The sequence below is a fragment of the Cinclus cinclus genome, chromosome 8, assembly GCF_963662255.1.
Source record: "Cinclus cinclus chromosome 8, bCinCin1.1, whole genome shotgun sequence".
Taxonomy (NCBI): Eukaryota; Metazoa; Chordata; class Aves; order Passeriformes; family Cinclidae; genus Cinclus; species Cinclus cinclus.
In genome coordinates this window covers 19,605,233-19,749,411 of record NC_085053.1, presented here as the reverse complement: position 1 = coordinate 19,749,411, position 144,179 = coordinate 19,605,233, and the positions used below count along the sequence as shown (strand labels likewise).

Below are 144,179 nucleotides of genomic sequence, written 5' to 3'. Positions count from 1 at the left end.
CTTGCATTTGAACACAGATCAGTCTCCAATTTCTATGATGTGCAAGATGTACTTTAGGAAATTTATTATTTGCCCTTTGAGTGCTCTAATTTTTGATATGCTGGGAAGAAGAAAGATCAGTCATGAAGATTTAGTTTAAAAGCAGCATGTGTCTATAAATACCTGATTCTAGCTGTTCTGGAAAGAGTGCATGAGATGCCTTTTGTGATTAGATCCAGCATAAACGGTGGAGAATGCTGAAAGAGGGCTTATGATAGCTATAACTGGGTTGCAGGAGAGCTTGTGGGAGTTGGAATATGTTGCTAATGTGGTAGTTTTTGCTATGAGGGCAGATCATTCCCAAAGACAGATTATGGTAGTGCATCTTAAGGCATCTAAATGGTTTTGATATTTCTAATCCCAGCCTGTTTGCCACAGTTTAGTGCTGTGTCAGGTTCAGCAGCATTCAAAGACACCTAATAAGGGCTTTTATGCATAGTGGTGAACATTTATTGAAATGTTAGTGGGACTTGTGTGTCCAGGGAGTGCAGTCTAGTCCCATTTCTATTTAAATCACAAAACAGGAAGCTAAGTGATGTGGAGAGGGGTCTGGTTTGCAGGAATGGAGACCGCCTTCCTTATCAGCAGAGCAGATGAATCAACTTTGCTGTGGAACTTACTGTGGTAATGTGATTAATACCATTTAGTCTAGAGAAATTTGTGCAGATGCATCTATTTAAATAATAATAAAAAAGCCTACTCCCCCCATCAGTACATTTCTGAGTAATTTCTTTATTTTCTTTTTCACTCATCATCAGTTTGATGAATCTGAGAGCCTGATACTGGTCTAAGAACACAGAATTTGTGTATAGCTAGTTGGTATCTGGTTCACACAGCTGCAGTTTTTAGTATGTCCACAGGATTTAAATACAGCAAATAATTCTGCATGGCTGCATGGCTTTACATTTTATGTTGCACTGCCCCATGTCACTGTTTGCATTATATCCCTTTGATTTCTTAGCTTGCAGTAGTAAATTGATCAGAGTGCCAGTACACCTAGTCCACAGTGCATGGCACACCATTTGCTTTCTCTTTAGTTTTCACAAGGTAAAGCAGAAATCATTGCTCTGATAGTCTGCCCTGCTGTTGCATAGAGTACTGCTTTTGATTTTTAAGACTAAAGAACCAGAAGCTATGAGGGATTTCTGTGACAAAAAACAAACATGAAAATTTCTGCAGTGGCAATAGAGAGGTTGTATTCTGAAAGTAACTAACAGAAGGTTGCTTCTTGCACCTTGGCAATAATGATCTTTAAAGGAATGCTGAATAACTTTGCAGGCTGTGAGAAAGACATGATCCTTCATCCTCTTTGTGATTCACCAAATTTTAATTTACCAAAAGCAATTTATTACTTTATTCACCTCCAGTGGAAACATACACAGAAAACACTGAACAGGAACTAATTCCACTGAGGTACAGACAGCGCCAGCAAGCAGTATTCATCCCTGACATCCCACCTTCCTTCCAAATGTAAGATGCTTCAACTGTGCTTTCTCTAACCTAAGTGCTGTGGCATTAAAGGAAATTCTAATGCTTATAACTTGTCTTTCAGACAGCTGATGACAGCAAAAAAGGCCAAGTTTATTTAATGTGTCTCTTGACAAATAAAAAATCAGTTTGAGCTCTCACCCAGAAATCTTGTAAAGCTCCTTTTGCTGGTGCCTTTGGAAGCAGAATTCTCTATCCATAAACACAGTGGAGAAATTTATGACTTCAAGACCTCCCTTTTAATTTGAAAAACACCTGAACAACAATCTGAAGGGGTGGTGAGATAATATTCTCCTCCTACTTGTCGTCCTGTGGCAGTGAGATCACCCAGTTGTGTTTTCTGTTCCTATAAAAATAAACATTGTATTGAAATATCAGTATTGGCCAAATATCTCCTTTCAGACTAGCCCCCTGTCCCAGCAGTGCTTTATTTGTCTTGCCTCAGGTTCTGGCACCTGAAATAAATGAGTGATGCAAGTGACAAATAACTGAGCTCCCCTGGCTTTCACTCAGGGCTATTTCCAGTGGGTGCTTGCTAGTCCCTAGGATACATGGAATCCTGATAGTCCAGGGAGCACGTTAAAGGATAAGGAGACCAGCTAGATGAAGCTCATCAATAACCCAGTTTCTACCTTAGCCCCAGTAAAGCACACAAAAGCTCTCATTTTCCCTCTGAAGTGTCTCACAGCAAGCCTGCATGGTGTACACACGCAGCTGATTCCCTGGGGAGGAGCTGAGACCCGGGAGCTGCAGGTAGCACTGATTGTGCCTGTTAAGGTGCATCAGGAGAGGATTTACTGTAGCGAGCACGCTGGGACAACCTGCAAGGAGCAGAGGGAAGGCAGGGCTTGTGTGTCACCTTCTCTCTGTACTAACTGGAGGGAACCTAATGGCTTGTGGAGAATGCTGGGAGAAAGTAATGAACTTTAAAAGCAGCATCCTTGCTCCTAAACTAGGTTTGGGTGTAGGGCATGTTGTAGTAGCTGAGAAGCAGAGCTTATGGCTATATAAATATGTAGACTAGCGGCCGCTCAAAGACCAAAGGAACTAATTTGAACCTGGTTCCTTCTGCATGGCAATATCTAACAATAAACTAACTCCACAGCATGATGAAATCTGGTAACCTTAAACAAAAGCTAAACATATATCTTTTGAGAGAACAGGCAGAAAGGAAAGGAGGCCTTGACAGGAGAAAAATAAGTAAAAAAGCAAAAGTAAGGCACAAGAGAATAAAAGCAGAAAGCAAGAAACAAAGGCAAAACCAAATCCACTAATAAGAGAATTGTCAGACAGGAAAAAGAAATAGAGAACAAACAGAGAGCAAGACAGAAGTAATGAGACAGGGGGGAAATCGGATTCAAAATGAAATCTGGTAATAAAAGAACTGTCAGACATAAAACGAGCCAATATATGACAAAGGAAGAAAAAGCCAAGGAGACAGAGCAAGGCAATCTTTGAAGAATTAAGCTAACCAGATGTGGCCTCCAAAGGTAATTTGTAGAAAAGTTGATGTTACTCCTGATTTCAAATGAAAACAGACTCTAAGAAACACATTTCTTTTATGCTCTAAGGAAAAAGGTGTTTGGCTTTTTTAAAAAATAAGAAACTATGCAAGAGAGATCAGAGGGGTTTGCATTACTTTTACAAAATTGTTTTGTAAGTAAGGCTGTGCTGAAAAACAATACGAAACAAATAAACTGTAATGGATCTTGTGGTTTGTGTATTGAATCTGGTGTGCTTAGTCATCCACCCTAATGCAGGTTCCTTGACCTAACTGCACTGCCTTAGTTTCCCTCATTTCAAAATACAGACTGTAATAGAAACACACACATCACTAAAACTGGATTGGAACATAATTCAAAATGTTCATAAAGATTTTGGTTGTGGGAAGCATTTTCTGCCTTGCCAGATAGAATCTAAGATTTTCTTTGAAGACAAAGAGGAAAAGAAACCAGTGGAGGATGTGAACCATTTTAATCAGGCAGAATAAACTCATTGACTTCGAGGGACCTAGGATCAAAAGAAAGATCATTGATATAATATGCTAGCTCAAGGAACCCAGAAGTCCACCTAAAATGTCCGCAGTGTTGGAATTAAAACTTTTTGTGTCCAAAGGAGATAAATAAGATACAATAAAAAATTAAATACATCGGCAGTGCATGTCAGGTACATGCTGCCTGCTTCACAACCACTCCCTGCTTACCAGCAGCAGTGGCTGCCTGTGGGAACAACAGCTTCATGGCCCTGGAAGCTCTTATTGTCCTTTACTTACTGAATTTTGGATCAGATACTAAAATGGGTTCAAATGAGATGCTATCAGTGCTTTCATTCTTGAATCCTGCAATGCTTGCTAGCTTTCTTTCCTCTTAAGACCTCTGAGGATGGTTTCAGAAAGATACTTTATCTTGTGGTTCCTTTCTTTAGCTTGTACAAAATACAAACCTTTTTCTTCCCATTTTAGGCAAACAGTGATTTCTGGTCTGTGCTGATTTATCAGGTGGTACTTGCCAGGAGTTTAGCCAAACAGTCCCTTCTTGATGTGTAGTATTCCACTTGAAAACTACTTATTTTATCCAGTTTCTCTTTCTCAGTTAGATGACTAAAACTTCTCAAGTAGAAATAAAAACTAGTAATTAATAAAGAATATATATATATTTTCTCATATACCAGTATATAGATATTTGCAGAAAGTGTTGCTATTTGTCAGATATTTGGATAGAAATACCAGCAACTGAATCATTAATGCAGGCAAACTAAGCAGAAACTCATGGGCTGAATGTAAGGTCAGGGCTGCTGCAGAAATAAGTCAACCCATGCCTTCCTGTGAACTTCAGTGACCCTTGGAGGAAGCTCTTTAGAGTTCTAGTGATGTTAAAAATAATAATTCATCCTGTCTACTTTCAATTTTGAGAATAACATAGATGATGGTACCAGCTCTGTGTGCACGACTTCTGGGTTTTTCCTTGGTTTGGTTTTTGTTGGTTTTTTTCCCCCCTTCTTTTCCATATTTTTTTTTTAGAAGAAACTAATGCATTTTCCGTGTCTGTGGAAACGGAACACTTACACTGGGATATACTTGAAGCAGTATGTATGTAGCTATGTGAAAGTTAGTGGGAAGGTGACATTTGGAGAACTCATCTGAGAGCACTCAGGGTGACAGTAGGGAATGAATAATAGAAGTGGTACTTGCAGAGTTTTCTCTTGTGAGATTTGCAATGTCCTGGGTTATCATGTTTGATGCTCTCAAAGTAGTAGGTTACCTCAAGGTACCTTACAATTGGCCAAATTGTAGGTTAATCTGCTTGGGGGAAAGGGGTGGGAGTTGTGGTGATGGGGTGTTTATATTTAGTTAGTCAGAGAGAAAAATTTAGAAGTGTAGGTTGGAATATGATTCTTGTAGGTAAATGTTTGAAGAGATATTTGTTTATTCCATGAAACTGCATTTTGGCCTTTGAGTGAAAGATTGTTTCACAGAACTCTTGTAAAAGCTTTAATATAGGAAATTTGGTCTCCACACAGAAGTTCTGGATCTCAGATAATTTCTCAGATGAAATTCATATCATATTTGGAGATGAAGTTAATAATTTATGTAGCTGTATTGGAATTAAGCTACTTAGGATTTCTTGTGCTTATAAGGAAACTGCATGCAGAATGATGCCTTAAGGATTAAACTCTTCATGGTGGCAATAAATAATGCAGAAAATTCAAATATTGAATGCAGAAGAGACTTCAATCAGGAAGAGCCTTGCTGACATTTCTTTTCACACTGCTCTGTTCACATTTTTTCTGCTGTTGTTCCTAAAACCAGTGGCCTCCTCTTGAGAATTTTATCGCGAGCCATATGTACACTTTGGTGTGGTTTAAAAATGAATACTCAACTTGAAGGCAATTTGAAAATGCAGGAGCGTGGAACCCAACAGGATCAGGTCCCAAGTGAATCTCTGTGCATTTCACTGAACAATTTCTACCCTGAGTTATCATGTAAATGATAATAAAATAGTGAAAGTCCTGGGGAATTGGAATCAATAGCCAAGAGTAGAGCTACACATCTGTTGCATTTATTTTTAATTGTGTTAAAGAGGGAACTCTGTTATTAGATTTTTTTTTTTAATCCAGCAAATGACACAGCTGCTTTAATAAACAGTCCAGCAAGAAAGTCATATAAAAGCATTAAGAGGAATGTGCAAAGACAAGAGTTCAAAAGCTCAAACATCAAGCAGTGATGGAGTTGGTGAGCTGTGAAACCTTTACCTCTGTATTCTTTTGGGTTTCCTGTTAATGGAGCCACTCTAACCTCCATCAACCTGTCAGCCATTATTATTAGCAAAAAACCTGAGCTCAAAGTCTGGAGTGTCTGTGTAGTAACATGAAATAGGATTATTTTGTGTTCCTAATGAGTAACACGGGAAAAGCTTGGGCTTGCATGGTAGGTGATATTCCCCTACTCACACACAGAGACTTTGGTGGCACGGTTTCTGACTTTTTAATAAGTATATGTCTTCAGAACCTCTTTACTCTGTACCTGCAGGAGTAAAACTGTTGGCTAGGATTTAGAAAACACTATAAAAAAGTGGACTCTTGCATCAGGAGGTGGCAGCCATGGGAATGTAGAAGCCAGACATCCCTTCCCTTGTGTCCCAGGCTTGTCTGTGCCCTCCTCAGGGGATGTAAGGTCTTTTTTTCTTCCACCATATGGGCAGCCCTCAGGGGAAGGGGTACTTGTACTTTTGCGCAGGACTTGGGAGAGGCAGGCTGCAAGTGTAGCAGAGCATTTTGTTTGTGATGGGAAATGCTTGAACAGGTAGTCAATTAACAGGCTGGAGCTGTCTGCAGCTGCCATGGAAGATTCTGTCTGGCGAGTGCTATGTCTACAGAAGGACTAATGGCTTTAATTTGGTGAGGGAAGGATTTCTGCTCTCTTTGAAGAGTGACAGTGGCAGAAAAGCCAAGGGACAAATTCTAGGCACTTCACAGTACAATACTGTGACTCTATCAACTTTATAGAATTAAAAAACAGAGTATTCTTTTTCAATGGTAGAAGCTGAAGAGACTGGGTACTGATAGAATTTAAAAACATGTATTTTGCACAAGAATACTAAAGTAACAAGTAAAAACAAGACAATTCAGAGGCAGTGTTGTGAGCAAAGTGTCTGAAATAAAACTGCAGGAAGGCAGAAAGGAAATTAAATGCCAGGTTTTTGTGAAAGATGGACTATTCCCACTCCTGGGAATATAATTTTTAAGGATTCTAAAATTATAGACTGACAATTCCTTAGAGAAAGAAGACAATTTAAATTTTTAATAATCAAATTGGAAGTGAGATTTGCATGGGAAGTAGCTAGAAAGTTCTTCATCTTAATGTGAATTGGAGGATTCTTTGCATGAGTTAGTCATAGCAGAAACTATTTTGAGCAGGTCACTGTGGAAGCAAATTCCCAGGCTGTATTACTGGGAAAGATATGTAGGTGGCATTTTATCAGCTACAATAAAAAGTAGCAAGGGGTAAAAAGATGTGTTGGTGGTTTAGTTGCAGCTCTTTATTTGAGGTGAAACACTGTTTGTTTTTCAAGAACCAAAATATGATCTAGGCTTGGAACAAGGATGCTATTCCTTCCAGTGGAGGTGGGCTTACTGAATGACAGCACTCAAAGAACAGAATGGCCTTTTAAACAAATAATTGTGATGATGATGAGACCACTTTGAGAGCCTTAGAGCTGTTGTAAACCAGTGGAAACTGTGCGATGGAGTTCAAGTAAAGCAATATAGTCTGCTGTGAAATTGCTGTACAGAGCATGGGCTGATCAGTGGAGCTGTGGCATTGCTTCCCAAGGGAAAGAACTCTCCAAAGGTGAGCCACTGAGAATGGAACAAAATGCCACTAACATGATAGTTGTGAGAGCTGGAATCAAAGCAGGCTTTTCAGACAGACCACAGACACAATGGCAGAGGGAGAAGGTTTTCAGCTGGTTCTGTGCACGTTCCAAGAATGCTGACACTGGAAATGCTTTTAGGGTTCTGTGTGCAGGGGGAGCATGTGGGAAACCTGAAGAGGCAGTGGAGGATAAACCTTCAATATAAACACTGGCAGGCAGACTCCAGTGCCTCCACGTTTCATGCTATTCAGAAAAACTGTAAGATTCATTGGAGCAAGATTACCTACAGTATCTGAGTTATAAGGACCAAGGGATTTTTTTATTTGCCTTCCAAGTAACAAACCTGGACAAGCTATGTAGGTTAGTCTAGTGTTCCATCTCTGCAGTGGGATCACTGCCCGAGTCCAGAGAGATGTGAGAATCCAGGTGTGCTGATTCTTGTGTCAATGGCTAGATAGTGATTTCACCTTTTGACAGAAGAGTCAGGAAATGGAAATTTGTCTTGGTGTAAGTTTGTTTTATGTTATGGATGTTATGTTATTATGGATGAAAAAGGAAGAGCTGCTTATTAGAGAAATAATAAACTATTTTGAAAGTAGAAGGCTTATTTATTCAGTTTGCAGAAGGCTGAGATGCAGTGTGGTGCATGTTTTGAAGGCCCATTATTGTCAGTATTTCCAGTTAGATATTACAGAACATTTCTGTACATCTGTACAGTCCATGGTACACCTGCAGATTGATGGTCTACTCTGTGCTTGTCCATCCTGTGGTCACTGTATTTGGTAAAAAACTTTTAAAACATTGAGGGATAACTGCAGTCGAGTAGCTTGGATCATGGAAATGCTGTATTTGATATTTCCCCCCTCAATCTATCTAATCCTTAAGCATGTTAAATGTGGTTGGCTTATGTGTAGATTTAGATGCCTCAACACACCAATCAACTCTAAATTTAATTAAGTCCAGCTGTTCTAGTAAGGCTCTAAGTAGCAGGACACCAGGACACTGCATGACCCAGCTAGTATAGTACCATGTGAAGATAGTACAAGGGGAGTAGTTGACCACATCCTTAGTGCTACAGAATTCCAAACATCTCAGTTCAGTCAGTTGTAGTTCAGTGTTATTTATGCCTGTTTCCACCCCCCCTCCTTTTGCTTTACCATATTTTCACTTCCTTATCACTGTCAAAATCTGACATTAACCTACATGTGCACTCAGAATCACCAGGGCAGAAATATTCAACATGCTGATTGTAGAACACATTCCAGCATCACAGCAGAGACGTGGATGCCAGGATAATCGAAATTTGAGAGGTGCAAGTACGGAATTCCTTCTCTACTTAAATACATAAAAAAAAATATCTTCTTTAGTGATTTTTGTTGGAAATTATTGACTGCTATGTAGGCTGAAAGCTTGATTCAATGTTCTTTGCTGAGAAAATTACAGCAAGTTATCTCACCATCTGTGATACTCATGTGGATTCTTCAGAGGAACGGCACAGTTGTTATCAATCAAACTGCTTTATCAAACAGACCTCTGCACTCTGCACCATCAGAAGAGTGTGTTCACAGGACAAAACAGAGAAAAATTATTTAATATACTACTCTTCTCTATTTCTTTTTAAGATGCTTGGCTGTTTGATTTACTGCTGTCCAGTAAGGCAGGTTTGCTGAATTCATGTGTACAACACTTGAGATGCACATTCTGCACAATACCCTCAGAAAATGCTTTCACTCCGCAATGCCCTCCAGCAGTTGTACAAATCAGAAATGTAAGTCTGTAGGTTGTAATCCTTTAAGACAGCTTTCTCAGTCTTCTGGGCTGAGGTATAATCAGACAGCATTTCTGGAACATGCCAAACCAATCAGGAGCAGGCATTTTTCCTACACATTAAGTGTACTTTTTCAATATGCTATCATTAAAATCTTATACCAAAATGTTAATTGAGTGATACTAGATTCTTGCATGCCTGCATCTCTTTTACTTTCTTAAAATTGAGTTTATGAATATAAATTATTCTCAAGCCAGCTAGCCAATGTCTGGGAATACAAAACAGCTGTCTCTAGTGAATTTTCTCTGTTTTTCTTTCATTAATTAAATATTCAACATTGTAGCATCCTCATTTCTCACTTGTTTGAACTGGATCAGCTTCCATTCTCAGAAAATTTCGTTGCACCAGTTCATTCTAATCACACTGCTGCCTTGAACATGTATTTAATCACATCCCTGGGAATAGAAGCTGTGTAGTTCGATCCACGTGTGTTGTACATCCCCAGATTTCAGAACTTTGTTCTTGTGGCTTTTTGTTTTGTGGGGTTTGTTTTTTTTACCTTCACCCCATGCCAAGCTTTTTGTATAAGCGTCCCATGCTCCTGAATCTCATGGCATATATTTTGCCCTTCATCTCTAGTGAGATGCCAACACAGCAAGATTGTCTGACAAGTTACATTTTTGTCTGCTTATCACTTTGTAACTTTTAATGTTGATATAAAAATAACACAGTCCAATTAAGATCTGTGTCTTATGGTAGCTGTAATATATACATCTTTCAGCCTCTCATTTAGTTCATGGGATTTAAAAACCTCATTTTTTTCTTAATCTTGAACTGAATTCTTTTAAGTGATGAAAAGCAGAAATAATTTAATTGGCTGGAGTGTGTGTGAGAAAATCAGGCTCTGTCAGTGCAGTGTGGTTGTGGAACTATTGTCATACATGATTTAACAAATATTTGCATTTTCCAGCTTGGTTGCATTAAAACATCCTCTGAAATGAATTTGAGTTAAATATGTATAATGGCATTTGGAGTTCTTACAACTTTAGCTGGTCAGGTCTGATGAGCTGCTGAAATAATTTTATAATTTCTTTATAACACCACTGATATTTCAGTAAGCAAGTTTTCCTCCATGTGTGGTGATCTCATGTGCCCTTTATCCTCTTTATACTCTCCTGCTCCCCTGCTCTGTCTTTCTGTACTCTGGACATGCAAGATGGCAAACAATCTGTCAAGTCTGGAGCTATGTGCATGTGCTGGCCAGCCAGCAAAATGTCAAATAGAATGCTGAATAGCTGAGTTGTGCCTATCTGACCTCAAGTGTGGGTGCTGCTGGTTTTTTCTCTTGAGAATTTAATTAAGTCTGAGAAAAAAGACCAGCCTAGCACTACTGATCATTTTGTCAAAATTTGCAAGTGCATATTAACTATGGGCAGAAAGAAGGGCTAGCAGACAGGTAAAGTGCATTCAAATTACAACAAGCAAAGCATTCTGTCCACAACCAATAACAAGCCCCCCACTACCCCAAATCCCCAATATTAGCATGTTTTCAGTAGTGAGTACTTATATTAAAGATGTTTACTGCCTGTAGTTTTTACTTTTCATCTAACAGTGAGCTACTTAATGCTTATAAGCTTCCAACAAATGGAATTAAAATTATGTAATGTGCACTCATTTCTGGCAGGAATTCAAGAAAAATTATTTTTGCCTTGGAAGGTTTAAATTCTCTCTTACTTGATTTAAAATGTTCTGCTGGCCATGCTGCTCAATATAGTTACAACTGTGGATCCCCACATGGTCCTGGATTTGTTATAGAATTTACTAAAGCAAGCAGGATCCAGAATTAGAGTATTTCAGCCTCCTTTATTAAATAAGTCCCTAAAAGTCTTTGCAGTTACATTGTACTTAAGTGCTGCAAAAAAATTATTTGATACTCTGAGTTGGATCCTGTCTTAATGTTCCTGTGAAATGAAGAATGTTAAGAAATGCCTGGGAAGAACAGGTGGAGCTGTGATAGAGCAAGGATGTTCTTTGTTATCCTCAAGTTTGAAGGTAAATAAGAAAAATCCATACTTTACAAGCTGTTCAGTCTGTCCTTACTTGCCACGTATTTTAAAATTGTGCTGTGCAAGCCCACAAGGAAATAACTGGAAAAATAGTCACAATTGAAGTTTATATGGCCATGCTTATGTGCCTGTTTATCTGTCTGTCCAGTCCTCCACTCCAAATAACTTCCACATTTCCTGGTTGTCTCAGAGCTACTCACATTCCTTTAATTTTTGTGAGGAAGAACCTTTTTCTCACAAAACTTCCAATGGATGTTGAGGATCCAAAGCAAGCTCCCAGGCTGAAGAAAGGCAGGCAAAGCTGAGCTGTAATACACACTCTACATACTCTGCCTGGCAGCAGCTGCCAGTTAATCAATGCATATATAATTTGTTAATAACTGCAGTGTATGTGGTCTCTGGCTTGGGGAGAGTGTCTTAGTGGACGTATTTTCATTATTTCCATTATTCATGGAACATCTTGTAGTGCTAAATTATATACAAGCAGCAGGAAGATGGAAAACTCATCTCTGTTTGATCATAAACTGCAGAAATCTCCAGGGACTAACGAGTGTATTGCTGCTTTGTGGTCTCACCGAGGCCCAATGACAAACAGAACGTCCACAGCCAGATGCAGATGGGAACTCATCCATCTGTACTCTGCCTGTCTTTGATCTGACATTACAATTAGGTAATTGCAAAGGGTGAGCAGTGTATGTGGGCACTCACGTGCATGTACATTCAGTGGTATCACAGCTCTGGTACTTGTTTCTTTAATTTACAATCCACAGGAAACTGCAAGGATGTCTTACTTCCATTAGTAACATCATCATTGCCGTTATATTCTGGACAAATGCACTGTTTGTAGTGATATGAAATCTTTCCCCTGAGACTCCCCTGTTTAAATATCCTCCTTTTGTTTGAAATAAGACACTTTAAGTTTCATTTTTCTTATACTTCTGCCTCCTTCAGATGTTAAAGAATAAGGTATCGTATTAATTCTGCTTGTAGGAATTCATTCCACTCTCATAGGACCATAAATGCATTGTAAACTGCATGTGTTGGAGGGTGGGGGGTATCCTCCTTTGTTCTCTTTGTCACTGTGTTCCAAACGGTTCTACTCCCAGAGAATGGAACATTATACGCCTACAATATTTTTATCACGCTATCTATAAAAGACAAGCCATGAAAATAGTGCACCAGGAAGATACAAGATCAGAATAAGGGCCAGTTGTTTTACAGCAGCAGTGTGCTGCTATCCTATGCCTTTTAGGTGTGTTTTCTAGCTCTCCTACTACTTATGCTTCTGTTGAAAAATGACCTAGGGAACAAATCCATATGGTCAGCTCTGGGTGATCAAAGCAGGAGAAAAATCAAAGAAAAAGCAATGAGGACATAAGTTTAAAAGAAAAGGATGAAAAGGGGAAAGGATGAATAATGAGATTCTTAACCTCATCTGCAAGCTCCAGTTTCAAATTTCTTTATACTGAGCAGTAGAAGCGGGCTATCAGCAGTATTTGACTTTTGCTGGAACAGCCTCTAGTGAGCTCAGATGTCTCTCAGAACTTCGGAGGAATTTTCCGGTTCTTTTGACAAATTTAGGGTCAGATTTCTGTAGTGGCCGCTTGCTGCACCTGCAGATTCCTACATGCAAGCAGGCTCCTGGAGTCACTGACTGATCTTGCCCCCCTGCAGGCAGTGCTCTTCAACAGCTTCACGAATGAATGAGGTGGACACAGCACTGGAAGAATGCTGAGCAAGTTTGCAGATGATAAAAAACTGGGAGGAGCTGTTGTCTCCCTTGCAGGCAGGGAGGCCCTGCAGAGAGACCACAACAAATCAGAGGATTGGGCATCACCACAATATGAGGTTCAACAAGGAAAGATGCTGGATTCTGCACCTGGGATGGGGCAGCTCTGGATGTACAGACAGACCGGGCGATGAGAGGCTGGAGAGCAGTGCCATGGAAAGGGCCCTGTGGTCCTGGATGATGGCAAATTGAACATGAATCAGCAATGCCCTGGAGCCAGGAGGGCCAAGAGTATCCGGGGGTCATCAGGAACAGCATCGGCAACTGGGCAAGGGAGGGATTGTCCCGCTCTGCTCTGCACTGGGACAGCCTCACCTCGAGTGCTGGGGGCAGTTTTGGGTGCCAGAGTGTCAGAAAGACATTAAACTATTAGAGCCTGTCCAAAGGAAGGCACAAGGATGTTGAAGGGCCTTGAGGGGAGCTGTATGAGGGGTGGCTGTGGTCACTTTGTTCAGCCTGGAGGAGACTGAGGGCCGACCTCAGTGCAGTTAAAATTTCCTTGTGAAGGGAAGAGAAGGGGCAGAGATCTCTGCTCTGTGGTGGCAGTGACTGGACCCGAGGGAATGGCCTGAAGTTGTGCCAGGGGAGGTTTAGGTTGGATGTTAGAAATAAGTTCTTTGCCCAGAGGATGGTTGGGCAGTGGAGCAGCTCCCCCGGGCAGCGGTCACAGCACCAAGCCTGGCAGAGTTCAAGGAGTGTTTGGACAACACTCTTGGGCGTATGGCGTGACTCTTGGAGATGGTCTTGTGCAGGGCCAGCAGTTGGACTTAATGATCTTTCTGGGTTGTTTCCACCTCAAAATACTCTCTGATTTCGTGATTTCTTCACAAAAAGAAACTGTGCAACAAATAAAAGGCATTTTCAGACACTTTTGTTCTCTTTATGTTGCTTGCTCTCCATTCATCTCTTGGTGCCTCATGCTTAATAGCCTTGCTAATAAAAAAAGAAAATCAATTTCACTTCGCTAGATTTCCCAGAGAGATAGCAGAAAGTATTATTGGTGGAATTTATTCTTGAAACTTTGTTATAAAAGAACTCCAGCCCTTACTGAGTGCTGCACCAAATACTTCTTACAAGGGATCAAGGGCCATGCTGTGAGGTCCTTCTTTCTGTGACCCTCTGGTGCAAACATTTCATTTGAATTCAGCACATTAACATCTGCTAAATAGTTCATCAGAAACACACAGTATTTCCCCAAGAAAATGTTTTCTTGCTTGGCGCTGTAAAATGTCATAAAATTATAGCTAAGGCAGTGGTGTTTTCATGTTGTGTTACTCAGTGTGTGCTATGTAGGAGTTTAACCTAGGGATTCAAGGAATGGGAGAAAGGTTCTTTTCCTTTGTTCCAGCTTTTCCTTGTTTAGTCACAATAATGTAAATGTACATCTAGTCAGTTTGATCTTTCCTGAAGCCTTGGGAAGCATGGTTTTAGGTTTTTCAGTTCAGTGATCTGCTTTTGTTCTGTGCGGTGTCAATGTTAAAAGCTTAGATGTTAAAAAACAACACGTACAGCAGAGCAGCACTTCCCATCTACCCCTGCTTGCAGGGTGTTCTGGGAGTCTCTGTGCATGGGAAAATGTTCTGTCCTCTCTTCAGTTTTTGAAACAGACAATTTTTGTAATCTCTGAATATATTCTAAAGAGGTTTTACAGGTAAGAGCTCCATCCATCAACGTGGAAAATATTTTACAGTTTATTAGATGGTTCGGTGTGACTTAGTTTATCAGAAAACACAGAGACTAATTTCTGTTGAAAATTTGCATGTGAATAGAAGATTCTAATCTAGATTACTTCCCATTCATTGTTTGGTGGATGCTATTCTGCAATAAAGACCTTATAATTAAATTTTTAAACCTAGGACCTGGGAATCATATATATGTGTAGAAGAGATCTAACCCAAAATCTGTAGAAATTGATTTGTCATGATGGAAGAGTGAGGAAAAATAGCAAAATCATGCTGAAGTTTTGTGCTCATCTTCTTTACTGTATGTATTTGCTGCTAGCTACTGCTTGGGGTTAAATATTTGCCCAAGGCCATACAGTTTTCTAGCAGAATAGGTGACAAATTAAATGGCTTGTAAGATATGCTCTTTAAACAAGGCTCCATTATTTGAGTGGCATAGTCCTTCTCACCTTGAACTTTTAAAATTCAGAATTTTTTACTTATATCCACTTCTAGCTTGTGGTCATGTTAAGCAATAATGCAGGCTATATATAACAACAGCAATCTACTTCGATGTTTTTTTCTTCTCTCCTTGCAGCCCTCGAGGGTGTTGGAGCTTCCATAAGATGATGTATTCCTAGTTAGAATTTAAGTCTAGTAACTGGAAGTTCAAGGTTCACATCTGCTCAGAATAATATTCCTGGACTATTGCCTATTAATTATTCTCTTACAAAAGCTTTGCAAGCAAGTATCATGGGTCAGGATGATTTAAACTTCCTTGAAATTAATCTAATTAATAGATAATTTTACCATTGTACTTTCAAAAAGATGATAAAGTTCAACAATAATGGACTCTACTATGGATTTTTTATCTATTAATATCATTATAGATCAAATTTGGTGATCAAATTAAATCATAGATGGATATTAAAAACCTTTGATGAAATAGTAATTTTTAAAAATCTCATTCCAGTACTGTTGTAATGTGCTGCTTAGGAGGAATGAATTAAATGAATCGAACTGATCTTACTTATTATTAGACAACAGCATAATAAAAAAAGAAAAAAAAAATCCCAAATTTTGCTTTCTTAGTTGTGTCACCACCTTACCTGGTTTGATTCTAAGTTAGAATAATTGACAAATTTTGAACTACTTTGCATTTTGAATTTGTGCCTTAGTGGATTATTACTGTATCATTTCTTTCCCTCTGATGCCATTTTGAATGGGCTTTTGAGCAAATAATTTACCCCTATATAATAGAATAACAACATTTTCCCCAAGTCAGCAGTGTTGCCTGCTGTGGTCTACTTTTGCTGTAGATGGCAAAGAGAGTCTTTTAAGGTCTTTACTTTTTTCATGGTGCAGGTGCAGACTTGAGTCTCTAACCTAGCTTGTGTACCATGACTGGGCTTGGGAGGTTTTTGCCTCACAGTTGGTTTGCCAAAACCTCTCTGGTATTCCTTCCTCCTTGCTCTCTGTGCAGTAAAATAGTCCAGCAATTTATCAGTTCTTTTTCAATGTATATATATCTATATCTATATATTGATGTATCCTGTGTTCAAGGAAGACAGAGAAACCTCGGAGAACTTTAACCAGTGCAGAGCTTTGCTGTAAGTTTTGATATTCTTTGGCTCACCAAAGGGAAACACTTTGGGTGTATGAGAGAAGCTGCATTACGTCTTCTCTGAGTGTACAATAACAACAAGAAAAGACAGAAGTGAAAGATGAGCAACAAATACTTTGCTGTACTTACTGTTATTTTATCACCCCCAGTTTTATGATCTCACAAAATCTCTTTTTCCTTTCACTTTAAAGGATTGTGTCAGCTTCTGTCTCTTTGAGGTGACAGTACAAGGCTTTTAGGAAATGACAGCTTTAGTGTAGAAAGGCAGAATGGTGAAATAAAATGTTTTTAACCCTAGTAGCTTACTTCATCCTCTAATGCTTTGTACACTTCTACTCTTCACTGGGCAACATATGACATGGTTGGTACAATCTCGGTCAAAGTCTGAGAGGCTAAATCATTTAGTGTCAAAATTTCTCTTACTTCTGTTTAAAACCATAGTGAGTATTTCTCTGTAAAGTGACCTGGCTGGGGCAGGTTTTCTGTTGTGGTAGAGCCTGGGCACAATGTGTTTCCTTGAGACAATTTCAAATATTTGAGTTAAGGCTGACCTTTGCAAACTGTTTTTATAGTAGTACCTAAAAGCTTAAAAATAGATTGAGTTGCTATTTTCAAGACCGATTTCTGTAACTTCCCTGTGAGAAAGTGGAGAGTGCCTTCCAAAAATCTGACCCTGAGCCCAACAGCTCATGTTATTCTAGTTGCTGCAGCCTTTTCAGCCTTTTCTGCCCTTCCTAGCATGACAGGGACCACTTCTGAAAGTTGTTTCGTAAAAGCTTTCTGGAGGTCATTTATCTCCTACAGCTGATGCCAAAGTTAAAGTAACAGAACATTGTATGGATGTCTTGCAATGTTAAAAAAAAGTCAATTAGACAAGCCCTAGAAAAACAGGATCAAGCAACCATGGACAGCTCATTAGCTAGAGGCAAATGATTTTGGACTCATTATGGGCATGCTGGTCACTCACAAAATGATCAGGAATTGAAATAAAATTGAACCATGAAATACCTTCAGTCAGGGAAGTTTTGCAGCTGACCACACAGAGTGAGGTCCCTTTTCAAAGATTGAGTTTACTACCTGTGGTTGAGGAGGGTAAGCTGAAAGGAGAAGAGCAGAGGTAGAGAAGCTGATGTATCTGGAGAATGGGGGACCTACTTTCTGGAAGATTGAAGAGTTTGGTTTAATTACCTTGCAAAATCCAGTTGAGAGAAGGTGCATCAAAGGTCTGTTTCTGAGAATGGACAGGACCAAATAGATACATTAAATATAGTCTGTTGTTTAGAAAACTGTTTCTAATCTAGAGATGGTTCATTTACATTAGTGCTTTCTAGGTAAATACTTCAAAAAAGGTGGTGCCCCCAGCAGCCCCCTAAAGCAGCTTCTTCCAATACAGTGTTGTGTGCACACTTCCAGCTGTGCTTATTGTCACAGAGGGCACTTTGCATGGCCTAAGTGGAACAGTACTTTCTTTTTCTTAATACAATTCCCATCAGAAGATCTGGATCTCAGTACCAAAGTCTTAAAACTATTAACAGGGTTGGGATACAGCAGCATGTGACCATTACAACAACCACAGGAGCAATGTCATGACAGAGAAATAAAAGCCAAACAACTACAGGAAAAAGGGGCACATACCCTCACTGCTCTAGAGGACTCTGTTTCCAGAAAGAGAAGGGCTATTTAGTAGGATAAAAGAAAGAACTATTGCAAGGTAAAAAAATCTATTCAGCTAGACAGAAGACTGTGTATAAATGAAGAATAGTTAAGAACAAGATTCTTAACAGCAATTATGAAGGGAGAAACTGACAGGGGGGTTTGACTTAAATGGCAAGTTGGGGCGTAACTGCAAAAAAGAAGGGATTAAATAATTAAATACTGCAGTTCCTTAAGGTAAGTAAAAGAGGAAAATTTGACAACAACAGTGTTGTGGGGTAGTAAGAAGCTGCTGAAGTAGAATCACTATCTGGCAAAATAGGGAGTACTGTGTGACTTTTTGGAGGATTACAGTAAGCATAGCCAGAGAGTATAAAATTAGATGTTGTGGTACTCAGTGAGGTAGTAGCTTTCAGACAAAAGGAATAGAGTAAGACAGGCTGAAATTTGACCAGTGACATTTGTGGTGAATGCTGAATAACTGAGGATGAGAAATTGAAAAGATCAAGGTTTACTGTCTTGGACATTAACATCTGAAGTTGGATCTTCCAGGCGTTAAGCTGTGGGAGTCCCAAGAGACCTAAGGTTTCAACCAATTAAATCTATTTTCCACCACTCCGGGATTAGTTACGTGTGCAGAAGCAAGAAAATTGCAGATAAATATTCTGATAATTCACATATTCTGTTTTTGATTTAATAAAAAAGTACAAAAAAAAAAAAAGAATGAAAAAGGGCGTAATTAATTTTGGCACCCGAAATCAAATTATAAATGATCAACTGATTAGTAATGTGCATTTTGTTCTTTTAACTTCTTCAGTAATGTGTGAATGTCACATTATATAACACTGAAAATGAATAAGCCTGGAAATGAAATATGTTAGGATGCATCTTTGTGTTCCTGCCCTGACTGGTGGACAACTTGTCTCATTAATCTGTATAGTGGTGTTAATTTAAACAGTGTTATTTGTTAAGATTTATGGCTAGAAGACTTAGAGGTTCACTGGGAAAATCTTATGTTTTATTTTCAGAGCACTGGAAATAGATGTTATGACTTTTAGTGACTGGAACATATCATAAACTCTCATAACTTGTAATGACTGTACAAACTGCTACAGACCCAAGTATTCTGACAGAGAATGTGGGCACAATGAAAGATGGCCAATAACATGTGGCCACAGGGCAGTGAGGTGTTAGTCTTGTGTTGATATCTGCTGCCTAACCAGCACAGAGGTAAAGGTTGAGATAAAAATTGATAAAAGTGAAGACCTTTGAGAGGAAAAATTGGAAACGCTGGAAACAGTAAATGTAAGAGTAACATTCCTGCATTCATTGTATATGCTTTTTGAACATAGTAGATGCTGAAGTGTCTAGGATCTGTTTTTAGAAGTAACAAAGTATGATTCTGGTTCCAAGTGAACTTTAGGAAAACTCATCTTTGCCTAGTACTTCCAAAGGGTTGTGGGGTGCATTATTTAATCTCGCCAGTGTCTCTGACAGCTTCCCTGCTTGAAAGGAAAAAAAACCCCTTCTGTAATCTCTGGGACACTGTGATGAGTTCATTAAGGTTTTGGTGACCTTATTCTACTGCTTTAGACCAGATTGGTGTTTAAGATAATTGAAAATATATGGCCTCAGGGCTGTTAAGAGTGTGGGAGAGATTCATATCGTACAGAAGGGTTGTGGGCAGAACCTTCTTCCTGCACCAGCTTGTTCATATCCAGGTCAAGGCTTGCACAACTGGCACCTTAGAAGTTCTCCTGTGGCTGTAAGCTACAGAGGTGCAGTATTGGTTCCCGCAGATGTCAGCAGGAACATTGATAAGCTGAGTTTGGTGACACCAGACTTGGCTCAAGTGAGAATTGAGGGATCCTGAGTTTGCAAATTGAGCAACCCATAGGCCCTGGGAAAGAATTAAAAAAAATACATGTTTTTCTTACTGTTTCTGTTCAAATTTAATTGTGCTTTTGGCTTTCTCTTGCTCTCCTTTAATGAATTAGAGATATCTTTATATGAAGGGGGGACAGAATTCCACAGTTCACTTTGTTTGGTGCCGGTAGCTGGATATGCTGGTATAGAACCAAGTACCTGAACAGTAAATTGTCTTTATTATGTCTTAGACAAAAATTAAACTTGATTTGAGTATTTTGGGGATTTGCACTACTTTTGTTACTTGCATGCAAATGAGTAGAATGTGGATGTAGGGAACCAGGGGTTTGTAATAATTTATGACACATGACAATCTCTCGGTGTTTGATGGACTGAAGGATGGAAAACTGTGTTAGGTACCCAGTTGTGTTGCATTTCTTCCATCAAAATGTTCTAGATCAGCTCTGATGGAGTGGCTAGGAGTTGCTTCTTTTAAGTTTAAGAAGCCACAAATAGGATATATTTGCATTTCCACATGTAGCACTTTTAGTTTTTAATATAGAATCGTGTCCAAATGTGTTTTTCTCTAAGCCTTATCAGACAGAGATTGATAATCTTCTGTATGAATTTTTCATGGGTTTTTTCTTGTGCATATGCTGGTTCAATGATGCATTTTCATATGAAACACATAAAGCTTTTTTAAGCAGAAATAAAAGCATAGAAAATCCAAATCAGTTCAATTACACTTGCAGATTAAAATAAAGCTGTAATATATATCTATTGTATTGAAATGCTAACTCTATGAATTTTTGATCTGCTTTAAAAATGCAAAACTTGGATTTGATTAGATTAGCTGTGGAGTAATCTACACTGAATAAATCTGTCTTACTTTCATGTGATTTGTCAGTGTTTGTAGTGGGTTTGTACACACCGCTTTCACCATTATTTTCCAGGCAATAAAAGCAGCCATGCAGAAAAGCCACCCATAAATGTCAGAAAACAGAGATATTTTGTTGCATTCCAAGGGCTTTGAAGGTCAAGTTCAATTCAGTTAGCTCACCCAGTGTGAGAGGAGCGTGATACAATGATGGAATGTGTGGTTGGGTGGGATATATGTGTTACTGTCCCTGTACTATTCTATCAGGATAACAGATCAGTGAGAGATTAAACTTTACTGCTTGGAAGAATTTCTTTTGGAAAACTATCAATTTTTATGATTTTCTCTAGCTCCTATTGAGATGCTGTGCAGAAATAATGAATCCAAAGAATTTACAGCTTTTATCACAATGGAGATTGACTCCTGATTGTGGCTTTTGGGTGCTATTCCACTGCAGGTATCCCGTTCAACTGCATGTATTCACAAAATAAGTCTCAGATCATAGATTTTATTGTAAACATGAAATTGTATTTTGCCTCCTGATGAAAAGAGGTTTGTATAAAAACAGTTTCTTAATTCCTAGAAGTGAGAGGTCAGCACAAAAAGCAAAGTTTTCCCACTCCAAGGAGTCTGGTATGCTAAATCCCACTGCAGTTCAGTGCTTTGTGGTTACCTTCCCCAGCCATGAACCACTTCTTTTTTTCTTTTTATAAAGAGAAGACATGATCAATAAAGCTCATAATTAAGTTGAAGGCACTACCTTGATCAGTGCTTTTATTGAGTGTCAGTGCCCTGATTTAAGGAGCTCCCCAATGAATGGAGGGATATGTCATCAGCTGCTTGAGCAGTATGTGAGCAGTCGTGTTTTGTAACTGCAATGCTAAGTGTTCTTGGCTGTCTGGAGAGTTTCCTTTGTGGTGGTTTCTGATAACCTCTTGCTCATGTTATCCAAGGATGAATAATGAACAGACTCCTACCTGTAGAAGGAATACAATTGTATTAAATGGGCAAGAAATTTTGTTTAAGTTCCTGCTGCTTTGCAACATCTTCCCATGATTGTATGAGCAGAAGTGAGTAAAGATCATATCAGTGAAAGATCTCTCTGCCAAAAATGTACAGGTCATTTGCCCTCTGTGTTGGTACCGACACTGCATTGCTCAGTGCAGCCCCTCCTAAAAAAAGATTTTAAATGTAGGCCTGCCTCCTATTTTTCATTGGGATAATAAAATAGTTGGATATGCTGTTAGGAGCTTGCAGTGTTTAATGCAGTTGCTGTGCATCCTAGATTAAAAGCTCTGTTCTGTAGTGCTGTGATAATAATGTGATCATTGGTGTTTCCAATAAAAGTGCCTGGCTGGGTTCTGCATGCCTTCATCCAAACACAGCCCCTGAATCCCCTCCCTATTCCATGTGTGTCCTATGGCATATTGCTCTTGTGCTGGAACACACACTCTTTAGAATGGATTCTATCTAATGTGACCATCCCAACAAATCCCACATCCTCCATTTGCTCAAGGATTTGGTGCCCTGAAGGTTTGTAAGCCACAGGAATTGTTTAAAGTCTCTCTTCAGAGAGGATTCTGTCATGCTGGTGTCCTGTTTTTGTTTGTTTGTCTTGTTTCCCCAACCCCTTTTTCTAAGCTTCAATAAAGAAAACAGCATACAGAAAAGAACAAGAATTAAGCTAGAAAGGTGTTTTTTTCCCCCCACTAAAAGTAACATGCTCCCAGCTATGTGGCAGAAAAATTCGAAGTCCCATTAAAAAATAGCTGATCTCAGCTGAGACTTCTCTGTAATTAGGTCGTGCTTTTATTTGCTATAAATGGTTAAGCCTATTGGAATGGTACTCAATGTGCCAGAAGCAGACAATGCTTGGAGGCATTGAATAATACATTTTGCTTTTCTGATGACATGTGTGGCAGTTATGTATGGATGAAATAAGCTGGAACAGGTTTATCCAAAGTAAACAGGGAGATTTGCATGTCTGATGGAAAACAGACAAATTGCCAAAAGAATTTAGAGCCTAACGTTTTCTTGCTTTTTCTAAAAAGCCATCCATAGAGGCTGTTCTTGCCTCCTGCCAATCCAGGACAACATTCCTACAGCTGTGCTGGAGAGTCTCTTCCTGAAATGTGAAAGGCAAAAAAAGAAAAAGTTAAAAAAGAGAAAATACTACAAAAGATCTCCTGCAGTCTGGCTGAAGTGCATAATTTCTGCTTAAGAACAGCTACTTGCTAATTTATTTTTTTTTTCAGAAGACCAGTGTGTAAAATCTTATTTTTCTCCTTTTTAAACTTGGACCTTTGCCTGGTGAAGGAGCTATCTATCACTTAAATATTTTTATATTTCAGAGCAAAGCCAGCCTTTCATTCAACCAGACCTTAAAGAGCCCATATGGCTCCTCGCACTAAACCAGGTTTGCATCCCTGCCTCTGGAACACGACATTCACCTGCACTGTGTTAGGGTGCCCTGGCTGGCTGAGGATGCAAGACTGAAATCAGTAATGATCCTGTTTCTGGTTTTCTTTTTGTGCTTATGAACAGTAGGTGCATTGCATAGACTGGCAGAGAGAACATCCAGAGGAACTTTCCAAAAGTGCTGTCCTCCCAAAGAATAGTGTGGGATGAAGCTGGTGTGAAGTAAGGGGCTGGGCAAGATCTCCTTTGTCTTCCAGTGTTAAATGGCTTTTAGAAGGAAACAGGAATGGTGTCAATTCTTTGTTAATTTCAGGTCCAGCATGGCAGTCAGGGATCTTTACAGAAGAAAATTCAATGGATAAAATCTGGGCTTGTCCAGATGGTGGTAGGCAATTACAATTCATTTGTGAGAATTTCTGGTTATGCAGTTTTTGCTCTGTAGCATAAACTTTCCCTCACAGGCAGAAGTGAGGTGCAGGCGAGTGAAGGTTTCCAGCAAAAAGGCATTTTCTTCACAGATGTGCAGCCTGAGAATATGGGGTTGTTACAACATTTTATTTACTTCCATTTCTTCTGCCTCTGAGCTGCTGTCAATGGTTTAATTTTATTTGTCTGATTATTTTCTTTCTTATCTAGAAGTTAGTACTTCCAGAGGTTATATCCCAGTGTAGTATTTACTAAACTTATAGGTATGTGATTAACATCCATTCCTCCTGCTGCATACCAATCACACTAATGATTTTACTGCTGCGAGCAAAAATTGAATTTATTTTACTTTCACTTTAGAAGCCATCACATTACATTTCCTGTGAATTTTTGAAACAAGAAATTGAGTACTTCTGGTATTTCATGCAAAATAACAAAGAAATGTAAAAGACTTTTGATAACTACATATTTTGTTTCAAATATAAAGATTTGCTGACCAGAAGTCTGCTAGTATTTTATTGTCTTCTAAGAATCTTTCTTGATGTATTTGTGGGGCTTTTTGTTGTTGTTTTTCTACTGGTTTATAAACGTTTTAGTCTATTTCTGGTTGAAAGAAATAACTTTTTGAAAGGGATTTTCATGAAAATGTTGGCAGCTACAGTGTCTTTCAGAATGTTTGTGAAAATCCCTCAGTTGCAGATTCAGTCTTAGGAGTTGCCAATCGTGGATCTTTATAAATTTCTATAGAAGAGAAAGAGAGGTCGTTTAAGTGAGGTGTATCTGGCAGGATAAGAGTTAATGCTCACATATGGGCGGTTTTTTTTCTTTGAACTTTTCTCAGCAGGTGAAAAATAGCTACAATCAGGTACTACTTCAATAAGTAGTAACAACCAACTGCCAGGTTGAAAGATCACAAATTCTTGTACCAGCAGTTCTATTATAGGGAAGCGTATGTCAGCCTGTGTGTGTCAGAAAGCTTGCCAAGGTATTGATAAGAAGAGCTGGGCAATAATCCAGCACCAGAAAAAAAATAAAAATCACCATTTGAGAGCTGTACTGCAGAGGCTTTTCTTTTTTGCTTCTTTTTAATTCTACTTTATCATGCAGAGACTACATTAGTGTTTGTATAACATGCATCTACCTCTACTGGTGAAGTTCACCCTAGTTGTGAAGGATATCAGTGAATCAGTAACTGGAGTATTAGATTAAATATTCTTAACAGATCTTATAGAATGAAAAATCAACAACCTTATTTAAAGTGTGCTTTGCTGCCATGGGAATTTTATGGGGATAGATCTTTTAAATTGCTGGACAGCTTTTAGCTGCAGTATAAAATCAAGTAGCAGACTAGCCAAAGGCATGCCTTTCTTAGAAGGTTAGGTTGCTTTGGTGGCAGTGTGACCTTGTGGTGTGTGAGACTGGGGCTGTGCTAATGATGTGTTTGTGCCTGGTGGAGTGGGGCTGTTTGCATAGGGAACCCTGGGCCAAGCGTAGACTGCTGAAGGAAGCAAAGATTCAGCTTTGAATGAGCATGAAATGAATAGCAGGAGCTATAGGATATGGGGAGCTCAAAGTGCTGGAAAACCTGAAGGGATAAAAATATCTCCAGACAAATAAATGTTCCTTCTTATCAGGCTTCAAGTTTAGGGCAAGAGGGAATAGTAACACAAAATAATTCCTGAAATCTGGCAATGCTTTGCAATTCAAAGGGCTCAGAATCACTGGGGCTTCTTATGCATGATAGCATATGGAAAGTCTTCAAAATACTTCACCAATTACTATTTGAAACTTGGAAGTTCTTCACCTTACATAATTTCATATTATTACCTAAATAAACATGCTCTTTCTAATGGGAACGCTGTGTGTAATAAAGTTGTGCAGTTACCTGAGACTAATAAAAGGAGTTTACATATAGGAGGATTATCTCTTATGTAAGGTTTTTAATACAGACTGCTGCTGTTACATCAGTTATTTGGACTGTGCTGATCACTGTTTTGTTCATTGCTCAGGTCTTACCCAGTGAGCCTGAACCCACTCTGCACAGTTTTGGCTTTAATGAAAGATAGCAGTTGAATATGTTGAGCTGCTATGAACCTAGACATACCACCTGTGAATTGTGAATCATCGTAAAAAACTGAATTACGTAACAATTTTTGAACAAATGACAACAACCTAAGAGTTACAATGAGCTGTGTTTTGAGAGCCCTTGAGCTGTTTTAGCCATAGGAAAGGCCAGAGCTCCTGCAGAGCAGGCGTGCAAGAAGTAATGTGTCATCTATTCATGCCTGCTTAAACATCACAGTCCTCAAACTCAGTCCTGATTCAGGCTACCTTCTTACGAGAAACACTTTTCAGGATAAAATTCACATGTTTCTTTCATTGTAACCACCTATTTTTAGGTACGCTGCATTTCCTGCATTACTTCTTCATCACTGAACTTCATTTTTGCTCTCATTTCTCAGCTTCCTGGCTGCTTACATTCCAGTTTAGCAAAAATGTCCTTTTCCAGGAAAACAAAAAACAAACAAAAAAACCCCCTTGCTTTAATCTTAATTTTAATCTGGTTTTTGAGCCCAAACCAGATTTTACTGGTGATAAAACCCCTACCAGCTTTGTTCTTCTCTCCTCCTGAGAGAGAAACACTCACAGAAATCTCCTGTGGAGTCTTTGAACATATTCAGGCTAACTTTCACTTCTGGAACAGAAGAAAGTAAATCTTCAGCTCCTGATTTTATGCAAATGATATTTGACACATGACTGTTTCTAGAAGGATCTTTGCTATATAGTCTTACTCTCCTTGAAAACTCTAGGTCCCGTGCTTGACTATCTCTTCAGCAGCCCTGTTAGAGGGAGTTTCAGGACAAAAGAAGTAGCTGGAAGGCATGTTTTTTTCCAATACCAGTGAAATCAGTAAGGTATACTGAATTAGAGTGCTGAAAGGATTTCATTTATTGCTCTGTTGTAATAGAAAGTAGCTTTTAAATGGGATGCTCAAGACTATAAAAGAGAAAATTAAATAAAACTATTTTTTACATATAGTGGTCTATACAATGAAACAAATTCAGTAAGTGTAGTTATCAATTGCTGTTATATTTGAGTAAAAACTGAAACCCTGCATCAGTCCTATAATGAAAGTAGTATGATGTGCAGAGATATTAAAAAAGTGATCGAGTTACTCAGTGCCCATAAAGGTAGGTATTGTGAAAATAATACAATATTACTGCATATTGTGGCATCTAAGAGACCCAAAGCCATCATATAAATCTTTACTTTTCATTTGTCCTTCCAAGCTTGGTGCTGCCGTGTGTCTACAAAATAAAAGAAAGAATGAATACTGAAGAAAATCAATTTACGAAAAAAGGCTTATTTGTAATTACTGTTTGGGGCATTCCTAGGGTTCTTTACTGGAATCTTCCATAATATCATGTTCAACTTTGTCTTTTAACAAATTCAGGCAGTTACTTGTGATAGAAACAATAAACATGAAAAACAAAATAGTTCTAGAATGACAGTTTAGGAGTTGAGTAAAAATCATCTTCTGCTGAGTTCTTTGTGATCTTAGGGAAGTTGATTTCAACCTCAGTTTATGCACCTGTGAAATGGGTTTTTACTGTGAAACTCACTAGGATGGGGATTTATTCCTGCTTGTGAAGTGGTTTGATGGTCTCTGCCATATAATGCATGCCAAGTGGCAGGTTGTTGTGCTCTGGCTAAAAAGTAGAATAAAGATACTTAGTACAGATCTCAGTAAAATTTATAACTTAAGAAATTATATTCCTATGCTGGAAATATTTCCTTCCTCCCTCCCTCCTAGACAACTGTATACAGCATAAAAAATGTTTGCGTCTTCTTATTCTGTCAGGCATTGAACTATAAAGAAAAGATCTTGTCATCTCACGCTTCTTAAGAGATTATGAAAGAAAATATGACTAAAACTTGTTCAGACTATCAAGTTCCTGCCAATCTGAAACTAATGAATCACCCTGGCACTGGTAATTAGCCAAAACTAGATAATATGAAGCGTATAAATAGTGCTGGAGACCACGTTGCCAAATACATATATTTATGCCCCTGAAAGTAGTTACTGTTTTACTCCCATGAAGTTTTTAATTAAATTCTTTCCAGCAGAGTAGTATGACTCTGCTGTTTTTATTTAAATTCTTACTTCGACAACCTAGATATAAATGGAATGTGATTCATACCTACTCGTTATTGATTTTGTTATACATACTAGACAGAATGAGCTTGGTTTCTGAGAAATAGCTGACACCAAAAGAGGGAAGATGCTGTTGTGGGGATTGAGTAAAACGAAATAGAAAAACTCTTTAGTGCTAGTGAGTGCTTCTGGCCCAATGGGGTCTGAGGTATTGCAGTTCATGTCCTCTGACCTCAAGTTTTTCCTCTTCTACCACCTTTTTTTTTTTTTTTTTAACTGGGAATGAACCTGTATGTAGACTTAGTCTCATTGACAAAAGGTAAACTCCTTCACTTTTTTGCTGCAGGACCCTGCACTAATTAGAAGGGTAATTTTGTTCTTGCCACTGCCATCTAGGCTAGGCAGGTACTACAGTGACTGAAATAAAATGTAACAAAAGCTAATATACCATGCAAGTCGTCCAGCTAAGAAACGCTTCAACATATGTCTTACTGTGTACTCCTCACTGAGTATGAGAAAAATGGGAAACATTTAAAAGATGTTTATAGCTGAATATACATTTCTTATGTAAATGTTGTCAATATCAAAATGTCTACATTAGATTAGTTAAAAAAAAACAACGATTGATTGAGATTTATGCATGGGATATGTCCATGTTGGAGAAACATGTCCTTTGTTAAGAGACAATTTGCATTCATGAGAAATGAAAATTAAGAAGGAATAAGATTTGTTTCTCTGCAGACTTACTAATTAGTGTTGCTTTAGCTCTCCCAAATGGTAGGATGTGTGAGTATTTAAAATGTTGATGCAGACAAATTTTGAGACAAATTACAATTTGGTATTCTTCCCTTTATGTAGCTTCGGACTTCTCTGTCATATCATAATGACATGTAGAATTTCTGGTTTCTGAAATGCTGATTTTAAGTTTTATCAGGTTTTATCAGAGGACCAATAACAAAATCCATTTATCTGCAGTAAAGGAGATTTTACAAGAAGCAGTTAATGACAAATACCACCTGGGGTTGGTTGTTTTGTTTGTTTTTTTAATAGCAGGTAAAGGATGTAGGGACTTAAGGGAACCAAATCACTTTTAGAAGTGCCCTGTAGAATACTCTCAGCCACTGAGCAGACTTCTTTACTTGGTGCTTTAAGAAGGCTAAGATTATGCAAAGTATGTGCTTTGGTGATTTTCAGTATTTTTACAGTGAAATTTACAGTGCCACTGAAATGCCAAATTGTAGTAGTCTTTCCCACAGAGAATACCTATTGTTGGATCTCATGCCTTCAACAAAAATTGCAGGGGGACTGAATACTTAATACAAATGTCCTTTACAAGTTTGTATGTAACCATTGTGTTTGCATATGGCTAGATTTTTTTTTTCCAAAACAATTTCAACAGATGCTTTAATTCTGTTCTGTTATAAAAATTCATTTTTTCTCATTTGAATCTTTTTGTTAGTGCAGATTCTTTCTGGCTAAGCACAGAGAAAAATCTTTGCTGTTTTCCTTTTCAAACAATATTTTCTTACATAAAAAACGGCCACAATTTTTCTTTCATCTCCTAATACAGTGCATTTAAAGAAAAGAAATATAAATATCAGGTGGCTTCCCAGTGAAGGCCAAGAAATTCAGTTACACAATCTGAATTCTTCTCAGGGCAAGGGCTGTTTAGAACAACTCCCTGTGAGAAGCACATAAAGCTGATTGCACTGTTTTCAAGTTCAGAATAGATCTGCACAAAATAAAGGAAATAAAAAAGTGATATTCAATAAACCCGGAAGATAGGATATGTGGAAATCAGGTAGTAGCATCATACAAGCAATCTTGCTTCCTGCTGTGGATGTTTTGATTGAAACATGCTCATGTAGTGGAATGAGATCTAGATTCCCCTTTAAATATTTGCAATACTTTAATTCTGATTTGCAATAAATAATATGACTAATCCATGCTCTCTCTCATTGCTTTATGATTATCACTTGCACTGCACATCTTGGCTGCTCTTAGCACTTACAAGGCTCTGATATATAGCTAAATGTTTCTGACTCCATCTGCTACAAAGAGAAGTGACACAGGAGTGCTCCCCAGCCATTTTATTGCAATTTAATGTAAATCTGTTATAATGCAGATGATGAAAAGTGCAGTGGCTTCCATGAATTCTGAAAGCTGTGATTGGGTTGTGGCTGCTGCGCTGCCCTCTGAAGATTTGCTGGGTTTAATTTTACATTGCACAGCCATTAGCTGACTGAGGGTCCTCACTGAATCACACTGCCACAATACTTCTTCATCCTCCTCTTCCTTTTCTCCTCACAGTGACCTCCTTCACCCAAGTTTTCCAGCCCAGTCTCTCGTTGCTTTTATGTTATAAATTGTAGCCTCCCAGTACATCAGAACGCAGAGCCATGCAATTGACCTCTGCAATGGATTATTTTGTTAACTCTTGTTTGTGGGAATATCATAAAATCCCTTCCAATTTGCTGTGGTTCTCACTGTTGTGCCAAGAGCAGATTCATCTTATATCTTGTTGCAATGAGAGCTTGCCTTTACCATGGCATCATGTGTGATCTTATTGCTATTGTGTAAAATAAGTGGTGTTAAATGTGTTCTGTGCTGCTTAGTTGGTGGTATTTGTAGATGGGAATTGGGGTGATCACATTCTGTCATCCAGCATTAAGTGTAATTACACACTTATGTGTAGGCCCTTAGGCAAATGATTTTTTCCCCCTGTATTTTCTGTAAATGCTACTGTTTAGAATGATAGAATTACCTTCAGTAGACTAATTAAACTGTGGCAAATTAGGTAAACCTAGAATGTAATTAAAGTACAGTAAAAACACCTGTAAATGATAATTGTTTCATTCCCTCAGGGAAAACATGAAAATAATCTTTTTGATAGAGTATCATATCTAGAGTCTTTACACATGCCAACTCACATGTTTGTCCTTAAGTAATTTGTCTAGAAGTAATTGATTGTGGTATTTTAAAATACCACCTTCTTACAAGTTTTTCACCTGCAGACTGGGGAGTTACCCAGGGGAGAAGTTGTGATCTGTGATTACATTCTCCAGTCCATCTGACTGGACAGGGTAGAGGCAGAAGGGAAGGACTAATTAGACACAGGCTTCAGATTGGTTGAATTAGTGGAGGTCATCTTGTCCAAAATAATAATAATGCCTTACTTTGTAAATTCATGAACCTGGAATAGGGCAGAATGTGGTGCTGACTTCGCCAACAATTTATCTTGAAGCATTCAAAGTTAGAGCATGAATTCTGTTGTATGGAATGCTCTGTAGTAATGGTAGTCCTCCCACAAAGTAAACTTTGTGTGGTGTCACTGCAGATGGCATTTTCCTTTTGTGTATTGTCATCCCCAGAAAACTGATGATTTTGAGTGATGACTTTGGTGTGGATGTTTGCATAAAATCTTTATTCCAAATGCAAATAAAATTTAAAGTTGCTAGATTGTTTTTCGAACCTTAAAAGGCTTGGAGGTTTTTTTTGTGAGCAAAACTGACTAATTTGCAACCAGTTCTAAAAGAAACTCTGAAAACCTCTGAAATGCAAATTTATTGAAATAAAACAATTCAGTCACCTGTCTCCTTGTGCTCCTGCAGCAAGGTGACTACCAGAGGAATAATTTCACATAAAGCTTTCTCAAGTGTTTTTCCTTCATCCTCCAATTGAAGATATGTATTTTTTATTAAAACTGACTCTCAATTTTAATAATTTATTTCCTTTCTTCTTTTCATTTCAGAGAAAGTCCGTTGTTGTTGTGAGTTTCATTGCAGCATTCCTCTGTCTGATCATTGTCCGTCTCACAAATGAAGTAACTTTCCCTTTGATCCTAAACTGCTTTGGACAAACCAGAGTCAAGTGGATCCCATTTTCTAATGGCCAAAGGCAGCCTCTGAAAACTCATTATGGATATATAAATGTAAAAACACAAGAGGTAAGACCTGTTTTTAGCAGCCTGGCAAAATGGACCAGCAGATTTATTTTTCTCTTATTCCCTCTAATGCTTTTTAACAACAGTGTAAAAACTGAACAAGGGTGTTTCTGAGCAAAGTGGCTGTTTCAGAAGTCTGCTACCACTTAAATTACCTTTGAAATTGTAAAAATTTCTGTCATGTCTGCAGTGGAGAGGGCAGTGAACTGGCCTCAAAATCACTCTTGACTGAGTGAAAACTTGTTTATTCAAACAAGAAAATCAGATTAATTTTCATCTTTCAATCCCTCTAATGGAAAAGGAAATTTTCCTGTGTTTGTTGCAATAAGGTCCTAAAAATGTTTTGTTTTGCCTGAGCTTCCCAAAGAAGTTGTTTGTATGGGCGTGAAAGAGGAAAAGGGAGTGATCTGTGAAATGAGCATACGTGAGTCTAGTAAATGTATAAAGCTAGAGGTTTACTGGATTTTTCTGGAAGTATTGCATTAATACGTGACATCTGTTTCAAAGCTAGGTATGTATTTGCATTCCGTACTTTAAAACTCACTGATGTGTATCTGCTTTGCAAAATACTTGCTGTGTGATAAAAATACTTGTCTGATGAAATTAGGATTTACAGGGACTCCTGCTTTAAAGTGTCTTAGTTGTCAAAATTTCTACAGCCACTGTTGGGTTTTGGTGGTGGTGGTGCATTTTCTTCAGACTTCCCATCTCTCTTTGTAATATTTGTAAAATGGAAACTTTCAAAATAAGGCAATGTAAAAAATGAACTCTTTCTATAGTTTGTGATCAGTTATAGCACTGTCAGTCATGAGAAATACTATCAGACTTCCACTAACTGCTAGTTATTTTAATCTATATATATTTAGTCCTGCAAGTATATTGGACTAGTTCGTTATTATCCTACCCTTAGTGAGTTAAATATGAAAATCAGAATGAGAGGCAGTTTTTAGGAGGTACTCCTTTTAAACATGTATAGCTTTTTATCATTGTTCCTGTAAGATACAGCACTATTTTGGAGGCTAAAGTACATTATCTATAAAGCAGAAAAAGCACAAGCACCTGAAAGAACTGTTCAGATGTGAATCATAGTCCCAGGAAAAGGAATGGGAGGTGCTGTTGACCTCAGAAGGGTTAAGGCTTCATCCCTCTAGAAGTGAGAGGGCAGTGTATTCTGCATGTCCCTGGGTTGTTGCCTCAGTGGCAGGTGTGGAATCTGAATGAAGCAGAGCTGCCATGGTCACTTGATCATTATCAGTCTGAACTGATAACTGGAGAGGAGAGGAGCATGCTAATCCATTTTTATTCACCATTGCCTTCATCAGAGGTTAGAAGTAGTTTGTGAGGGCCTTAATTAATCCTTAAATTTGATAACACGCTTGGAAGTTCTAACAGTAAATGGAAATGAATGTCCAGAAACTGGTGACCGATATAGATTAATAAGATATTTGTCTCAATTTAGCTTAGGTCATGAAGGAGTCCTTAAACATAGCAATTTTAGTTGTTTTCCCTGTTGTATTTGCAGATTACATTAATATTTACTAATTAAAATTATAATGAAGGATCTGAACATGGCTTGCTTATTGTAAATGCACTAACTTTTGACTTAATTGTTCCCTGTGTGAGGGAACTTTTGCTGTGATGCTCATGTGAAAAGCTTTTGCATAGCTCATGTTCTTAACGCACACTCATAGCTTTCTCAGACTATGATTTTTGGAACATGTATTACTTTGTCAAATAAGCATTTGTATAGTATTTCTTTTAATATAACCAGAAATCCTGAATTATTAATTTCTTTATTGCATCAAATACACTGAATTTTTGCTCATTTCATAAAATTAGGATATTTTCTAGGTATTTTGTGCTGCTGTGGTATGTAAGATAAGTATAAAAGTCTACTCTGTGAGACAAGCTAATGCCCCAAACATATGTGGCCAAGTTTTTTGCAAAATGGGACACATGATGTCTCGTTAAGCACCAAATGGTGTGAGGAAACAATACCACAATGAATTATCAGAAAATAAAGTTATGGAAGGCAAGATAGGAGAGAAGGCTTTTAAAGATGTGAGTTTTGCCTCTCCTCTCCTCTCCTCTCCTCTCCTCTCCTCTCCTCTCCTCTCCTCTCCTCTCCTCTCCTCTCCTCTCCTCTCCTCTCCTCTCCTCTCCTCTCCTCTCCTCTCCTCTCCTCTCCTCTCCTCTCCTCTCCTCTCCTCTCCTCTCCTCTCCTCTCCTCTCCTCTCCTCTCCTCTCCTCTCCTCTCCTCTCTCATAACTGTTGAATGTGCTCATATTCTCCTGGAGTGTCCTTTGAATCCTGTCACCCCACTGGTGTCTCCTGATGTCACTCCCTCCTGTTCCTCAGCCACTTGTAACATCCTTCTAACATCCTCCTTTTCCTCACACTTTTTTCTTTGTTCTCCTTTACCTGTTCCTCCCAGGCTGCACTCCAATGTCTGGCTGAATGCCAACTCCTTAGTGTACTTAAATGTACAAGGTCAACAAACCAGAGGAATTAGGGTAATTTACCACCAACCCAATCAGTCGTCTGAAGTGACAGGGAAGCTACAAAATCTAGAATGAGCTACTTCTCAGCCTTTCCTGTCTGTCTATTGCATACTTAGTTTCTGAAGGAAAAGGAAAACCAAACAAAACCAAAAAAGGCCCACCCCTCTCCACCAACTTTTCTATAGCAATAAAAGTTGAAGTTATGAGGAGCTGTTTTTTGGGGGGTAAGGCTGAGTGGGATGAGACTTGAAAAAACAAATGAGATGATGGAAAATCAATTACTTGGTTAAAGTGGTAGTGATCAATCATTTGTATTAAAAAAAGATCAGGAAATATGATGATATGAGCATTAGTGTTTATCTCAAGTAAAAAACAATGATGTGGCTGTTATAAGGTATGATCAGAATAATGCTGTAAAGACATTTTTCAAGGGTGTTGTGTATTTGACTTGACACTGTAATATTGTGGAATTTTTATTATTAAAGAGTCTGGAAAAAAAATTAAGATTACTAAAACTAGATTGTATTGGGATATTTAATATAAAATGCAAAGAGAGACATAACTTAATCTGCAATTAAGGATGTACATAATACAGGGTTGTTGCTATGGTTTCCTTGATTTGTAGCCATAGCAACAGCTTTGGAAAAACTGTCTTTATATACAGTAAATATATTAGATTTGAAATACAAATAGATGTGAAGTGTTGTATATACTGGGCCATTATGTCTAGACACATCTTAGTTTCACTTTGGAGATATTTCTAAAATAGAGGATTCTTCATCTAGAAAATTTTCATCCAGAGCCCACCCTCACTCACCTCAGTAGGAAAGGATCTTGTAGTTGCCTTCTATGGGATCTCTTTTCCCTTTTCAATAGCCACACCTGAGATGACTCCTTGAGATTTGTGGGAAACTATGCCTGTCTGCTATTAATATTGCTGTCTTGCTCAATACATGAAATTTGACCTTTCAGTGGGAAGGAGATGTATGAACAAGATGACCTTTCTTTCCCTTATTTCCTCCACTTTGTGCCTATGGATTTTTGGTGAGAGGTCCCATGAAATCTGTCTTTAGGAAGTGTCATGCCTATCATGTGTTAGTTGTTTTTATCCTATTCCTGGTGATTTTTTTTTTTATAGAAAGCATTAATTTGATGCAACTCTTCCATGGTTATCCAATTGAAACCTATTGGAATAAACTTCACCCCCACCCATGTCAAGCTGATGTAATGACTCTTTTTGTGTATCAAAAATGAGGAAGTAGATAAAAAGAAGCAGGTAGAAAAAAATATAACCTTCCTCCTTCTTTCATACCACTCCTACTCTACAAAGAGTTCTGGCAAAATTAATGAACATCATGTATTTAAATTGCAGCATTATGACATCAATTTAAAATCCATTAGCAGTTTGAAACTTTATGCTAGGCAAGTCTAATAGTGTTCTTGGATATTTGATTGTGCTTCCTGAAAGGTGAATATTGAATAGATTTTTACTCTACTGTCAGTATTAAAATAATATAGCATTTTCCTACATACGTAAAATCTGAAATATAGCTGCAATAACACTTGAAGCATAATTATAAAAGTATATTCAAGTGCTGAACAAAGATTAAAATTGTTCTTGGAAAAGGGTAAGTTCTGAGATGACCTGAAATCCCTATATTAAACTGCAACTGTGAGATCTAATGGCTTCCTCTAAATGAATTCTGAGAGAGCAAAGCAGCCTTTGTCTCGTGAACATTGAAGAATCTTGCATTACAGTGATGAGCACTAGATGAAAGGAATGTGCATTGCAGCACTTAAGACTTTTTAAAAATCCTGTCATAACTGAAAAACTAATCAGTACTGTATTGATATTGAAGAAATGCATTTGGATCATATTATCCCCTGCTATTTTGTTCCTAACCTGAACAGACCTGGATACAAACATTAATTGTTCACCACTTGTGGCACACACAGTTACAAACATTTAGTGACTGGTCTGCCTAAATCTCATTCCTTCTTTTCCCCTTTTTGCCAGAAGTTCTGTAGTAGAACTTGGCTGAAATGAGTGGAGGTTTCCACAAATGAAATACCCCAGATATGAATATTAACAGGAGGCTACAGACCTTATATGTATTTGTGTTGTCCTTTTTACTCTATGTCTTTAAACACAATAAATTAAGTGCACTTAAAATTTACCTGAAACGTAGAGGAAAACTAACATAACATGCAGAAATGTGATGGGCTGTGATGTGGTCTCTGTCTGTAAGATAAGGCACATACAACCTCAATGATAGCAAAACCATAGTTGTCAACGTGTTATAAGTAATCATTAGATGGACTCACACCAACCATGAGACACCACCTTCTTATAGTATTAATATGGTTTCTTCTCCCAATATGGAGGTGTGAAAAATTTTTCAAAAAGACTAAAATTTTGTAAGAAATATTATAAAAAATGTAAAGCTAGCAACCAACCTGGGAAGGTTTGTTTTGCCTCTTTAGTAATGGATGAAAATGACACTATGAAGTGTCAGTGGAGAATATTGGAGTGCTATTGGAGAACAGCTTTGGGTTTCATGTCAGAAGAGAAGGTACCAGACTGTGAACTTGAATAGTGTTCAGCTAGCTCCAGAGATGCTTATTTCATAGTCTTCTTGGGAAAAACTGGGTCCTAGAGAGGCTAAAAAGCTACATCAGCCAAAACTCCCTGTGCCAGAAAGTTACTTTAGTATTTAATTTTTGACACATGGATGACTTCTATCCTGTCTTTTCCTTTGGGATCTTGTTCTGTGTTACAACTTAAGAATTTACTGAATATTTTGATAATAAAAGGTAACTTTTTTCATTGTAATTTATAATTTATATCCCTTCTAAGACACATTTTTTTACCAGTTGCACAGTTACTCATTATTTCAGCCTATTCCATTCAGAAATAATTTAGTAATAATAATAATAATAGTAATGAAAGTACAACCAAACATGCAGTATCTCCTGGATATTTTTCTGCTTTCATTTTATAAATTTTCAGGAACAATTTTCTTTGGAAGTATTGCAGAAGGATTAGTTACATAACACTTTAAATGACAATCATGTTCCATGTTAAACTTCTAAACACCATTCGTATGGTGGGTTGATGGTTCCTGTCCCCCGGCCCCTGTTGGGTTTTCTGACTGTACCAGAGCTCCCATTCCTGGCTCTGGGAGCCATAGGCACACACTCAGAAATAAAACTCCTGCCAAGGACTTCAACTACCAAATGAGCAATTCCAGGAGCAGATCTATTATAGAGATAGAGATAGATCTCTCTAAACAAACAGACCTCACCAGAATCCTCACTGCCCTCTTCCTCTTTCCAACCCTCTTTTGGCCTGGAAGAAGAGAGAATGATCCAAATAAGCTGCAAGGTCCACTTGAAACCACTTAGGCTGTTACGAACCTACAGGAGAGAAGGGAGCACAGATAATGTGTCCTCAGTGGAGCAAATCCTGCTAGCTCAGCCATTTTCCTTCTGTATATATGGAATTACCTTAGGTTTTTAAAGCTTCCATGACTCTGATGGTGTCTCATGAGGAAAAAGTCAAGTGCCAGGATAAATATATCAAGTATGCTATGCAGAGGAATTAAACCTGCTCCACACAAAGCCTCAGTGTGATGAGTCAAGCAGTGCTGCCTGTGTGGCAGCTCTGCTTTAAAAAAAAAATAAAAAATAAGGACTAAGGGGCTTGAGAAGAGATTACTATCTGCCAGTGAGCTGTGCATTCAAAAGTCAATCCCTAAAGAACCTGGGCTGGTAGAAATAAATGTCTACGATGCAGTCGTGGGCTGAATTGATCTGTTAAATGGAGATTTTAGGTTATATTGCAGAAGGTTACTGGTATCAAAGATTTGCCCTCCACCTTGGTTATATGTAATTTTCAGAGATTTCTTCTTGAGGGTTTTTTTTTTTTTTTTTTTTTTTTTTTTTTTTTTTTTTTTTTTTTTTTTTTTTTTTTTGCAGCTGCTGCTGCTGGAGGGTAACATTAGGGTAAGCTAATGCTAGTATGCCTATTGTGAAGATGCCAGTCGTGTTCTCCATGAGAAAAGTGTGAACATCTCCCCAAAACAGAGACATGACACCTAGAAAATTGACTGGAGATCATCTGAAAAACAGAAGAAAAGTTGACTTTTGCAGTTAGCTAGCTCGATAGGCAAATTTCCATCAGCAGTGTTTTGTTTTAATTTGAATGACAGGTGGACCAGAGAAGTGAATGGAGTATTCTTTGGACTGGTAAAGAAAAGAGCAGAGATGTTTGGTACAATGTCTTCTTGAGTGAGACCAAACCTCTGGGGAAAATAGGAAAGATGTAATGAGCAGATGACAGTGAGGTTTGTCAAGGGTAGGAAGGAGGAACTTAACCGATTTTACTCTGGATGAGAATTTGCTTCTCTTATGGTGACATGTTTTCACTCTTGTCAGTAGCAGTTGCCAAGTGAAGGGTGGCCTGTTTTGCTTTAGTGGCAGGCGAGGTGTCTCCTTGGTGTTCCAGTTCCTCAGCTGTGAGAGTAATGCCCTAACATTTCCTCCTCAATATTCTCCCACTACTTCTGTTTAAAAATGAGGATACCTTCATCAAAAGAAGCCCAGTGTCACCCTCCTGAGTCTATACTTGGAGTCCATCTTTCACAGCGATTCAGTGTCTCTGTTGCAGCAGAGTATCACTAGTTCTGGATTTAGTGATGGCAGCTGAGGTACACTTTGTACTGGTGTATAAAATACACCACAGAGTAAAAAGAGTCACTAAAAATGGAATTTTGCTCTTATAATCGTTCCTACACCAGAGCTTCCTGCTGGCTATGGCAATCAGTGAGTTTAGCTCTTTGAGCTCTTGCCCAGAACAGCTATTCTGGCAGAGATGCACAGCACAGAGCTGACCCAAAGCTATTAATACTTCCCTGCAGGGAGCCACATGCCAGCCATGCACAGGCGTGTGTGGGTGCACATGTAAACACAGCAGCTAGAACTCGCTCAAAAGACAGACTCCTAACTCTGACAGTCATGCCAATTACTAGGTAGCTTTAAAGCCACAGCCATCTTCCTTGAAAGCCTTTGCTTTCCAAGTTTGCTCCCATGGCCATCTGTCACAGCCTGCGTTTGGCAGCTTCAGATTCTGCTCTGAGGCTCTGTGGATTGGGCACAGAGTTTTGTCTTTTCATTGTTCTCTGAGTGGGTGGAAGGTTTCTATCACATGAGCCTTTCCTCTTAGGTTTTTTGTTAGAAAAAAATGCGAACCTTATATGCATATATGAGCTGTTTATCTGTGCTATCTGCTCTCAAAACAGGATGGAATAGGTGGACTGCTGTAAGTGCTGCATAGAGAGAAATGAGCTTGGAGACCCTCTTGGAGCAGATGCAAATTGTACCAGCAATAATTGCTTTTCTTGGTTTAGTTGCTCTTGTCTGGCTGAACACATTAGTCCAGACTATCAAATATGTGTTATTTGGTTGGAAACAGAGACCTGTATGAATGTTGTGTCAAAACCCTCATGTCCATTAATGGCATTACTGTGCTGGCAGTGTGTGCATCTTAGAACTCTACTTAACAGACTTACAATATCTGTTACAAGGAGGTACCTTTTCTGTGGGTGGAGCTGTCAATTTTGTGTACTCATCAAAAACAATTTTGTAACTATTTCTAAACCAATAAATTGTATTCCCACCAATGTTGGAAAGTTCATTGCAAATGATGTCCATGCAGCTGCACCCTAAAAAGATGACCAATTCAATCTGGGGAGGGCTGCGAGGGCGAAAAATGAAGTTCTGTGTTACTTGCAATATTTCTTTCTTCCATCTTTATTTTTCTTTCTCTGTAATTGATATATTTTCCATATTGAGCTAGTTAGAGATTACAGTAATCTCTTGTTTCCTGTCACTTAGAAAAGCAGTTGGCCCATTAGATGAATAAATGCAGTTTTAAATTAAAATTCCCAAACGAGTGCAGAGAAATTACTAGAGTGATTTTGGGATTGTCCTCTTAATAACAAGAGTTCATCCTCCTTTTTAATCCCCAACTGCAGGAATGCCTTTACCTTTTCATACCAGTCAAGTCCTCTTTTCTGCCACTAATAGCTTCATTTTTTAAAGTACCGCTTCTTGAACTTGTCTTTAAAAGTTTCTTGTAGTTAGGACCCAGAGTTTGGATTTGAAATTGATGAAAATGCTACCAGTCTTAGATCAATATTTCTTCAGGGGATGGAACCTGCTTTGTTCCAGTTAGAAACTGAAAAGAGCACTCAAGGATTTTATTAGTATTACACCAGCCAAAGTGCAAGTTGGATTGGGTTGATTTCCCTGGTTCTGGTTCAGTGATGCTACCACCCGCCCTCCTTTTTGCCTCTTTCAGTGCTGGTACCTAGGATTCACATTTGTAAAGAGAAAAATATAATTTCTGGAGTGCATCAAGTTGAAAAAGTGTATTTCTAAGCTTTTACACAGATACCTTCAGACTCCTGTGAAATGCCTGACTGCATGCATGGGACTCACTCCAAAGCAGTTCCAGGGCAGTGCACTGAAAGCTTAGATCAGCACTGGCAAATATGCTACAACAGAAATTTAATACCAAGGTGAAGGATAAAGTCTGGCCTTTAGGTAAAAACAACAGCTCCGTATTTGATGACATACAGCATCTTATGGAATTGATCAATGAATGACAGTTTTGTTCTCAGGTTTTTTTTTGTGTAATTAATTTTATTGATTTATCAACATTTTCTAGCTTACAGTACAGTTTCTTGTGTCATCTTATTCCTAACATGTAAAAGATTTGTAATGTCAATCCTATTTCCTATTAGCTTTTCCTTTTTAGAGCCAGTCTATGCAGTCCATAACTGCTGATTTTTCTTCACCTTCCCCTCCAGTTTGGCTTGCCCTTTACTGCCAAAAAATTCTTAACTTAATCATCAGATTTCCTCTTTCCCCAAAATATATTACTATTTGTGCTTTGAAGGCATAGATCGGAGATTTAGGAGATAAGAGGCTGTTCTTAAGCCACCTACTGCTGCATTCTGCACAAGGTTTGATTCCTAATGGAGTCAAGAGGTGGCCTCAAGATGAATATATTGATCCAGTCCTCTGGTAGCAGGCTTTGGAAGAGCATCTGGAAAAAGGTTTCAAATCAGAAGAACCTGTGGCAAAATTGTGTCTCAGATGAGAGTTCTTTTTAAGTTTCTTTCTGATGTCCTTACTAGAATGACTTCTTTTTCAAATGGAGTGAGCCCAAGAAAAGTTTATTTGAAGCCATGTCAGCATTTCCCAAAGGCTGAGTGCTTCCCTTTCCAGTGTTTCCAAGGCTGAACCAGCTCTCCGGTAAGAAGCCAGAAAAATGCAATTTTCTCAGACACATAGCAGATGATTCTTTTTCATTAATTGTCTCCATTGGCAGACCTTCAAAGAGTCCCACAGGATGCCTTGGAGGTAGTGGGATCATCCTTTGGGATCCTCCATGCTGATATATACCTCCATCTCTTCTGGAGCTGTCGTGTTCATTTCTGCTCCAGCTGGCCCCTGGTGTTGAATGTGCCTTGTCACCATCAGTATCAGTGACAATGGATGGAGCTGATGGCGTTATTGTAAGGCAAATAATGATGATTAGTGCTGATCTTTTACTCAGAATGGAGTGGGCAGAGGAACAGGCTGGAACTCTTAGGAGTTTGCCTCAATTTCTGTCCTGCTGCTGATGTGGACCACAGTATTCTTCACTTCTTCAAAATCATCATATTTGTAAAGGATTCATGTTTATAAAGAGCAAGTAACATTTTTTGATCAAGTTACTTGTGGTCATGTTCAAAACTAAAATGTTATAGTCATACTGACTGTCATAATATGATCGTGAATCTACTATCCTGCATAGATTATCCCTTATTACCATTGTATTACAGCCAGAACTTTATTGTCAGAGCAACAACAAAAATAATCTTTGCAGTGCACTAATGCTTCATTCTGATTGACAAAGGATGAGGCAATCCACATACTGTGACAGCAGTGTTGGCATGTATTATATAATGATATATAGCAACTTCCATAGACTGCCGTTAATTTCTGCATGAATCTTGTCTGTCTTTGATAAGCATGTGTAACTCCTAATAAATTATTTTGGAGCTGAACATAAGCATCAAGGAGAAAGGACTTTTGCAGGTATGGGGGCTGGTGATAACTGAAAATGAGAAGGCAAAACTGACAGATAATTGTAGATGAGAAGTCATTTTCAAGCAGTAGACAGGGGTGATATTGTTTCCATTTTAAAATTAGTTGCCTCCTCTGCTGGCTCCAGTGCAAGGTAAGTTCTGCTGTAAAGTCTAAATCATTTGATCATTTGTTATGTATAGGCTGTTGATAATAACAGGAACCAGCTCCCTCCACTTGCTCTCAAATGTCTTGCTCCCTTTCTGGAGGGTGTTATCCACTCTTCATTTCCTGGGGAAGAAATGGCCCTCTGTGAGGCTGTTTATCTGAATAGCACAGAAATAATTTTCTGCAAACATAATTATTACCATAACAGAACCCTTAAAAAAAATTACAGTGACACTCTTGAGTTTTCTGAGATTAGTGTCTTCCTCTAAGATCTCTATTTCCTCTGGTATTACTTCCAGTCCTGTTCACTGAAACTACAGTGCATGTCTGCCACAAATAGCATGAATAATGCATATATTTTTCTGCTACTTTCAGTGTGTGCTAAATTGTTGCATATACAAAAAAATGAATCTACAGCTGAAGGAAGCCAATTGGCCATTCATCATCCTGCTAGAATGTGATTGACCCATATTCCACGTTATCTCAGGTTTTAACCTGCCTGTTGCTATAAATGCAGTTCTTGGGCATTTACCCACATCCCTTAGAAGACCATGTGGTACCACTTGAGGATTTTCTGAGAATGAGATATGGCAGATATTATAGCTGTTTATAGCTCTTTATTTCCTGGAGGTTATTTTTAAGATCTTTGATGTTTCTAGCTCTTATTCTCTTTTTTCTTCCAGTGTGTATGGACACTTGCAGTTTCACCTTTATCACCATGTTATCAAGCAAAATGCTTCCTTATTTCTTCTAACTCATCCATAGAAAGAGCTCAGTTTTCCTCACTTGCTGTTCAGTTTCCTAAAACTCAGTATGGGATTGAGCTGTAATGGAAGAGAGATGACAAAACATGGTCCCTCTGTTTCTAGATTTCAAATTACCTTGGATTTATTTTTCCTAACATGTCTTGGATCTTTTTCCATGAGATAGCTCGCTTCATTATTTTCCAGGATGATGCCCACCATGTTAATTTCCTAATGCTTGTGTACTCTTTCTGCAAATACCATTTATTTCCCCCTGAAGATTGTTTGTAAAAATAAGGCAGATTTAGCAAGGAAAATACCGCAAATATAGTGTTGCACGAGGCCAATTGAAAAGGTATAGAACTAAAAGGTAAAGTGATTTTTTCATTGGGTGTTGGGTTTGTGCTTTTCCTCCTTAGTTTGTTTCAGTCCGTATCAGAAGTCTTATAGTGGTTTAAGTTATTCTTGAAAATAGGATTTTTGGTCATACTTTCCCCCATTCAGTCTGCAGTAGCGTTCTTGCAGTTTAAATGTCCTTGTTCAGTAGAAGAACAGTTTTCATAATGGAATAACAGAATGGATCTGTTAAAAAATTGGCACTTCTTGTATATACATTTGTATTTCTTGTACATTCAGATTAATTGTTCAATTATCTAGGAAGCTGTATTCGGAATTCCTGAAAATCTGTCTTTTTATCAGTCTTCAGGAAATGCAGGAATGCCTCTAGTAATTTCCCTTCACTCACTAAGCATGTAATTTTTCTTTGAAAAATCTAGTTTGTCTGGCAAGATCTTTATAGGCATAAATATAATTTTAGCAACTACATATCACTGAGAGGCATTTCTATGTTAGATGCAAGTGAGTAGATATTATTGCATAATACATTTTAAAATCTGTTTGAATTTTTAAATTGCTAGAGGATTCATGAATGTAGTTTTTTTGTTCCTTTCCAGCATGAGTATCTCTCTCTCTGTACATCCATTAGTTATTTCTAGATGCAGTGAAGTATTTATCTACCTAAAGATGTCCAAGAGTTCTTCTACTGTTTTGTATTTGAGATAGCATGATTTTTAAAAGTGCTTAACACAGAGGTGGTGTCTATTATTTATTGATTGTGGTGGTTTGAGAGGGCAAGGGTGTTTCTAGATTGCATGGTTAGGTTTGCTCCCACTGCCACTTGAAGTGAAACATCAGATTCTCATGCTTTGTGGAACCTCTGTGTGTGTCTGCAGGATTCCTTTCCTGTTAAATAGGTACCTGTTTTGTCAGGTTCACAGCCCAAATCCTGTCAGCTTTGGCAAAGCACAGTCACAGCTCCATGCAGTAGTTGTAAGAGCAAAGGAGACTGAACAAGGTGAGGAAACATCTGCATATATCCAGCTTATCATCTTACCCATGTGCTCAGTGGCATTTAAAGCCCTCATGTTTTGCCCCTCCATAACAGAACAGTACATGGTAATCAGTAGTATTTTTGGCCGTACTATAAATTCTATTGTGAAAAGATGTCCAGTTTATCTTTGCACCAGAAAATGGCCTTGACGTGAGCTTTGGTCCATAGGTAATAGGTTCTTGAAGGCTCAGAGTGTTTCTTTCAGCAAAATGCTAATCTGGTAAATTGGTACATTTAACAGTCATCTGGAAATGCACCCTTTTGTGTAATATGTAGTTGATTGTAACAATTATGGATGCTATTTAATGGTGCCATCCTTAAACTTTCCAGTGTGATACTACCTAGAGAATTTGTTACTGATGAAATCATTATAGTGTTATAGAAGTGAAATAGGTTGCTGCTGAAATTACTCTCAAAATCTAATTGTAACTTCACTGGAATTTTTCCCATGATGGGTATTAAATATATGTGTATTTCTTATTTTTATAGAAGCAGCAATTTTATTTGTATGCTTCATTTTATTCCACTATCTACTATGTATGTATTACATTTTGCTTCTCATTTCCAGTTGTGGTCAAATACAACTTTAGTTCAATTTGGTTTTTATCTGATATTCTTTTATTTCTCTAGTCACATGAATGAATAAGTCAACATATTTCCTTTCCTGAGACTTCCCTAGGATTTCTCGAGTTAACACAATGAAAAGCTCTATTTTATCAATATCTGAAATTATGCAAGCCCTCTCAGTTTCCTTGTGAGGGCTTCCTTGGAAAGAAAAACATGTTTTATAATTTCTGGCCTTCAAATCAATTCAGGTTACTTTTTTTTTTTAAATAATCATATCTCTTGTTGTACCCAAAGTTTGCTTTATAGGCTCGTTTTTCTTTCAGACAGTGTTGGATTCAAAAACAAAACAAACTGAGAAATCTTCTTACTTGTTTGTAGTCCATGAGGAATAGATGAAATCCTTGATCACAGGGGGAGATTTCAGTGACTGCCCAAGTTCCCAGGCACAGTAACCCTGCTTCCATGACACTCTCTTAGGTTATCTCTGTATTGTTTTAGCTCTTACTCAAAGATGTGATATTTCACTGCCTTCAGAGCAACAGCCTTACATTCATCAGGAGTTGTGCCATTCTTTCTTTCTGCTCTTGATCTTGCAATATAGATTGATCCTGTAAGAGATAAAAAATGCCCATGTCTGTTCATCAGATTCTCTCCTTGTAGTCACAAAGCTGGGGCACAGGGTGAGTAAATGGCCACCAGCCACCACTTTCGTCACTACCTGTAGAATCCACTTGACTGCTCAGAGAAAAGTGATGCAGAAAAAGCTTTTATTTCCCATGCTCATGTTTCTTGCATTTCCCCCCTCTTCCTATAGCAGCAGACTGAATGAAATGTACCTAATTTGGTAACTATTGTTGTAAATTTTACATCAGAAAATGGGGAATTCATGAATCCATGGTTCTAAAAATGTACAAGATATGCTCCATCGGTGCAAAATGTAATAATGTGTATTTGAACTCTTTGCTCTCCTTGTTCATAGGAATAGGCTGCCCTCTCTCCTAAACAAAGAAAGCTTTGCAGAGTAAGGAGGGAAATATTGTTGGCATGGTTTGGATAGCCCCATGGATTTCCATTATTTCGTTTAACAATTCCATCCAAAGGTTCTCAGATACCCAAGGCAATTTTTTAGAAGCAAATGTATCTTAAAGCCATTGTGCTTATGTCCTACCATTGAGAAAATTGCCATGGAAGTATTACCTCTCACCCAGGTGGTCCCCACTGATGGGCAGCAGTGACCTTGCCCTGGTGTCTCATCTGAATGCAGACAGCTCGAGCTGTGCAGAGACATCCCCCAAACCTCTGCTGCGGTGTCAGCGTTGGACACAAGCCCATGTCTCAGTCAGAGATGTGGATCCCTGACCTTCCAGTGGAGAGGCAATAGTGCTGCCAGCTGTGTTACGCTGACAGGCAAAGGACTTGATTTTGAAATCCAGAAGTGAAGAAATCGAGCTAAACACAGCACAGAGGTCTAAATGTGGAAAAAATGTAGCAATAAACCCAGATAATCTTACCTTCAGTTTCCAAATTATTTTGTTTTTGAGGTTCCTAGGAGTAATTTGCTTCATTAATACAGTTCTGCAGCATGAGCTATTTAAATTTTATCCCAGAATGAGTTCTTTCAGCTGAATAAAAACCTTTTGAAAAAACCTGATTTATGTGACAGTCACAGCTTTAAATAGAGCAATTCTGGTTCAGTGGCAAAGCGTTGGGGTCAAGGTCCGTGGTCTGCATTTTCTGAGTTCTGTGCATGGATTTGCATGCACACAGCTTACATTAGCACTAATACAATTTGTACATGTGGCCCCTGTGCAGTAGTTTAGGAAAGTAGCCCTCAATAGAGAAGATATTTACAGCACTGAAGCTCATGTTGGGAAATATGAACAGCTGTGCTCCAAACAGAAAACACACATCTGAAGTAAGACAAGCATACTGAAAATTATGTCCTGGCAGTTAACGTTTTTATTTATACACACTGCTAGGCAAAACTGAAAGGAAATATCATTCTTTCAGGATTCATATGTTTTGCAGAGCTAATAGGAGAAAACACCTGTCATTAGGAAAGATTTTTCCTGATTACAATTTTTTTTGCCGCATTTCCTGTAAGCGTTGGTACAAAAGAAACATAATTAATAAATAAAAGCTGCGCCACTTGCTAATTATGTTTTAGCATTGAGATGGCCTCTCTATACTTTTGAATACTCAGTTGAAATCATTCCTCTAGAACTCTATATTTGCATAGCTTTTTAGATTTAAGCATTTTGAATTTTCAATTCTAATATCTCAGCACCTGCTGCGCACAGAAAGTGAGCACCTGAGACAGGCATTATCCATCATGCTGTTATGGGAACTTTGTATTTACTTGTATAATGTCTAGAGCGGACTGGTAGCTAAATCCATGGCAAGTTAAGAGGACTTTGCAAAAAGTACTTTTAATTAATTTTAAATTTGAATGATGGAGCACATGCCAATACCTCAGATTTCTCCTGTGGGGCTTCCCTGGTGTTGATCTGCCTGCCTATTCCCCAGTCCCTGCAGGGTCACACCTAGAGGGTTGGAGGCTTCATTCCACTGCTCCCCATGTTCAGGGAGCAAGTAGGGCTCTTGCAGGAGGCGTGATAAATCTCTGAGTAAATGGACCATGCTGAATACATCACCTTCACAATCAGTTACCTGTGGAGGGGTTTGAGGTGGAGAGGCTTTTTTTCAATAACACTGGCATAGCAGAGGAGTTCTATTTTGCTGATTGGCAGTGAGACCATGAGGTTGTCATTTACCTAAGACATAAAGCAGGTCAGGAGCAGGGCAGACCACAGGTCAGGGTTCCTGAGTCCAAAACTCCAGACTTTTATTTTGCCTTGCTTCTGGGGTGGTGGGCTTGTGTGTCAAGGGAATAATTTATATTGCCAAATGGAAAACCAATAAGTGAATGACACAAAAAACAGTTTAGAACACAGTCTTGATAAATACCACTTAATTAATTTACATAATGAATTTTGAAACATGACTATCTGTTAGATAAAAAATTTTGGATGCTTCAATATTAATATTTTATTTCTTAATGTCATATTGGTTGATCGGGGGAAATATTTTCACTAGAGCTAGTTGGGAAAATATTTTCCCAATAACAATTATGACATTATAATTACAAAGGAAAAGTAGTGTGGCTACTGAAGTAGGGAGCGGTGTTCTGCTGCTGCCATTACTGCTGTGTTAATTCAACTGAATGAAATCTGTGTCGAGGATAGACAGGTTGTGGCCCTGCTGGACGACACAGGTGTCACTCCCATGCTGTGGACAGATTTCTTGGCTGTCTTTGTATCCTTTTGTACCTTTGAAGCTGATATAATACTAGTAGAGTTGCAAAGTCAAGGTTCAGGGAGCTGGGGAATGCCGTAAATAAAATCACTTGTCCACTTTTGATTCAGAATTCTTTGATGTATTCATGGCTCTGCAGAGTGGGACAACTTCAGCCTCATTCATTGTCCAGATTTTACCATTATTGGTAGTGGGTGGAAATGTATAAAGAAATTGCTCGGGCTACTGCCTCAATTGCTGAAGAAATGAAAAGGTGTGAAGGAGTCAGGATACTACAGGAATGGAAGGCAAGGCTGTCACAGTCAAGTGTTAATGCTAGCTGCTATATTCCATTCTTGCCTCTGTTACAGAATTTCCATGTGATTCCAATCTAATCAACCCATGTTTTTACTAATTGTGTGTTTACTTTCTAAATGCTTAGTTTAAGACCCTTGGGTCTGATTTATGAAGCACAGAGATAGCTCAAGTCAATGAAAACTATTTGAACATATAAATTACCAAAGAATTCTAATTGATCCAGATTCTGTATGCCAGTGAGTGTATTCTTCTTAATTTAAATTATAAATTTAACTTAAATTTCTCAGACCTTTTCAGTTGAAGAGGACTAATACAATCTTTTCCGGTCTCTCTTTAGAATGGTATTTGAGAAGGGAGGAGCTACTGAGAGTACTGAGTGACAGCCCAGGCAGAAATTAATAAGTCTCAGAGCAGGGTGTGAATAATGCTCGATAAATGAGGCATGGGGACACATTGACTAATAACAAGAAAACAAAGGCATTGAGTAGCTGCTCATTATGTCAGTCAGTGCACGCAGGGGTCCAGTGGAAAAAATAGTAGGTGGTCGGGTAATTAAAGATAGTATCATAATGCATGCACACAAGGTTGCCCAATTAGGGCTGCACAGCAGCTCTAATTCTGACACTTCCCTAAATTTTCAGTGCTTGATTTTACACATTTAATGTTCCCTAGCATATTTTTGTTGTATTTACATATATACGCTCCCCCATTGCCTCCTTCATTGCCAAACTGTTAATTAGGTAGAACTACTGAGAAATGCAGCTGGATAAACAGGGCTTTGCAATGAACCTTGGATATCATGCTGCAGAGCAGGAAACCTCAGGCTGCCAGAGCTTTGAAGGGCTTATATCAGTGGTAATGAATTTGTTTTCTTTGCTTAATATATTTTAGAAGTTATGTTTTCAGTGCAGTCTGTTTCCTCACTGACTGTGTTATGTTATTCCTAGACCTCTTTGGCTGGTGATGGTCTGGATGAAGCAACTTTTAATGAGACTTGTGTTCATAAGATTCTCCTCCTGTGGGTGTGAGTAGTCTTTAGCTATTGCCTTCATTTAAAACAATAATTTTATTCCTCCCACACCTTTTGGAAAATTGTGATCTGCAGCTAGATACTTTGGTTTTCAAGTGTAGCTTTCTACTTGGCATTACCTGCCTGTGTGAGGTAGAACTTTTCAGAATATCACAGAAGAACAATAAACACAGAAATGGAAAAATTGAGGAAGGGAAGGGAAAATAAAACTGGGAAGGGAGAATGAGGGACAGGAAAGTAAGTAAGCTTTATTGAGACTTTTTGTCTTGTACATGCAAATAAATTATTTCAGTGCTTCAGTGATGCTGTTCTCCTGAGCTGTTCCACAACAATTGCACTGTAAGTGCTCTACCTGACTCCAATATTCTGAAATGTGGCCTCACTTGAGTATGAATATCGTCAAGGGTTGAGCAAGGGCCATGTTGCCTGTGCTTCCTGGCTGAGGAGAGATGCCTGGATGTCTCAGTTGCTCTTGTCAGGCTCCAGGTCCCCTTCACCCACCTGACAGGGCCCAGGGGTGGGATGAGTGAGAGCCACCTTTGCCAGCCTCCATCCCTGAAGGCACCTCCTTTGCACCAGCACCTCTCCCCCCGATGGGCTGTCCCTAAGAACTTGCAGAGTTAAAGCAGTCTTGTTTCCTGGTAAAACTGCATTCTTACATTTCTGCTCATGCTAGGTCTGTCTTCATACCAAAGGGACCACAGGTGTTGTTGGGTAATCTTCAGCATTAGTAATAGCATCAAAATACAAACCCAGGTGACAGATTCAGGATTAGAAAGCCTGAAAAGCTGAGCCTCTTTTCACCTGGCCCTCTCTAGATATTCATAACTCAATTCGTTTCTTTCCCTTTTCTAAGATTTTACCTGAAATAAAAAGGTGTCATTATGGTGACAAGAAATCATAAAGGAGGTGTCTACATTATGTGTCAAGCCATGTAGACATCATCTTTAAAGCACTGTTTGTATTTTTTTGCTGAACCAGTTCTTGGACTTAGAGTCAAATGTGCTATAATTAAACATTGATTCACAGGAATGAAGGGTTTTTTTTTTCTCCTTTAAGGAAATGGATTTTAGGCAAGTAAGGGAACAAAGGAAGCATAGTATAACTTTGGTTTTGTCAGAAAATAAGCTGCAAGTGACCATTTAATGGCACCTAGAACTTAATATTTATTTTTGTTTTCCATTCGTATTGTCTTTAGTTGTGTCTTTTGATTGTTTAGCATTCAGGAATTCTAGCCTTTCACAAAATATCTAAAGTTGCAGTGAAAATAGATGCCTGACTCTGAAATTATATTTACTCTTTTATTGCAGTTTTTATATCAGTTTTACCAGACTTTTACCAAGCTTTCTATTCTTATAAACCTTTTTCTTTGTCAAACTGTATGGAAATAATTTGGGAATGACTTCTATTATAGCATAGCCTCATATTATGAAGCCTTTTGGAATATTTTGTTGAGACTTAGGTTGAAATGGTCTCTGGAAGTCATGGCATTTATGTAAACTACAAAAATTTTTCAGAACCATTGTTAATTTGAGGTTCACTCCTTCCTTTTATGATTCAATCTATATGATTTTTACTACCCTTCCATCTCAGAAACTTGCACTTCCCCATACCATTCTTTCTGAATCCCTTTGGGAAACATGGGTTTAATCTTTCACAATGAACCTGGATATGTGTGGTGTTTACAAATTTTGATTCCTTGGTTAGTTTCCCAGAACATGGGCTGATACCTATTCATAATTAAAGAAAAAAAAACAAAACAAAAAACAAAAAACAACAAAACCAAACCAGAGCAACCAAGCAAAATAACAGAAGTCAATCTGAATGAACTGTGATTCCTCATTCTTCCTTGTTTTGGTGCAATTTGGTGTAATTATCTACACTGTGGATACAGAGATGTTTGGGATTTTGCAGTATCTTGTGTAGTGACTGCACAGAGCTTGCTGGTATTTTGTCCCAAAGCTATGATGTCAGCTCTTTGTAGTTTTGCATTTAAAAGCAGCCAACTGAGATCAGCTCCTGTAGACCTGAATCTTTCTCTTCAACTATCTGTGCAGATACTTATTACTAGTTTTATGCTAACAATAAAAAGCAATAAAATACATTTTAGCAGAGACAAAAACATGTGGTGGAGTCTTCTAAAAAACATCTACGTGCTACTTGCATATCTAAGGTATGTATTATCTATCACTGACCGAAAATACATATTATGCTGGAAATTACTCCGTTAGGTGTAAGAAAGGCCCACTGGCTAGCATGGAAGGTTACAAGTTCATTTCTTTTTCCTTAGCAGAAAATTTTTACTATCCATTTCTATTTTCATGTTTTACTTACATTAGATGCCCTGATTTATTTTCTTTGGAATGGCAAAAAATGGCATAAAAAAAGCTCAATTGGTTCTAGTAGGTACACATATGGCACTCCACATTGTCTACAGTAAAACCTTGGAATGTTCTGTTTATAGACATCCTTGTTTCCTTGTCTATGGAAAGATGTATAACCAGCTCTGTTTTCCATATTTTTCAATGCCATGCTTTCCTACTTTAGAAATCAATCTGTTAGATGAAGCAGTATCAAATCAGTTTTTGAAATCCAGAAAAAAAAATATGTCTAGCCTTACACCTTTTTCTTTGCTGAACAGCAAGAGTGGTTTCTTACACATGGTCTTCCTCTTAAAAAAAAAAAAAAACAAAAACAAAACAACTATAATTCTCATTTGTGATCTTTCTCATGAGCACAGCTCAGCTGGGGTTTGTTGTTGTATTTGCCTCTGGGTTTGGAGGCTCTGGAGGTCATCTAGTCTAACCTTCATCCCCCAAGCAGAGTCAGCTAGAGCAGGTTGCTCAAGGCAATTCCACTTGTGCTTGAATGTGTCCATGGTGGTGACTTCCCAGCATCTTTGGGCAACCTTTTCCAGTTCCCTGCCACCCTCACAATAGGAAAGTTTTTTGTATGTTTGCAATTGCCTGTATTTTTGTTCTTGCAGACTGTATCTTGGTCTGTCACTGGGTATCACTGAGAAGAGTTTGCTTTCACCTTAACTCTCACCCACCCCAGTCAGGTATTTATACCAAATCTTTGAACAGGACAGTCTTTTCTTTTGGCATTTAATGCTGTCAATTCAGACTTTCTCCACTGAGCCAGAATCTACAAGGTAAACATTGCTATGTATTGCTAACTGTCTTTGAGACTTTGGCCCCTTATGTTCCCTGTTGTCCCTGCCTACCTTCTGTCTTATTAAACTTCTATTCCCATTCCTTCCTCTCTGCATCTGTCTGTGGATTCTCCCCATAGGAGAGAGCAAATGTTACACAGCACAAATAAAATAGCATAAAAATGAATGTTGCCTCAAAATGCAATATTTTGGGATTGAGTGAAGATAAGCAACAGCTCACTCCAGGGATAATGCTACTGATTGTGAGAGGCCTATTCAGAAGGAAGTGCTGTTTAAGGTGACACTATGAGGCTTACAGTCCAAGGGAGTGGGAGTTATATGTCATTTGTTATCCATTTGCTCCAAGACTAAAAATTTATCTTTCTTTGAGAAATAACTTCGTATCAGAAGTAACCCCTACGGCCACTCCACCAGTTCAGAAATGGATATGGTTGCCAAAGTTCAGACTCCTAAATTTGAAAATGTACCCACAGACAGACCTTTTCTGCTCCGTGCTGTTTATTGCTTCTTCATGGGGGTTGATTCATTACCCTGCTAATTAACCCTTCATCTGTACTTTTACATAGCCCTTTAACAATATTTCCTATTTATGATAAAGGCATTCTTAAAAATCCATCATGGTTTGAAGGATATCTGTATTCATTATTATTTCTCATGTATCATGCTTTTGGGGAGCAGAATTGATATTTTTGTGCTCAGCAAAGAGGACAGAAGTACAGTTATATACCAGAAGCAGCATCTCCCTTCAGCACAGCAGTTTTTCAACAGAAACTTGAGCAGTCTCTTACCTTCCTTTGTTTAGATCTCTCTGTGAACTGTAAATTCACAGTGAAGGTTTCTTATTTCTGCCACTGGCATAAATTACTTACCCAGAACTTATATTGGCGTTAAAGGAGAATGAATTCCTCTCTTCCTTTTCCTTTGTCTGCATTATTAGACTCATACAAACTTGGGTGTGGGTTTTGGACATTTTTTCCTTTTTTTTAAATTGTCAGTGTTATAGATTACGGTCATATGAATAGTGCTGCTGAAGATGTAAATAAATAAATAAAATAGTGGTGTAAAGGTTGTATCTTGGAGAAAATCTCAGCATGATTGTGCAGAACAGACAGACCTTGTTGTGGTATTGTATTTAATGTTAACAAGTGTAAAGCAAAGCACGCACACACACAGAAAAAGAGAATCTGATTCTCACATCCCAATGCCAGTAACTGAATAATCACATCCCAATAACTGAACCATATCAGCATTTACAATCTGTCTTTCTGAAGCCTGCAGTTGTTATTTTGCCTTATAACCTCTTCTTCCCATTGTAGCTGAGCCCTCAATGTGTAGCTGTGTGCCCGTTGTTCTGTTTCCAGAGCTCTGTGTGAGTGCAGCATTTGCTTCCCATACAGGAACTGTTGTGAACAGACTGATCTCTGTCAGAGGGAGTCATTCAGTACTGTAACTGGTTTGCAAATGCTGAGGCCAGCCTGAAGTTCTCTGGACAAGTTCAGCTGTAGTAATGGATGTGGAAATCTGCTGTAGCATGATCTCTCCACATGCATTTCCACAAGTGGTTTTGTTTGATGATACACTGAAAGTCATGAGTCACAAGAACTCTGTGATGCAGGGGACCATCAAAGATTCCACACAATACACTGGTGTTTTATCAAAGGCTGTTGCCTGTGGAACCCCATATCTGTTTTTACAAGTACTTGGTTAGCATATAAACCTGCAACAGCTTGGAACCAACCAACTCATGAAGTGCAACTTTTAACCTGTGAGTTTTTCCTAGGCCAGTGGGGTCATTCACCTATCAGTGGCTTTAAAACATTCATAAGTGCTTTTCTGTTGTCTACATTATCAGAGGTAGTAGCCACAAAATGGCATTTCTTTACCATAGAACACCTAGGGTATCTCTGCAGTAAACAAACATACATTTGCTTTCACAGGAGAATTCTACCAAGGAACTTCAGAGCACAGCAGACTTGTGCTCTATAGTCAGAAACTTTCTGCAGAAGGTTCCTTTAGGGCTTCATTGCCCTTGAGTAATTTGTGGCATCTGATTCATTTTCCTCTGGCAGCTAGATATGAAGATGATGCTAACAATATGGCAAAGACTTTGGAAAAGTGTCAGGGAAGAGCTGATCAGGAACATGTGAAAATGCACACCCTCAGACTGACTTTGAAAACAACGGGTTTTTTGCACATATATAGAAATTCTTATTCTTTAAATACACATTCAACATCACAGTTAAGTGTAGATGTATCACTATTCCAGACTGTGATATGTACATCAGGCAGCTTTTTTAAAAGTAACTCATACAAAATATTATTTATTTAAGCAACCTTGAAAGCAGGGTCTAATTGCTTATCATTTGACAGAGCTTACAATAGAAAAGAATTTGACATCTTTACTCACAATGAGTGGTATTTTATTCCACAATTACTCCTATTCTTTGTACTGAAAAAAACAAAAGGGATGGCAAGTCCAGAGGTATCATAAACTATGAAGAAATGCAGCTTTTACACAAAGACAGCTTCATATCTACCTTTGTCAAGAAACAGGGCTTTTCTAGGAATGCTTCAGGTAACATTTGAATAGATTTACAGGAAAGAATGGTTGATTTCAATCCTTCTGTTGCATTTAAGCAGGATTTCAGCATAAATCATAGAAGGCGATAGGCTAGTGAATATTTCTATTTCAGTTTCATTTTGCTGTAGCTTGAACTTGAAAATCAGAAGTGCATGACACTGTACTAAAACAACTGTTAATAATTAGAAAAATATTCTTGACTTTCTAAAATGTTTGAAGCTCTTACCTTTGCTGCTGCTGGTGCATTATAGATAAGCTGATCTGTTTTCTTTTTACTGATTTGTCTGGGGATCAAAGTTTGTCAAATTGCAAGTTGCTTTGCTAGAACATGAGTTCCACCCATACACACACATATGCCCTGGTACCTTTTTGCTAAAGGATACCTGGATAGCTACTTTTCTGTGTAGTGCAGGGCACAGTGCTGAGCTGGAGACTGCAGCACAGAACATTGTCTTCTTTCTTTAGTGTCACCAAGAAGGCTAAGTTGTGAACTGCTGTGTGCACATCAACTCACTAAAATTCACAGAATTACAGAAAATAGGATAAAAAAGGACTTCTGGAGATAGCAAGTTTGCAATTGTGCCCCTGGCAAGATTGTTTATAACTGTTTTCATATAGAAAGCTGCTTAAAGTCTAGCTGAATCTAGCTAGCCCCCTGCTAATGCAGAAGAGATGTGAAGAATCCTCTGCAGCATATTTTATATATTTGGAAACATTTATCACAGATCCTCCATTTTCTCTTCTCTTCTTTGCATTAACCCAGTTCTTCCATTGCTGGTTAATTTTTCTATGGCATGGATTATTCTTTTTTCTTTTTTTGGCCTTCCAGCAGCAGATCCAAATCTGTGCTGAAGTCGAATGCCCAGACTGAATTTACTATCAGTGCTTCTGAATAGAGTGAAAAGATAATTTCAAAACCTTTTATGTATGTCTCAGGATTATGTTTGCTTTTTCAGTTGCTAAAACCTGTATTGATGATTTTGCTGCCACTGAGCACACATTTGTGACTTGTAGCTCTGGAGATGACTGCTATTGTCACTGAGGGCTGCCCCACTTTAGGAAGTTAAAGCATCAATTAAATCAGCAAAATGTTTATATTGCTGACATCTGGCCAGCAGAATGGATGTATCTTTGTTGGAATAGAAATCCACAGAAATCAAAGGTTATGCTCAGAATAAGATTATCGCGTCATAATCTCATTACTTGAATTGGGAGGGGGATGTTGAGATTAAAAAGTGAGAGAAATGGAATGCAGTATACACCAAAACTGATATTTGTTACAGAGAAAACACAAATGGAAGAAATTAGAGGAGACATGCCTGATTTGAACTTCAAAACAGTGAAAATAACATTTCGTTTCTATTTTTATTTCAAACCACATCCAAAAAAAGGAATAATGTAGATGGAGACAAAAAGAGACTTCTAAGTGCCTTTCTTTTCAAAATTTTTCCTAGTGAGAGATGGATGGCAGGGGATTTTATGCCCCAAACAGCACTTAAAAGTGCTTTTGCTTTTTCATACCATCCTTCAACTGAGAAAGGGAGAGAATGAAGCAGACAAGGTGCCCTGACACATCACTTCTAAGTGATTTCCCTCCCAAAAGTATTCAAAAGACTGATAGAAGATTTTTTTTCTGTTGGATATTTATTTTTGTTCTGTGACTTGGCAGAAATGAAGTGGGAAGATGAAGGGAGAGAGCTCTTGCTCATGGAGCTGTATTAAATATCCAACTGTAGCTTTAGTTGTGAGGGTGATTGAAAGGATAACCTTCTCTATTTGGCATGGCATGCTACAGAATTTTATTGTTATGTCTTAGGTATTTCTCATTGTGAGTCTCTTGTTCCAAAGTATGTAGCTAAGCCTAGTCAGGGAGCAAATCCCAAGTCAAATTGTATCATGCATTAAGGCAGGAGTCATTAAAGGGAAAGGATTTTTCATTTTAGTTATGAAACTTAATTTCACTGTCTGCCTTCCTTTGCATCTCCAAATTATTGATAGAGGTTATAATTTCTGACGGTGATGTTGCTTGTGGCATGTGAGTAAGATCCAACAGCTGAAACCGATCCTGAGGGGTCCTATCACATAGAGACAGGATTGGAAGGTGCAGCTGCAGAGGTGTATAATTGGTATAAATGCGAATCTTGAGCCTGAACAGGCCTGAAATTGGAGGAAGTTCATATCTGCATGCAAGTTTCACAGCTCTCATCCAAGTTCTGGCTTTCAGCAGTGGTGTTTCAAGTGAGGGCAGAGCAGCACTGGGTGATCATAGGGATACAGATGAGAAGGAAACTCTTCCTCTGCAATAGAGCAGAGTACCCAGCAAGCACATGGATTTTAATCCTGCCAGAAAATGATTCTGTCTCCTGTTGCTTCATGGCAGATCCTGCCTTTCGTGTTTTGGAGTGCTTTCCATCTCTGGCATTAGTGATGACTCCCATCAGACACCTGTGGTCTCACTGCTGATGGCTGATTGATCATACATGCAAGGCAGAGAAACAGCCTTACAAACCTTTGATCAGTGTCCTTAAGTAGAGTATGTTTTATGCATTAAATTTGACTCAAGGATTTTAGAGCCATGGACTGCTTTCTCTTTAATGAAAGCTTCAGAGTATTTAAAAACTCAGGAAATTTTTTTGTGCGTGTCTGTACTTTGTCAGTTTGGGGTTTCTTTCATAAACCTTTTTTCAGAAGCAGTTGTTCTCACTTTTTCTTGAAGTTTTTCCAGCTGCTGATAGTGTTCAAAATAGCTCTGTGCTATGTGGGATCAAAACAGTTTTGGCATTAAAATAAAGCACAGCATTAACTGTTTTGTTTCAACAATAAAATGGGAAATAAATGAATAATTTTGGAAAAATAATTGTTTATTATTTTTAGGCTGTACTCCTGGTTATCTCCACAATTAAATACATTTTGATTTGAAGTGCATGGATGTGGAAGTAAACAGCAATGTATTTAATAGTCACTGCATCTGGGTCACCCCAAATGGCATTTAATCCCCCCACATTGAATGATTTGTGGATAGAAGGGTGTCCTGGGATTACCAAGGCAAGATAACAGCCACGCTCTTCACATTTAACTTGATAATCAACAGGTAAGAAGAAGAAATGTCTTGTGTCTGGTCAGGTATCCATGAGCAGCAGCCACATGCTTTACCCTTTCCAAATGTACTCTGAAGAACGGAGCTGTGCTCCTTGTTTTGCCCATTAGATAGCATTATCTCTGTGGAATGCCAATTCATATCTCCTTGTGCCCTGTGTGGTTCTCACATATGGGATTTTAATAACTTTCATGCTGTGCTATGAATTCATAAACAGGGCTTATAGAGGAAAAGCACCACAGGACTTTATTTTTTAATTATTGTTCTTTTGAAAAAACGGGTCTGCAGGATTTTTGCAAGGGTCTTGTGACAGAGTCAGGCATTGTTTTGCTGCTGCAGTGAGATTATTCCAAGAGGCAGGGATAGATAGAGTATTTACCTATGATACACTTTTCCAGAATTGATTTTCAGTGTCCTACATTTTGTAGTCACTATAATTCTGCTGGTTTATAGGTGGAATTTTGAAGGTCTGATGGTGTGGGAGTTTCGCCCATTTTTCTGGAATGTAAGGAGCATTTGAGTTTTTTAGAACATACCTCTCCTCCTCATCCATCCCCCTGTCTCAGCCTATGAAGCCTCTGCTCAGTAGACACTAGCACATGTTAGCTGTTTAGATTTCTATTCTCAAAAAGACCTATTCATGCTGGATTAGTAGGGTTTTTTCTTTCTTTTTACCTCTCTTCTCCCCACAGTCCATTTGAGCCACCACTTCTGCATCTCAGCCATGTTCCAGTACTGGTGAAGAAGGCACCACTGTTTGTTAGTAGAGCTAAAAGGAGTAACAAAAACTCCCAGCACTGGTCTCCTGGTACGGTGTGGTATTTATCACCTTCTATTTACTGCTAAAAGCCTGAGAAAGTCCTATGAGGAGACTCAATAAACTTAACTTTCTCGACAAACACCTACAAAGTAATGACTGTGAACTGTTGGATAGAGCCATTTTAGCAGTCCAGGTGCTGGTTCACACATGCCAGGAGGGAAATTGCACCCGGTTCCACAACCAGCTGAAAGGAAGCTGTGGTCATTCTGAATTCCAGTCCTGTAACTGGGCCTAATAATATTTTATCTGGAATAAGATTTATTAGGTGTAGGTTCTTTATGGGATTCTCATAGGACATGCAGATCAAATCTTTAGCCCGTTTTCATTTTAGGAATGTTTCTCTCTCCTACTGTATTTTGTATGATTTTGTGTGCGACAGGCAGTAGAAAGAACCTAGAACAGACAAAAAAAAAGATAATAACTTTTCACTAATTATTCAATTTTCAATATTTTTTGTTGTCTTGAGTTCTTTTATTTCTAAAAAAGTTCCCCAGGAAATGGAATAGTCCTCATTATTAAAAATGTGTGCTGTCTTTTTCATTAAAATTTATTGAGCTTCCCCTTGGCTCTTCATAGTGATAGAACTATAGAATTACTGAAAAAAAGTATGTTGGAAATAGCCTCTGGAGACCATCTTGTCCCATATCAACTATAGATAAGACTAACATCAAGGTTAGGTCAGGTCTGTGCCTCTTCAAGCTTTGAAAATCTGTAGGAAAAGAGACTCCAGAATCCTTTAGGCAGCTGTTTCAAAGCTTAATTGCCCTCTGTCATAAAAGTGCATTTCTTGGAAAAAAAGATTCTTTTTTAATGGGATAAATATATATAGCCCATCAGGTTTTTTTTCCTCAGCTCCTCTGCCTTGGTCTTTTTTAGCCGTGAGAACACTGTGCATGTCTTGACACCATGTATGATGAGGTAGCTGAACACAGACACACACAAACTTCTTCATGCTGCATCTATAATTGTACAGTTGTATGACTCAGAGAGAGGGGATGCCAAAACTTGCACATTTGCTTTGTAAATATTTTCTTAGAGTTAAATTAATATGTAGTCTAGACCCTCCATCTTTCTCGCTTGCTCCTTTTGGTGTTGTTAATATGTTTGTACATGTATGCACTTTTTTAAAAGTCACTAAGCAAACGAGAACATAGAACTAATGTTGAGTATGGGGAAGTTTTCCATTGTATCCTGTTCACAGAAATGAAGAAAGGTTAGTTCTATGCTTTTACTCAGCATAAGCTGTAATCTGAACACCTGTTCATTTTCTTTGGATGATTATTTTATAATTATTGGACTTCAGTTGATTTTTTTTCTTACTCAGCTGCATTCCCAAGTTCCTCACACTAGCTCTCTGGCGGTGAGGTGGAACTTACCCTCTGAGTTTTCAGTGTGCAGTTGTGAGCTGTTGATAGCTTGAGGTGCAGCAGAGCCTGTAGCATGGAGCAGCATTGCTCCAGAAGGAGGATGAAAGGAGAGGCACAACTTGTTTGCTTAGAAGGCAGTTAGCAGTATTCCCTGACCTCTTCTCTTTCTAGGCCCTCACCTGAGATGTATTTTGCTGTATTCATAATGCCAGCAAGTCACAGCAGGCAGATGCTCTCAGAGGGCACTGATTTTCTTTCTTGTGTTGCTATCCCCAAGAAGCTGTTTTGTTAGAACCATGGTAGTCATTGCTGTATCAGTGTGAGTTACAGAGCCACTGATGAGCTTAGGTGTTGACCTTTAAGACTGCTTTTCAAGTTTCAAAGATCCTGCTGTCCTTGGAAACATTAGGAGTCACAAGCTACATTAAAACCAACAGTCTAAAAGAACAAAACACAAAAAACCTACACAAGCTCTGTGCACTCACAAGCAGAGTGGAAATGCCAGCATGGAAGCTCATGTGGTCTCTAAGGCTTCCATCCAAGAGCTAGACTTGGGGCAGGAAATAATTTCAATAGTGGAAGTCCATCCAGCCCAGAAGGTCATTATGTGTGCTCACACAGAGAAGGAACGCTGTATTCTGGCTTTGTGAGTAGATAATTTATATCAAGGAAACACTCTGCATCCTTTTCCTGGGTTGAAGCAGAATCACAGCTGAATGGCCTCTGCTGCTGCCCAGGCAAAGGAGTAGCACCATAATTCTGTAATCTTGTCCATACATGAACTGCACATCCAAATTTCTCTTCCCAAAATTCCTATGTTAGGTGCAGTCTCCATGAGGTCTTCAGTCATGTCAGTGGGAGTTTTACTTTTAACTCTAATGTAGGCAATGAATGGGCCATGGATTTACCTAGAAAGTCAGCCTATAGATACATTGCAGTGGTATTTTTCTTTTGAAGGTCAATGAAGAACTAAAATATAATTTCTCTCTTAAAAAATTAAATTGTAGATAGAAGAGCTATATGATTATAAATACCCATTTTGGAAGTAGTGTTGTTTATATCTTGCAACTATGTCATTGTCACGCCAAACTATATAGTCGAGAAAAGATTGATAGGTTTTATTATTTTCATCTTTTTATAAGATTTTTGTTTTGCAATTGCTTCTAGCATGTTTCACCTCATAACTTACCAGCTCATTTGTGTGTGTGTGTGTGTGTGTTACTCAGCACCTCAGGCCTTGCTTTAGTTCTGAGCTCTTTGCTGAGGATGCACAGACCTGCACAGGGCTCTTGGCTTCATTAAGATTTGGCAGAATCCACTGAGCTCAGGGGTTTTCTTCAGTAAGGGCTTTTAAGTGAGGGGTAAAAATGGGGCTGGTTTGGGATGTGGTGGGAGCAGAAGCTGCACTGTTGAGCTCCATCAATAAGGAGAGCTGACACAGAAGATCTTTGAATTATTTGACCCCAGTTAACATCACTTTTAACCCCAGTGGTTTCCACTTGAGTTTGCACTTACTGAGTTACTGCAGGTGTTGTTAGTCCATGATGCAAACTACTGTCTGCAGGAAATCTGCACTGATTAAAAGGTGGTTAGTGGACATATGCACCAAGGCAATGATGCAAAAGCAGTCAGAAGAGAGTATATGTACATTGATTTTTTTTCTTTTGAAACAGACTTCTAACTTCAAAGTTTTAAAATATGCAGCTATGCTTTAATAGCTTTCATTAATAACTTTAAAAAATGTAAACCACATCTACCTAATTATTTAAGCAGAACTTGGACTAGCACTTTCTAAGTGAAAATTTAACCCAAAATTACATTTTTGAAAAAATTTTAAACATTTTTACAGATGACAGTCATAGGATGGTACTGCCAGTATTTCCAATGTACCAGTGAAAGTAAATGAATGTGGCCAGAAGCAACTGTGTACTCTCTTTTAGATAAGGCATCCTGCAATTAAAAACACTGGACTTAAAAAGCTTCTTAAGGCTTATTTTGTCAAATGAAAAATGCCACTGGTTTTAATGCTATTATAATAAACCTTATTCTTATTCCTGGCATGGATATTATATATTTTTTAATTTCAGAAAAATGGATAATTAGCATTTTAGCTTATCACTTTCCTTCCACGCATACAAATAATTTGTGAGATAGACCACCAAGAAAGACAAAATTAAATAATAGGTCTAGACAGCATGGAACCAAAATAAATTAGAGGTTAGGCTTCCAGCCCGTTAGGTGAGTTTTCATGGGAAAGAGAAGGGGGGGGTTAATACAAGGAAGTTTTTCTGACATTTTTTGCTGCCGACATTGATATTATTTCCCCATATCAAATCCCAAATAAATTGACCTGAAATAATATGCGAACTTCATATTAGAAATCCCCTCATTTATTTGTGAGTCTAATTTTTTCAAATGTATTTAGATTAGAGGCCTAACAGGCATTACTGCATCTGTGATTCAGCCAACTAAGTTCCTAGATAATGGTCCATGATTAATGGTGAGTGCTGATAATAGGAGGTTATTAGAGAAAGCAAACTTGGAACAAATCTGCTGTATACATTATATACTTTACCGCCATCTGTGGGTATTTATAATAAATACAAATTAAAGTCAGTGGTTAGAGAAACCCATGTCTTCCATATGTGACAGTGAATTCCTTAGATGTAGTCTTCTAGCAGGCGTCTTCACTGTAGGAATTCCCATTAATTTTTTTTGCAGAGATATTTGCTTTTACTTGCAATGAAAAAAACCAGCATTTTGGATAGAGTTGATTTGGCCTTGGTTGCTGTCTAGGATGTCTTTCCTTACTGGGTGTGGAAAATTGGTTTTGTCCTTTTGTACTGAGATTCATTCGCTATTCAGCCCATGTGCTAACAGGACGTTCCTCCTTTTTATGTCTCCTTGAGTTGTGATATTTTACTTCCTTGTGGTTTGTATTGTTTGCTGAGCAAATATGTCTGTATAGAGAAGAAACAATTGTTATCTTCCTTACTGCTAAATGTAAAAAGCAGAAAAGAAATATGATACAGACAGAGAATTGCAGAAGATAAATTAGAGCTAAATAATATGGTACCAATAACCTGCTGAATTGAGTGACATGTTTTGCTGGTAGCAAATGTACTGGTGCAAATACAGTTCTGCAGCAGAGTGACCAAAGGGGTGCCATTGTTAGGATCAGCTCGTGTTGTGCTCTGAGTTGTTTATGCTGTTTGATAGACAGTGTTTGGTTTACATAGTGTTTTTCCAGTAACTTCTGTGCACAAAATTCAATAGTCATCACATAGTACTGAGGGCAGGTGAGCAATGTGGTGGATGTTAAGATAAATGACTTACTGGATTCAGCATTCAGCAGGCAGTATTTGGTTGGAAGAATTCCCGGCTTTTGAACTATTACAAAGTCATGATATTTTAAATCCTGTGTGTTTGTAAATGGGTGATAGATGAAGTGTCACAAGCATTCTTGTTATTTATGGTCATCAGCTAAACCTCTGGGATGAAGTCAGGAATCCTGTAGAACTAATGTAGTTTGTTTGGTTTTCCATTTTGTACAGCTGTGAATAGGCTGCTTTTCAGAGTGAATGATATTTTAGTGCCTACTTTGTGAACTTGTCTGTGTAGGGCGTGCATGATGGAGTTTGCCTCCCTTCCATAACAATTCAATCCTCAACAGTGTTTGACAGGAGAATTTCCACATATGTTCTTGGGTGTATTTGTGTTTTTATGCTGATTTTTCCCTATCTATATGCCAAAGAGTATTCTGTTTTTCTTCCAGTTCACAGGTGTTCATTACATTGATCTGAAGGTGCAGGCATCTGCATGCCTAGGGATGTCAGGGTTTCTGGTTACCTACAAACTCTAGTACTGTATGCTGGACTGAACATACCAATTTTCATCTCTTTTCTACTTGGGCACTTGCAGTGTAAAGGATGAAAGCTTTTCTCTCTGCCTGTTCATTCTTAAATTATTTGATTGACATGTCTGATGAAGTTTTCTTCACAAGAGTTAGTTTATAACTTAACAAATATCTTTAAGAGTTTCAGTTCTTCTTTGCTGGATTGCATTCTCAAACATCATGTTTTATCTTCTTGGCTATATATCAGCATTTTGCTTTTTCTCAGATCCTTCTTCCCCTTACATGTTTCCCTTTTAAGCACCAAACTACATTCTACCCTTTCATAGTTGACTGGAATTTTTCCTGTTCTCTCTTCTCTTCTGTGTGTTCTTTCCATTTATTTCCTTCCCCTTCTGTGACATGATTCAGTCATGTAAATAAGAGCACATCCCTTCTGCCATCCTGCCTAGGGACAGGACAGTTTGCCAGGCACCTGAGATAGGAACAAAAATGGGTCTTCTGCAGACTGACTGAGAGTGCTCATGCAGGACAGGTCTTCACATCCTTCAGGAAATGCCTTAGGGCAAAACTTGCTTCACCTGCCATTCTCTCAGTGCCTAAAGTCTTTCAGAGCTGTTGACCATCAGTCCCCCAGAGCTCTGCCTCTCTTGGGCCTTTCTGTTGTACTTGAAACCCTGCCTCTGGCAGCTTCCTTCTTTCCTTCATTAACCCTCCATGACAAGGCAGAACAGTTGCTCCTATTCTTATTTACTCCCTGCTACCTTTCTATTTTTAAGTCTTTTTTTACCAACAGAGCTATCAAGAGTGTTCCAATAGTTTAATATTCCAGAAGAAAGTACTAATGTAGGCTTATTTAAAAGCCAGTGTCCATAAAGTTTCAGCTGGAAATCAAGAAAAATTAAAAAAAATGAAAGGGACTGTTTTGTTAATGTGAGCTCCCATTCTTTCACCTTTTCATAATAAAGCAGAATGTTCAATTGGAGGAGCATTTTAACTCCATTTTAGAAAATTACTTAAATACAGTTTCTGAAAAATAGAAAGTTAGAATATTTTGATCAAGCTGGACATGGCTTTTATTGAATTTTAGTAAATTTTGTTTTATGAGATTATCATGACCGGTATTATCTTTGACTGTTCAGTTTTTCTCTTATAATGAAGTAGTGGAAAATACATAAAATACATAACAAGACCTGGTTTTTATTCTTTATAGGTTATATACTTGATTCTCTCAGCTGAGTTTTCTCACTTATATTTGCTGCATTTGGTTTTTGGCTCCTGGTATCATGAGATGTACTTAATTCCTGCTTTGTTTCAAAGGTGCTTATATTTTTCCCAATAGAAGCAGCAAAATTAACAACATTCTGGTGAGCATTTGCTCTGCTGTATCTTGAAAGAGGTAGGAGCTGGCATGGAGTTGTCTGGAGTTGTTTTAAAAGTGAGAAAGATGCATCACTGCACTGTGGTTCGTGTTTGGAAGGTTTGAGTTTGAGTTTCTGGGGTTTTGTGTTTTGTTTGGTTTTTTTTGTTTTGTTTTGTTTTTGTTTTTTGTTTTTTGTTTTTGTTATTTTTTCCTTTCCGTGAGAAATAAAACAAAAACGTTTCAAAAATACTCTTGCTGGTTGAAAGTTTAGTTGGGGTGGGTGACTTTGGCACACAAGTTTCAACTTCTGCCCAAAGTCCGAGCTTCCTTTGTTTTTCTGTCTCCTTAACACTGATATGAGGAATCCACAAGATACTTGTTCAAGCAAAGGAGCTGTAACAAACAGAGGAGCTGCAAATCAAACAGTTCTGTAACAACTGGGTCAGTGTATATAGAAAGACTTTCAAATATGGTTATTTATTCAGTCTCCTGCTGTAAGATTAGACCCATTATGTGCCTCCTATGCATTCCTTTCCAATTCATTCAATTTAAATAAAAACTTTCTGCTAGAATGCATGTTTATATCAGTGACATCCATCTAAATAAAATATCCCAGGCACTTGAGTCTCAGGAACAGTCTTATGAAGTAGCAGATCATATTCTATTTGTTTGGAAATGTGATGCATGTTGACATGGGCTTTTTTCAAAATAATCTCAAAATGTTAAAACCTTTATGAAATCTTAACATTAAATTTTATGAAGACAGAAATGTTTGCTGGGTTGTGATTCTAAGGGCTAGGACCAAAATCAACTGCTGAAGGTAAAAAACCCACCATACTGCCATAGAGGGGAAGAGGGAACAAACACAAACTCAGGGTAATCAGAACTGTCTTTTTTTATAATTTTAATCATTTTTTGTGTGATGTTACCAATATAATGTAACTTTTATACTGTGCTGTACTAATTTAGTGGTTCTTGCTGGGTGAATACACAAACACTATCTTTCTTTTCTTTTAATGTACTGCGTTTTTTCCTAGAGAAGCTTGGCAAGTCTTTCCTCCCAATCAGAGGTCTGAAGAAATTGAGTAAGTGTAGATAAAACCAGCTTGTTTAATCACTGAAACACAGGAAAAATTAAAATACATTTTTTGCTTGTAAAGTAGAGAAAAGCAATAAAAACAATGCAAGACGGTTAATGCCTCTCTTGTACCTTTCATTTCCAAGACCTCAAAAGAGCATCAAGAAGAATAAAAGCAAAATCTATTCCCCATTGGCATCATTATAAATGTTGTATTCTCTAAAACTCTAAAGACATCCAAGAAGAGTAGAAGAATAAATGGCATTGAAATAAAGAAAGTCTCTCTGGAGCTTTGTTCAATCGGCTTTGTTAGAATTCACTCAAATAGGATGATTATAAGAAAAGATCTCATTTGTTTAAACATTAAAGGAGCAAATTAATATGTGGCAAGCTGCTAATAATTGCCTCATTATGTAGTGAATGGGCAACGCGTCCAATTTACAAAATTACAATCATATTGTGAAAGTAACAATTGAGAAAGTTTTAGTCTGAGTTTCCTAACTATCTGCCTGATTAGTTGTGGGATTCAGAGTGGAACAGACTTGGTGACTGGAGAGAGCCCACCACTGGTCTATAGTGCTAAGAAGCCACAAGAGAAATTCAGCTTTTCATTAGTGGAAATTCCATCTGCAGAGATCCTGAGCTGGATTTGGTCCAGCTGAGGAGCGAGTCTGGCAGTCTGTGCTGAGACCAGAGCTTGGCATGTGGCTGCTCTGTCCAGACATTATTTTGTGATTCAGAGACCTGGCCTGAGATCATCCCCACGTGGACCTCAGCAGATGTACAGGACTGTGGCTGGGAAACTTGGTGATCCAACATCTCTGCCATTGGGAAACCCACCCACACAAATGGTTCTGTATCTGGAATTTCAGTCTCCTGGTGAAGACACTAGAAATGGTGGGGGAATGTTCAAATTTGGAAAGTAAGCAGTTTTCCAAATAATGAAATCCTGTGTGGAAGAGAATCATGTTTTGCAACCTACTTTAGTTGGATTTGCTTGTGACCTTTTATAATTCTGGCTGATTTTGTTATTTAATGATTTGACCTTTGATTCTGTGAAGCCACTTCAGTGCTAAATGCAAAGAACTGTTAGATAAGTGACCTTTATTACACAGCTATTTCTCTTTGCTAGAGAAATGGCACTGTTTTGCAAGTTCTAATTCACAGTTTTAATTATCTTTTCTATTGTCTGTAAGCTTGCACAGGAAATGGAAAGGTCAGACATTTCATTTTCTTTACTGATTAAAATATAAGTGTTCTTCAACAGTTACAATGTATCATTCAGGCAAAAAGATGGGACTATTTGTCAGACTCATACCCAACTGCTCTGCTGAGGACTTCTACATCCTTCTGGTCAGCAACAAAATGAGCCATTTTCTAGCAGCAATAGTAGATCAGCCCCCTTGGTGTTTAGAGGTGAAATAAATGCCTAAGTACATGAAAAGAGAAGAAAAGGTGAATGGGTCTTAATGTTTTTGTCTTTAACTCATGTATCTCTGATGCAAGGGAATGAAGATCTTGTGAGAAGATGTTCTGGGTCCACAGAGGATAAGCAGTAACAGCACAAGTTTCTGTGTGGTCCTGCCAATCTGTTTCAACCCCACTGCTGCTGGACCATTTCTGCAGATCAGAAGGCAGCCTGGACTGCCTGGCAGACCTGTTTGTATTGTATGTGGATTCATGTGTGTTACTGAAGCCACCCTTCTCATCTGTGACACAAACCAACACCACGGACTGATGGCCTGTCTCCAGATGGGGTTCAATGAGTGAATATTGATGTGTGTTTTCTCATACATTGAGGGAGATAGGATGCAAAAAAAAAAAAATGAAGACAGTGGGTGATTCTGGAGTCAGTGGAATATATATCATGGGTGTCGGTCAGTCCCCTAACTCTGTCTGGGATGTCTGTTGGGAAATATGCATATTGGCATATGAAAAATCTCTCTACATTGTCAAAAAATATTTATTGTGAGATAGAGCTGGGAGGGGGTTAGCCTCTGACTTCTGTTCAAGAAGAGCAGATTATATGTTGACCTAGTGTAGACATTCGGTATTATGAAAGCACTTTATAAATTGGAACAAGATAAATGAATCACAACAAAAGAGCTAGAAAACCAGGGGACACAGTCGCAGGAGTGAGTACTCAGCTTATTTGAGCAGAACAGTTGCACTCAGTGAATAGAAAATGTGCAATGCATTTCTAACTAAGGTGAAGAAATTAGACAATTCTTAATTTAAGAGAGCAGCTCCATTTTAATGGAGAAGGAAGAATTTAGTGAAAAAAGCAACTCTGAGCACGAGACAAATTTAAATGGAACCAGATTCTTACCAAATTGGCTTTTCCTATCTGGCAGTTTCATACTCAGCATTTGTTAGTTTGAAAGTTCACTCTGAAAGCTATAAATTAATCTACAGGGACTGTAACAATTCACTTCACGCTAGGATATGAGTTATGTGTGTGGATTTGTTTAGGTCACCCAGCCATGTCCTCATAATGTATCTTAGAGAGAATTTCTGTAAGTAAGCAGTAAACAGAAACACTGCTCTGTTCAGCTGCATCTCCTGGGATTTCATCCCTGCTGTCAGAGAGCCATGCAGGACAGCTCTCTAAAACTGTAACAGCTATACAAAATGCACGGTGTTCTGTAAAGGAAACATTGACAATGCTTTGTATTCAATCAGAAATCTTTAGCTACTGATGAAATGAGAAAAGAATGTTGTCCTGAACCAGCCTCAGAATGAAATCAAATAAATCACAATAGAGAAATCAAAGCTTTGAAATTGTGATGTTTACTGCACAAATCTTGCAGGATGCACCTTAATTCAGTACAATATTTGTCACCCAAAGATGAGATATTTTAGCTCTTACAGTTTGGTTCTCTTCAGATGTTTGTCTCTTGTCCTTGCATTATTCCCTCTTATCAAAGAATTTGTTTTTTTGTCAGCAATCACATCCTAGAGTTATAGTGGTCAAATGTACGCAGGCTATTCATCCACATCAACTAAAAGAGGTGTGATTTTTGAAGAGAAATAACCACAAGTCTGATCAGAAAAGCACCTAGCATCCTGTCAGAGTAAATGTCCAAAAGAATGTGAAGAGAGTTCTTCCTGAAAGATATTGAACTGAGGTCACTGGCTCCCTGTTTGTGAGCATGATAGAGGATCAAGTCTGTGACCATACAAAAAATTGTAGGTTATCTCCAACCTGGATGATCTTCTATAGGGGTTTTCTTTTGATGTATCTCGTTTTCATTTGATTTCTCTTTCTAATTGAACTCTTTATACAGTCCAATTTAAATAGGGGGCATTTCCTTTTAGTCTATACTTACAAAGGAGCAAAAAGACATTTACTCCTTATACTCTAACAAATGGAACATCAGATAGGTCCTTATATCTCTATTAGATTATTTTTTCGATTTTCAATTAATACTGAATTAATAGCACGCTAGAACATGGTCAGGAAATACTATCTTTGACTGTAGTTTTCTCAGGATTAAGTTCCTAGTTCAGGTGTCACCAGTCCGTTTGCCTCTCATTTTCCATGGATCATAATCACTCTCTGGAGAGAACAATATATTACTCTGTCCACATCTCCTTTCCACCTGCAGGATTTTGATACTATTAGATTGCTTTTTAGAGTTACATCTTACACTGAACTTCTGTGAGAAATTTGGGAACTATTCATTTAGACACAAACAGTTAATGCACAGTTGAACTTCCAGTATTACTTTTTCAGCAGGTGTTTTTTCTGTTGCTGACAATACCTTGTTAAAAGAGAAGTCACTGATCTAAATAGTGCTTTCTGCTGCTTCTTTATTTCCTTGTTTTGTAGTGAAAAGAGTAACATTTAGAGAAAAAAAAGGAATGGTTATTTGTATAGTTGACTTTGCAAGGTGGGAACAAAAGCCTATTTCACTGAAAAGGTTTGCATTCAGGGCTTTGTAGTGGTGGAGTTTTTGAGTAGCTCTGCCACATGGGGATTGTGGTTTTGTTTTTTAAAGAGAAGCATTGCTATCAATTTGTAGTACTGTACCTGTTTTTCTTTTAACTGAATTTTCAGTCTTCATGTTTTACAGAGGAAAGCTTGAAATACATCCTGTTGTTTCCTGTCTTCCAGCCTCTACAGCTTGACTGTGACCTCTGTGCCATTGTTTCAAACTCGGGACAGATGGCTGGCCAGAAGGTGGGCACCGAGATAGACAAGTCCTCCTGCATATGGAGGATGAACAATGCTCCCACAAAGGGCTATGAGGAAGATGTTGGGAAGAGGACAACTGTAAGAGTGGTCTCTCACACAAGTGTGCCTCTCCTGCTCAAGAATCCCGAGTACTTTTTCAAAGAAACCAACAATACTGTTTACGTGGTCTGGGGTCCTTTTCGAAACATGAGGAGGGATGGAAATGGCATTGTGTACAACATGCTGAGGAAAACTGTTGACAGCTACCCAACTGCCAAAATCTACGTGACAACGGAGAAGCGCATGAGTTACTGCGATGCCATATTTAAGAAGGAGACAGGGAAAGACCGGTAAGTCTTACACGTGAAGAACGATTATTATGTTTGACAAAAGATATGTGAGAAAGTCCATGTGGGATGTCAGCTACTAAATGAGTCCCCAGATATGTTTTTAATGGATTGTTATATGGGTTTGACTGCTATAAGCACTTGATGAGGCAGCAGCTAGGCCCCATTTACCCCACCTACGCTACCTTCTGTTCATTCCATTTCTGTTGGCTTGAATCCCAAAAATATTGGATGTCTTCCTGAAATGTTTTCAAAGCTGTGTGTTGTTTTCAGCTCAATTTACTATTGATTAAATTGACATTTTATTTGAAGAGGATAATCCTACACAAACAACGTTTCCAAATGCACAACCTCAGGATAATTCTGGATATTGCCTTTTCTTCTCTGTTGAGATGCACTGTAGCTTTTCTTCAAACACAGACCTTGGTGTTATGCATTATTTCTGTTTCCTGGTGAAAAAAAGTTATCAGAGATACTGAAATAGATTTAGGTTTTTACCAGTATTATGCTGAAATTCTATTTTCCATGCTTGATAATGGGCATTTATGCTACTCAGGTGGGACTGTAAGAGGTGAAAGTGTGAGGGCCACTGTTTGGACTGGCATGTTCAAAGCAGAAACTATATTTGTGGAATTAAGACCACAAATTTCAGGAATTTGTAACCAAGCTGCAAAAATTCAGGTCATCTGTGGTTTGGCATGGAAAAGCACCTGTCACACATACTCACTTGAGCTAACTAGGAAGGAGTTTCCAGATCACTGCTGTGCCTTAATATTAATTTTGAAATTTACGCATCATGAATTTGAGGTTGGGAAGGACTGCTGCTATTCTGACCAAATTAAAGACTTAGAAATTCACAAGCAACTTAACATAGTCTGAAATTTTGACTTAGATTTTGAAGCAGGAAAGCTTGTTGTCTCCAACTTGTTTCATTATGTTAGTAAACTGTGAGAACTTGGTGACAGTTGATTTTTCCTATTTTTCAAATTATTGGAACTTAAGGAGGAGCCTGCCCCTGTTCCCCAAGTGCTCATGTTGCTGCTGTGGTTCTGGAGTTGGAGGGAGCTCATATATGTCGTAAAGGAGTCAAGGTTACCATGGCTTCTTTAGTTTAACTGAACAAACTGATGAACAGGAGCTAATAAATATACAAGATCATTCTTCAAAAATGACCTTTAATAATCCAAGTCATCCTGTTTACATATTAATCAAGCTAAATGTGATCATGGGTACATTATTGCATTGCTGTACATAAATTTGTTTATATATATGAATCAGTCAGGTCACAACGACTTTACAATACTTCATCAAAATTCTTATTGTGAGATTAGACCTTGAAAAAATCTCCTCTTTTTCCTATGAAAATTAAAAAAAAATCTCATCATTCAATGTCAAAGTATCCCTCTCTCCAGCCTACTCCACTCCTCTTCAACAAATTATCACATCTCAAGTTTTTATAGTTACACAATTAACACAATACAAATGCTTCTTTTCATGCCAAAAGCAGATTGAATTTCTCTCAGTGCTTATAACAAAGTTCTTAAGCAGCCTGATGTCAAAGTTGCCCATGGTCTTTCTCCTTAAGTTTCACATTTCAACAGCAATACATTTTTACGAGCCTGTCTCAGGACCCATCACATTGTTTGTGCATGTGTGTCCCTTCGACCACTTCTCACAGTGGCAACCAGGTAACAGCCTTGTATCTACTGCAGCTTTCATTTTTAGTCCTACTTTTCCACATCAGATACTTACTGATATTTTAAACATCATCTGGTGCTTTTGTCAGCCCAAAACAAGCGGAACGGTTGATGCATCACCAGCCAGCGCCTTCTGAATCTCAAGAAAACATCTTGCAGTTCCCTACTAATCAGGGACTTCGGTTTGGAAACTGTTTCATTTTCTGTAACATCTTCAATTTGCAGGACCCGTCTTCTGTTTCTAGGCAGGGTCATGAGACTGTTAGAGGTATGTGGGATTTGTGGAAGCAGTAAATGGAGAGCGCAGGAGATTTGTGGGTGATGAAAATACTTTCGCATGTTGTGCCAGCTATTATAATGCTGAGACAGACTTGGGTTCCTCCGCCAAATATTCCTTCAGTTCCTCAGAGAAACATCAACCCTTGCTTGGAATATTAGATTGAACAGAGGTCTGGTTCGACATGTTTCCAGCAAAAAATTCTGGAAGGAAACCAATTTCAACTCATATTTTAAATTGTACTGAGTGGATTGAAACCACGTCTATTTTAGTTTAATCCTAAAATCCTGTCTTTCTGCACAGTGTATGCTGCTAATGCATAGTAAGATTGCAACAGATTTCTAGTCTGTCGAGCCTTTTAATGAGTTTTCTGTTTCTACTCTTTGATGTACAATCTTTTTAGGTAATTAGTGGGACTTTTCAGCAGTTTCATCCTTGTGATGCTCAAGTTTTTAAAGGCTATTGTGAGAAGCAGCTAACAGGTATGTGCTGCAGTCACTTCTCTGCTGAAGAAGAGCTCTGGTCCTGTAGTGATGACATGGGAGCTTTATCCCTGACTTCACTGGGTGCAGGTTCAAAACCCACAGGTTTGGTGTTGAGAAATGATTTATTACTGATGTGTGGAAGAAACAAGAATTGCCTCTAAGTAAATTCCAACAAACAGTGTTTTTTATTTTGCAATGCATTTTTTAATTCTACAGCAGTACAAAATACCCTCTAATATGGGCTATCCACACTGGGTAATTAACCTCGCATGAGTGTTAAGAATCTGGGGAACATATGTTCTTTCTGAGAGTCTTTGTTAGTGAAGCAGTCGAGTTCAAGGTGGTGAATGCTCATCCACTTTGAATAATTGTTGTACATAAATAATATTCATTACCAGACGTTCACAATTTTTCATTAATGCATTTTACTTGGTACTTCCCTAGAGGGAGCATAAAGCTGGCAGCTTCTTCCAGTACTTCAGTAATGTGCTGGTGTATTATATATATATTGACTCAAGTGAAAGGATTTGAAGAAATATTAGATAATTACTAAATGTGGCATCTTTGTATGTACCTCAGTCCAGATAAGTGGTTGTAAAGCCATCTATATCTTTGCCATGCAATACAAATATAATGCAATATGATATAATAACATTTAATTGGTAATAACAGAGAAAACTGTAATCTTCATTAAAGCAGCAAAGCTAATTCTGGTCTGATAAAGTGCACTGAGCATCCCTAAATAGGTTTTAATTAGCTGGCACCAAAGCTGCACCACCCTTAGGGAGGGTAAAATTAATGAAAACTAGCAGCAAATAGATCAGTGCTACTGGATGTTCTTGCCTTGGGTGAAGGTGATGAGAAAGAAAGGAGTGTCTTTTAAGGATCATTTAGAAAACAGTCTGCATTAGAAGTCACTTTCAACGAGCAATGCTAAAATAAATCTGTGCTCATGTCAGCAGAGCAGTGCAATGCTTCCTGGAGTGCAGGCTCCATTTGTGTTTATACTAAAAGCCTCTCAGTCTAACCCCTGAGCAGTGCCTGGGGGCTCAGCTGCACATCCCCTCTCGGGGCTGGCAGTGGGCTCAGACCACTCCTGTCCCACTGCACATGTGAGGCATTCAGCCCCAGCAAACAGCCAGTGCTGATGTGCTGGTACTGCCCAAAGAACAGCTTAACTGGGTGTTTGTAGTCACTCCTTTGGTGAGTTATACTGAGAAGAAAAATCTGCTGCTGAGCTCTGCTGAAGAAATATATCCTGAATTCCCAGTAAGAGGTGTGAGATGGTGTTCTGAAACCCAGCCAGTTTGGTAGACAGACAACTTTCCACATACACTCTCTTAACTCTGCCCTTCCCAATACCCAATCAGTTCAATTCAACAACATTTTTAAAGATTATTAGCTACACACACACGTCTTCAGGTGGCAGGTTCACGGAGCCACATTTGCAGTCAAATTACTGTTTCTGAAAGACTACTGTCAATATCTTGGACAGTTCTGAAGAAACAAAATTGCTTTTGTGCTTCTCTTGCAGAAGTTCTTAGTTTCCTCAGTTCATGCCAGATGGTGCTATATGTTACGTTGTGAGAAAGCTGTTTTATCATTCAAGGCAGAAAGATGAATCATTCTGATCGCTGACTTCTGCATCAAGATTCAAAATTTGGGGTTGTGTTCAAGCTGCCATTTTACTCAGTTCTGCTCACTAATTATTTATTACTTTGGTGATATATGAGATCTATATTATATCTCTGTCATTTAGTGCTAGCAAATTACATTCATCAAAATTTTGGATTGACACTGTTAAAACAACTGCAGTCATCACAGCTTCACCTCAGCTAATATGTGGTTTTTCATGTGTCTGACTAATCTACATGAAGCTATAGTCTAGTTAAAATGTCATTGAAATGAATACATGAAATTACATTCTCTGAGGTTCAAGTGGCTGCAAGTTGTATTGTTTGGTCATATTCTCTGTGAATTGAGGTAGTCAAGCTGTCAGTGTCCAGAATATCAGAGTTTTATGCTGTGTTTCTGGTTGTTGGCTTGAATTAAAATACTATAGTAATGATATTTTCATTTTTGAACTTTCTTCCATATATGTATTTCTCTATAAAAGTTATTTTCTCTATCAAAGTTATTCAGAGAAAATAGAAAAGATTAGTTACTGTTGCTTAAAATTTGCAGAAAGCAGTTTTTCATTGGGAAGTTGTGAACATTGACACTGAGTTTGGCTCAGAGAGATAAATTTTGGCACTTGGGTAGTAGGCCCCATCAGTACTTTGTATTGATGTGATTTTTCTAAAAAAATATAATTTCTGGAAGATGAGTAAAAGTTAATTTCATTTTGAATAGAAAATGAGCAGAGTTGGGGAATATCAATGTCTTTAAATTACAGAACTTTAGGAAGAAAAGGATGAATAAACTAATTCAGACCGACAGAGGAAATGTATAGTGCCTGTTGGAACATTTTTAAAGACAAAGATTAATTGTAGTTTATATTTTGTAATAGTCTTTATCATGATGATGTAATTGCTGCTGCTGCACCAATGAAGTCAGCAAAAAGTTCTCAGCTGCCTGTGGGCATCTCAGCAACCCCAAAAATAAGTGTTTGATACAGTGATCATTATTCAAGTATTTGACAGTGGATCTTTCTTGAACTATTACTTGGCACTTCCATTCTTTCTTTTTTAAAGTAATTCCTTCAAAAAATGCTAATGGTTTTGTCCATCTTAATTCATAAAAGGTTTAAGTAGTTTCATTGTCAGTCAAGACTGCTTTATTACCTGAAAAAACAAGGGTCTAAAGCATGAAACCTTAATGAAATAAATAGATTTTTCATTATAAAACACTTAAAGCCTCAGAATCTATTGCTATCTGTGGTCAATCACCAGATGGTTAACAACTGTTTGGGGGTTTATATCCAGTCTTCCATTTCCTGGTAAAACACCAGTTGTTCCTGAGTGTTCTACATTTATTCCCTGCAGCCCATTAGTAACTGCATTTATATTCTTTATGAAGATTTTCCTAATTAAGATGAACACTTTTCTCTATTAAGCAGATGGAACTCAATAGAAGAAGTCCATTCTTTATTAACATGCCAGTAAATGCTGCTGAAAGCACCAGCACTTCTGTTAAGAAACACGGCTCCTACTACATTACACTAATTACACAGTAAAGTGAAACTTTATTAAAAATATCAATAATAGCTATTATTTTGTGATAAAGCAGTGGCTGCATATAGATTGGTATGAGCTTAGAGACCTATTGATTCTGCAGTGGTTGCTGACTATAGCCATGGAGTTGTTTCTTTTTAATTAATGATTAAAGACAAGGAATATATAATCAGGATCTACAATATCATTATGCATTTTCACATGTTCATTGAATTTATCTGTCTATTTCTTCTAATTTTTCACATCTTCTCTGAGTGCCACTGGATCTGTTTTCTGCTCCTGATGAAATGCATGTTAAATCTTTATACAGTGTTTGGTATAGCCCTAATTATATGCACAGCATTTTCATCCTGTGCTTTAAATACTCTGCAGCCTTTATTGTTATGAGAGAATTGCTGATACCTCTCAGAAGGAACTGTGCATATGGATGGGATTCTGGAATTGATCCTTGAGGGTCCCTTCCAACTCAGCATATCCTGTGATTCTCACATCCCATGATCATCCACCTTTGGAAAGGATGATGTAAGTCAGTGACTCATGCTGGCAATCCTGGTAGCATCCTGAATTGCAGGGCTTCCAGTTTTGCTGCTGATGGTGAGGATATTTTATGGTTGCAAAGGAAAAATAGTATTGGAGACAAAAATTAGCAGAAGCATAGATTTGGAAGGAAGCCTTTGGTGTTCATCTTCCTTAGTTCAATGTTTTTCACTTTTCAGATCACAGTGTGTTAAATAGACCCTGATGTTCTTAAAGGAGCTTAAAATTTTGCAGGAATAGACATAATTTTTTAAAAATTTAAAAATTAAAAGAAAAAGAGATAATCTGTATTTTAAAATTCAGTCTTGCTCCCAGGTGAAGCAATTGTCTTGAAAAGCACGGAATGATTACCATTGAAGTCTATACTTATTACCAGTTGTCACATGGCAATTCTTTTCTAAGAGACATTAAACAGATTAGAAGACAAATGTAATGTTGCTATTGCTGAAGTGTGATACCTGTTTTTTACTGGTAACTCTGGGATTTGTAATGGAAGCTCCCTAAAGAGCTCTGAGCTGAATTTACAGTGCTAAGTAAAAAAAAAAAAAAAAAAAAAAAAACAAAACAAAAAAAAACTGCAATCAAACTGCATGAGATGCACTGGGAGGTTTGTGCTACAGAGCCGCTCGCTGCTCTAATGAGGATAGCAAGTTTAGGAGACAGGAAATGACTCTACAATAATTTCTTGCTTTGGATAGAGAAGAATTTCTGTGCATCTGTCCACCCACTAGCTAGTCAAATTTATTAGAAACCACTTTTATAAGAAAAGGTGTATGAGAACTCTCATACGTATCTCACAGAATGATATTTAGAAAAGATTGTCATCTCAAAGCTTTGTACAAGAAAATAACACAGCAAAAGAAAATCTATTTGAAAGTAGAAAAAGTTTAACCTGAACTTATGGTTGAGTATTTTATCTTAACGTGTAGAAAGATTAGTAAACAAATTCTGCATGGAAAGTTTAATAAGTAAGAAATCAAGCCTCTGTGAGACCACACAGACATAGATAGGAGGAAAACTAAGGGGAAATGGGAATTTTTGTGACTCATTATATTAATTTAGAACTCATTGTTAACTAGGTGCTTGCTTCTGCATATCTTCAATATGCATTTTTACCCAGGTGAAAACAAAGCAGATGTTCTATATTTTTATATTTTTTTTTCTGTGTCTGTTTTCCTACATAAAGAATTTAGGCTGCAATTTCAGAACACTGAAACTGTTCAAATATATGGATCTATAGCACATGCCTTTGAAGGTGGCTCAGGATTCACAGCAATGCTTCTCAGGGAACCTGATGTGATATTGGGATATACTACAACCTGTGTTTTGAAAATAATCACTCCTACACAGTTCCTGTGATACTCAACTTCTCTGAGCTTTTAACTCTGAGGCAACTCTGCATTTAAATTGTATCATGCACAAGAGAAACATGTACAATTTTTCTCAGAGAATCACATCTTCAGCAGGTTTTGGAACTTTCAACATTCTGAGAAAACACAAGTGGGGATTTATTATGAATATTCAGTCTTGTCTTCAAACAATCTTGTCTTCAAGAAAAGTTTGTGTGAAGTCTTAGGTATTGACCAACATGGGGCTTTAGTTGCGTGTCAAGGGAAATAATTTTTTACACAGATGTTCAAAGATTCAGCCACTCTATTTTCAAGACTTTGAAAGAGTTCCTGGAAGTGGGAGCATTCAGTACAGTTGGGAGTACTTAGCAGAGACACCACTCATCTGAGAATCTGAGCAGCCCTATCTGCTGCATTTAGAACTCAGTAAACATGCAATTGCAGTAGAAGAAAATGTTTTAAACTGCTCATATTTGTTCTTTACAAGTTTCTTTTTGGTATCCCATCCTTGTATTTGGAGACTTCTTTTTCTTTGTTTTTATTTTTAAGATCAAGTTGTCCCAGCATGCATATCCTCTCTGCTCTAGTCCTACAGGTTACAGAAAGGAGGCATAAACTCCCTGTCTAATAACATTCTCTACATGATTCATTAAAACTTTCAAAGCACAGGATTTTCTTCAAAGCTTTAAAAATTATTGCAGATAATGTCACTAGTTTCGAAAAAGTCAGAGAAAGGAAAGAAAGGATTAGCAGATGAAATTCTAAAAAACAAACAGCATGCATTTATCTTAACAATAAAAACAAAGATAAATGTCAGAAACATGTGCTATGTGTTCAATTTGCTCTCCGTATGTTTCAGAGTTTTTCTTGAATAAATTAATTAGATTTTCTAGTACTCTTGTCTCCAAAAAATGTCCTAAACATTTTCCATGAGAGCATTTCTGAAAAATGTTGCAGGTATCACTTAAGTCTCAAAATGTCTTTGTGGGGCAAAGGATATTTGTCCTCTTTTTACAGCTTGAGTTTTCTGAGAGAAAAGGTCACTTGGGGATATCAGAAGCTATTGCTGTGCAGAAATTCATGCCCATAGGGCATTTTGAACATTGTATGCTTACCATGAAGGCATTTCAATCTCATACAGTCCTAATTTGGGTTGGAATGATCTGGAAGTGCAGTATGGAACACATTTCTGCTGCTCTATAACCTGTTTTCAACCAAACATGGTAATGTTACAGCATTCCCATCTATATGAAATTAGTGGAGGTCTCTTGACATTTTACAATCAATCAAAACACTAGGGAAAAAAAACAATCTGAAGAGTATGTGCAAAGCAGTATTCCTCTAAAAGAAGATTTTTAGTTTCGTTTTTTTCAAGTATTATTTCATATATTATTTCATATATTCTCTGTCCATGCATTTCAGCATTCTTTGCACACATTTCTAGTCCTTTAGGAAATGTGACTAGTGTTGGTCATGTGTAGCTTTTTCTTTCATCAAGGGAGAATTGAGTCTTTGCCCAAGCTCAGTGGTTGTGGATTTTTGCTCGCTCTGTTTGTGCTGCTCTGGTTTTATATAAGTGATGACACTGTTGAAATATATTTCATGTTTGGAGCAGAAGCAAGCAGTGGTCCTTAACTCCTTGGGGCAAATTTCATGCTCTTAAATTGCCTTTACCTTCCCTTCCAAGAATGCAGTGTTCAGGAGAGTTGGATTTCACTTCACTGTACAGAATGTGCCAGGGACTCTTGGCTGCAGTGACATCCTGGAGCCTTCACACTCCTAGAGATATTTTGAGTCTTGCTCATGGAGTGCCTCTTGGGTATGAAACTTCATTTAACTTTATAGGGGACATCCCCGGGGTATCCTCAAGCTTTATGTACTGCTCAGATCTGTCTAATCACTTCCTGCCAAGCTACACTGCTTTGCTTGGTTAGAAGGAAGGCAATGAATGGAGGAGTAGTTAAAACCAGTTGGGTGTTTATCAGTGGGAAATGTAGGATTTCAGGCACTATTTCTGGATTTGGTTTAGGATAGTACTTTGTAGTGATGCATTGAAGGAAGGCTTATTCCAATTTCCTTTCCAAGCTCCTAATTTTGGATCCCTTGGTGGTTTTCCTTAATTTTTGAAATAATAACCACTGGTGTCATATAAATTTGACCAGTTTCAGGCTAGCACAAGCAAGAGAAGCTTCACATGTTTTCCTTAATTTTCAGTTTGCATTCCAGGCCTGAGACTGGCATGTAATCGAAACATTTTCTTCATTATAACTTTACATTTTTCCTTGAGGCTGTCATACTGATTTCAAAACCACGGTCATCATTACGCTGGTCTTTGTGGGTAGATTATAATACAAAGTTTCAAAATAATTGCCCACTAATATGAGAGGTGGATGTATAGTATTCTATTGCTTGTAATGCAACCATTAAAACAACAATTATGCGATAATGAAAGGACTCATTATGCTTTAGTTTATCTTTGCATAAAGTTAATAGCTAATGAAAACAGGAAAGATTATATCTAATTACATTTTACAATACTTTTGCTCTTCCCATTAAGAGAACACTTTGCACAGAATTGTAGATTGGCATGCCTCACTGTCTTTGTCCACTCTCTGTGCGCTTCAAATTACAGGCGTTTTAAGACCAATGGCTGCATGTTCTTTTTTATCAAATGGTACACATATTCTTTAAAAAGAATGTTTCTGAAACTAAGTTATCAGAGGGAGTCAAATTTGCAACATGACTGTGCTGAATAGAAATTTTTAAATAAATTTAGTTTCTTCAGGTCTGAAGTGTTAGGAAAATGAAGGCAGCTTGACACTGAGTCAGTCAGTAGAATACAGTTCCTCTTTGGGTGAATGAGAAGTATCAAATGGGTACATTACCCACCATCTGTGGCAATTTTGATTCAGTACTGTCTACAAGGCATTGTCAGGCAGGTGAGCAAGTTGCTTTCCTATTGTATCCAGGGGTGGAACACGCAAGAACAAATAGCAAAACAGGGCTTTGGCATGGATAGAGAAATCTCTCATTTTGTGTATTAGGATACTAAGCTCTGAGTGAAGAGTGTTTAATTCTGGAATGCATAGGTAGAGCTCCCAAATTATCTTAATGGCAAGAAGACTAATTAGGATTAAGACATTTTGGTGTTTTTATATACATAAAATATAAATATATACATATACAAATACCGATCATACTATACTGGTTTTTAAAGATGCAGCAAGATTGTCTTCCACTTTTCAACATTTTGCATATTTTATAAATATAATGATTTATTTGAATGTTACCTTTAAATGCCAAAGTCATGGAGGTGGGAGTTATATAATCTAATCCATTTCACTCCAAAACAGAATTAAGAGATATGAATTAAGCAATTACAAATTAACTCAGCATTAAAAGTATTATTGTATTGGTTTTACTAGGTATTAGATGAAATTACATCAATGGAAAATGTCTTTGGTCTAATTGCATGTTATTTAATTAATTAATGTTCCAGAGAGCTAAAGGATGGGTTGAGTTTGTGAGCCACAGTGTATGGCCCAGTTCAGAGCCCAGTTACTGTCTGAGGGTCCATTTGGATGCCCGGACAGCTCAGTACATACTAAGACACACATTTTCTGTTAGTCTGGAGGCCTGGTCCCAAGTAATTCCTGAAGCATTTCAACTTTCAAGTCTTCTCTTACAGCTATCTCAAACTCTTCCATTTGGTTTAGCTAACTGTAATCACAACCTGTAATGTTGTCCATGTGTTTGGTCGCAAACTCTTTCTTCTCCATGCTTCTCCTACACTTTCTCGTTCTGATCAGGATTTGTTGATATTGGAAGGGACCTCTGGAGATCATCCAGTCCAACTCCCTTGTCAAGGCAGGGTCACCAGAGCAGGTTATACTACGACGCGCCCAGGTCCATTTGGAATGTCTCCAGCGATGGAGAATCCACGACTTCCCTGGGCAGCTGTTCCAGTGCTCTGCCACCCTCAGTGTAAAGAAGTCCTTCCTCGTGTTAACATGAAACTGCTTTTGCCTTAGTTTATGGCCATTGCTCCTTCCTCTGTCCTGTTGCTGGGCTCCACTGAAAAGAGTCCAGCACAGTCCTCTTGGACCCGGCTTCGAGATATTTATATGCATTAAGGAGATCTCCTCTCAGTGTGCTCTCGTTCAGACTAAACAGACCCAGCTCCCACAGTCTCTCCTCACAAGAGAGATGCTCCAGACTCCTCATCATCTTTGTGGCCTCTGCTGGACCTTCTGTACTAGCTCCTCATCTTTCTTATCCTGAGGAGCCCAGAACTGGACACAGTATCCAGATGTGGCCAGATCAGGGCTAAGAAGAGGGGGAGGATCACTTCCCTCAAACTGCTGGCCACACTCTTGCCAATGGGATAGTTGTTACTATATTACATATTTCTTGCTTTTCTTGAAATATTTTTTCCCTCTCTGACATTTTTAAGGATATTTTGGACATTTTTTCCTCTTTTATTTCCTGCCACATTGTTTGTGTCATCTATATAGCTTTCTTCTTTCAGCCTTTTGTGCTTTTATTGTGAAACATATTGCCTCTAACACACCTCCTCTTTTTGACAGAATCTGTTTTAAAACAGCTCACAGCCTTGCAAGGTATCTGATGAAGAGCAGCTTTTCCCTTTGTGCCCTTGCCCTTGCCCTTGTCCTTGTGATTCCTCATTCACTTGAATCCTGGTGCAGAGCACCTGAAAATCTGCCGGTCCAGAGCTGCAGATCTCAACTCAGTACAACCAGTTCTTGAAACAAAAACAAAATATCACAGTGGGGTGTAGAAGCTGTGCATGATTATTTATTGATGATTGTTGGTTACAGGAATTAAAACAGCAGGGAGCTCAGATTTTGATCAGAAACCAAGTGATTTTTCTGTACACTTTTTATTGTAAAATGTGAACAAAATATAAACCCATTGTGCTCCTGCTGATAATGCTAAGCCCTGGCCTGAGCTGCTGTATGAACAGTGCGTGTTCCCTGTCACACAGGTATGTAACTGTATATGTGAGCATTGATTGAGGCTTGAAGCTGTTGCAAGGCAGTTTTTATATATGTGAGTAGAGGGAGCTTTCACAATTGCTTTGTGTCATCTCTCTAGTGTGCCAGCCACCCAGCACAGTGTGATCTCCAAGTGAAAAGCAGAGGGATCTGGGGCTGGGCAGCCTTTCTGTGGGCTCCTAGCACAGGGGTATCCACACTGAGACACAATTCATGTGCTGGCAGTGAGCAGAGTGCATGTGCTTTGCTTTTTGTAAGAACTTTTCTATTTTAACAGCACAAGATAGCCAGCCTGGCAGTGACTTTTAGCTCTAGAGTTTTAATTTATTTGCTTTTAGTTTCTGTAACATCACCAACTGCTAAGGGAATTGATGCTTAATACATTTATAAATAAGTAAAACTAAAGTATAAATAAATTATGTCTGGTTTATTAGTCCAGGTGTTTTCAGCATTGCTGAAAGTGATTTGATGAGAGCCACCAGCACTAGCAGTGGAAAAAAAACTTGATTTCACAGTGATTATTATCGTTATAATAAACCATAATTGAAAGATTACAAAATTGATTCTTTTAAAAATTAATGTGGCAAGAGTGAGCAGGCTCTGTGGCATTCAGATTTCTGTAAGTGTTACTTGGAAGGAAAGTGGCTTATTTTATTTCCTGGCAGAAAACTGCTGATTTTCAAACAATCACATTAGAGAAAACAGTCCCAGAGGGTTACAGGAGGCAACAGACCTGTGTCATTATGCTTTACCCTTTCCTGATGGGTTCGGAGAAGAGCCAGAAACAAAAGAAAGTTACATTCATTATTGAGAGAGCCTTGGGAAAATCTGTTTGGCCAAGCAATTTTGCATGAAACGAGTGAGGAAATATTTGACTGCAAAGAACATAAACTCCTTCCATCAATATGCAATTTTCTGGATCCATTTGTCCAAGTGATTATTAAGAGCAGTTTCTAAATTTGCAGTGCTTTACAACTTCAAAGGGCTGTGAAAGCATCACCTAGTTAAATGGATGGAAGTTTTTTTTTTTTTTAATAATAAATAAAATAAAGACCAAAGTCAGTTGCAAGACAGTTTAAAGTGCAAAGTATTGAAAACAGCAGGAAACCTGAGGACCTGCAATAGCAATCATCTGCTCCAATCAGGAACATGGAAACCACAATTTTGTCTTTGATGATTTCCTGTAAATATGCCCTTTGAGGACAGATTGCCCTGCCCAGTCTTGTGGAAAATGCTCAGAGTTACAGCTCTTCTCACTGCAACATATGGATCTCAGCAAGCTCTGCTTCTCCATTTCCGAAGTCATTCTTCAGAAGGAAAAGTCTGAGCAAAAATGTAATGCTGCAGAAATGCTGGTTAGCATCCTTCAAGCCTGGTCAGCCTGACTGGAAAACATCTTTCTGAGTTGTTGTTTTTCTTCTTGGCCAGTTTCTTCAGCAAGGTCTGCCCAGTTTTCCAGATCAGTTATCCTAGTGGAAATGGTTTTATTGATGTTTTCATTCACTTCAGAATGCCTTGTGTTTCCCTAGGACACTGAAGCATAAATACTTTCCCCCCGATATGTGGCAGTGTGTGCTGAGGGCTGGGGAAGGTACATTTGGGTGTATCTGAGTGCCCCCAGCGTCACTCTCTCCAAAGGATCCCACCTGCAGTGTGACAGCACAGTCAGGGTGGCTGTTCAGCGTGCTGGGCTGACTATGCAGATGGGGGGGTCTAGTCTTTCTTTCTTGCCGCCTCTCTGTGGCATTTCACTCCTGATGTTGTGTTACTGGGTCTGAACTCCTGGAATCTAGGCTGCAACCAGCAGTGTCACATCTTGGTAGCTTGGGGTTTCCAGTCAGTGCCATATCTCACATTTATGACATAGACATCAAAGAAGCTCAAGAAGTTGAGGTTAGATGTGGCTTATTGTTTCCCATAACATGCTATTCCATTTTAAAGCTGATGTTTATGCACCATTTCAGATTGCCCAGATAGTTTGCAGTCTCTGAAGAAGTCTTCTATGCTTGAATTTACAGTAGACATATAATCTACTACATTTGGTATGTATGCTTTTCCTTGATGACAACCTCCTAGTGGCCCTATGTAATGTTTTATTAAATAGAGGGACAGTTCCCAAGCCCATCTTTCTTCCAAAGATTGAAGTCAGTGTTAAGTTTCATTAATATTATTTAGCATTTCTTAGTGTATATCATCCACAGACCTTAAGCCACTGCAGGACGTTAAATCAGCTTTAATTTTCCCATTTTCCTGATTGTAAAACTCATGCAGGGAGTCATTTGTCAAGTTGCATAGAGGTATCATCCTGTAAGTCTGTGGCTATGAAAATACCCTTCAGCCAGGGTTCCCAGTTGTCTCTGATGCACTACCCTGACATTCAGAAGGCACAAGTGTAAGTTCATGCTTCACTGGGAGGGAGTTTTGGGTGACCAAGTGATGACCAAGCACATTTTTATAGTCAGAAAAAATTAACTGGGACTTCTTAAAAGAATTCACTAGAAATTATATGTTTCCAAATTTTGTATGACTAGACCCAACACTTGTGTCTTGGCCTCTGTGCAAAGATAGGCTTATATTGCTCAGCAGATCCTTGTTTAAAGGTAACACTTTGCAGGAGGGCGGGGTGATCATTAGATTTGGGAAGGAATGTTACAAGACGTGTTGAAGCACTCCATATTCAAGAAGTTGCTTTCCTGCCATTTCCCAGCAGTTAACATTGCCCATCAAAGAAAATTGCTGAATAGCTCTGCTACATCATTCTTCATTTGCATTAGAAATGGCTCTAAGCAATAACAGGATTACAGCCAAAAAGTGCCAGCACTTTATCATTCATTTATTTGATTTAATATATAGAGGTACCTATTTGAAACAGCATTTACTTTTCTTGAGCTCATCATAAAACCCACTCTGAATGGAAGTGTTTAAGGTAATGACGACTCCAATTAATTCTCTTAGAACAGCATGACTGGAATCAGATACACTACTTCTCTTTTCATTAGACATTTCTGAGCTGCTATGAGTGATCTTATAGCATGAAAGGAAAGAAATTAGCTGTATAAATCCCCGTGTAAATAATCCACAAAATGCTGTTATTCTCCTTACTCAACCTGGTGAACCATAAACTCGGAAGCCTTTGTGGTGGTGTCCAGATGGCATTAATCAAACCTGATGCAAACTTTTTGTTTTAAAAAAGGCAGAGAAGCCATACACTTGCTGTGTGCTGCGTATTGCTCTTCACCTGCACTGTGAATTGAGCAGTGTTACAGCTTTCTCAGCCAGCCATTACCACCTTCTTCCCCTCTTCTCACTGCCACCAAATCCCTGTAAATCCAAGCCTGGCCTGAATAGCAGATCTCTAATCTGTTTTTCAACATGCACATCCCCCACCAAAGTCAGGAGGTCAGACATTGTGCTGCACTTTTGTTCACAGACAGGATTGATACATGGGATGCTGCATCAGGAACTCTCTTCTAAGCCAGAAACATGTTTCAATTCATTCTAGGAAATTTGAGAGCTGGCAGCTAAGGTTTGCCAGTGTTTTATTTCTGTTTACATTTCTTGATCATCAGTAACAACTGTTTATTATCAATGGACATAACACAGATATAGAGAAAAACATTTTCCAAAGCGCTTCCCAGACCAAATAGCCTGTACTGCATCTGAAAATGAAACAATTCCCTGAGTAATTTAGGCATCTTGACTTTTTTTTTCCAACCAAAGTATCTGAAATTCCCATTTTCTTCTGAAAGCAGAACTGGAAACACTACTGTAGTATGTTTACATTAGTTGAAGAAGCAGAGATTTTCTGGTAACATTTGTCTAAATTTCTTGTACTGTTCTTCCTAAGCATAATTATGAAGTTCTGCATCATTGCTGGTGTCGCATGTGTCTTAGCATTATAACATGGTGATAGTAGTGGTAAGTAAAAGAAAGGAGTGGGTGGGAAGACAACATGATAGAGAATCTCAGTGAAGAATTTTCTGAGAAAATACTGTTTAAAGTCAGAGTTAACAAGTGCATGCTTTACTACTGAGTACCAAACCTATTGGTTCCAAATTAAAGGTTCACTGGAAAGTTTTATCTGCTGTGCCTAATCTGCAGTAATTGATTCTTCTAATTCCTAGAGGAGCCTTCTCCACTTAAAGTACAATTGTACTCCACATTACCTTAAAATGTTACAGTTGAAGAAGTTGTATCAGCCTAGCACTGAGCAGCACCAAGTGGGCTGCAGGTGCAAGGAGAAACTTTATGATTTTTCACTTTTTTTTTTTGTTTTTTGCCCTTTGAATGCTAAACAGTTGGATCAGCAGCCATTCCCACCCTGTATTTCACACAGGCTTTCATTTCTTACATGTCTGTGCCTGGCAACAGAAGAGGAGAATTCAAAATGTTATGGTGTGTTTTCATTCAGACTGGCTTATGGGCTGGGTTTTCTTTTCTGCTTTCTCCTCTGATTCTAAAAAAATCACCTGTAATCACATGTAATATCAAGGCTAATAGAACATCCTGCTCTGCATTATTGTTTGAATAAATTTTCAGGAGAAAGATAGAATTCTGCTGAACCATTACCTTATCTATCAAGGGAAAATGTATTTATAAGACACTGTGTGGAAGATTATATGAAGATAAGTTGTATTTTATCATGTGATCTGAACCATTATGGATTATAGAAGTACTGGCTTTCCAGAAGCAGTTTTTAACATTTTTAGTGGCGATAAATGTAGTCATCAGTTCTACAAAAGTCTGGCTGTAACTAAAAACTGTGTGTATCTGTATTTGTAATGACTGTCTTGATAGTTTCACATATCAGTTCAATAAAACATCTTCTACTCAGGGGAGGCATTTGGGCAGGAATATCTCATGACATCCTTGCCATTCCCATTACCATCACTACACACTCAGAGTAATATATGTTTTAAAAATTGATTGAGTGTGTATTTACAACATAGATCATAGGACATGTTTTTTTAATGGTGAGAAACTCCCAATGAAGCATTCTGTGATCTGTAGCATTGATTTGGGTTCTTTGATTTTAATGCTACAGAATACAGTCATAAAACTTTCAGACCCTTAATGTCATAGAGTGCAGCTTCTTGACACAGAATCGTAATGTAAAAGGCAATAGTTACTGCAGGTAAGAGCTGATGAAAACCAAAGGCTTGCATTAAGCATAGCTAACTAAATGAAATTGAATTCGTAACACATTAAATATAAAATCTGGAGAAGTGTATTGAAGTAGCATAAGTCTGAGATGAAAAATCTCTAATGCAGGTAGACTTTCAGTGGTCCACTTTGGAAGTGTGGAGGATAAGCATTTGGTTTAGTGGGTTTACTCACCTCCCTTCAGGCAGTTTTCAGTAAGCATCTCTAAAAAGTATTTTTCTGAAAGAGCCATCTAAAGAGACGTGAAGCAAATTTTCCACCCCTTCTCAGTTGACTAAAGATGATCTAGATGTGTCACCTAGACATTTAGCTCTTGGTTAGCAAAGGAAGGTAAATAGTGGTTAAATATCTTGTTATACATTGTATTATCTGATAGGTATTTGCTATTGTACTTAGTCCAAGGTTTTGGTAAAGGTATGACAGAGGTGATTTATTCTTATCATAGCAGAAAGTTCAAATGCTTTGTCATACTCTTTTCAGTCTGGTTGCCATCCTGGTTCTTAAGAATTTCAAGTTTCTAACAACATAAAACTAGGTCTGAAATTTAATTCCACCCTAGGTCAGAGGTAAAAGGTAACAGGGAAAAATGAGTGAGAGAGGTACCAAAAAAGAAGTTTTGCCAGATAGCAAGTGTTGGAATAGCTGTGAGTATTTTCTCATAAATTTTCATAGATGTTATGGTGAACAATATCGAGAAGCTTTTAATTGTTACACAGAAGTCCTGCAACCATTCCAAGGTGTATTAGAGTTCACTTGGATATAGAAAAGTCTTGACATTTCTCAGTGCAGTGAGATTACTGTCCAAAGTTATCTGGAATCCTTCCAGTGCAAAAATTGAGTTTAGAAAAGGCTGTAATTGCTTTGTTCTAGTTCTGTATGACTAAACTCAGATGGAACAGTCAAGACAACAGAACTGTGGACTTAAGTGTGTGAATGTGGTTGGCAGTTTTAGTTGACTGCCTTTTCTTATGAATTTCATTCCTCCCATTGGCACATTAACACTTGGTCTTCTAAGTTCTTAGAACATTGTTTGGACACAGACTGTTTTTCACTAAATTTTAATGTTCGTTTATAAGAGGAGGTGGAAAAGCTAATTGTGGGAATGCCTTTTCTTTCTTACAGGTGTCTGCACTGAGAGGTGTTTGTTTAGGTATACATAATGTAAGCTTTTAGCACGCCAGTAGATTGGTAATTTGGCAGTATTGGTGAAAACAGAGCTTACTTTCTGTGTGGCACTCTCTCCTGGCATTGTAATCTCACCCACTGGGACATGCAGAGCTGCAGCTGGGTCAGACTTGCCCATGGGCTGTGTGACTCTGCTGAACACTTAACTTTGTTACCTGGTTCCCCATGAGATGAGGCATAAAGGGCAGAGCAGTGAACTCAGTGGAGGAAATGATAGAAGAGAAACTCTTTTTGCAAAGGAATAAGATACCTTAAACTGATGCTGGACTGTATTTACAGTGCCTGTTCAGACTTATGTCTCTGTGACTAACCTTTTGTGACACCTGCCATCCAGGAATAAATCACTTTCCCCATCGATTGTGAGCAGATTTTAGTTCTGGATGTTAGTGTTCCAAATGTTTTCAGCTGTTAACAAGAGTGCTCCCACTGGCCAGGCTGGGGCCTCAGGGAAGGCAGCAAATCCTTGTGAGGTTGCTGCCTTGGGCCCCACATCCCCCATCCCCTCACCAGGCAGAGCCAGTGCTGGGGTGTAGCAGCCAAGGGGAGGACAGCTGCCCCACACTGGCAGGGGATGCTTGGATCTCCATCACCTTCCCAAGCTTTGCAGAGCCAGGTGCTGCCACAGTGGTAGGATACTTGAATGGAGAGGATCCAGCTCTGGCAGGCTGTTCTTCATTGTTCCAGCTGTTCACAGCTGCTCTATGGCTGATTGAAAAGGCATTTACTCCCCTCATGTGAATAACCTTGAGGGATCAGAAAGTCAGTTGTGCAAAGCACCTACAGTCAGTGCCAGGTCTGTGTCTGGGAGCCAGTGCAAAAGCAACTGACTTTAGAAGAGCTTTTTGATGGTGGTTTAGGGACTGACTGGTGGTTACAGCAACTCAGGAGAATTTATTGCTAGTGAGAGAATTTCTTGCTAGAGAGAGAGGTGCAGAGGCTACTTAGCACACAACTATTGGTATTTTAAAGCTCTCTTTGCACCTCCTCTTCAGAGCAATACTGAGCATAGTCCCCTGTAGTTTCCAGTCTGTTAGTTCATCTGTGAATGAAGCAAATGTTACATTAATTGTAGTTTATTAGTTCCATCTGGTGCCAGGGTGGGGAATGGAGACCCTTTCTTACCTTACAAAACATTATATACTTTTCCTCCCAAGCTGCTCTACTAAATAATAGTTAGAGCCTGAGGCTAACTAAATGTAAAGCTTTGGAATTGTTTCTCCACTGGTCCTCCCATAGATACATGCTTGGCTCCTAGATCTGGCTGCTGTCTGAAGAAATTAAGACCAACAGTATTTTAGTTAAATCAGTAGTATGCCATATGCAAGGCCAGAGATGCTCTGTGTGATACCCACAAAATTTGGTACCTGTCTGCTTTTTTTTGTTCCCTTTAATCGATAAAAATACGATTTCACTCTAGTTCAAAGGAAATTGAATTTTCACATAGCAGGGGAAAACAAATACCCTCCAGCATTGCTATCAGTGAATTGGGGCACCAGATGTCTTTTAAACGGGTCCAGCATATTGTCTCTCCATTTCCAAGACACTCTTTTATGCTTCTATTTATTGTAGGCAATTATGCTTTGACCCAAAGACATAATCCTAGTGGAATTAAAAATCATGTGACCGCTTTTTATAAAAAAGCTGAGTCTGATTTTATGAAAAAGAAATGAAGAGAATCAATCTAGTGGGAAATTAGACAGTAGTATTTGATGACTGTAAAAGTATTTATTTATAACAGCTAATCTTGGTGGAAATGAAGAAATAAGAAATAATTAACTTTACTATTTATAAAAGAGTCTCTTTTATCCACTGTGTAATGCAGTCACCTCCAGGATGAAATGCAATGTTTGCTAAAGAGCATACAGACATTTAAGAGAGAAAGAAGAGAGCAAATGTGTGTTTGACAGTGGGGAAAATGTAGCATGGAAGGAAAACATTTGTATGAAAATGTTGCCCCTTTTAGATGAAGACGTACTTTTAACTGGTTCTCATAATTATTCAAACTGGAACTTGGTCATAAAAGTAGAATGTTTCTGGCCTTGCAAAATGCACTCTGACATTTTTAATAGCTTCCATAGATAAAAAAGCACTTATTATACAGTAAAAAAGAACAGTTACTCTCAGAAAGATAAAGGATTTAATTTTCCTTTCACAAAGACTGGTTTTACAGATGATGTCACTGGAATTATTGCAGACTTAGAGCAAGTGTGGGAGAAATCAGAATGATCACTCCAGCAGCACTGGGACAGAGGTAAGAGGGATGCTCACTGAATTAACAGCTCTTTTCATAAGTCCAGAGAATGAAGGAGTAACAAAGAGGCTCCCTGGTTTTTGATGAATTCCTGACCGTGTGCAGTGTATCCTGGAGCTCCAGTTAAACCTTTATATACCTCAGGAGAGAAAGAGAATGAATGATACGGTAAAGCGCGCTTTGCCAAACAAACTAGAAAGATCCATGGGATTGCTGCACTGTTACAAGTGTCAGCACACAATTAGGAGTCAGTTGATACATACAAAAATGTTTTACTGAGCTTGAGTAAAATTTACAGTTTTAACAGGAGACCTATTGAAATGTACCACACCATCTGAGATACATGCGCTCAAAAATTCTACTGCTCATGCTTGCTAAACTTAAATGAAATATATGCTATTTTACATATAACTATTGCCCGCAAATCAATCCAATCAATTCAGCCAGTAATATCTAACTTACATGCTGACTGAAAGTCAGAGGGACACTCAGTCTTCATAAATGGAAAAAAGGCAGCTGAGTGATTTTAGTATCCTAGTATTGTTGATTAAATGTGTGAAGCTAACTAAGAAAATAATCTGCAGGGAGAGATGTTGTGGTAGTGGTCATGTTGTGTCATTGATTTGTATTAAATGCTAGGGAGGAGAGAGAGACAACTTTGAAGATTTGCTTTTCATTATGGTATGAATTGATGTTCAGCTACTAAAATGAAATAGGTTTGCATAAGAGTTATGACTGTCAAAAACCATTTGGAATTTCATTCTATGCAGAGAAATTAAAATTTTGAGTGATTATGTGAAATACTCTCCTGAGGCAAGATTATAGAACCACATGTTTCCCTTGTTACTGGACTTTTTAGATTAGGTGAAATTCTTACTGTTTGTTTTATCTGATCTCAAATGCTTTTTCAGTGGCTTGCTGAATTAATATTGTATTAAATTCAAGAAACTATGGTGATGGAACAGTATGCTTCAGTATCTGACTGCATACAAAAATATTGAAAGCTATAGGTCATACAACTAATGCAATTTTAACCATCTGGGTGTATACATACAAGAAATATTTATTCTAGTTCCTAAAAACAGTGTAATTGAGTAGATTGGGCAGATACACCATTAATTACATGCTTCAGTACAGTCTGATCTGATATCAGGAGCAGAACACTCAAAATTCAGAATCTCTTGACATATTTCATTCATTTCAATAACAATCAACCACTCAAACCACTCAGTTTTGAAGGAAATAATGATACTGGAAAAGCACTGAGTTTTACAGTATGCTTTCAACATCCTGAGTTCAATTAAAATGGAAGAATATATTCTGAAATTACAAGACTTGTCCTTTGTACAAGAATCTGCAGATGAATGTGTATGATTCCCATTGGCATAAATTTCCCAGATCAGATTACCTAAACTTTGAAAAGCAGAACAATTTCGAGGAGTCTCAAAGATATGACTCTTAGATTTCATGGTGCTTTACAGCACTTGAGTATTGCAAAGTGTTTGCTGGAGTTCTGGGCCTGTTATTATAACTGCACTCTAGAAATAGATAATGTGTCCATGCCACTTTATCCTCTTAGAAATGTTAGAACAATCAGATAATAGAATTCACTGCAAGATCCTAATGGACTTTATAACCATGGATCTGAATGACTCGGCAATGGAGAGCTGTCAGATAGTGATGCACCACAGAAAAAACATAAGTAAACTTTTGTGCATTTAGGGCTTTTAGGCTGGTTTTGCTCTGTTTGCAGCTATCATCTGTCCTAAAGGAAAAAATAAACCAACAAAATTGCCCAGTTGATGACAGAATCAAATATTGTTTTGCACATTTATAATCAGATGTTGAGTTAAAAGCACAAAATGAGTGCAGTCCTTTGAATGGATGCCCTCTGAAATAAATGCACTTGTGTTTTCTTTTGAGAAGGGGTTTCTAGGCATGTAGTAACAAGGCTGGCATTTTCTCACTGGCATGCAAGGTCACAGCTTCAGTCAGCTGCCTTGCCTTCAAGTCCCAGAGTGAGTTGGTTTTCTTGCCCTTTGAACTTTGTCTCTTTGGTGCAGTCAATACTATTGGGAAAAAAACACCAGGTGCTGTAAGAAAGTATCTGTTTGTAGATGGCACCTGTGCTCTTCGTCACATCTGCGTTGAACATGCTGGGAGCTTCTGGTCTGAGTCCCTGAGTAGATTCTGGGACAGAAGCTTTTTAGGGGTGTCACCAAGGGTTTTAATGCCATCATTCACAGGTGTTCAAGGCTGGAACTGAGGTGATGGGATTTAGAAGGATAAAACTGGAATTCTATTAAATTTTGTTCTTTTTCCTGGGCTTCTTGAGTTTGTTTTCCAACTGCTCTTTGAAACTGTGATGGCTAGGAAATTTCTTTGGTTGCAGCAAAAGTGGCACATGCCATTGGGTCAATGGACTCCAAAAAGTGAGGCTGAAAGAATGATAGATAATGTAAAAATTACAGTAAAATTGTGAAATCTCACAGCCCTAGGGTCTTGCCATTAAAACAAAATATCTATTTGGATTGTTTTCCTGTATTTATGTAAAGTACTGTAGAGGGTAAGACATTTTGGAAAATGGTTTTGCTACATTTTTAACGCATCAGCCCAGATTTGATTAACTGTCCTTTTTTTTCCCTGTAGAGTCATTTGAGTTAAGGTTACTGCTGGCTTTCCCCCTGGACCCTGGGCAGAGGCAATGAGTGAGGCAGGCACAGTCCTGTTGAGAGATCCTTGAACTGTGCCAGAGGTTCAGCTCCCCATGCTCTTCAGGCATGACTATGCAAATAAATGTGCATTTCTTCCCCAAGCTCACGTCCCTTTCATTTGAACTGCAGCCTCTTGTAGGATTTGCATTATTGGCTTGCAGCCAGTGTCGTGTCCTGGAAGGCTGAGGAAGGTGTTACAAAGACAATTCAGCAAAGGGGAACACTTCAATCCAAACAGTGCAAACTTCCTCAGAGAAAAATGGACTTTAAGTAGCTCCTCAACGTGGTGCCCTCTCCTCCCTGCCACACCAGTTACTGGTGATAATGCATTATAGAAGAGGCTGATAAATTTGTTCCAGCACTCACCATCTACACATCTCACCATTTCCTTTTATCAGCTCAGCTTTGTTTAATAGCTGTGTACTCATGACAATTTGATACTGGATCATTACTTTTGGATTATAGTCCAGGCACCTGATGGAAGAGAAGCTCAAGTGTTAAGCCTAAGGCAGGGCAAATGCATACATATATGCAGTGAAAAATAGATTACTGCATAACATCCTGAAGACAAAAACAACCATAAACAAACATGAAATAGACCATATTATTTTTCACAGATTTTTCCAAGCAAAACATAGAAGCATGTATGAGAGGCTTTAAAAAAATCCTGCTATTTTCTGGAAATCTTCAAATGCTCACTCTGGTCCTGTACTGCTGAGATACTGCATTGATGGTGTTACTCTGGCATTCCTAGGAAACCTTGGGGTAGTTTTCCTTTCATACCTGCCTTCCAGGGTGATTTGGTCCTTTCTGGTAACACTGGAGACCAGCTAAAACTGAAAATCAACCTCATATACTTCGAAAGACTACACCTCAACATCTCCCATTGTCATTATGACACTTAACTTGAATTTCAGCTAAGGCGACCTACTGTGATTTTTATATGTCTGTTTACAGCAAGATACCTCAAAAAGGCTGTCTGAAGTTAGCATATAGAAATGTAAAATATAGCCCAGTTTTTCAAAGTACACATGCAGCAGTTCCTATATTTTAAAAAACATGGTATTTTTTTCCTTTTAGTGTCACTCAAAAATAAGATGGAAATAAGGATAATAATTATACAGCAGAATGCATTGATTGCCAGTGCCTGATGCTAGGTACAAGCAGAAGTACACTTTTAAATATCCAAGCAATTAATTTGGAGATAGCATTTATTGATTGTATAAGAAGTTCCTACAAGTCAATCTAAAATATGTCATCCAAAGATGTATTGTTATAAATACGATAGTGAGCTTTGCACTGGCTGTGCAATGAATGTAATGGGTTTTGAGTGCTCCCAATTGCATTATTTATGCATCAAGTCACCTTAGATTTTGCAAAGGTATTTTCCCTGGAGGATTGAAACCATGGCAAATAGAAGCCTGATAAACCTGGCCTTTGCTAAGGTGACACAATGGGGAGGTCAGTGGAGGTTTTTTTCCTGTGTAGTTCTTTCATCTCCAGCTTCAGGTTATCTGGGCTCCTCTCCCCACACAGATTGGCACAGCCCTACCCCAGCTGTCTCCTCTCTGGGGTAACCTTCACTTTCAAACCTGTCAGACCTGGTTTAGAAAAGGATGAGTGCAACTGTGGCACAAAGAGATGGTGTGCAAATACCAATTAAAACCCTGAGGCTTTGATTGGCGCTGCTGGAGAGCTGCCACTCTGTGCATTCAGTGCACCAAAGCCTTGAGATTTCTCTTCCAAGGTGAGGACTGTTCTGCAGCTGGTGTTGCCATTGTAGAATTGTGATTCTTGAGTTTATCAGGAAAGTCAGGTTTAGATTCCAGCCCCTTCCTCCTTTCCTCCCAAACGTATTCTAGACTGTGCATGAATTTGACTGTGAATGTTTATTTCCCTTACTGCTGTTACAGCTCACTGCATTCCTGTACTGAAGAGTCTCCAGTTTGGGGAATGTCTGTGTTTTGTGCGGCCCTACTTGTTAGACCCTTGATGCACAGCTGAGAGTGAAGTATCAGCATTAATCTCCACAATGAAAGTGTATTTTGGGACAAAAATGCGCACGCATGGTGAGGGTTTTTTAACCTACATTACTGTATAACTTTGCAGCTTAATTAATCAATTAGGATTAGTGCATTTGTAATCAAGTCCAAGAGTGATTGATGCATGCCATACTAATTGCACCATTCACATGAAGCATGTCATATACACAGGCATTTTACAGCTGGATTTCACATCGGGTTGCTCATAAGCACTTAATGGCAGGAATATTTTAGACCAGCAATCATGGAAATTGTATTACACAATATGCTTTATATGTTGTACACCCTGCTTAGATAATAACTTCTCCACCACTGATGTATCCTCTTGCTCCTCCCTTCTGGTTCGATCGTTGGCAAAGTAGTCCATTTTCAAAGGCTTTTCTTTGCTGTGGAACAAGAGGTATAATTAAATTGTATCCCAGTAGTGAAGGTTTCTAATGATGATGAGCCAAAACTAATTGTATTGATTTGTTTATTACTGGCTTAGGAAGCTCATCAAACAAATGGACTGAAACTATTTCCATATTCTTATCTGTTTGGTAAATGAGAAACAAATAACACTTCCATATGTCTGTTGCGTGGTGTCACGGCATTAATACTAATTCTGAAGATAGACTCAAGCACAGGAAGGAAGGTTATCCCTGGTGCAATTTTCTCCAGCTAAGAAATGCCACATTTTTTCCACGTTTGTGTTCTGGCATGAGCAAAATGAGCATTTTCTTTCTTTTTCAATATGGATGTTCTAACTGCCAGAACTGGGGAGTAACAGGCTATGCCCAGTAGAATGACTGGGGCAAAAGGAAGGAAACTGGTTTTATGTTCATGTCTCCCTTTGTTCTGCACATTTGTTCCTTGGCTTCTGTACTGAACAAAGCTGGATGAATAACGTGAACTAAAAATGTATATGAATATTCATTTTAATTTTTAAATTAATTTACTTCACACTCTCAGATTAACTCTGCAAACAGTCAAGCAATCACATCTGGTATAAACATTTGCAGAAAGTAAATTTTGCTATTTCATATTACAGTTCTTGTGGAAGAGTTTTGATTTTGAATGTGCAAAAATGTGTTACTGCTCACCCAGACAAAAGTTTCTCTGTCCTCTGTGAAAAATCCCTTTTGTTGCATAATGTCTTCAAAGTGTTGGGCTTTTTTTTACTAAATATTTGTGAGCTCTACTTTTTAGAGCAACAGTCTGTCCAAGTTCTTTTAAAGAGCTGCTGATCTAAAACCATTGAAGCCACCAATAGTCATTCATTGGCTTGAGTGTGTTTTGGATCACTCTCCTCATGGATACAGTTGAGAACAACCAGAGCTAGGAAAATAAGACTTAAGTTAAATGTATAAATTGTTATTTTGATTGAGTTTGGGGAACTGATTGTATTGAGGCTGGGAGAATATGGATTCCTCTACAGTGAAATGTTGACTTGGGCTGTGTTTTGCTCTTAGAGTAATACTAGTAAAATGGCCACTCTAATCAATTTAGAGCCTGCATCTGGTTCCTGTGGAAGCAAAAGCAAGTGTTTTATTCTTAGGAGCTGTACAACACTAGATAAAATTGCTATTTATGCATGTGGAACCATCCCATTCCTTTTCTGAAATACAGCTTCCTCTTGCACTCAGCTGCATGTTTTCAATTACAAATGTTTGCCACATCTCACATCTCTTATATGCTGTAGCAGATGACACTTTGTGGCAAGTTTTGTTCAACTAGCAGGTTTTGGTCCAAAGAGGATTCAGTAAAGTTGGAGGGTGAATTACCCTTGCATCCCTTGAGAAGCTGATCCTGTCAGCTTGGCAGAGCATTGCTCACAATGCTGCACTGAATATTATGTATAGACTGTAGATTAAGTTAATAACTCTAGAAGCAGAGTTAAAGGTAGAGGGAATTATACACCACAGTTATTAAACTTTGACCTTTATGATGCTTTAAAATCATAAAACACTTTAAAATAGGTACAGGATAGAACTTCTGCTGGGCAAACTTCCTCTCAATATAACACACAGAATTTATTTCAGCACCTCTCTTCATATTCCAGTTTCCATATGTAGCTAGAGGACTATAGAGGACTACTGTAGACTGGTAGTGCTGCCTTTCTTCTGGTTATGTTTGCTGTGAAGATCTGCTCTTAGAGAAAGAATCTGGTGTGATGTGATGTGAAGCATCACATGCTGCCTGTTCTGCCTCTTGTGCTTTTACTGCACAGCTGTGGTGCTTTACGGGCTTCAGCATGGACCTCCAGCCCTGGAGCTGGTGAAAGGGGACCCAGCTGAGGCACCTGCTTTTTTTTGTCAGCCACAGTCTTGTAGGATAAGCATAAACAGAACTGAGAAGATTCAGAGTACTACTTAGGAACGTTCATTAGGACACCTTGGCTTTCTTGCTTTCTCTGTATTCATTGAAGAGAAAACCTCTTTTCACTGCTACTGGAGTTCTTTTCAGAGTCGTGTCTGAGAGAGGTGATCGGACACAGAGGGTTACTAAGGGGCTCTGAGTTGCCTTCTGAAGCTGACTCTCTTTGGTGGCTGTAGAAAACCTGGGGGAAAATGCCTCAATTAAGTTGTGGGAATATCCTCTCTACCCATGCTGTGCCTTGTGCTATAATTATAAGGCAGCTTTTATTCCCTATTTGTTGCACTGATAGGCAAGGGAGGAAACACAGGTATCAGGAAGCAAAAAAAAATTTAAAACTAGATCCATTATTTAAGCTTATCCCCTAATAAATAGCTCAAAGGTAAATATTTTTCAGTTAGGATTTAGATTTGGCTCATTTTAAAGATCCAAGACCCTTTGCAAAATGTGAATGTTTTCTGGTTCAGGTCTCCTAAGTTGCTCATCTATGCTTGACTTACTGGCCCTGGGTGACAGAGTTCTCCACCACTCTTGAAGGTTTACATTTACAGAGGTAAAAAAGATGCTGTTTTTGTGGCAACAAACACAGTATTTTTTATTCCCCAAGCTGTCTGAAAATCTGCCCATACATTTGTTTGCAAACCATTATTTTTTTTAATATTTACAAAACTTGTGGAAGTTTTTTGCATTTAAAATGGAAGGTGAATCTCAAGAGCGCTAATGAGCCAGTCCTGAAGGAGCTATTTCCATGTGTCATGCATGTCATTTGACTTAAGTTTCAGTTCAAGAAAAACAATCTCTCAACCACTTATTGTTCAGACATTTGCATGTGCCCTCCAGTTTCAAAGTTTTGCTCCAAAAAGTCAGCTCTGTGGCTACTCCACACTTTAACAGTACAAACTCTGACAATTCCATCTTTTCTTTCACCTTGCAGTAGTAAAAATATAAATGATGAGATTGGTCCCACAGGTATAAAGAGCATGCACTGAGCACCAGAGTTCTAAAGCAATAGGGGAAGTGCTCAGCACGAGGACAGGAGCAGCCAGCACTTGCAAGGTCAGATTTTCTGCACTCTTTTAAAAAGGTCCAGTGGCATTTCATTGCAGAGCTATTGGAAGAGCATAAAGCAAAAACTTCAAACCCTTGAATAACACTGTTTTATTTTTTGCTTTCACTGTTTTTATGCCTTTGCATTGCTTTCATGTTGCACAGATGTGAGCATTGGAGTGCAAAGCATTCTCAGTAGTATGTGTGGCTATTCACTGTGCCCACTGTACCTCAGAACAGAAGAAAGGTACTGGCAGTGTCTCCTTACAATAAAGAAGAGCAAAAGAAAGAGAAGTTTGTCACCTGTCAAGGTTGTGTAGTGGTAATGACCCTCTCTGTGGTTCACTGGAGAACAGCAGATATTCCAGGGACAAACTATCCTGTAGAGCAGACATCCCCGTGGCTAGGATATCAGCTTTTTATGGTGTTTATTCCACACACATTATGGGAAGAAAAACCTTGGAGATGGGTTTTACTATCAGCAAAGGCTGACAGGGCTCCCATTAGGTAAGGGACTCTTTTACCTCCTGATGCACTAACAGCAAAGTAAACAATCTCCTGAATTCTTTAGAAATTCCTTTCTTTTGATGCTGAGATGTTTGTAAGTATACAAACAAAGAGGGATGAAAGAGGACCAGAAGTGTCAAGGGATTTTATTTATGAAGCTGTTGACAAATACCTTTTGCCCTGTTTATTCACCTCTTCCCTTAAGGAGAATGTAGATAATGCCAAGGATTTTTATGAAACCAGCTGAAATTCTATTATAGCACCAAAGCCCAGAATTTAAGGGGTTTTGTTTGTTTGTTTGTTTGTTTGTTTTTTAATTTCACTAAGATTGGTATGGTGGATGTGGGATAATGGAGTAGACATAAGAAAGCAAGAGAGAGAGAAAAAAAGCCTTGAAGGGGGTCCTGAAGGCCAGTTAGAGATGGTAGTGTATTTTCAGATTTAGATAGGTCTGAAATTAAGGCACTTCAAATTCATAGAACCTGTGAAATGAAGGAATCTAAAGCCATTATTTTTCCATTCTTTCTATCATAAAAATGAATTTTTGACTGGGCGTATTATAGCTACTGTCAATTCAAATTCCTGTATCCTGCAGATAAAGAACCCCAAATTGCCTCTTCCTAAATATATCCTCATGGACAGCTCAAAAGCTGGATGGCCTTTGCGAGGCTCTCAGGTGTGCAGTTTGCACAGTCAGAGCTGCTGTACCAAGACCAGCAATGTTTCAGCATGTTTGAATGCACATTCCCAGGAGGAACACAGCGAGTCATGGTGCAGACAGTAGTGAGGGGCTTGAGATCAAGTCTGGTTTGGAGGTGACCTGTTCTTTTGCAAACCCAGGAGGATTTGCTTGCTTTCAGAGCTGTCTGTGCACAGCTGAAACCTCACTTGCCTGGTGAATCAGCCGGTGATAATTCTTTCCCTGTGTAGCTTTCATTGACTTTTTCTGAGAAAGAGAACACTCGTGCTTTACCTTCCTGTCACAGAGGAGAAATCTTGGCCTCAAATCTCAGCTGCCTGTCTCTTTTCCTCTTTATTTTTTTTTTTTTTTTTTGCCCAGCCTCCTCCTGACTATCCAGCTTTGCTGTTGCAGGTTGAATAATTCAGATGGAATGAACTGTGAGTTGAAACAAGTGGACAGTGTTCCACCTCTTGTCCACTTAAGTTATTCGCAAACTGTCCTGAAATAGGACCTTTGCTCTGTATCTTAAATGGTTGCAGTGTTCCAGGTCGAGTTATGACTGTGTAGTATTGCAAGCAGTTGTGTTCAGTTTTAAATAACCAGGCATGAAATACATTAACAAATCCTCCTTACTGTATAATTGAACGTGTATTCTTTCAATTTCTATTTTGGCCTGACACTAATGAGTCATGTCATTGCATTAGATTGCACAAAATTTTCTTAACCTTTTTTTTTTATGCTTCTTCATTGCACTTCATATGATTGGCTGTTCCTGTTAATTCCACCTGCATTTCCAGTTACGAAGTTCATGTTAAGCCAAGGTACATATTTGAGTGTCATAGACTCAATATCTCATTTTCTAAAAATCTTAGCTTCCCCCAAACATCCAGCAATAGCAACTTTGAAATCTATTTGCAATGTAAATGACTCCAAGTATCCTGCTGTGTTCCAGAACACTTCCTTCTTATTTAATTGCCGTAGACACTTTAGTTACTAATTGAGCTTTATTGTTTATGATGTTGCATTTCATTAATAGTTGTGATAAAAATTGCATGTTCCAGCAGATATTTTGCATGTTAATGCCACTAGTGGGGTAGAATTCAGAATTGATGGGAAAGAGTTAATCTCAGAGGTTTCAGGGTTGCAGTCTTATAGTGAAACTGCCCCACAAGCACCATCTTGAAAAAAGAAGGTTTGAGTCTCCTGTCCAGAGACTTTCACTTCTCATGCAATGGAATGACATAAAGATTCTTTAATTGTAATGAAGAATACTGGAAATATCATCTCAGTAATTTACTGAAGTGCTTCACTTTACATGCACATATCTATGTTTATATGTTTTTTAATGACAAAGTGAATGGTTAGGAAAATTTGGAACATAGTTTGAACTAAGAATTTTTTAGGTTCAGAAGCTACAAAACCCAGAACCTGTAATTAAAAATATTAAGGTGAACCTAAGGCTGAAACTTTAGCTCTAGGTACAGGAAGGGAATGGGAAGTGTCTTAGATGGAGGGCAGCCAAGAAGTCACTGAACAGATAATATATAACTCAGTTCTGTGATGAGAAAGGTGCCTTAATTTCTGAATAGATGAGTTTTGCACCTCCCAGTCTCATGGATTCAGGGAAAGGATCATTTACATCCAGAAGCTCTGAAGTCACTCATGGGACCTCCCTGTCCCCAACCATTTCCCTTCCCTCCACAATACCAGTGTGGCCCATCAGCTTTAGTTCTACCACTGGTGCTTCTGAAATAGCATCTGGCATGTGCTGGATCACCCAGAAAAAATGGTGCATTGCAGTATCTGGTATCTAACAGTACAGAAAGCCACATTGATCCAAGTTACTTTTCACAGCACAGCATGATTACACCAGGATCTTGTCCCAGTGAAGCTGTGTTTGTTTCCCTATGCTGAACAGAGGCTTTCTCCCTTCTCAGAGTCCTGCACAAAAACCCTCAGGAATGAGAGCAATGAGAATCTCACTGATGCTTCCCTGGAAGAAGGGGCACAGGCAGAGGCTTTCCTGGACAACCCACCCTCAGTGTTGAATGCAATTACAACAATTCTCTCATTTCCAAATTTCAGCTTCATCTGCATTTGGATAATCAAGCTTGCCAATCTCAGACATTATTTCTTAATGGAAGCTGAGGCTTTATTGCAAATACAACAAGTAGAGTCCTCAGACTACCTCCCTGGCCCAAGTAAAGGTAAACAATGCGTTTAAGTGAGACAACTAATTTTGTAACCTCATCCACACACTGTTGCTCCATACCTCTGCAGCACTTGCTCACTAGTAGCACCTTTATCAAGATGCTAAACAATGCTAAACAATCTTAACAAGAAGTTCCTTTTTCTGGATCCAGAATAATTCTTCCAGGCTGAAGCTGTGTTGAGCTGACCCGGTGAGCAGAGCAGCTCAGTGCTGGATGCTGGCAATCTGCAGGATGTAGAGTGTACAGGATTTATCCTGCAGCTGAGCAATAGCTGTCTTTCACCTCCCCATCTCTCCTGATCCAGCCCTTTCAGCTCATAGGGAAACTTTGGTCTCCTAATGACTTGCCAGACTGTGTGATTAAGAGTGATTTCTTTTGTGCCGTAGCAGAAAAAGATTTCAAATAGATGGGATAATGGTATTGCATTCAGCATGTAAAGATCACTGAATATAAACGTGAAACAGAATGTACTTCTGTCTCACAGAAAATTGCATTTAGAACTTGTTGCCTACTTAGCTGCTTTTGTAATAATGCTTCAGCCTCAGACCTTGGATCTCAATATAAATATGTTGGCGTTTCACACAAAGGAATCAGAGAACAGCTATTATCTCCCAAAAGCTGAGAAATTCTGGAAGGTGCATTAAGACATGACGGGATCCTTCCACTTGTGCCTCCCAGAAAGTCACAAAAGATACTGCTTTGGAAGAACTAATTTTTAAAGAACACTTTTCATAATAGAATTATGTCATGCTGGTCTTTGCACATGCTAGCAAGGCCACAGATCTGCTGTAAGAGGAAAAGATGGAGAACTGAGAAGAGAATAAAATGCTGGGTTAGAACTTCTGACTTTAGCATAGCCCAGAAGAGTTAGTAAGTGTAACCACAAATTCTTAATTACCTTTTTATTTTTCAGCCATCATGTGTAAAACACAGTGAAAATAAAACTAGATTTTGCACATTTTGGTTCCAAAACTTAGATGTTCATTCCAGAGTTTGACAGTGATGAGATTTCCCAAGGTGCACATGCCCTTACTCTTCCCATGACTGCATGCTTTCCTTGTGAAAATCTTACACATAATAAATAGCTTTAGTTTAAATTAATTCTGAGGTACAGCAACTTCACTGATAGCTGCTGGGTAGTTATTACTTCAGAAGGTCAGGCCATTTAGATAGACATTTCTTGAATTGTTTTATTACTGTGTAGACAAGAGATGTGGAACTTGTTTCCACTTCACTCCTCTAGCTAAAGTTAAATATATTTTGCATTGCACAGCTTTGTTCCACATAGGTGTATCCTTAATTCAGAAAAACACAAGAATATTGAGTATTAATCAACCATGTCAGTTTTCTGAATGTAGCATGATTCTTATAGGTCATATTTGCATTAAACTCAAAATAGTGCTTAACAGAGATTTATACTGTTTTACTGAAAAAATAATAAATCAAAATTCAAACCTCATTTTTAAACTGAAACTTAAGGATTAAAAAATGGCCAATCACACAGCTTGTAGAGTTCTGCTTTGGAAATTATATTTATTAGTTTGCAGTGAGATTGAGTTTTGGACCATCAATAATTGCCATAAAATGGAAACCATATTCTGGCCCGTTTTTTTGTTCCAGCACATCCTCATCACTACCAGAAAGACACTTTGTGGGATATGAGCTAGCCTGTCTATAGCTTTTCTCTTTCTGCTGGGAATTACATGTTCTACATCACTTTATATTCCACAAAGTTAGGGTGCTGGGCAGTTTGCCTTGTCAAGACTGGAATGTTGCTCTGAAGTAATTTGCTGTGCTTGGCCTTTGCAGATTGCATTGGCTTTCTAATGAACATTTGAGGGAGTAGAAAACTCCAAACCCTTTTTTCTGGCTTAATGCAGACACTTGTTGCTAGCATTAGATGTGTTTTAAAGACACTGGGACCACCACATATTATACACATATTTTATAAAGTTATTTTTGGTATAAAAAGATCCAACAACATAGAGAGCTGAAACAGAGGAAGTTTAAGCTGGGATAACTGCATGTTGTCCTTATCTATGTATGTACCTAATACTTGAAGATCTGTTTCTGCCCTGCCTTGAGCCAAGGCAGCTTCCCAGTCTGAAATCCTGTTCTCATCAATTCAAATCCCTTTTCCAATGCACAAGCTAGTTCCAGATTCTCACACCAGCCATCCTCTGCCACATCCCCTTGCTTGTAGTCGCACTTCCAGTCTGTTCCAAAGATTTCCAGAAGATCCAGTGGATATGGGTTGTCTTGAGTGTGGTTTCTCTCTTTAGGAAGCCAAGTGCCTGATCTCTTTCATGCCACAAGCTAGCAGTGCCCAGGGTGCCCTGGTCCCCCCAAGGCAGTTCATGGGCTCACAGCCCAGCCATTGGACTGACAGCAGAAAACAGATGGGTGTAGACAGCATGAGAAGTGTGCAGTGATACACAGTAACCTCCTGAATGCAAATATGTGTGACATTTCCATTTTTGCAGTTTTCGGGGGAAGCAGCAAGCCGGGTCATTGTAATGAATTGGTAAACATCACCCTGTATTACACATGAAATTCATTTCCCAGAGCTCAGGAGCAGGGTACTAATGCAATGCTCCCCACTATGGTGTTTGCTTTGTGATATCGGTTCAATGCTGTGTTCTAAAATATTTGTATCCCAGTCATACCATACCAAAGAGTTATTAGCCTAAATCTATGAAGATGAAAAAGACGAGGAAGAAAGCTAATTTCACTTTTGGTTTTCAATTTTTATGCACTGTAACAGAATGTGAATAACCTCATTACTATACAAATTTTGTGTGTCACATAATGACCTCTATACTGAGTACCAAAGTTTGCATAATTGAGGAGAGACTCACCTACAACAGTGCTGGAATTCATTAGCATAAGGCTGAAATAATGCTAAGAAAATAGCATTTGATGTCACCTATTTAAACTGAAGCACTGGGTGTTTTCTTTCCTTTGGACTTCTTAAAGGTATATGCTAATAATGGGGAATAACACTTGTCCTACTGCATCTGGCAAATAGTGAGAGATTTTTCTGTAACTCCCTGGGTCTTTACATAACAGGAAAGGCTGTTCTTATGTAGCTTGGCAGTTTCTTGCAAAGATCAGTGAAGTACATGTTACCTAATAGGTTTATTTTTATAGGCAATGTGTTAATATATTTCTCTTGACTTTTAAGTGTTTCATCCTTCATGCTAGGTTCTCTGTGGTAATTAAAATATACCATAAATCACATCCACTGTAATTAACAAAATACACTGTAATTATCTGTTGATCTTTTGTGCCTATTAAATAACTACTGGGATGTCTCAAAGTTGAGTTATTTTTGTATTCCTTGAGATAAACCTACTGCAAAATATTGGTAATTCACTTAATATTGCATCATAGATCAACTTTGGAGCATTTTAGGTCTCCTCTCTCTTCTCAATGTGATGTTATGGCAAGTCTATTGACTATCAGTCTGTTAAAAATCACATTTATGAATGGCACCTGAATCCTGCCAGCTGTTGGCAGCATCCTGGGGTATGCAGTTATCAAGAATCACTCTGCAGACAGCTATTCCTTTCATCCTGCTCTTTGTCTTTACCATGACTACAGACAGAAATTTTACATGAATTGAGGGAATTCAAAACCTGAGTTGGAAAAAGGAACAACTCTTATCTGAAACCTGCAGGTGGTTAAACCTACTTAAGTGCAGCTGCTCAGAGAGAGAGTTGTGAGCCCAATGGTAATAAGCACAAACATACAAAAACAATCCGAAAAATGGTAGAAGAGTTCTGCTTACCTTCATTGAAGGTATAAGTGTCCATGTATGAATATTTGTGATGTAGCCTTGGAACAAATGCACCAGGTCTTGCTTACTGCAATGTTTCTCAAATGTTTCCCTTTTCAGAAGTATTAATTCTAGCTAACACACAGACACCTTGCCAGATTTTTTAATACTACCAACTCTGGGGTTGTATAAGAGCTGTGAGGATGCAATTTGTTGTAGTGTTCTATAAGAAATCCAGGTGAGCCCAAATGGAATTATGTAGGTGTCAGGGTTAATTTTCTTACTCTTGGTGGAAAAAACATTACATCATTTTCCTGGAAACTTGAATTTCCAGTGATAGTAATATCTTGCAGCCATGGTTGTGTGTAATATAGCAGTGTTAAATTCTTGTCTTCAGAGATTTATGCAAGTTGTTATTTAAAAATAGAGATCTGGGAGTCACAGCTAGCTAATTAATCTCTACCAAGAAAAGCTAAGTGCTTGGCCTTTCAGGCATCCTGTGATGGCTGAGCAAACTTGCAAGCCCATAAAATTCTCACTTCTGTGTTGTTTGGCTTTTTCTTTTTTACACTGTTGTTTTTTGTTTTGTTTTGTTTTTTGTTTTTTCTTTGGCTTTTTTATATATCTAAAAATTAGATGCTGAACCAATCAGCTTATTGCAGAGACAGTTTTCAAATATTTGCATAGATTTAGTCCAGAATTTGACATGAATTGGAAATAATCAGTATGCTGCTCTCCACCATGGACTGAAGATTTTTCAAGCATAAGCCTGTCAGGAATGTAACCAGCCAAGTATTGCTTTCAGATTGTATATGATATTAATTTACCACTGCAATAATTCAGGCTTCTTACCTGATATTATTGTGTTTTTCTTTTGGTCTTGTCAGGATGTTTCTTGACACTTATTGTCATATTGCAATTAATTTTAACAACACTATGGCCAAACCTGAAAGCTGAACAATTGTTAAAATAATAATAATAATAATAATAATAATAATAATAATAATAATTATATATATATGTGTGTGTGTGTGTGTGTGAACATTGTAGTAATTCATGCTATCAGTAAATTGAAAAGGTAAAACTACGTAACCATAGCTTGATTGGAAAAAGTAATTTTCTCATAATGACTGTTAGAGTGAATAGCAGTAGTCCCCAATTCCCTGTAAACAGAAGTACTAGGTAATCAAATGGCTCCAGTCCAACCAGCAGAATCTTATTGGTTCAAGATAATCCTTTGTAGGTTAATAAGCAACTAATTATTTTTACAGTCATAACAACATGCATGGGAATACTCCAGTCTTCAATTGGCTGTAGCCTGAATGACATGTAGTTTCTGGCACACCAGACTGGAGAAATGCAGTTCACAGGAGTACTGGATGTCATGATCTCCCTCACAACCTCTTTATTCTGACAAACACATTATTATCCATTATTTGTTTAGTTACTAGTAACTCTAGTGAAGAATTAAATTAATTATGTTCTTTAAGATGTATGTATCTATAAATTGATGTTATCCATCTCTATGGAGGCAAGAATTGCAGACTTAACAAAAGATTGTGTATAAAATTTTGAATATCTATGCTAATTGAATTTCTGCAACAGCTGTAGGAAGGTTTAGATCTAATTGTAATCACATAAAGAAAGTAGGTATGAAAAGGAGGTTCGTGTCAGGCCACAGTCCCTTCAGTGAAAGCAGTGCCAGTCCCATGCAGGGCAGTGGAGCTTGTGCTAAGAGCTGAAATGAAACTTAGGTAGCAAAGCACATGGGGCTTGTCTACAATGGTGAAGCTGTGTCTAAATGTCACTGGTATTATCTTACTTTTTCAGCCTCTTCCTTCTATATATTTACACAAAGAAAGTGTCCTCTTTAACCTCTTTCTTTGCTAGCAGAACTGGTGTAACCGCTGTAATATCCTGACACATTTTACATATTTGAGTACATTCACCTTCCAGGTAAAAGCAAATACATTTGCTGGTCTGCATTCCCACAACTGTTTGGAAATACAATATTCCTGGATCGGTAGGCAAGAACCAACAAACATCTCATACCAATCATCTTCTATAACGCAGAAAAGATAGATGATGATGCCCTTAATCTGTTTTATGTCTAGCAAACTCAAGTGGTAACCCCTCAATAATTGCTAATTTTTATTCCTTTATCTGAGCAGCATGTCTTGTTTATCTCACACATTGCCAATCTTCCAGTGTAAGACTGAGATGCTGTTATCATAGTCAATTCAAATGATTTGAATTATACAAATAGCTTGTTCTGACAAAGAACTGTGTAAAGATTTTTCAAGCCATGCTGTATCACTGATCAGTGCTAAGTGGAAATTACAACCAACTTCCCCATTGAAAGAGGATTTTGGTCAAATAATTAGATGCAATTGTTCATTTCTTTTCCTTAGTTAATCTCTGTCTTAATAATTTTTGTGACATGTATTCCATAGGGTTTCTTTCCTGTATTTGAAATAAAAACTATTCAGGCCTTTTTTTGTTTCTGTCAGCAAGATTTGCCATTTGATCCAGAGCAGGGTTCCTATTTCTTAGTGTCAAATGAAAGGAAGAAAATTGGTGAAGGTAATTATGTTCCTGTAAGGTAGAAGTGAGAACAATTCTTGTTCTTGCCGAGTTATTTTATGAGTATTTGTAGACATTGTGCTAATTACAGTGTGGCCTTAACTGTCTGTAGGAAGGAATGAAGTGATGCAGGTGTGAATAATGTCCTGTATCTGCTTATGGTGGTTTTAGTCCTACATGTCAAAGTTGATGGAAGAAGACTCCCTAACTCATGGGAATTGGCTTTAACTGTCCCCACAATCCAAGGAAAACAACTCAAACTGTGCTTCTGGAATGTCCTACATTAGTATTTAGGAAGATTTGTTTCCCTCACCTATCCACATACCTTAATGACATCTTTAAAATCTTCTTTTCAGCTTATCTCCTATGGCAAATTCCATGTGAATATGGGCTAATGCTGATATCTAGGCTTATTTAATGAATTCAACTGTAATAACACATTTTCTAAAAAACAACCTGTGGAGGCAGCTGGGATGCTTGTCTTTTCTAAAGTACTAGAGGAGTACTGATAGACTGCTGGCTGCCCAACGTTGGCAAGTATATTGCCTTCTTTAATAGTAAATCATATTTCTGCCTTTCTATGAAATTTAGCTTTTATCTATTATAGTTAGTCCTTGTGGTGAAAACTCAGTCCAGAATGGCCTCACAGGGAGAAATACTTAGTCCAGTAATTATGACTAAGGAGACTGACATACACTATGCACATTCCTTCCATTCTTCTCTTTTATTTCATTCATTTCTCCTGATCATTTATGAAAAATCTTATGTAGCCTAATGTAAGCAACTCAGAGCCCAAAAGAGCAAGAAATGACTAAGTATAGTAACCAGAAGATCCTTTACCAGGAGCAAATATGTACGTAAATATTGTTTAAATTCATAAAATAAATAATGATGTCTTGGTCTGCTAGTTTTAAATTATCTTGTGAAATTAAAACTTTTAAATTAATCTTGAGGGAGAGACATGCTGCAATCCCCAGAACTTTTTCCTGCCAGTGAATACAGACAGTTTAGCCTGACCTCTGGTTACATTTGTTTACTTTTTATTTGTGAGAAATGCAGGGAGGAGTGATACAAAACTCTCCGGAGTTCACTCCATGATTAACCATGACGTAATTGACAGAGGAAAACAGCAACAATTCATGCAACCAATAATTAATCACTAGCTTTATGGCCTCATTTGCCAACTGTCTCCATATTTGACAGCGAAAGTGGCTTGCAGAATGTTTAATTTCCACAGTGACAGCTAAGGTATGAAACCGGATTCGAAGATAAACATCTTCTGTGGCTTTTGCTTGCAAAAAGAGTAGCCAGCTAAGTGTGCTTGCTTAGTCCTTGCAAGTATTTGCCGTAGGATTGACATAGGAAATAGAACGTTTTCCCTGTCTGCACAGGAGCCCCACCTCTCTGCTCCCCTCTGCTGTTTGGGGATCCTCCAGGAGCCTCCTCAGTTTCATGGACATGAACCGTGCAGGTATTTTAGTTTTCTCCTTTCTCTTCTTTGCCTCTGTGTGTAAAAGGGCCAAATCCTGTGAGATGCTGACTCTCTCCCAATGGGAACCCCATGCCCTAGCAGGACATGGGCACTTTGACATATCCCAGGAGACAATTTGCATTCTCTTGGGATTGGTAAAACAAGTAACTTAGAGATCAGGCAGTAAGCAGCTGCAGTGAATTCCTTCCAGAAAGATTTTCTCCATATTGTGATGGGAAATATTTTTATTTTTGTGGCTTTTGTGAACAGGCAAACTTACCTATCTGACCCACACCACATACTGCTGACCTCTAGGAGAAAAATTTTCCTCTCTGCTCTGCCCTGACAATTTGAGATTCTGTCCACGTTCTGCATTCTCTGGACAAGTCAAACAATCTGCAAACAGACAGCTGCAGCCCAGAAGGGAGAGTGAAATTTTACCATAAAAGGAAAAATTAAATTAGTGTCCTGCTCACCTGCATTTGATTTTTAAAGTAAATACATTTGATATGTTTCCTCTTTAGTACTACTGAAAGGGCAGTTTCCTGACACCAGTCATATGAAACAATCAGGAATGTGGATTCTGGCATCACTGTATGTAACAGGACTGTGATTGTCAGAATTTTCTTTTTTATTAAGTTGGAACTGGTAAGAGCAAAAGATTTTATTTTTCTTTCTGTAAGCTTTAATATGCTTTTTTTTTTAACTTGTCATTTTTATTTGCCTGTGAGCTTTGTTTTGATTTTTTCTTGAAGATTTCTAGTAACAATAATTGTTTGCAACAGGAAGATTCATGTGAACTGACTTCCATTTTAAACATCAGTTCCTGTGAAATGAAAGGGGATTGCAATGTGGATGTGGGCAAAGAAAGAGGACTGATGCGTCCATGCAATACACTTCTGCTCCAATGGTAAATATATTTTTGTGATTAATAAAGCGACAGTAGAAGCCATTGTACTCTGTTAGGGTTTTGTTGATGGCTGCTCCCCAGAATACTGAAAAGATGCTATCAATACTCTTGACATTCTGCTTTAATCAAGATGTGACCCTCCAATGCAACCAGACAGTGTGCTTGTTTCAGAGCTGGAACAGTGCTGCAGTTAAGGTAGACATGGTTGTTGTTATTTTGGGTTGTGGGATTTTTTTATAATTTCATTAAAATTTAATCAGTGCCATTAAATAATATTTAATGCCACTAAAGTGCTGTTGGATACAAATAGGAAATCGATCAACTTGTGCTCTGAGTGGCTGTCAGCTGTGGAAATGCATAGGTACCTCAGGGGGAAGGGCTGCACCTTGCACAGCAGACAAAATCAGATCAATAATAGTATGTTTAGTTCAGTTCTTAAAGTTGTTCTTGCTTGGAATGTGCCAACGGGCACCTTCAATATCAGATATGTGGGCTTGGGACGAGAAGTTTTTGAGCGCACCCTTAATGTTTGCAACTTGCTAAATATTTTTGTTCCTTAGGTGCTGGACATCAAAAGCTGAAATTATAAGAATGGAGGTTCCCTTGGGCAGGCTGGAAAGATACGTCAACAATACGGCATGGTCTTAGCCTGGTGGTGGAATTAGTCAGGGCTGCTCCTTGATGTGCTGCCCAGCTTGAGCAGTGCTCATCATGGCTGGCTCAGTGCAGACAGCCCTGTCTGCGTGCACAGATACCCTGGTACCAGGCGTCCTGAGAAACTGTGTGGCAATTGAGGTAGGGCTGGAACTAAACCACACTCTGGCCTCTGTTACAGCCAGTCCCCAGTGGGTTAATGGAGTAGGATAGCTTCCTCTGAAGGATTTAGGATGATCCCATTAACTGCAGTGGATATTTGTTCACATTGCCTACCTGTGGGGGCAGGGGGGAAAGGGATTACAATCAGTAGCCACTAGCAAAGGAGAGCTCTGCTGACTGTCCGTAATGTCTTTATAGGACTGGGGAAAACTGAGCAATTCTGTAAAATTTCACAGAGTCCTGACTAAAGACTTATGTCTTCCTTCAGAAAGTCCATGTGAGGTGAGTTTTCACATAAACTCAAATTATTTTGAACACTCCCGCTGGGTCTGGCCAGAATGCATTTGATGATTCCTTACAGCTGTATAATTCCAACATAATTGCCTTTGAGATTTCCTTCCTGATTTTTCTGTGTAAGCTGAACTAAGCTATGTAGATAAGAAGCAATCTATACATTCTGTGTATAGGAGTAAATCCAAGACTATAACACAGATGGACAGAAGCAAGCAAAAGACTCAGTTCTTGTAATTTAAAATACATTGCCATCTGAATCCCACTGAGTTGAAATATCTAATTTCCAAAAATTTCCCGGGGCAGGAAGCATGAGGCCGCTTTATTCCACACAGTCACATCAGTCTACAAATTAAAAACTAATGAAACACGTTTAAAACAATTACACACACCTTTTCTGAGTTCTTCCCACAATAAATTTGTGAAAGCCATGCAATGACTAGCGAGCAATTCTTGCTGACAGATATGATAATAGTTAAAACTGGTACTACATAATTGTGCTGAAAATGTGCTTTCCCCCTCTGATCACACAAAGATGGCTTGATCAACCTTCTGTCATCCATAGGTGGCAGATGGAAGGAATTATTAAGTCTGTCCCTTTTGGATGTCGTTCCCCTTGATATTGAAGCCTGTCTCACTCTATTTGCACTCTATCACCTTGCCATATCCACAGTACCAATTCCGATTGTGTTTTTTTTTCAAATAGATCCTAAATTCTAAATGATACATTAAAATATTCTTGCCAGGGCCTTTGAGCACTCACCCTTTAGGACCAGAGCCATGGACTATACAAGCCATTGCATTAAACATTTAGTCCCTGACAGGTAGGAGTGGGAGCTGTTGAACACAATTTGAACAAACTAAGAGGGAAGGAAGGAGGGGTGGAAGCTCCGGTCAGAAGGAGAAGGATTGTATTAGTGAGAGGGAAGAACTGAATACCCCACATCCACAGCTGAGCCATATTTAATCTGTGAACTCTAAGGAAAAGCAAGATGTTCACTGTGTGCAGCTGAAAGAGCTATTCAAACCAAGCAGTACAAGCACGTTGCTCTGTTTTGTGAATTTAGCTCCTCAAACCATCTCCATCCCAGCATGAGAGAAGTCTGTAAGCTCAGTGCAATCGTATCATAATTTGGATCTCTACAGGAGACTGAACTCGCATCACCAGAATGCATCAAGCCAATACATGTGTCAATGCAGTTACATATACACACCATGGCTACAGGCCCATGGTGACATTTTTCAAACTAATATATTGACAGAGCGCCAGGATATTTTTTAAGCATATCCAGAAGGGAAAAGAGTATTACAATGAGGAAGAAAACCCAGCAGAATGCTGACACCCAAGTACATTACTTAGTGTGCAGTTGCATTAATGAACCATTACTTCAAATCCCAGGTTTGCCAATAGTGTCACTGTTCATTTATCAAGGCAGAATCATGCTGGATGTGAACAGGATGCCTGTATAATAGAGAACTTCTCAATCCTCCCATACCATACATTTCCTTGAGCACATTACAAAAGATTTATTTTTAAATTGGAATTTTTTTTTTTCAGCTGGGCAGAATGAGACTGTTTGTTGAACAAATGGTGTTAAAATCCCCAAGGCTCTGACTTAGTTCAATAACGACCAAGACTACTGCTTGAGCCAGCTGATGCTCTTTTAATGAGTGCTGCTTGTCAGAGGATCATATCTGCAAGTTGCTGTTTAAAATAACCATTTTCCATGAGTTCATAAAGCAGTCTCTCTTTTGAAATGAAGTGTTGTACCAATCTCTGCAGCATGAAACAGGAATTTGTTTGAACTGAAAAGGGAAAAAAATCCTAAACCGAAGTATTTGACAAGGGTTTTTTTCTTCTTTTTTTTTCTAAAAAAAAAATGTTTTTCCTCTCTATGACAGACAGCTTTGTGTTTGTACACAACAAGCTGAATTGGTTCAAGACAAAAAATGCTGAAGGATGAGCTCCAAAATGAATTTCAGCTTTGGCCTGATTGAATTAATACAAGCGTGACAGGTTGCTTATTTAACAAAGTGGACTATAAGATTAAGCCTTTTCCTGTGACAAGACGTCTCAAAAAAGTCTCTTGCTGTCCCCTTGTAAGGTTTTTCAAGTCAAATCAAGAAGAGACTTCTAGGTAAATCCAAGTAACAAGTTCAAATCATGTGAGTCCTTTTTTAAATAAATATCATCTCCATAGCAAGCCCAAGCTTATTAATGTTGCATTCTGACAAGCACAACCACTTTGTGATTTTGTTCAGTCCATGAACCTGATCATACCATGTAACAACTGTACTGCTACTGCTGCCACTGGATTCAAAGCTAGGATCACAAAGTTAAAGAACAGCATTTAGTGGCCCTGCCGTCAACCTCTTCTTTTTAATATATGTGTTATTTATGGCTGCAGGTTAGGTTATACCCTTGAATATCCCATTTCTCACCAGAAACAGCAATGAGTAATTGGGTACTGCAGGGTTTAATGTGCAATACTGAGTCATTTTGATTAGACCCATATTTTATCACTCATGCTATTAACATCGAAGATTTTTTGAACTACAATACTCCATGCACTTGGTATTAATGTGAATTAAGGAAATCAGGTTCTAACAGGCTCATGTACCTTGAGATTTCTTTGTCTTGTTCATATCAAATCCACTTAGGTCTGGTAAAATTCAGCTTGTACTTGTGTACAAACACTCTCTGTCCTATGAAAATGAACCACTAAAGTTAACTCAGATTTGTTCAGGGCCTTGAACAATGCAAGTAATGAATCTTTCAGACAGTTAATTTGAGCAGAACAAAAATAGAATCCACTTAAATATTATAACTGCTTGGATTGAATCTTACTAGCCTTGATAGGTCTGAAGATCCAAGCCTCAGTGGATGAGATCTGCAAATCCCAGCTCTGATCTCAGCAGAGAGAGAGCTGATAACTTGGTTCCTGTTTATTCAATTAAATTACTGCCCTAGCTTACTTTCTGATCAGAAATATAAATATGTAATTCTATTTTGCTCTAAAAGGAATTTTTACATTTGTAAACCTTTCTCCATTTTGCAGATCTTACATCCAGGCTGATAAAATCATGAAGCAGGAATAATAATGATTTCCTGCACAGAAAAATGTGTATGTTAGAGATGTCGGTTGAATGTTTCACCTCTATTAACCTCTCTTCCAAACCAGCAGAGAAGTGGGAATATTTACTTATCATACAAATTCAAACTAAGATGCTTTTCCTGTGAGCCAAAATGCTCACCAGCTTTGTTTGCAAGGGTAAAGTCTTGTGTGGTTTGCTGCATACGTTAACCTCACTCTAGTTTTTCAAATTCAGTGATTCTGTGAAATTATTTGGCACTCTTAATATGGGGAATAGTAAGAAATAGTCTCACTGGTATTTAATTTTTAACTTCAAACCTGGTTAAACTTCTATTCCTGTCCATCTGTCTCAAGTTGTCACAGATTTTCCAATCATAACTAAGCTGCTGTGTTATGATTCAGGCTCTATATATGATATTTAGCATGCTGCGTCTCTTTGCTGTTCCAGGCTACACAGAAAACAGCCTCTAGCATATTAAATGCCTCTTTCACCTCAAGTAAAAATGGGGGAGCATTTTAAAAGATAAGTTTTCCTTTGTCACATTCCTTGCTTGTTCTGTAGATTATCAGAGCCTTTCCCTCCTTACATGTAAGCAAAGACAGATAAAGAGAAAAATGATTTCTTTGTACCACAGGAAGATTTTTCTTTGCTGTTCTATTAATATCTGACTGAAATAAAAAGGAAAAATTCTGAATAAATGACTACAAGCATCTTAAAACCTGTAAAAAAATTTAACAGGGCTTTTTCTTAAAAAATACAGGATCTGAACATGTGTGTAATGGAGCCAGACTCACAGAGGAAAATTACGATTTCTATGTCTAGCACCTGTCAGGTTTCTTCAAGAGTCTAAAATGCATGTTTTATCACTGATAATACTCCCAAATAGACCTATCAAAGTCTAATTTTCAGTGGTAAATCTTAGAATCCTTTTTAAGTCCCAATTTAAAACATGATCATGTGTTATCCATCAGAGGTCACTACCAACTAGATATGTTTGCAACAAATGTAGCTTTGGAGCATGGTAATGATAAGAAATATGAAACTATCTTCCACCATTGAACAAGGAGTGATAACAGCATCAGAAGTAGTACTAGTCCTAAAACTTGTCTCTATGATCCAGTGGTTTCACACCAGGCATTTGGAGATGATAATCACAACCTCGCAGTAGGGATTCTGCTGAAACCTATGCTAAGGTACTGGGAGCAGTGCTCAGAGCAGGTAGCAACCATATTGCCCTATATATCATGATTAATCCAGGACAAAGAACAGATGGCAGGAGAAGGAGATGGATTCCATGAGTATGGAGTGGGTGGCAGTTGTAGCTGGTCCAAGCTTTGAGACCTGAGAGAGTAGTATTTGTAAATAGTGATAAATGTGAAGGGATTGTTTCCTGCATGTTACAAGTTACAGGAAGACAGAATGGAGTTGTCAGCTACCTGACAACTAATTTTTATACATGAGGGGATTTTTATGGCTGCTTTTATTCTGTGATCTGTTGTTTCATTTGTTTGTTTGCTGCCAGGCATTCACTGTGAGATTTCAGGATTCCCAGTTTATGAAGAGATGGCTTTGTGTAGGGAAAGCCTGGGAGACCAAGAAAGCTGTGGTTTCACAGTTAGAGAAGATGAATTCTTAACTAGTAGTTAATATTTAAGCCCTGATTTTCAGTAAAATGTTCATAAGCAAATGCATTGAACTTGCCTTTGAGTTTTGTCCCACAAAGTTAATTGTTTGATGTTGAATTTGTATTGATTCCTCTTCCACAGGTGCAGTTACTTTGTCAGGAGGAGGAATGCTTTGAAAGGTAGACAGAAGAGGAAAATACTCCAAAGGAAGTTGGACTGTTGGTCTCCTGAGACACCCAGTTGTATAGGTTTCATTGGCATGTGAAATGCACAGCAGTCACACCTCCATTTAGATCAAGTCTGGCTTGTTTCTGAGACTTAGTGTCATAGGCAGCAAGTGATACCTCTACAGTGGAGAGATGACATGTTTCAGTAGAGATGCCAAGATGTAAGCATGGATTAGTTCAAGTGACCTTTTCGTGGCAGATGACTTGGAAGATGCAAAATGGCTCAGCAAATGCCATGGGAATGCATCTAGGTTTTTATTCCTTTGCCCTTACAAATTAATTAATCAATTGCTGGGTTTCATCCTTTTAATTGCTGTAATACTAATTTTTATTCCAGAAGAAACCAGAACGGTAATGATGTACAGTTTCATGAATAGATTTTTTTTTACTGTTTTCTTAGGAGAGTTTATCTCTGTACCTAATACATATTTTAGAGCATAATAGTTACACACTTCCAGAATATTTTTACATCTCTTTTCAGGAAAAGAAAATGGCTTTCATACTTTCTCACAGGAAAGCTATAAAATAATTTCTGCTTCATACTAAAGAAATATTTACAATATTTACAACACTTGCGCTGTTTTTCTTCTGAATAATTTCTGTCTCTTGCTAGAATTTAGAAAAAAAAAAGAATCAACTTTTTCTTTTTTTGAAAGAAACTTTTATTCTTTCAACAAGACATTGTTACTTCAGGTAATGAAGGCTTGAGGCATGAGGCTCATTCTCATGAGGCTCATGCCCTTTCTAGACCAGTTCATTTAAGTTTTTGAAAATCTACTCAAACTTTTTTGAAAAGAACATTTTGTAAAATATGGAGAAAAAGAATTACAAAATCCTTGGGAACATTAACTCAGTCTATTGACAGGAATTTTGTACCATTTTGGGAGATGGGATTGAACAATATCTGTCCCTTTTCTAATTCTTGCTTGTAGGAATCTGGATCCTGTTGCAAGGCAGTCATTTCTTTGGCTGTTCTGTAGTACAGTCCCACTGGTTAGAGGGAGGAATATGCAGGGCTGGCTGAGAAAACAAACCTCTGTGAGAATTTGAGCCAATGAAGGATGGCACTCTGGGAAATCAGCTTCCTCATATTTCAAAACTGTGTTCAGTGAAAAGACAGTCTGCACAGCAAAAGAGGATTTACTGGGGTTTAATCCTGTTTGAAATTCTGTACTTTGAAAAGTTCTCTATGCGTTCAGTCTAGGATGAAGGTTTTTCTTTGCATACGAAAACCAGCCATACATACATCCCACTTAGTTATGAGATTTGGGTGCAGAAACAGACAGGGATTTTCACTTTTTTAGATGGACCTCCATTTGCTTTGCCATCACAATTGCATATTGCTGGTGCATTGCCCACCCGTAAGGGACTCATTCAAGGACTGCTAGGACAAATCCCATACCAGTAATCGTGTTGCCAATGCCTGTGTGTGCCCTGTGGGATATCCCATAACTTGTCTCTGTAACCTGTGTTTGCCAAACACATTATCTTCCTGTTGTCCAATAGTCTGTGGTGCATTGTCAGTGCAGCTGATTGAGAATTAGATTTATCATTTGTTGATTTGATAGTATGATTCTGGAGACAGTGAGAGTACAACTGTGTTACCCATGAGCAGGACGTTTGGATATCTGACTCAGATTCCATGTGCTTCAGTGAGTAAGTCAGAATCACAGAATCACAGAATTTTCTGAGTTGGAAGGGACTCTGAACATGAATGTCCCATACAGGGATCAACCTTGGCATTACCAGCACCATGCTGTAACCAACCAATGCCTGCTGCATTAACAGGTGTGCAAATAGTTTAATAATTCTGTTTGCAGAAAGTACGTGGAACAAAGGCCAAAAGGTTGTTGTTTATTTTGGAATACTACAAAATGCGAAAGAATGTAATAATTCAATACAACTTTGTGCAAATTTTAATTCTTATTTCTTGGGCAGCTTAAGACCTCTATCCACAGAGACATTTGGATGTAAGGACAGCACAGTTAAATGTCAGACCAAAAAGAGATCGCAAAGAACATAAATAATTTTACTTCATTTTAATGGAATTTTGATAAAAATAAATTTGGATTGAAACTTTTTCTTCTCTTACAAAGAGGAGGAAAAGAAATATTTTCTAGAACATGCCTCATTCAACCTGCTACTGCTGAATGAAAATCCATCTTAATGTAAGCCTTCACCTAACCACTTTGTCAAATATCTTTTCTGCCTCTTTTCATTATTATTTTTGACAAAGCTAAGCACCTAAGGCAAAGTACTGAAAAGCTCACAGCATTATTTGCTTAAGGAGGAGTACTTTACTAGTGGTCTTTTCTCAGGTTGGCAATAGACTGCTGCATGGTATAGTATTTTAATTGTATGGGTTTATAGCCACTGTTCAGGTAAATAACAATATCATGCCAGGTAAAAGATACAAAGAGATGAATTAAATGATTTAATCACAGCTGTGTCTGCTACTCAGGTTCCTGGAGTGGCAAAGAAATTACCTTTACAACAGTGATCTTTGTATATGAATATCAGGCATGCTTCAGTCCAGGCTGGAAAAGATGTGGTTACAGTAATTGTCTTTACAGGCACAGGGCCATTTTGAAGCTATTTACTTGTCCATAATCAAAAGATCAGATATTTTGCTCTCTTTTGGCGGATTTATTTTTTTCTACTTTCCTATTAATAGAAATTCTAGGAAGCTGCTTTACCAGGGCTCACGAATGCACACTCCTGAAGGGCCAAGATTCACATTCCTGGCTGCACTGCTTCAAGACACAGCCACCTCCTAACTGTGCTGTCCCTGCTCTTGTGCTCCCAGTGTCCAGGAGTTGGTCTAGTCTGGTTATTTTGCTCAGAGCAGGTTAGAGACCTGCGCCATGCGCTCCACAACTGTGTGAGATCAACTACCTCCAGCTGTTTGGTGTTGAGAAACAGCTGGAGCAGTAACATCCTGTACCCCACAGCTCATCTCAGGCAGGGTCTGACAGGCTGCTGAGCATGACTGGGGGTGGCACATGAGTTCAGCATAGATGGAACTGAGCTGCACAGAGCTGGCTTTGTCCACACCAGGTTTTCTGTGGACACCAGAAAAGGTGCCAATTTTCTGTTTGTTGATGATAATATTTGTCCTTCATTGCATGAAACTATGAGGGTTTGTTTACATGTAGCATCAAACTGCTTTAAAAGGAACATGTTGCCAATGTAGATTTCACCTCTGGATTTACCTCCCATGGTAAATTTTCATGCATTCATGCAATTCAGAATCACATTCTGTATGATTTATGCACTAGCAAAATAAGTTATCAAGAGGAGATGATTGTATATTTGTAATGCCTTCATCCCAGACTCTCTTCTTAAAGCGAAACTCCAGAAATCTGTAGGAAAGACAGTTTTAAAAATTGTTCCAGGGAGAAATGAGGTTTGACTTACGTGCTCATTTACTGTGGTATTTGAGGACTGAGGGAGATAATATCTAGCATCTTTTCAAACACTGGTCTGTACAAAATACTTCCACTCCAGTTGCTTGTTTTCTGTTGCTTGCTTCTGTAAACTCTGTTTAAATAGTATGGACTCAGCCTAGTCTACATTGTATTTTACAAGTTGGAGGTGGGCAACTCATTCCACAGTCACGGAAAAAAAAAAATATTATTTCAAATTAATCCTTTGCTCGCACTCAGAGAAATCAAATGAAAATACAAAAGTAAAAAAGAACAAAGCTTCTGTCAAGTTCAGAGAAGTGACAGCTCCCTGGTTGAAGAGCAGCTCTCTGGTTATACTTGTACAAGTAAATGGCAAACTTGAATTACCTCAGTTGAAGATGTTCTCTCTTCTCCCTCCACCTGTATTTTTGTTCTCAAGCTTCTGAACAATAGCTGAAATCTGTAAAATAGTTTAATTTATATTCCTTCCCCCACAAGTGCGTTTTTATTTCTTACATCCTCTTAGGAACAAACTGAAGGAAAACAAAGTCATAATGTCACCACTAAAATCATTCAACGTTTACGAAGTCTGATCTTCCAGTGTATAAACGAGTGTAACTCTGCTGCTTTGCCTTGTAAGGGTGAGGAGTACTCTGATGGATATGAGTGCAGTGTGTGTCTGTGGTATCTGTAAATCAGGTGGTGTAATCTGTGTGTTACATACGCATGCAGAGGCAGTGCATGACAAAATGTGTAATAATGAACACTGCACAATGGAGGACGATACTACACAGCATAAAGATAAAGGATAATGACATTGCTCTCAAATAACAAACCCCTGAGCAATGCTGACGGACCTATGAGGGGACATAAGACATCTTCATTGTTTCATATGGTAATAATCTGTGTATGCACGTGATTTTCATAATGATCCATGGATGTAGAATAGTATATGAGCCATTCAAGAAGAAACTACCTGTTTATATTGAATAATTTCCATATGAATGGTTTAGGGTTGTGGGTTTTCTTGCTTTGCTTTTCCGAGGTCTGCACTTTCTAACACTGGCTGCTTATCACAAGCTTGCAGCCATGCAACCTGATCTCATCGGATCAAACAAGTTAAATGTAGTCAGATCTGGTCAATAAGTAGGTGAGCAATTTCCAAGGTAATTCAGGAATGCATTGTGAAACTGCTCCTTAGCGGTATTCCTTTCTTGCCAGCATTGAACAAACATCTCCTGTATTTTTGGGGAGTTCACTTGGTACATGGTTCTTCATCCTCATCCTAAATTGTCCTCTATCATTGCCATGAGCAAGTGGCTGCATTTGTCAGTATGCTTGTATTCTACAAAAAACCTTTTGTGATGAAAGGTACGACATAAGCAATGGTGCCAGCTCAGATTTTTTTTTTTTTTTAATATTAGTTTTGTACAGTGCTAGTTTAGTAAAACCCAACAAAATGTTATTTTTAAAGCACCATTTAGGTCAGCCTTTGACTGAAGAGTTCAGAGCACTGTCTCCTTGTCAGAAATACTTGTTCAGAATCTGAAATGCTGGCATATACCTGTCAAAAGGACAAGATAAAGCAGCATTTCTGTTATCACCTGTGAGATAAATAATAATTATCATGGTTGGGTATTTTCTTTCTTCATAAAATGTGATTTAATTTACTTACTGAACTTGAGGGAGAGCTGGACCTGGTCATTGCATCTTGGTCTTTTCTTTCACTCTAAGCCAGTTGACATAACTCTTCTTTGTATTTGTGTAACACCTACCTCTCTTGGAGGTTCTACCTCTCTTGGAGAAAATGTATGGAATATCTATGCATGAGAACTGTGTTATATATTATAATAGCTAAGAGCTATGATAAAGAATGCAAACTCACTTGTTCTCATCAAGCTATAAGATAGCATCAGCACAAAATTAAACAAGAGGCTATTGAACCTATTGCCAGGAGAAAATGCAGATTAAATACAAATAAACACAAAGTACAAATGAATGATCTGAATAGGCTTATATAATGAAAAAGAGGGAGTCCAACAAGCTTCTTTTCTGCCATACTCCAAAGACAAATATTACAGCTAAGTTTTCAAGGAACGAAACTTGTGCTGTTATTCTGTATTTTTTCCTGGCAAAGCCACGGAACAATTTCCTTAATGAATGCAAAGAGTAAGACCTACAGCAAAAATAATCAAACCACTATTAGTGTGATCATAATTGTGATCATGTAAACACAATTGATTTTCTAGCTCTAAGACTATCATGATGCACCATTGTGAAGGAAAACCACACCAGAAGTGAATTATACTCTGTGCTATTAGTTTGGGGATTCAGTCCATATACCGTGTCAAAATGCTGATGCCTATGCTCTGAGAACTTCCAGTGAATGCATCTCTAGAGCAAACAGAAAAATGAAGTTAGGAGTCAACAATTCCTAAATCTCTGGTATTTATATATGAAGTCGGGTGCGTACATTTCTAGAAAGAACAGAGGAATGAATTCTCTCTTTGGTGGTGGTGTTTCCATTTGGAAAATGAAATATTCTCCTCACTATTCTGGATACTTCTCAATATGCACTTTTGCATTATTTCCTTCTTCTGGCGCTATATGAGGATGCTCACTTCCAAAACCTTTAAAGCCTAGACAAGTTTCATTATGACTTTTAAAATCAGATTTAGGTAAGGAAGTCCAATTTATACAAGCTTGGAGAGGTTTTATTAATACCAAGCATATCTGAATATGCCTGTCTTTGTACATTTGCAGGATTTCACATTGCCTAATATAATGTTCTTCATGGTTTTAATTTTTTCCTCAGAATGGATCTCTTTTATGTCTGCTATTTACCATCCTTGCCAGAGTCACTGAAGACAAGAAATACAGTATCTACAAGATGCAGAACTGCTTTCTTCTTTGCACTCATGTAGTATGTAATGGATGGTTTTAAGAAAGGATCTTTACTCTGTGCTTTACCTATTCATGTGTAGGATTTTGATTTCATTTGAAATGAAAGGCGTAAACCTCAGGTCTGAAAACTAATAGAATTTCTGCATTTACCTGCTGATCCATAGCCTTTAGGTTAGATTGTGTGTCAGCCAGGAGTTGGCTTGTTGAATGAAGCAATACTTTAAAACTAAAATGAAAATATTTCTGTTATATGTAGCCTGACACCAGATATGAAGGCAGATTTCTGCTGGCTTATTATTGGAAATATTTTCCAGTATGTCTGATAAGCGAGACTGAACAAGCCATAGGAAGTAGACCTAATCAGATAATGCTGACTTGCGGACCAGAAAAAAAGAGAAATATATTTTCCTAAGTGCTGTGCCTTCACTTGACAAGACTGAGGACAAAATGGTTGGTGTAATGGCAAAAGGCACTCAGCGAGCAGGGAGTAAACTTGCTGCTTTCTGGGGGTGGCTTTTGTGCCTGAGCCTTTTTTCTTGTGCACATTCATTTTCTGTGTTATGGAAGGTTTACATCTAAGTGCTTGAGTGCTTTGGCACTCTAGAGATGGGGCATGTAAAAAGGACTGGGAAAACATCAGACTGCAGCACCTCTTCATTTTTCAGTGAGTCTAGGTATTTTTTTGGAACTTCAGAGGAATTCAGAATAGACTTATGAGAGGGTCCCCCTGAAGGATTGAGTGCTGGATTCTGCTCAGACTCTCAGTGCTGCAAATCCTGGAAATACACTTGAACACTGATGATATTGACAGGACAAGCAAATTCTCGATATGATTACAGGACCTTCATGATGTTGCAGGATGAAGGACAAAGGAAGGTCTTGTAGTAATTCTTAGAAAGAGTTCCCAAGGAACTGAAGCAAAAAGATTCCTTTGTTATTTTCATGCCTAGGTATGAAGTGGTCATCATCATAGTTTGATAGTTAACACAGAAATATATTTAACACAACTTCAGATTCTTTTATGTCTTCAGATTGCATGTAGACAATAACTATATCAAATGCAAATATAGTGCCACATTAATATAGCATGACAAATGGGCATACTTTTATTTGTTAGCCTGAAGACATTTAAAAAATTGTTGGAAGATCCTCTTTATTCTAAGGGTTTTTTAGCTCTTGGTTTTGTACCTTAAATGTCTCAGGGAAAAATGAATTTATTCCATAAAACCTACTCTGCACTGATTTTTCCAGGGAAAAGATTAAAGTTTTAAATGGATTGAGTGTCCCTGTAAGTATATTCACATTCACACGTGTCTGGACAGACATGCCATCTGTGGCTTCTGCTTTGTTTTTCTTACTGTATATTTGAAATTCAAAATAATGTTTATTTTGTGAGAAAAAAAATCAATAAATCATTTAAGTTGTCCTACACTTTGTATAACTAAGTGTAATTAGTATAATGTCTTTGTTGGCAAGGGCTTGTCAGGCACATAGCAAGAAGAGGCAAAGAAAGAGCTTTATAAAGAATGATGTTGTTTTGTAAAGTTAATTGTGACACTATCTCTGCTATTGTATGTGATGGAACTCCTAATTTTTAAATATGGTATTCCTTCCAGTAGTGTAGCTCCTACTGTTACCTGAGGTTCTCTCTAATGTAACCATAGAACAGATTTTAGTCAGTTCTAGATTTTACAGTTTTGTGTCAAAAGAATGTAGTGTAGACTAGAGTCAGCTAAATTGTGGCAAGCATGTTGTAGGTTCTAGTTGTAATGAATTACCTTGTTTTAATGTTTGTTATGCAAATCTTGTAGATAAGAATTTAATTAACTGTGATGCCCTAAACTTCAGTGCCAGGGGAGCAGCCACAGGCTCTTCTGATGGATCCTGTCACGTGTGTGGCCTTTGAGGAGCTGCTTGCCTGCACAATTCCATGGCAACATTGCCAAGTCTTAACCAGCTGATTGAATTGCTGAAAAGATGATGTTACTAAGAGCAGTATAATGTGGAAGAGAAATCAGAGCATTTGTTTACTAAGCAAAGGGCCACTGTCCCATTTCATGAATATGTTATAATGACTTGGGTTCACTGGAAATATCATATTCCTGATGCTAACAGAAGTTCTCACCGTTCTTGATACCTAGGCATTAGTTTAGACTGACAGTGAGCTGGCTAGATGATTAGTCTTGTGTTTATTATTCTCAAAAAGCTAGATTGTGAAAGACTTGGAAAATTAACTAATTTGCTACTTCAGTTGATAGCAGAGAAGCCATAAAAATTCTGGTTTTGAGCATTTAACTGCCATTCTAATAAGTATGGAGATTTATCTCAAAGCTTCCTTTTGTATTATTAGCCTCCTGCAGACCAGTCAATGAATATTGAAATAATGTATTCTGAAATTGTCCAGCGTTGAAGAAACTGTTCAGTGGGATAGTAGGAAATCAACTGTCACCCCTAGGTCCTCTTCCTGTGAGCTTCTCTGTGGCAGTCTCCTGCTTTTCTGAACTGTTTGCTGTACCATACTTTTTCTAAAGGCTTCTGAGAGAAGAACTTGAGCCATTCTTTGTTCAGCCAAGTATGTCTGCCTACAATCAAGAGGTGCTGCCTCCAGTGTAGACATTTGAACCTGTGCCTATAGGCATCTGGCCTTCAGAAGATCCTGCTGCATAAATGTAATGATTCTGGGGGAGCAGAAGGGGAATTACAAAAATTAATCCTGTGTGTCCTCAGGATTTGGGACCCTGTATTTTAAGTGAGGCTTTAATTAGACTTCATCCTCTTCTGCCCACAATGTGCATGAGCAAAAGATGCACCTCAGAAAGCCACCTACTATGTAAGCCAAGCACTGGAGGAGTTAGAGGAAGTTTCAGTAGTTCAGATGTGAGGATTATTTGCTTCTTTCTTGATATGTGGACAGAGGTGAGTTAATTAAGAAAGACTTGATCCATTTTGATGGAATATGGATAATAAGCAAAACCCTAATATTGAAACTAAACCATAATATACCTATATATGCGTGTGTGCTTTGTTAAAACGTACGTCAAAAAAAAAAGAAAAGGGAAGAGAAGAGAAATATTTTGTTCCTTTCATTCTTGAAGGAAAAGTAAATCTGGAGAAAGTTACAGTAATAAAAAGGAAGGCAACATCTGTGTTAATTAGCAGTTAATCTTCAAAGCTTGACTGACGGGTTACATTCTGGCCTTTTGCAATTGAATTAAAAGTCAGACCCACACAAGTTCTATTTTTACCTCCTTTTTCCATATCAGAATAATTTGTCTGGATTTAAGACTTTGTTTTTGCTAAATATATTGATGTTGCATAATCTAAAATGAGCTTTTTGGTTAGTGCAAATAGGCAGTGTAGAGAGGAGCTCTGTGGCTCTGGATGCAATTCCAGAGGACGTGGCTTTATGGTGTGATGTGGTGTTAGGGAGAAGGACAGGTACATTCTCCAAGGAATGTTTCTCTTGGGAGTTTGACAGTAAAGCTCTTCGGTTCAACAACTGCCGTGTGTGTACCGTGCCTTGCACAGTGAGGATTCATAGTGCTACTGTGGTGTAAATAATCAGTAATTTAGCAACAAATCAGGAATTAATTTTAGAATACCTTGGAAACGCTCTTCTGAATACCACAGCTGGAGGAGACACATTGTTGATAGAGGAATGCGTACTGATGAAGGTCTTATCTGTGGAGTTCGAGTTCTCTTTTTCCACTGAATGTGATCTGTTCAGAAGTAAAACTTAGAGTTAACATTCTGGCCCTCTGTAAGCTTTTTTTTCTGTATGGGTATCCATCCTGGTAAAAAGCAGAGTTCTCAGATAAATGTGCAATGTGTGGAGAACAATGTAACATCGCCTTCCCTTCCATGTCAATATCAAAGAGGTCGTGCTTGAACTACCACAATGACTGCAGACTGTGGAAAATTTGAAAGGGTATCAGCTGATGTACATCAATGTGAGTTTTGTCATCTGAGTATCTGGTCCAGTGTTCTTCCCTCTTAAATGAACAGAGTTAGGGTACAATCTCATGCTGGCTCTTCTTTCATTTTCACTATAGAAATAAAAGAAAATGTCTTTATAAAAGCTTCTGCTCACGTCCCAGTGTCACAGAAATACAATGTACACCTTTACAAAGTTGTATCATATTTTTGATTTAAATGTAAAAAAGATTCAACCTAATAGAAAATGTTTTTATGAAAAATTTAAGCTGCTTTCAGACAAGGTTAGATTAACTCCTTTCAGTATCTTGAATTGAGAAGGTAAGAGCTAATCAAGAAATTTCTTCTGTATTCACCTACAATACATTTCACTAAAATATGCAGCTAGGAGTAGTGAGTGCCCTTTAATACCAAAAGAAAAGGGTGGGAAAGCCTCCTTAATTAAATCTCTTCAGGGATCCTGGATTAACCGCAGCTCTGTTTAGTTTATATCCTCCCTGTAGAAAAATGTGCAGACCCAAGACAGCAAATATTGATTTAAATGGAGATGCAGGGAAAAGGCCCTGTTGTCTTTTTTCTTCCACTTGGCACAGTTTTTCGTTTTGATTCATTTTTGGTTACAAAGGATGAAAATCTAAATCCTTCTCTACTCCCTTTCACGCTGTGTGAAAATATTGAACCAGGACTCAGCAAACTGCAGCTAGTGGTGAAGAGAAGAGCACATAAAGCTGCCCTACAGAGGACTGTGGCACCACCCTGAAACCTGTGCCAGGGTTTCAGCTGCCACTCCCTTTGTCACGGCCACCAGGGATTGCAGAAGCCTTTGGCCTAGCATAGTCCGATAAAAAGTGAGGAACAGTGGGACAGGGTTACACCGTGGTGCCACAACCAGGGAAATTTTGGCATTACCTCCCCATTTGCTTCAACCATTGCAAGCATAAGTGATGGTCCTGTGGAGTGAGTGCTCTGCTGCTGTTGACCAGAAGATAAACAGTCTTCCTAAGTGTGGAATGGAATTTACTCAGGTGGTTTTTGTAGAGAAAAATGGCTGTGTAAAGATGCCAACAGCTTAGCCCTCAAACCTGCTTATGTGAATTCAGTTTTCCTTCCTTCTAAACGTAATTGCATGTTCATAATGGGCAACATTCTGTGCGTCCTGTCCTGATTTAAACACACATTTGTTCATCAACAAAATCCAAGTGCAAATGGAGATGTGTGGAGCCATGCTCTTCTCTTTCTGCACAGTGCAGCTCCAGCAGGTCGAGGTAATTTGTGATTGTGCATAAACTGCTCGACTTCAGACTCCAGGGGACAAGTGCAACACGGGCACTCACAAAAGGCATCTTCTGCTGATAACTTGAGTGCATGCAGTAGCATGGGCTGTGACTCAGACCACAGTCTGTACTTAAGAAAGGGAAATAAGTAATCTTGATTCAAGAGAAATCATGGCAATATGTATTTCTGGAAACAGAGTATTAAGGAAGGGAGTGGGGAAGGAAGAAAGTTTGGAATTGGAACTTTTTGTTCTGTAAACATTTTGCACCAAGACCACAGTTGTTACCTGAAGACTCAGTGTAGCCTGTAGAAGCCCAGTAGCTGTAAGGTGTTCATCTACCAATTCATGTTTTCAACAGGGGATGCCATTCATCTTGAAGAGATGAGCACACATTTGAGAATTCATGAGAATCACCTTGAAATAATATGTGCAATATATAGACTGAAGGGCAGAGTTTACAATTATAGTTCTTTAGTCTTGTTTCTTTTCTGTGTGCTTTGCAGCAAGCTGGACCTCTATGATCACCCTTGATAAACAGGAATTCTGCTCTTCTTCTCTGAGCTCCGCAGCAGAGGCATCTGAAGGAGCCCTCTCTGCCTGGATGAAATAACTTTCTTGTCTCATTGCCTGAGTTTACAATTGAACTGAGATGCATCAAAGTCAGGTCAAGGAATCAGAAATAAGGAAACTACAGAAGCTTGGACAGTAGAAGACAATTTTCTCAGGCTGCTGCCTTTCCCCCCCCCACCTTTGTTTCAGGTTTCCATGAGTGTATTGAATAGACAAAGAAAGAAAGGAAATAAATTAGAAAAATGTACACAACACAAAGATTGGAAATATATCCATAAATTAAACACCCAAGTAGATGCCTCAGATATTTCAGTACTTGCAGTAACAGACTAGTTCTTATTTCTAATGTTGGTTTTACCTGTCTTGCCCAAAATAATAAGTAAATAGTAAGTAAAATAGTTTTGGTGGTTTTTTAATTAGATGCAGTTAAATACAAAGCCATTTTCATTTCTCTGCTCCTTTTTGTGATCATTCATAAAAGTATACTTCCTGTCTTTTTTTTCAATGCCATTTTGACATGGGGTTTATTAATTGTTACATCTCTTTTTAAATCAGACTGGGGAGATTCTCGTGGGCCAGTTTGTGACCTAGGAGTAACGTCTACTGCAGGTTTATAGCAAACGCAACTGAGATGGACTCTTGTCCCTGTGTTCCATTTGTGCAGTATTAATAGAAACAGAAGGCCAGGATTTCTGGAGATTAATTTAACAGTATGTCACCCAACTGCAGTTTATTTTGAGTATTCACAGTAAGGATGACCTACCAAGAGTTTGGGCTGGCTGAAGTGCATCACTTCTCCATACCCAGGTACATTTTGCTGAGCACAGTCACTGCCTGAATCTGGAATGTGGTCTGTACCATTCCTAATGCATTCCACTTGTTTAAGTTTTGCGTAAAATGATACGTGATGGATAATAAAACATCTGTCCATGTATAAACGTTTTGCTTTTCAGAATGACCTGAAGCACAATGTGTGAGACAGTCTGCTCACTGCTAGAGAGGCATGGCTGTTTATTGTTAGATGTCCTGCACAATTATGGGATGCAAAGAAAACACATGTGTACACTCTCTCTCTCACACACACACACACACACACACACACACACACACATGTACAAAAGAATGAGTAACTGTGGTAAATGGCTGCCTAACAGCTATCATTATAATGCAGAAATAGCAACCATATTTACCAGGTGAAATCAATTCTCTGTGCTTGCGTCTTTGCTCTTCTTGGGCTCTTTTTTCTGCAGAAAGTATGTAATAAAATAATCAGCAACAGAGCACTGTGTCTTAGAGAAAACAGAAATAAATCCAGGCTCGGGCTGATATTCTTCAGGATTTAGAGTCTGGCCCTTCTCCTGTACCAAAGGTACTTCCTCTGCTCCCCTCAAAAAAAAGCTCTCTTGTAAGTGTATGTGCTCCTCAGGGTAGAGGTGAGAGCCTTGCTGTTCTCTCAGTGGTGGGTGCATTTTTCTGTCAGCTTATTCCAATCTGTCATTTACAAGTCTACATCTGATGTGAACAGAAAGGTCAGACCAAAACTGTGACTTGGGGAATGTGGGTGTTTAATTTGGCAAAGCAGAAGAGTTTTTCAGCAGCTGTACTCAGAGATGCTTCCTCAGAAGAGGAAAAAAGGAAACAAAAAAAAGTCTCAGTCAACATAAGTAGTTTGGTTAGTATAGAATAAGCAGTGTCTCACCAGTATGCTTTGGCAGATGAATTTCTTGCACTTTTAGTTATAAAGAAATATACCATGATTCAGCAATGCAAAAACCCAAAGAAACCCAGGGAGAAAAAGAGCTGATTGTCTTTAACAAGGGAAGGCAGAGGGGGTCTACCCTCATTCCCAAGGACCTGTCACAGATGAGGCTGACACAGGGCATGTGACAGAGCGCCAGGCAAAACCAGAGTACCCTGACCCCCTCCCATAGGATTAATGGTCACTTGGTGCACCACAGATACAAGTACCAGAGACAGTTCTACCTGAACATAGTCAAAATTAATCCTGACATAATTTTGAAAAGATTCCTGTTTATTTTGAATCATTTTAACAAACCTTTTTGTTGGGAGGGCATCTCACAATATAAAGACTCTACTCTGTGTATTATAGGTCTCTTAGTTTGTTTAGACCAGTACTCTTATTTATACTTATTTATTAATCAAGAGGCCTGACAAGCTGCTGCAAATAAAGCTGCTGCTGATTCAGTAGTTTGGTAGGAGAGTCATCTGAGGATTAGATTCTATAAACAACCTTTATGAAGAGATATATAATTTTTGTCAATTAATTGGCCTGGAGAATTTTGTCATTTCAATCTGTCATTGTTGAATTTTACTGCAATATTTTGTAATTAAGTCAGAAAGGAAAAGTGTCTATCTAATGCTTTTGGCAAGCTCTCCGTTAATTAATAGCTTTTTGAAGTACTAAATTTCCTTGGTTTTTATCTTAATTAACACTCTTAATTGACCTTCTGTGATCTCTACTTTCTCCCAAAAGAATTTAAAAAATAGACTTCTAAGTTCTTTTCTGCAATCAGATTGACATGCAATTGCTTGTGTAGACATCTTCTCTGCCTTCACAAACGTTTTTTTAATTTTAATTTTTTTACCACTGAAGTCCCCACTGGAAATTACAGTCCAATGAACCATAGAGCTAAAATTGATTGTGCACATAAAAAATCCTGGAACAATTGAATGAAGAAAAGAACTTCCTGGAATTCTGTGCTAAAATCAGAACTCAAGTGACAACAAAACTACTTGATTCCAACTCACCGGCCCTGGCTCACTAAGAAAATATTTTATGTTCTTCCATTTACCCCCAGTGACAGAAAGAATGAGTTTTTCCTTCATTTAGCCTATATCAAAGCAGGTTATAGATGTCAAAGAAGATGAATTTTGGCTGCCAACATTTTTAGGGTGCATTCTCTATTCCGTCATCTTTATATCATTTATTCTTTTTGTAAAATAGTGGAAAGTTAAAGCTATAGAGCCCTGTCTAATTGCTTTTATTTTAAATGAATTTTTAATTTAAGCTTTATATGTCACATATTACAACTCTATCAATCCTAAAACTGCATTTTACTATTTTCTTCTGAAATATAGAATGCAAGTCTCTTTTGTAACATATTGTGAGAAACTGTAGTTAGTTCTTTCTGCTGGAGTTTATGGAAGGCATTGCTAAAAATGCAAATTCTATGTTTTGAGACTTGAAACTTTCAAGTAACTATTAATCTTGGAGATTGCTTTTATATTATGAGATTAAATAATGATATTTTAAGCACTTAAACCTTCACTAAGAGCAAGATAAGCAAGCATATATGTAGTTTTAAGCATTTTAACCAAGTTGATTCCACTGCTCTTTTCATGTCTTTAATGTTAAGCATATGCCTATGTACTTTTCTGAAATGGTGGATGGTATTTAGCAGAGTGAATTGCAACCAATAACTATCATTGCTTTAAGAATACTAATAAAGTGTGAAGTATGCAAAATAAGCTTTCATTTTTAAGGTAAACAAAGTAACTTCTTGTGAGCATTGCCTTTTTATTGCTGCATTCAGCTGTAAATCATGTCTTGAAAGCAAAGCCATCTTTTTAAAACTGTATTTTGGAAAATAGTACATTATTTTCTCCTGAGCTGTTGAGACAATTTCCTGTCCGTATCTGGACATTAATTTTATACTGCTAAAAAAAGTCTCTCTGAGTCATAGGAAACAATTTTGGAATTGTTGCACACATACTGCAATATATCTGCCTACTGTAGTTCTACAGATGATGTTTAACAAACTCCTGTTTACCCTATTTTGGGATTAATATCCTCCTTCCCCCAGATTTGTGCTGTTACATAGCCTCATGCTACACATAAATGGAGGATTTTTTTATTTCCTATGTGTAAAATTTGAAATTTGAGTGCAATTACAGTACGAGGAACACTTTTTCTAATGAGTCTCAAAAACCCCTGACCAAGAGACATGTAAAACTCTCCTGTAGAGAGGGAAAGTGAGTGCACAGTGTTAGCATAATAGCAAGGGCTGAGACATTGCTTTGCACTAGTTTTATGGGATAATATTTTAAAAGATATTCGGAGATTTATGGCTTTTTAGGGACTGCTAAAATTGTTTTCACATTTCTAATATTGCTTTCATTAGAATTTTGAAAGTATGTTTATGGTATCAGATTGAATTCTAAGGTATTACCAAGTCATCCAGAATCTCCACTGCTCAAGTATGCTCCCTCATATCCCTGTGTATCTTCAGAGGAAAAAATGGGATGAATATAAGTGCTTTGGTTTAAAGTATATAATCTGTATTCTGTCATGTACTTCATCTCCCAGGGAAGGTACCTGGGAACTCACTCTGCTGTTTTTATTTATCCTGCCAGTGCAGTATATAGATGAGAGGACTGAGGTCCAATGGTGTTAAAACAAGACATGAAATATTGATTAATTCTTTTTTAAAATTCCTTTTTCCTCCTGAGGATAGCAAATTTCAGATGCTACTGTCAATACAGTGCTCTCCAATAAACCTCCATTATCGGAAGGGTCCTGATCTTCATCGTGTTCTTATAAATGGTTATTATGATTCTAAAACGCTTTGAAAGCTCGAGGCCAGTGTTTTCCTGGTGCAAGAGCAGAAAGCAAGTTAGAAGCAATGCAGCCTTTTATCATGGCAGAATGTTATTTTGAAATAACATGAATTGGATTGGGAATTCGCCCTGCTAGACAGCAGCAGAGCATTCTGGTTGAAGAGATGAAGATCCTGATGGGGCAGATAAACAGCTGTACACTTTTGTGGCTATAAAGGTGTCCAAAAAAAAGCACAATTACAGTTGGTATCCACCTAATGAAGCATTGGTGTTTGACAGCCTGCCTTTAGTTTCCACTTGTCGTTCTGAAGTTTAAGTTAACCCTTTATTTATCGTTTCCAGTATGATCTTTACAAAAGCAGCTGAACAGATACTTAGCTGTTTCCCCAAGGAAAATGATATTTCAGGAAAGTCAGGGCTAGAAGTTCACACCAGGTCACCCATGAAGGATGACAGACAAAGGAAGAGAATATTTAACTACTTTCAGTGTTCTTGAAGTCAGCTCTGAGAGCTGAGGTAATTGTTTTTCACTTAAAAAAACAAAGGTTTATTTAAACTGGAGTGTACTGGAGTTTCTTTAGGAAGATAAAGGTCTTGGAGCTTTTCTACTATCCATAATAAAAGGTATAATACAGAGAAGGAATTTGAATCTCAGACCTGTATGTCCTAGGTAATTGTCATGATAATGGTTGTACAACTACTTTTTCACCCATTGTCTTAAATAGTATTTAGTTCAACTTGAGCAAGTAACACAGAATCTGTGCCAAAAGCCACTGACTGGTATATTTATGCAGGAGGAGGGAGGCAGGAGACTGCAGTACATTCTTGCTCTGAACCAGGATAAAACACCTGAGGTTAGTTCTTCTGTCTCACAGGGACATTGGGGCTTATAGGCTGAATAAATTGCTATAGGGTTGTTTTTTTTTTCCACATGAAAATTTTATTCCTACTCCAGGATGAAAATGTTTTTAGAAGATTTCGTTGGTGGCAATAACTGATTTGCACATGGGCTTACTTGGGAGCTCTTTTACAGCAAAACTTAATTGTGTGCAAACGCTGGGCTGCTTTAACCTAGGATGGAGAATAGACTGCTCCCTGCCAAACAGAAAAGCTAAGAGCTTAGAGGTGTGGCAGATAGCTCATATGTCCCCTCCTCTCACTCACACCCAGCTCTATTAAGGTGCTCTATTAAGATGGTTTTGTGGTATCTTTCTTTGGGAACGGGGCATTTTTATATAATTTAAAGATAATTGTTTTCACTGACTTCAGTCAAACTGAAAGCAGCGCATGCACAAAGTTGGACTTCAACCAGTTTGTAAGCAGCAAGGGCTGAGTGTGCTCTCACTACTCATGAGGTTTGAAAGCAATGATTCTTGCATGCCCAGGTTATCTGGGTAACTCCATTGACTCCCAGTCTCCCACTGGTAACATTTGTGTGATTTCGTTTGTGGCTAACAATGCATGTGTTTGTTCAGTCAACCAGTCTGTGAGCCAAATCCTTCCACATATAATTTTTCTTCTTCATGCAGGTAATACTTCTTGGCTGATTGAATATATCTAGCCATTTGAGCAAAGACAGTCAATCTGGGCACTATCCTCTGGTGGTTTTCTCTCTGCTATGTTAGCTCAAAGAATGATAACACAAAATTATGTAAAGGGATATGCACAGAATTTTGGTTTTCAGAACCTTATATGAGATGGTTTTGTAACAAAATATCCTTGGAAGTTTCATTACTGTGTGAATTTTCAGGTCAAGGATAGCCTGCTGCAGATTAAGATTTTGCTTGCAGAAAAAAATGGTGCCTACCCACAGGCACCGCTACAAATTTTGACAGTATTTTGTATTTTGGTAAACTTTATCTCATTTTACGAACTACGCTAACTGCTGTCTTTCAGATGTGAAAACAAATTATTTTCTGTTTTACTAGAGATACATTGTTTGACTTCAGATATTTAACGTGGTATTTTTTTATGCGGACAATAGCTGGAGGCCCCAGGCTGGGAAGAATGAGAGCATATCTTTAAATAATTCAAATTCTATGGTTTTGACAGATTGTCAAGCTGCTTAATGCCTTTTGTTCCAGGCAATAAATTGTATTTCTTTGATATAGTGTTGATAATTTCTCATTGCAATTTGTTTTGTGTATGTTGTATTTTTACAGAGTCCAGTCAGGTTCATATCTCAGCACGGGTTGGTTTACCTTAATTTTGGCTATGGATGCCTGCTATGGAATTCATGTCTATGGGATGATAAATGACACCTACTGCAAGTAAGATCATAGAAAATTATTTTCACGTATCTACAATTCTGATGTCTTGTCAAAATTTCACAATTGATTTTAATATCATAAATCCAAAAAATGGATCAGGCAGTGATTTCCTTGTGTTTTGCATTGATGTGACACTATTGTCAGCATATTCACTCCTGATATGGCATGTGCTGTTGATAAAATAAAAACATTTACAAAATCTAACATCAGATGTCATAATGAACTATTTTTAATCAAAAATCTTTTGCAGTTTCTGAATTAGCTGGAAACAAAGTATGCTCACATTCTTTTGATAAAATGTGCTTGCTTCCACTGCTAAAACAAATCTATAGAGGAAAAAACTAATACATTATTTTCCGAATACCAAATACCCCTGGAAATGAAATAAAATTATTAGCCCAGGATAGTTACCTGAAATTACATTTCACCACCATTGAGCAACCTACTTGAACTTTCTAGGTTATATATGACTTGTTTTGAGTAGTAGAGATTTCTAATTAGATAATAAAACAAGTCCTGTGAGCTTTATCACCATAAACTGACATAAATTCCAACCAACTACTGTTGGTGACCTTACAGTGACAGTGGATTAATCCTATTGTCAGAAGTATAACTCTAAACACAATTTTTACAAGTCCAAGTTAAGTACTTCAACCTTCTGTGTATGGTAGAAAAATATAAAATGAAACTATTCCTCATGCATTCAGAAAAGCAGGCAATGACATGAACAATGTATGGTACTAGTACATACACATCTATACTGTACCTAAGCTGGTCCAAGTCCTGCATGTAACCAGTCCAGTGGGTAATGAGCTCCTAAAGGCAAGCCTTTCTGCAGGTTCTCACTCCACATTCTGTGTTACTCCAATGTGAGATTCATTCCTGGCAGGACCTAAAAATTGTTACAAGCAACAGAATTTGAGTCACAGCTGTTTAATTAGGATATCTTAACATTAGAGGCTGACTTTTTAGAACTTGCAGATCTCACTGATTGAGTCATCCAGATGGAATGAACAGAACGAACATATGTTGTTCTTTGTTTATGAAAACACAGAGTAGGCACCCTGAGATGAGGGGAGACAGGACTAAAGTTGTCCTCAGAGAGCTCAGCCAAGCTGGCATTGCATAGCCCTGATGTAAAACCAGTCAACAGCATGATAGCACTGTTGGCAGCAGAGAAGGATGTCTCCTTAAAGCTGTGATTCTGGCTGGATTACCTGCTTATATTGGATGTTACTCTTATAACTGCCTTGTTCAGCCAGTTCAAGAAGGAGTTTCGACAGCTGGGACTATGCAGTGAGAAGTCTTTGCTTAAGGAGGGAGCCTTGTGGGCTGAGTTATCACAGGTTAAACAAAATGTGCAGTGCTGGTAAGAGCCAGCCCATCAGCTTCTTACTGGTGTATGCTGAGAGATACACTGAGTTTGTTTTGCCTTAAGAATCCTAGAAATCATGATGTAATGAAAGCCCTTACAGTTTAGCAAAGGCGTTCAAGTGCTGACATATGGAAAGGATTTCAGATAATTCATAGAATTGTTTAGGTTGGGAAAGACCTTTAAGATCATGGAGTTTAGTCCTTAACCCAGCCAAGTCTGCACTACACTGCATCCCAAGTGCCACATTCGCACATTTTTAAATACATCCAGGGCTGGTGAGTCAACCAAGCCTGTTCCAGTGCTTGACAACCCTTTTGATGAAGAAATTTTTACTAATATCCAATCTGCAGCTTGAGGCAATTTCCTCATGTCCTGTCACTTGTTCCTAGGGAGAAAAGACCCACCCTCTCCTCATTACAGCCCCCCTTCAAGCAGTCTAAAGAGAGATAAGGTCCCCTCCTGGGCTCCTTTCCTCCAGGATGAACATGCACAGTTCCCTCATTCGTTCCTCATGGGAGTTGTGCTCCAGACCCTTCACTGGCTCCATTGTCCTTCTCTGGACTCACTCCAGCACCTCAGTGTCTGTCTTGTAGTGAGAGGCACAAAACTGAACACAGGATTTGAGGTGTGGCCTCACCAATGCTGAGAACAGGGCACAATCACTGCCCTGGTCCTGCCGGCCACACTATTGTTGATCCAAGCCACGATGCTTGTATCTTGTATTCAGGTGTATTATATATTTATGGTATTCTTGAAGATAGTATTTAACTGTATCTTTCTTCTCCCCAGGTCAGAAGGCTTTCGTAAAGTTCCCTACCACTATTACGAGCCAGGAAGAGATGAGTGTGAGGAATACTTTCTCCATGAAAATGCTCCATATGGAGGCCACAGGTTTATCACGGAAAAGAAAGTATTTGCTAAGTGGGCCAAGAAGCAGACAATAATATTTACGCATCCCAACTGGACAGTGTCTTGATACTGGTTTACTTAACTCTCCCTTAACAGCATATTACAAAAAATGTCTCCGTTTACAGTAGTTTTGCTTACATCTAGCTGGCCTTTCTCAGCCTAGGTAACACTAAACTAAAAACCAGAAGACAAAGAGGGTGGTGGTTCAGCTGTTAAGCAAAATTAATCATCTGTGGAAAGCAGACACATTGTTTGTTATTTCTTAGGGTTTTAATCCACACTATGCACTTTATACTTAACTGGATTTTACTTCAAGGCAGGAGCAGTTAAAGACAGATGAGATTTCCTGTATATACAGGTGCACACAGAGAACATGGTGGTCCTTTGAAAATTCTCCATCATCTCAGATACTTAAAATTGTTCTTTGTAGCTCATTTGCTGTACTGAAGCACTAGTTCCATTTGTGGTATCAGTAGAAATTTTCAACAAGAGAAATGTGAGGAAAAATACAGACCTCCAAGGTCTCTGAGTTAGTAAATTTTAAAAACCACCTGAATATATTGATACACAATATATTGTAAGCGCTTGCATATATGGTGAAATTAGAGATGAGCTAAGCATGGTTCTTGAACTGTACCCAACTCTTGAATGAGAAGATATTATCTACTCAAGTCTTCTGATTAATTCATAATATCTGAAATGCAGCTTCCTTCCACCCTGGTCAGTCTGCACCATCTGGGACTGTGCAGTCTGTGCTTTTTGAAGCTGTTGTCCCACAGTTCAGCTCCAACAGAATGACACTTGGCATTGACTGTGTTTTGCAGCCTGTGATGAACCTTGGGCTGTTGTACCAAGCCTGCTGTCAGTACCCAAGCTGGTGAGTGTAAAGTTGTGTCATGAATATCTCCATTTACTCCAGTCGTGCCTTTGACTTGCTCCAACATCCAAGTAACAGTATTTTGACAGTATTTCCCATGCAGCCACCATAATTTATTTTAGATCTCCAGTTTCTCCATCTTTAAAAACAAGGATAGTGTCTATCTACCTTACATGGGAGTTGTGAGGATTAATTTGATTTAATTTAAAGCACTTTCCTGATGCAGAATGCTCCAGATCATTTATTCTTAACACAGAAACAATGGTACCTGTCATTTATTCTTTTCTGTTGGGTACTTGAAGAAAGTGACAGTGTATCTGGCTCTGATGGCAAATTGTTCTGTGCATCCGCTTTCCTGCTGAGGATAATTTGTAATACTGAGTTCTATCAGCTTGCATTGCTTCAGATGAAGTTGAAAGAACTCCCCATCTCACAGTATTATCTGCACATTAAAAGGCAGTTCAAGAATCTTAAAATATACTCATCTCTAGTTTAAATATGTATTTCCAAGCTTGCTGTCATGGGAAGTTTTCAACTGCAGCAGACTCATCTGTAATATGGCCATAATTCAACTACACATGTGATTTTTATTTAAACTGTATTTAAACTAATGCTTTAAGTTTGAAATGTGTCCTATGAATATTTTAACATCTGGAATGTCAGATTCAACACTGTAATAGCCAATACTGTGAACACTTGAAGGAATTACATGTGGAACATGTCACACAGGGTTTACTCACACTACTTAAACATTAACCAACAGGAAACTTTGTATGCTTTTGTAAATCAAGAAAAAAGGAAAGTAAAAAGCTATTTTTACATGTAAGTATTTGTATACTGACTATTTCCTATTGTATATTTGTATATATAAATCTATATTTTATATGTTCATTGCACATATATTCTCTCATCAACAGCTCCAACTCACAGGATGGGGAGGAATTCACTTTATTCCTCCTCCTGATCATTGGTTTCTTGTTCCTGTTGGTAGATGATTCCAGGGTATCATCTCTGTTGCCCCTTCTATTCTCAACCTTAAATGCAGCTCTCTGATTTTATTTTTTATTATAGCTCAAATTTCACTGCTTATTTTAGTACTCTAAATATTCATTCTGGTTGTCAGACAAAGTCTGGGCCATGTTTATGATCTTGGATAAACATCTATATTCAAACACAGGCTTTGTCCCAAGTTTCTGGCATGACTTTATGTCTCACCTTCCTGTTTGGAAAAGGAGAACAATAGTATTTTCCTACTCCCTTTCTTGACTGACTTTCTTGAAAGCTGTTGAGATTAATATTCCCATTTTCAACTTATTTGTATAATGCTTTGAAGAAAAGGTGCCCAAAGTGTCTGAAAATTACAGGCAATGCTGTGATATACAAGTAATTAGAAGTGGCTGCTTCTTGTTCCTGGAGTTTAAAATCTGTTGTAGGCTGATACAACATGGGATTAAATCAGAAAGGGAAAAAAGGTCATGGTTGGATGAAGAGCTGTAGTAGCAAAACCAGATTTATCACCATATGCATCTTTTCAGTTCAGATGGGTGGCTGGATATATGGAAAGCTAATAAAAATTATAAGGCAGAATTTGGAAAATGCAGGACATGCAGAATTAGCGAGAATATTCCACACATATTTTACAGGGCAGCCTGGGAAATCCTCTCATTCCTTTGAGGGAAGAGGAACTGAAATGAAGAACATCAGCCAATTGAACTTGTATTTAGAAGGTTTCTGGGTTAATAGAAAACTGCTGTGAAAATGCTGCATGTGGAAATTGTTTGGGCTGGACAGACTTACATGGAAGTGTCCTCATGAGGTAGAGTGTTTCTCCCCAGTAAGCATAAAGATTCTGCCTGAGTTGTGTTCACCTGCAAGGTGGTTTTTAAGCTTGAGAAAGTTTTTAAGATAATTAATGCTTGCTAATTCACCATAAACATTTTGTAAAATATGTGCTTCATTCTGAAGCTCTTTCAAGAGTGCCTGCATGCTGCATGAAACACTATCAAAAAGGACAGCTAAGAAAAATACAGCTCTAGGAACATCTAAATGTACACAAAATTAAGAACACAATTAGAGTTTGGGTGTCACAGAGCAAAGTAAGTGTTGCTCTCTGCCTGGATTTGCACAAAGAGCAGATCCACTTTAGAAACATTGCAGCAGGCTTCATTCCTGTTAGAGAAAATGAACATCAGTTCTCTTGTTTAAATGAGCCTGTCTTTAGCATAAGTTAAATGCATATTTACATTATTTTTATTATATGACTAAATAACTGTGACCACTGTGTTAAAGATGATTCTGCAAAGAAATTACTTGGTTGAAATCTGTTAAAAAACAGCTGTGGTACTAAAGAAAGAATGTCAGTATTGGGTGTGTGTATAAGGGATCTTAGCGATTCACCTTCTGAGAGCAGTTAAGAAATCAGCTGAGAATCACTTATTAATTCTGTAAGATAAAACTACTACAGTTTACCTGAACGTAATCATATCTTAATTGCTTATTCATTCAAGCAATCCTATTTTAATCAGCTACTCATGAATATAAAACAAGCAGGGAGTTTACCTGAGGTTTTCAAAATACATTTTCACATTGCTGCTAATAGAGGAATGCTCAAAACTAGTTTGGCGTTTTTTGGTTTTTTTTCCAACAGTGAGCTGAGTAGTCATCAAAAATTTATTTTAATATGTAGGTGGGATTTAAATAAACTTTTTAAAAAGGAAAAAAGAGGGGGAGAAAAGGCATAAATGGCTTTGTTTTAATAAACATTTAAATTTTAATACACTTTAGGTTTTATGTTGCCTTACCTTCTGACTTTTTGTTTTCAAAATATTAAGTTCTAAATAGGAGCAGGAATTTTAATTTAAAAATATCTTTTTGACTGGCTAATTACTATTTGTAGGTAATTGACTGAATTTAAAAAAATGCTGTTTTTTCTTTCCAAA

At 38.2% G+C, this 144,179-nt stretch overlaps 1 protein-coding gene across 3 annotated transcripts; it reads left to right on the top strand.

Annotated features, from left to right (window-relative positions):
* The first annotated feature begins 25,732 nt into the window (after nucleotides 1–25,732).
* Nucleotides 25,733–140,430, top strand: ST6GALNAC3 (ST6 N-acetylgalactosaminide alpha-2,6-sialyltransferase 3). Of its 3 annotated transcripts, XM_062497601.1 has the most exons (5): nucleotides 25,733–25,750; nucleotides 31,456–31,650; nucleotides 71,246–71,655; nucleotides 137,972–138,079; nucleotides 140,244–140,430. In XM_062497601.1, exons 1-5 carry the CDS (start codon nucleotides 25,733–25,735, stop codon nucleotides 140,428–140,430), a joined length of 918 nt encoding a protein of 305 aa, XP_062353585.1. The 3 variants fall into 3 exon arrangements, with proteins under 3 accessions (XP_062353585.1, XP_062353586.1, XP_062353587.1); XM_062497602.1 differs by lacking the exon at nucleotides 137,972–138,079; XM_062497603.1 differs by lacking the exons at nucleotides 25,733–25,750; nucleotides 31,456–31,650 and adding an exon at nucleotides 69,716–69,729 and having other exon boundaries at nucleotides 71,269–71,655.
* The last annotated feature ends 3,749 nt before the right edge of the window (nucleotides 140,431–144,179 follow it).

Coding starts and splice junctions, on each gene's coding strand:
- ST6GALNAC3 (XM_062497601.1), top strand. Junction 71,656..137,971: donor AAGGAGACAGGGAAAGACCG/GTAAGTCTTACA, acceptor GTATTTTTACAG/AGTCCAGTCAGGTTCATATC. Junction 138,080..140,243: donor ATAAATGACACCTACTGCAA/GTAAGATCATAG, acceptor TCTTCTCCCCAG/GTCAGAAGGCTTTCGTAAAG.